Below are 144179 nucleotides of genomic sequence, written 5' to 3'. Positions count from 1 at the left end.
ACAGCATGCAGGTTTCTGAAAAAGTTAAAAATAGAACTGCCATATGACCCAGCAATCCCACTTCTGGGTGTATGTCTAAAGGAAACAAAATCACTATCTCGAAGAGATACAAGCACCCCACGTTCCCTGCAGCATAACTCACAATAGCCAAGACATGGAAACAACCTAAGTGTCCATCAACATATGAATGAATAAACAAAATGTGAGATTCTATATATGTGTGTGTGTATATACACACATATATATATATGATATTGATTTTTTTTCTCTGCCATAAAAAGAGAAGGAAATCTTGCCATTTGTGACAACATGAATGAACCTTAAGGGCATTCGGCTAAGTGAAATCAGTCAGACAGAGAAAGGCAAATGCTGTACAATCTCACTGATATGTAGAATCTTAAAAAATCCAACTCGTGGAAACAGATGACAGATTGGTGCTTAGAGGCATGAGGTGGGCGTGGACGGGGGTCAAAAGGTACAAAGTTCCAGTTATAAGACAAATAAGTTCTGGGGATGTGATGTACAGCATGGTGACTGTAGTTAACAATACTCTTGTATATTTGAAAGTTGCTAAGGGAATAAATCTTAAACGTTCTCATCCCAAGGGAAAAAGTTGTGATTATGTGAGGCAATGGATGTTAGCTGAATTTACTGTGGTAATCATTTCACAATATACAGATATTTCAAATCATCGTGTTCAAACCCTAAGGTAATACAATGATATATGTCAACTATATCTCAATAAAACTGGGGAATGGGCAACGTTGACCCTATTTGGGGCATTCTCCACAGCTGGGTCACCCTCCTGCTGTACACTGCACCTCCACTTCCTCACGAAGCAGAGAGAGAACAGAAATTGTTCCCAGAGCTACAAAGAGTGAATAACAGTTGCTCTAGTTTGACTCCGAGGGAGTATTTTCTACTCACCACCAAGACTGCCTTGTGCCTGTTTCCCAGGGGCGGGCTCTGGAGAAGTTAGCGGCGCATCTGCATTCAGCGAAGGTCTTGGAAGAGAGCCAAATCTTTACATTCGGAAGAGTTCCAGGAACTCTGGGAAGCTGAACTTTCCAAACAGGGAGAAAGAACACGGAAATCCAGGCTTGAAGTGGAGCCTGGAAAGGAATCTAGTCACTGGAGGCATGAGTGCGGAAAATGAGCATTTTAAATTAAGATTGCTCAGGAATTCCAGAATCAATGGAGGGTCTGCATAGTTAATGTTTGAAATATGCTTTTTTACAGCAATCCTTTTTGTTCATTAAACTTCTTAAAACAATTCTAAGCAAGAGTGCTGACAGAGAAGAGGCTGTGGAAGAGAATGCTGGCTGATTCAGGATAATACATATCCCCATGAGGACACTTACCAAACAAAATGGGATATTCATAAGGAGTATATTAGTAACTAAAGGATGCTTTTGAAGGACATATTACACTTTCTGCAGTTCCACCATAATGCAGCATTGGGGGCACTTTCAACACATGGAGAAATGTAATATTAAATGATACACAGGAATTTTGGTAAGTATATCTTAGAAAATTCATTTTTAAAAGGAAGCCCACCAATCTCTGGCAGTCAAGTGGTTAAGAGTCAGCACTTCCAATGCAGGGGGCACGGGTTCAATCCCTGGTGGGGGAACTAAAATCCCACATGCCGTGCAATGCGGCCAAAAAATTAAAAAAAAAAAAAAAAAAAAAAAAAGAAGTCCACCAAAGGAAATTCTGACATATGCTACAACATGGATGAACCTTGAGGACATTATGATAAGTGAAATACGCTGGTCACAAAAAGACTAACACTCTGTGATTTCATTTACCTAAGGTATCTAGAATAGTCAAATTTATAGAAACAGAAAGTAGAATGCAAATATTATATGATATCACTCCTATGTGTATTCTAAAAAAGAAAGATACAAATGAACTTATTTACAAAAGAGAAGTAGACCCACAGACATAGGAAACAAACTTATAGTTACCAAAGGGTAAAGGAGAGGTAGGGATAAATGAGGAGTTTGGGATTAACAGATACACACGACTATATATAAAATAGATCACCAACAAAGACCTACTGTATAGCAAAGGGGACTATACTCAATATTTTGTTATAACCTATAAGGGAAAAGAATCTGAAAACGTATGTGTGTGTGTGTGTGTATACATATATTCAGTTATATATATGTATAACTGAAACACGGCGCTGTACACGTGAAACTAACACCGCATTGTAAATCAACTACTGTTCAGTTTTTTTAAAAAAGACTCTAGTTTGGGGGGAAAAATAAAAAGTGGAGTCATGGTTGCCAGGAACTGGGGAAGAGGGATATGGGCAATTGTTATTTAATTGGTATAGAGTTTCAAAACTGCAAGATGAAAAAGTTCTGGAGATTGGTTGCACAACAATGTGAATATGCTTTACAATACTGAACCCATATACTTTAAAATGTTTATGAGGGTAAATGTTATGTTATGCATATTTTTCCACAATTAAAAAAAATATTAAGGGGAAAAAAAAGGAAGTCCTCCAGGTACCCAGACTTTCTGAAAAGCAGTTGCAGAAGGACTGAATGAACTTTAAAAGTACATGAAATGCATTATTTTAAAGTATGCAGTTGGAAGAAAGAATAAATGGCCATTTGTTGGGTCCCCATACAGGTTCATCACTTCTACATATGTTGTATTAAATTCTCACAATAAACCTGAAAGTAGATATTCTAGTACGGATTTTGACATGCTAGTCCTGAAGAAACTGGGGTATAGAAAGGACAAATATGTTGCCTAAGGTCTCACAGCTGATGAGCAGCCTAGGCAAATAGTATTGCCTATTACTGGGAAAAAAAAAAAAAGAGGTCATTACAACGAAAGTTTAGAGAATTAAGAGAACTATTCTTCTACCTCCCCCACTCTAGTTTCACTTGTCTTTCTCATTTATGAATCCTGAGAAGAAATTTGAAAGCTAAGTTAGTCTAGCAATTATAGAGAAAATTACAGGGAAAAGCTATGAGAATTTCTTGAGTGAATTAGCATAAACTTTTGGAGCTGGAAGTAATATCAAGGTGCCTGACAGAAAAGGGGGCCCTGAAAAAGGTCTCATGCACCTGATCAAGTACAAAATGAGTGCCCAGGGGAAAATAAAATAAGGCTGGGAGCCATGCACATTCTCCACATAGGTGGGCTTCAGTTTTCTTTTTGATATAAAGTGTGTCAGTCAGAACACCAGATTAAATTGAACTTCTGCCACTTCAATACTTTTTATAAAATTTAACCAAGGAAGTTGTATTGTCAAGATCACAGCAGGAAACAGATGTCACACAAACTGAGCACTTTGAAGGAAGTTTAAGGAGGGGTTCTTTGTGGAGGTGAGGGCAGGGTATGAGGAAACCACAAGGGACAGTGCAGTACCTTGAGGCTAGTGACCAGGATTTAACCACCCCAAGGCCCCCGTGGACAAAGGGAGTGAGCTGAGACTGAAATGCAGAGAGAGGGCTGCCTGGCTGAGGCTATGTTCTTTGACCACTGGAAGCAGCCAGTTTGCAGCAACCCAGCAGGGAGAACGTTCGGGAATTAAATATTCCCACTCCCACTCTCTGTTCCTCCTTCTGCTCTTCTGTCAATGCTCCCCATTGGCCAAACCTGACGTTAAGCCTCTTAAAGCGCAGAGCCTGGTGGGAGAGAATGGAGGGTGCATTTGGAGGGGCAAACAGATGGTATCCAGCATGGAGAAGACTAATATTTTATATGTCATGTGTGAAAATAAGTTGAAGGAAGAACTAGCAACTGGAACAAGTCCTCTGTTTTTCTGTTTGTTTGTTTTTTTCTTTTAATAAAAATAGAAAAGATACTACTAAATTTGGGGAAATGTATTCATCAGGTTTTGCTGTGATAATGCTGCATCACAAACAACCCGCAAGTTGCAGTGGCTTACAATAATGAACACTCATTTCTCGCTCTCAGGTCCACAGGTCAGTTCTGGTTCAGATACACTTGGCTAACTTATCTGGACGTGGCTCCAGGCTGAAGATTGGGATCAAGCGTGCCTCCTGTATCTTCTCATTCTAGAGCTCAGGTTAAATGATCGATGATTACCTAGAGCGCGGCAGGTGGTAGGAGCCCAAGGGGAAAAACAGTAAGCATAACATCTCTTAACTTGTACTTGGAACCGGCGGGCTATCACTTTCGCCCTATTGAATCAACCAGTGGAAGACATTTGACCAAGTCCAATGTCAATGGAGTGAGAAAGTCAGTGGACGGAGAGTGGAGATGGGTAGAGTGAATATTTTCTGAATAATAATTAATATATTATACTTGGCAAAACTGCCTCTGAAAATATGCTTTACATGGAAGCATCCAGGCATTATGACTGCAAATAGATTTTACTTCATTAACTGTTTCTATGTATATACTTTTTTTCTTATTTAAAGTATCCTCTGGTAGTGTTTATACTTTCCCTGTCAATCACATTTGCCTTCTACATTACTAAAAGTGACTGTAAAGGTAAACACTATTAACAGAAATACCAGCCTGAAAGCATATTGTATGTCCCTTCTTGTATAGGTATAGGCCTCTGCCTAAGGCATCTAGAAAAGATGAAAGCAGTGAAAGTTCATACATCATAGCCTAGTAACTTACTATTTCAAAGCTATCACATAGCCTTTTCTAAATCATCAGCTGAATAGATAAATTTTTAAAACATATTAATGATGATTTTGAAAGATTTTTAATGATCAATGTTTCCTTGCTGCACAACTATAGTTGCAATGTTTTCCCCCAGCTTTACTGAGATAATTGACATATAACTTTGTGTAACTTTAAGGTGCACAATCTATTGAATTGATACACTTACACACCCCACTATAACTACCACCATAGCCTCAGCTAACACCTCCATCATGTCACATAATTACCATTTCCTTTTTGTAGTGAAAACGTTTAAGATTACTCTCTTAGAAGCCTTCAAGTATATAATACAGTCTTATTAGCTATGAACACAGTACTGTGCATTAGATCCCCAGAACTTTCAACTGGCACTTCGTACTCTTTGCCCAACATCTGCTCATTTCCCCCATCCCCCAACCCCTGGTCACCACCATTCTACTCTTTGTTACTACAAGTTTTTTTGGGTTTTTTTTGAGGTTACACATATAAGTGAAATCATACAGTATTTATCTTTCTCTGAGAAATATTAATTTTTTTGTCTCTATCACACAGTGTTTTTTTCAGAGCATTAAGCTTTGCAGTTTTGAAAGGCAGACTAGTACAGAGGTTACAAGCACAGACTCTAGACTGCCCCAATTTGAATCCCAGCTAGCATCTGACTTGACCTTGAACAAGTTACTCAAATGGCTTGGTTTTCTCCATCTTTAAAATGGGCATAATAAGAATCCCCAACTCATGTGGTTATTGCAAGGATTAAATAGTTAATGCATGTAAATCACTTAGGACAGTACCTAGCGCTGGATAATAGTAGCTATTAATATTAGTTAACTATTTTAATAAGTAATTATTTTCTCTCTCTCTCCCTCAATATTCAGTTTAAATCTTGATCAGATTGAATCTCTTGGCAAACATCCTTTTCGGCCTTAATAAGAATCACAGGGTAGGAACTTCCCTGGTGGTGCAGTGGTTAAGAATCTGCCTGCCAATGCAGGGGACGCGGGATCGATCCCTGGTCCGGGAAGTTCCCACATGCCATGGAGCAACTGAGCCTGTGAGCCACAACTATGGAGCCCACGCACCACAACTACTGAGCCCACACACCTAGAACCCGTGCTTCTCAATAAGAGGAGCCACCGCAATGAGAAGCCCGCACACCGCAACGATAGACCCAACGCAGCCAAAAAATCAATAAATAAATTTTAAAAAGAATCACAGGGTTACTTTCCAGAAGTCTGTTGTTTTGAAACTACAGTAGTGTTTCCGGTAATCAGAATCTTATCTCTGATGCCGTCTTTGTAGCTTTCCGACTACAGAACACAGCCAGGTAAGTCACAGTTTCTCCAGGTAGCACAACAGACTGGAGAAGGTTGGCATCTGGAGCCCAACCACCAATGATGTCGGACACACAGTGGAAGAACACACCCCTCCTCAGGTACTAGAAAATTCGGTCCACGTTGAATTTACTGAATATCTGTCATAATACCGTAGCACAGGTATTGTGCTAAGCCTAAAACCAGAGTAGGAAACAAGGCAGTCATCGCTTTCCCAGAGCTCAAGGCAAAGACTGACATTAAATAGTCGAAGGCATGGGAAGTGCCCTAAGAGGTGCAGGGTTCCACGGGAGCTCGTGGTCACAGTCAACAGAACCCAGGTGAATTCAGCACAGGCTGTCGAGATGGGTGGTGGCCCTCAGCAACAAGGAAGACAGAGCAAGTATGACTCAAAAATACACCAAGGCACGGGGGAACTCTTTCTTCTGGAAGTCCTGGCAACCCAGGGATGAGAGCTTGCACACATTTGCACACGAGGCGGTGGACCTCTGCCTGACAACGTGCAGCCTCCTGGCGCTGGGGCACTACCCGCTGGAAGCTCATGCTTCTCTCCCCCTTTCCACCGACTCATAGCACCAAACTGAGCCTCTGCCAGTGGGGAGAGAGCAGGCTTCTTCCAGCTACCGCATGAACCCCAGTGGTCCACACCCACATCAGGACTTGTAACTAGTACGGCCTGTATATTTGCACCTCAGGGCACAAACGAGAAATAAGCTTCCCTCTCCTCGCTCTCTCATTTTCTCTCTCTCCTGCTAGTTTAGCTCAAAGTCCGGCAACTTCTCCTTTTTTTTAAGTAAGTAAATAGCTCAGTGTTTACTTGCCTTCTCCCTCATGTGTCTAAGGGAAATGATAATATAGCCCTTCATTTTTCTCGCCATGAGTGATGTTTGCTGAAAGCGGGGTACTAGCGTTAGTGGGGGGCTGCATGGAAGGAATCTCTGCTGGGACCTCTCAGTGCAAAAGGAAGAAAGACCCCCGTTCCTCCTGAAAAAGTAAAATATGCCCCTTTATCTCATCTAGGAGTTGTTTTTCTGTGACTGTGTTTCTTGGAATCCTGCCAATATTCACTTTGTTGTCTTTTTAAGACTGTACAATTTTGGAACTCAATTTGCGTTAGAAACACTATTTGCTTACAGTGCACAGATTACCTTTTTTGAAATAATTTCAGATTTATAGAAAATTTGACATTCTACTGTAAGGAAAAGCTTTCCTTCTCCCTACATATTTATGTGTTCACCTCTGTGTGGATATGTGGATTCCTGTTTTATTTAATGTGTTGTAATCTGTTACTACCACTACTTAACTTTGATGCTTAAAATGATCCAGATTTGGCCAGTGGGGATCCTTCAAGCTGGCTTCTGTTCTTTGACAAGTGTCCACGATTCCTTGAGCACTTCCTTACTTTCTTGAGATCCACAATCATCTTGTACTTCCTCTGCTTCAACCCTGAGGCCAACCATTTCCAACAAGTCCTGGTTCCTTTTAGTGGATATTGATATTTGGAAACCAAGATCTGGGCACTCAGAATGTTTATTTCTACTGAGCTGTCGTTTGTAAGCCTCTCAGAGACTCGAGCTAGGAAATATACGCATGTGTGCACACAGACCCACAAACATACAGACTCCACAGACAGCTATGTTTCCCTACCTCTCAGTGTATCTATTTTTTAAACTCATTAGTTTACACACCAATGCTTTCAGTTCCAATCCAGCACCTCAGGGTTCTCTTTAGCCTCTCTCCTTCCATATTTGTAAGTCCCTTCTCCAACAGTGAGAAACGGTGTGTTTTTATTTGCTCAATGTCCCTGTGTGTAATTGATCCGTCTACCATGCTAGCTGCCCCCTCAGCCTCCAGGGACTCCATGAGGGAGGAGAATGGGTAGAAAGAGTGACAGAATTGGAAGGAAGGAAAGAAGGAAGGAACGAATGGACAAATGAAAGAACGAATGAACAAACAAATGAAGGAGGGAAGGAAGGAAGGGAGGGAGGGAGAGAGGGAGGGAGAGAGGCACTAATTCCATCTAAAGGCTTCTCACCTACAGATCGTTCAAAAAAAACCAAGCCTTACTCAAAGGGAAGGGTTCAATACTGTTTCCCAACGCCAAATAGGAAGAGAAATGGAGAGTCAACTGTCTGTGCTTCTTGCAGCAACACAAAGCTCCTGTTCACGACAGTCTCAAGGAGAACTATGGAGGCTCTACTACAGACAATGAGATTATGGGTGAGAATGCTGTTGCCGGTGCCACTGCAGTGTCCCCATTTGGGCTCCACAGTTACATATCTCCTAACTCATACTCACGTGCTGGTCTGTGATCAACCACCCTGCCACCGTAGCTGTGTTAAAAGAAGCCTACACAAGATGCCAAGAACAATGCTTCCCCACTGAAGCTTTTCTAATGAAAGCTCAGGCTCTTGGGGACCAAATATAAAGACAAGAATACCTTTATAAAGGGTTATCAGGCCTTCATCCTCCCTAGGAAAGGTCTTGGTATTCTTTTTAGACATAAATAGTGATCGCTTCTGACTTTTTCAGGGTAGTGATGATGTATAACAGGCTCTGCAATTTACAAAATTCTAAAGGTCGCATAACTGCATTTGAGGAAAGGTAGGAAATTACCTTATAGACATGTGTGGAGTATGAATATTTGATTATGCTTGGAAGACCTCAGCAGAATTCCAATATATGAATAATATTCTTTACTTCCTCTTAGACAGAGAGGACTTAGCAAATCCTGATGACAATCTGGATCCCTCCTTGGCTCACAGCTAATCTTTCATCTAAGCCTTCCTCAAACAATATCTTATCTAAGCCAACTTTTAGAAGTGTTTCTGTAAAGTCCAGAAGTCAAATTTCTGGGCCAAGTCTATCTAGTAAGTGATCAGAATGGTGCCCAGCTGTCCACCAACAGCAGAATTGATAAATAAATTGTGATCGATTCCAGAGTGGTATATTATTCAGCAATGAATAATGCAACAACACGAATGAATCTCACAAACATAACCAAACGTGAAAGTATACATTGTATGATTCGGTTTACATAAAGTTCAAACATAGACAAAACCAGCCTTTGGTGTTAGAAGTAAGGATAGTAGGGCTTCCCTGGTGGCGCAGTGGTTGAGAGTCCACCTACTGATGTGGGGGACACGGGTTCGTGCCCCAGTCTGGGAGGATCCCACATGCCGCGGAGCGGCTGGGCCCGTGAGCCATGGCCGCTGAGCCTGTGCGTCCGGAGCCTGTGCTCCGCAACGGGAGAGGCCACAACAGTGAGAGGCCCGGGTACCGCAAAAAAAAAAAAAAAAAAAAGAAGTAAGGATAGTAGTTACTTGTCAAGGAGTAACTGAAAGAGGGTGTAATGAGGATTTCCAGAATTCTAAGAGTATCTTATTTCTTCATCTGTGTCTTGTTCATTTTTTAAAATTTCATCAAGATATACTCTTAAATTTATGTATATATATATATATATTTTTAGTAGGTATGTTAAATGCAGTAAAGTAAGTATGACTCAAAAGACTCCTTGAGTGAAACACCATCGATCCTTAAGGGTATCCACAAGTTTTGAGGGACAAAAGACCATTCATAGGTCACTTGCTAACATATCCAGGAAAAGTCAGAATTCTTTATGTCCCCGGCTATGGCAGTGGTCTTCTCATCTGTCCCAATGTCACCTTACTCCAGAAAGCCTTGGCTTTATATATTTGAATCAGATACCTCTGATACCAAGTGGCTACCATTCTGTGGCTAGAGCACTTTTGGAGGTGAGGGGCCTCCATTCTTATACCCATATTTTTGAGAAAACTGACCCAAGTCAAATTTGCTGATATGTGATTAAAAGCCTCCTGCTCACCCTGAGGAGGTGGTGACACCCAATGATGACAGGTGGACACTGCCAGAAGGCAGGAAAAGTCAATTGTCTTCTTTAAAATGTTGAACCTTAGATTAAATTCAGTCGTACTGAAATCTGAGCTCGTATCCCATCTTTTAGTCTTACGTAGCAGATATTTTTGAAAGCCCCCCATTCCCCAAGAGATTCTTTGCCCCTTCAAAATGATGTGAGCCTGCAACCACACTTATAGCTATGGGACCTAAACTGGTGGGGGACATTTGGATTTTTGTCACTTTGGAGAAGGGGAAAAAGAAAAATGAGATTTCTTTCTTTATCTCGTCCTTTGCCACAGCATGCAAAAAATGTTAATCACAGAAAAGTTTTTGAACTCTCACTTAGCTTTCTAGGAAGCAATTTAATCTTAAGGTAACATGTACGTAACTGTTCCCTAGATCCACACGTAATGGAGGTATGTGGCTGCTGATACATTCACAGCAGCACTGCTCTGTAATAAAGTGCCCAAGGTTGATGGCTTCTTCTTATCATTAGTATTGTCACATTTATTTACACCCAGATTTTTTTTTTTTTTTTTTTTTTTGGCTGGGCGGCATGCAGGACCTTAGTTCCCTGACCAGGGATCAAACCCATGCCCCCTGCAGTGGAAGCACGGAATCTTAACCACTGGACCACCAGGGAAGTCCCCACACCCAGATCTTGCTCAACTGATTTAAAGAGACTTTCTAACATTTTTTCATTGCTACTATGTCATCTTTGCAACTCTTTTTCTGTTCATAATTGTTTGTAAACATGCCTTATTCTCAGCCCAATTCATAGAATTGCTATAATATCTAACTAGCAATTTTCATTTGTTCTCCATATATTTCTTCCAAAATAAATCACAAGTTGCCTCTTCCAAGGCAAGTTATCCAAGGTTTAACCAAGTTATATTCCTTCATTCTTGGCAGCGGAATCCTTGAATAAATACGTCTGAAATTCATTCTCAATTGCATTTTAATCAGGGCTCTCATAAAACAATCCCTATATTTGGGCAATAGATGATTTATTTGAACTTCCTTGAATAAAAAATTATATTTTGAATGGTACCATGATCTGCATACATTTCCTAAGAGACTTTTTGGCCTTTCTTTGTTCATCCAGTGATCAATAATATCCACAAGTGTAGCTACTACCTAAGCAACCCAGGTAGTATTTTATAAGCCTATAAAAAAAAAGTAAAGAGGGACTTCCCTGGCGGTCCAGTGGTTAGGGCTCCACACTTCCACTGCAGGGGGCACGGGTTCGATCCCTGGTGGGGGAAATAAGATCCGGCATGCTGCATGACAAGGCTAGGAAAAAAAAAAAAAGTAAAGAAACCCTTCAGGATGTGTGTATATTTCCAAAATCAATAGATGAATGTGAAATGAAGCAAAATTTTGCTTAGGAATCAGGACTTGTCATTTTTCCACCAAGAACATTTATTATCCTTTTTTCTTCCACTTTTAATTTCTCCACTGCTGTGATTCCTCTCCTCATCTGACAGCTTCTAAGCCCTTTGTTCTAAACTGACACTGTTTTTGCTTTTCTCTACTGGTCTTACTACTCAGAATCTGCAAGTAGGGTTCACCAAACGTGGGATCCTCTGGACTCAGCTCTGTGACGGCTGCTGACCCTCCCTTGTGGTTTCAAACCTCTACTGGCCCCTTCCCTCCATAGCCTCATGCCCTACAGTCTCCAGTTACTTCTTGCAACTGGCAAAGGGAACCCTCTCTGCTTTTCCTCACAGATAATGGCCTGTGATGAAAAAGGCAAATGGTTTTGAAGCTTTTTCAAATGGGGAAAGCGACGGCACAGAAAGTTATAGTGCTTGCATACTGTTGAACAGTTTACGTAGTAGTTTATGTGACAGTTAGAAATAAACAACAGGCCTCCTAATTCCTAATCCCTGTGTCTGCAAAGAATTTAATAGTATTGTTTTATTGTCATTATATTTAGTTTTAAGATAACCCTCTATCGTAGTAAGTGAAACTGTTCTCTCATTAATGGTGGCAACATAAATCTCCCTTTAAAATAACATATTTAAGTAAAACTATCGTTTAAGAACACTGAAATATATTATAGTAAAGGATATGAGGATATGGCAAAAAACTGTGACAATCAAATGACTTAAGTCTGTGAAACCTCACTCTCTGGGAAACGCTATAGAGACTGGTGTATAATTATGGCTGGGCTATGGAGATTCCACTGTCATTTACTCTATTCTCTGGATGATACCTAATGGTACTTCCTGTGCTTCCTTGTGATTTAGATCTAGGTCACAATGGCAAGGGCCAATCCTACACTTTCTGTTCTGCCTTAATCCAGCCAAGGGCTGACTTCACCACCCTCATCTCGCTGGCTGGCGATTAGAGACGAAATCCTATCACAGGTTTGCAACGGCCAGGGAATACATTGACAGGGGCCGAACTGGGTGACAGACTTCAAGCCCTGTAAAGGCCAGAAAATTAACCCTAATAAAGAAACAGGCAAGTTGGCCAGGATCAGGGAGCATAGATTTACATGTCACCTCACCCTTGGAACCCCAGTCTCTGAGTTTCCCTCTTTTCCGGCTCTTTCTAGAAGGTGTCCTGGGCAAGTGTACAACCGTGACAAAAAGAGCAGTGCTCTGGGAAACCCTGAAAGTCCACTAAGGCTACTGTAAGTTGGGGACCATCTTTGCTGGATATTTGTGTTACTGCTGTCATAGCAAGTATTAATCTAACTAAAAAATGATAAATAGCTTATTTAAGCGGCAGATAGTTGGAATGGCAATTTTGTTCTTGGCAAAGCCATAAGAGGAAAAGCCATGAGGTGGAGGGGCAGGGATAAGGGAGGGGTGCGGGGGGCACGGAGGAGGGGGAGACGGATATAAAGATCTGGCTGTAGAAGAGGAACTGTGTGTTTTCATTTGAATTGTTAACAATTTACAGAACCAGAAGTTAGAACAACATTTATTAACCTTGGGAATGTCTTCAAACTTTTATAAGCTTCAGTATCTTCATCTGAAAATGAAGACAGCAGTGACTGAGCGACCTCACGCCAGCTAATATGTGGATTGCACAAGATTATGCATATAAAGCACCGGGACATACTAGATGCTAAGTAAATGCGACTTCCCCACGAAGCCGAAAGAGCTCAGGTCAAGATCTGAATCTTACTAGTTATGTAACCATGGGTCAGTTTATTTGTTGATGCTCAAAGTTTTCCAATATGGACATGAGGCAGATTATAAGAATTCCAAATAATAAAACAATGCATAAATTTTCAGAATCAGAGAAGATATAAATCAGAATAGAAAATCAAGACCAGGAGAGAAAATCTAACATAGCTGTCCAGAGCAATAAGTACTCTACAAGTACTAATGTGGACCAACTACGAAATTAGCTCTGGGCCTCCTAGCAACCCAAAAGAAAATGGGGTAAATGTTCAGTTACAAAATATTCCTTCATTCTCCATGAGGGAAAAAAATATCAAATGCTCATGGCAAACACGTTTTTCAGGGCATATCACTTCAACTGTCCAAGCTTTAGTCTCCTCATCTTTATAACAACAACAAAAATATCATCTAGCTTCCAGGGTAGACATCGAAGGCTAAATAGAATAATATATTTGAAAAAGTTTTCTTATAAACGTGATGTGATTTGTGTTACTTATTATTTTATATACCTTAATTTATCTAATAAAGAAGGCTTCTCACACTGTTGGATCTTCACTTATTTTTGAGCTAAATTTTTTAAAAATTTATTTTATTGAAGTACAGTGGATATACAATGTTGTCTTAATTTCTGCGGTACAACAAAGTGACTCAGTTATACATATATATACACTCTTTTTCATATTCATTTCCATTACGGTTCATCACAGGATACTGACCTCAGTTTCCTGTGCTATACTGTTAGACTTTGTTGTTTATCCATTTCTATATATATATATAATCGTTTGCATCTGCTAATCCCAAACTCCCAATCCATCCCTCCTCCCCCACAGCCCCTCCCCCTTGGCAGCCACAAGTCTGTTCTCTATGTCTGTGAGTCTGTTTCTGTCTCATAGGTATGTTGATTTGTGACATACTTTAGATTCCACATATGAGTGATATCATATGGTATTTGTCTTTCTCTTTCTGACTTACTTCACTTAGCATGCTAATGAGCTAAATTATTTTTGCCATAGGAATACCTAGCAGGCCCAGGCACTATACTAATAATTTACATGCATTCAATTACTCCTCAGAATAATAGTAGGTGCTATCGTTATCCCTATTCAGATGAAGAAATTGGGGCACAAAGAGGTCGAGCGTTCCCAAGGTTACTCAGAGCTAAGACTGATATCCAGAAATTTGGCCCCGAGTTCATGCTCTTTAACCATCCCGGTCCTCACATGCAACTAGATGTAAACTCCTACTTATAGAGCTTATGTGACTACAAAAAATACCAGTCTAGGGCCTCCCTTGTGGCGCACTGGTTGAGAGTCCACCTGCCGATGCAGGGGACGCGGGTTCGTGCCCCGGTCTGTGAAGAGCCCACATGCCGCAGAGCGGCTGGGCCCATGAGCCATGGCTGCTGAGCCTGCACGTCCGGGGCCTGTGCTCCGCCACGGGAGAGGCCACAGCAGTGAGAGGCCCACGTACCGGGATAAAATATATATATATATATATACCAGTCTATAAAGTGAATATACACCAAGCAATAAAACCAGAAAGTTTTAAAAGTTTAATTTAATGTGACAGATGATATTGTTTTCCTCATCACCAGTTGTAGCATGAATTTCCTCGTCACCAGGTGATGACCAGGTACTGTGAGATGACAATTCTCCATCACTTGTTTTTCATTCAAATCACTGTAAACCATTTATTCCTGCAGCCTGTTGTGATATTATGTGGCCTTTGCCTGGCATAAATGCATCATTTGCATGTTAAATCTTCTTTGGTTCTTTCTCATTAGCTCCTGGATTAAAATAGAACTGCTCAGTGCTAACTAATTACACAAACCCAAGACTAAACTTGCAGGGTAGCGCTTGGTTATAGGGAAATCATTTAGATGATCCAGAACCTGCTCATATTATCTTTTAAGTTATTATTTAAATGAAAATGAAAAACTTTTAAATTTTCACAGAGAGCTCACAGACACCAGAATCTCTAGTTTGAGAAATCCCACTACAGAATATTCTTTAAAAAGCAGGTGAGCAGATGACTTCTAAATAATCTGATGTTCAATCCTATCCCAGTCTGTTGCCTGACAGGAAGTACTGGAGCATCTCCAGCTAGTAAGGGTGGAATGTCTCCCAAGTACCATCCATACTCCTTCAAGGTTCCAGCCCTTTCTCTCATGTAGCCTTGGCTCTCTGGGGCACCTGGAGGTGGGGAATCCAGCTAGAGTGAATCCTATTTTGATACAGACCACCGGGGAAAGAGAGGAACAGCAGGAAGAGATACGTCTACAATACATCTCTTCTGATGGTACCAGTTGCCACCTGCTGGCCCAAGGGGCTCGGGGTTACTGAAGGCTCTTTGGGGATCTTTTGGCAACAGCAAATTCCCAGCATCATAGTCCACTCAGAGTCCCAATCCTAATGGGTTGCAGCTCTCAATGAGAAATCTCACCACAGGGTATTCCTAAAAAAGCAGGTGATCTGAGGACCTCTCTGTAATTATTGCAGCCCTATCCCTGTTAGTTCACCCCTATTCCTCAACTTCCCAGGGTGAAAGCTGGTCCAGAAGCACTGCTTCAGGATGGTTCAAAGCAGAAAAGAATTCAGTCTTGTTTCCAATTGCATGTATCCCTCAAATTATGGTTTGCAAACTCAGTTTGATGTACTGGTTTCCAAACATGCACAATGGACTCAGCAAACTGGTTTGAAAATACAAACAGCTTAAGATATCTGTTAGTGGACATTACATTTTAAGACTTGTATGATGACACTGAATATATTGCAACAGTCACTACAGAGAGGCCAAGACAGAGTCCATCATGCCAGCTTCTGGCTTAAAATTACCATAAATAAAGAGCCAATAGCACAGATCTTTACCAGCAGTTCTGAGAGTGAAGTCTGGACCCTAAAATAGAGTGACTCTAACTCACTCTCATGATGACCGAAACCTGATCTTGGCCTCGTCAACCTTTTACACTAACTCCTAGAAAAACAATCTGTTTAAAGAACCCTCAGTGAGGATCCATAGAACCCACCTGGCATTTCCTTTTGTTTGTGAAAATAGATAAGAGGTGAATGATGGGGGGGTCAAATATTAAGGATGGTGGGACTTCCCTGGTGGCTCAGTGGTTAAGAATCCACCTGCCAATGCAGGGGACACGGGTTTGAGCCCTGGTCCGGGAAGATCCCACATGCCGCAGAGCAACAAAGCCCATGCGCCACAACTACTGAGCCCACACGCCACAACTACTGAAGCCCACGCACCTAGAGCCCGTGCTCCGCAAGGAGAGAAGCCACCACAATGAGAAGCCCACGCGCAGCAACAAAGAGTAGCCCCTGCTCGCCGCAAGTAGAGAAAGCACAGCAACGAAGACCTAACACAGCCAAAAATAAATAAATAAATAAATAAATTTATTAAAAAAAATAAGGATGGTAATATCAAACTTGTCCTATATATGGTAAGAGCAGCCAACGGTTGACTGCCACCAGAGCTGTAGGTTTGTTTTTTTAAAGTTTACATAAAATGACCACATTTCCTGATTTACCCTGTATAATCCAGCCTGTTGTCCCAAGGCAATTATTGATGGTGCCATTTTTTAAAAATTTTATTGTTTTTTTTGGTTGTTTGTGTGTTTTTAAAGAAGATGTTGGGGGTAGGAGTTTATTAATTAATTTATTTATTTTTGCTGTGTTGCGTCTTCGTTTCTGTGTGAGGGCTTTCTCTAGTTGCGGCGAGTGGGGGCCACTCTTCATTGCGGTGCGCGGGTCTCTCACTGTCGCAGCCTCTCTTGTTGCGGAGCACAGGCTCCAGACGCACAGGCTCAGTAGTTGTGGCTCACGGGCCTAGTTGCTCCGCGGCATGTGGGATCCTCCCAGACCAGAGCTCGAACCCGTGTCCCCTGCATTGGCAGGCAGATTCTCAACCACTGCGCCACCAGGGAAGCCCGATGGTGCCGTTTTCACTCTTGAAAATGTTCTGGGTTTTACTCTATCTGGTCACCCTATCTGGCACCATCCCATATTATTTTATGCCCCAGCTCCCTCTCCAGACACATCTTCTCCCTCATCCCCAAGGAATCCCCTATCTTCATTTTTGCCCATTGGCTATCTTTCCCTGTTTTCCAAGTGTTTATTGCCCCAAAGTTATCCCTCTCTTCAACATTCACTCCCATGTAACCCCATTCATTCAGCTCAGATGATCTTGGTAAGTGATTAGGAAACAAAAGAGCAATCTGATTATTTCTTTTAAAGTAGTTTGTACTGGGACTTTCCTGGTGGTCTAGTGGGTGAGACTCCATGCTCCCAATGCAGGGGGCCTGGGTTTGATCCCTGATGGGGAATTAGATCCCACATGTATGCCGCAACTAAGAGTCCACATGCCGCAACTATATCTCCTACATGCCGCAACTAAGACCCAGAGCAGCCAAAATAGACAAACAAACAAATAAATAAATAAATAAACATTAAAAAAAAGTAGTTTGTACTTGTGATTTTACAAATGATTTAGAACTATAGAAGGGACAGTTCTTGCAAAATCTCTGCCCTTTATCAAGGCAGGGTGCAACTGTGTTAATTATGTAATCATTTCTGTCTGAGTTATTTTTGTGACTGCTATTATATATACTTGTTCAATTATATAATAGGGATCTCTGATTTGGCACCCTTTATTCTGAAAGTTTGCCAACACAAAAAGAAGTACAAGGAAAGACACTGGAGAGAGATCCAAAGAAGCAGGACTACAAGTGGTTAGTGTGGTCTTCATTACACATTTCCACCTTTTCCAAATGGCTGGTAATGAGTTTGTATTACTTTCACCATCTGGGAAAGAAAATAAATACAATAGAAGAGAATAATATGCAAAAAAGAGTAAAGGTCACTTAGACTATTGCTTATTTTTATCAATAAGAACATCTGAAAGCTAGATTTGAGATTGGATAATAGTCTGTTGAGTATAAATATATATATATATATTTATTTATTTACTTATTTATGTCACATATGTGTCAAATAATGATTCTTTCAATGGTCAAAAGATTGAAATGAATTATCACACTAGCAATCCAGCTTTGCAAAAACCGTTTCTCTTTTACTAGTTACACTTAATTAGCAAAATCAAGGCCCCTGCTTTCCAGCGTAAGGCCCCATAACGTGTTAACCCAGCCAGACAGGAATAAGCCTTGTAAAAGCACATTTTCTGTAAGAGGTGCTGCTTCTCTTCACCACCTACTCTGAGCACCAGCATTGCAGTTCTCAGCCGAGAGTTCTTCAGTCCCCAAATCTAACCTGTGACGGTGCCTATCGTGTTCTTTTAGTGCTATACAATATAGACAGTAGGATCCATTAAGAATAACTGACTAAATATTAAGATACAATAAACCCCCTGAGTAGGTTCTGTCATTAACATCCACCCCTACTCCCTCCACACGAAGGACTCATAAGAATTCTTAGCTAGATAGAGCTAGGGAAATAATTTACAATTTGATCCTATTAAATTCCTCTTCCTTTGTCATCCTAGGCCTGAATTATTTGCTGACGCTTTTTTTATTCCAATAATGATTCATGTTCCATGACAGTGAATGGTCTTTCTTGTATGGAAGCTGTAGTGATCTCTTACAGAAAATTCTCATCTCTCTCTCTATGATTGTTCAGGTTCATACTTTAATCCAGAGGCTTTACCAACTGTGTTTCTATTGCTACAGCTATTCCAGTCCCTTTTTGACCTCATAAATCCATGCAATGCTGAAATATTTTTAGTAAGTAAGACTCATTTTTTTGAAGAGTAGTTGATTTACAATATTATATTCGTTTCAGGTGTACAACATAGTGATTTGACATTTTTATAGATTGTACTCAATTTAAAGTTATTACAAAATAATGGCTATATTTCCCTGTGCTGTACAATATATCCTTGTTGCTTATTTATTTTATACACAGTAGTTTGTGTCTCTTAATCCCTTACCTTTATCTTGCCCCTCCCCCCTACCCTCTCTCCACGGTAACCACTAGTTTGTTCTCTATATCTGTGAGTACGTTTCTGTTTTGTTATATTCATTCATTAAAAAAAAATTTTTTTTAGGGCTTCTCTGGTGGCGCAGTGGTTGAGAGTCTGCCTGCCAATGCAGGGGACACGGGTTCGTGCCCCGGTCCGGGAAGATCCCACGTGTCGCAGAGCGGCTGGGCCCATGAGCCATGGCCACTGAGCCTACGCATCCGGAGCCTGTGCTCTGCAACGGGAAAGGCCACAACAGTGAGAGGCCTGCGTACCGCAAAAAAAAAAAAAAAAATTTTTTTTTAGATTCCACATATGAGTGATATCATTCAGTATTTGTCTTACACTGATTTATTTCATTAAGTATAATACCCTCTAGGTCCATCCACCTTGCTGTAAATGACAGATTTCTTTTTTTTATGGCTGAATAACATTCCATTGTGTGTATATCGCATCTTCTTTATCCATTCATCTATTTTTGGACACTCAGGTTGCTTCCATATGTTGGCTATTGTAAACAGTGCTGCCATGAACATTGGGGTGCATGGGTCTTTTCAAAATAGTGTTTTAATTTTCTTTGGCTATATACCCAGGAGTGGAATTCCTGGATCATATGGTAGTTCTATTTTTTAATTTTTGAAAAACCTCCATACTGTTCTCCATAGTGGCTGCACCAATTTACATTCCCACCAACAGTGCACAGAGGTTCCCTTTTCTCCACACCCTGGCCAACATTTGTTATTTGTAGACTTTTTGATGATAACCATTCTGACAGGTGTGAGGTGACATCTCACTGTGGTTTTGATTTGCATTTCTCTGATGATAAGCAATGCTGAAGTTTTAAGCAGTATGGTCTCTGTCAATGTATGATTTTTTTTTCATCACTAACCTGCAGTCCAGGGTGGGGTGGGGCGGTCAGGGAGGGAGTTCTAGACAGTCCAGTTTTTCCAGTTTTTTTAACAGCAAAAAGAATAACTTTCATATTGAATACTAGATGAACAATTCCTTTGTTGTGTTTTTACTGCAATACTTCCAATACCATACTACAAAAAAACTCCAACCTCGGGTTTTGCTGTTTAACCATTTCACTAGGTCCACAATAGGTCAGTTACCACAGAGCCTAGAATTCTGATAAGCCATACAGGAATAAGAAATCTGAGTGGCCCAAGACTTAGGGTTCATAAAATGAAGATGACTGCTGCTGATGGAGACATGTGCGTTGCTCTCAAAGAAGAATATAAGAAAAAGAATATTCAGAGAGGGAGTAGTGATGGAATATGTGGCTCTAGAACACTGTGTCAGCAACGTGATTACAGGGAAAGAAGTAGAAATGTAAGCTAACCATTTTTTAAAATTAATTAATTAATTAATTTTTTTGGCTGCGTCGGGGTCTTAGTTGTGGCACGTGGGATCTTCGTTGCGGCACGTGGGATCTTTTTATTTTGGCGCGGGGGCTTCTCTCTAGTTGTGGCACATGGGATCCAGAGCGCATGGGCGTTGTAGTTTGTGGCACGCGGGCTCTCTAGTTGAGGCGCACGGGCTCAGCAGTTGTGGTGCGTGGGCTTAGTTTCCCCACAGCATGTGGGATCTTAGTTCCCCGACCAGGGATCGAACCCGCATCCCCTGCAATGAAAGGTGGATTCTTAACCACTGGACCACCAGGGAAGTCCCAAGAGAGCCATCTTTAAATGAGAGAAATGGGTAGTTGTCTTAGGCACTTGGATCAAAGAGATTATTGAATATTTTTTAAAAGAATTGTATCTGTCCAGCTCTTTTACAGTGTCTATATTCAAATTATCAGACCCCACTGAGACAGGAGGGAAGGGGGTAGGGCACAACCCTTAAAGAATGACACAGTCATTGAGAAAAATTGGATACAACAAAAAGTGGTCTGAACAAATTAGGCCCAAGATGGCGGAAGTTTCGACTTCCAGTGGACCTTAAGCCTCATTATACGCTCATTGCAACACATCCGCACCTAAATGACACACCACAGGCGCCATAATGGTTCCAAGGCTGATGATAAAAGGCCAAAAAGTGGGCAGTGGCCCAATTCCTGGAAATCCCCGCCCCTTCTCCAGAATAGTTGGAATAATCCTCCCACTCCTTAGCCTATGGAATTACAAAGCCCATAAAAACTAACCATCCCATATTTCAGGGCCGGTCTCACCTTCTGAGAGAGACTGTGCTCTGTCTATGGAGCGTGTTTCTCTCTCAGTAAACTTGCTTTCACTTTGCTGTGGCTCGCCCTTGAACTCTTTCCTGCACGAAGCAAAGGGCCCTCTCTTGGCGGCCCTCCCCAGGGGCTCACCTGAGACCTGGGACATGACCATCCTCTCGTGCCCCATTATCCTGCAAACTCTTTGCAAATGATACTAATAAATCCACTTCTTACCTATCAATCACTTTGCTTCTTGTTGAATTCCTTCTTCGCCAAGACATAAAGGACCTGAGCTTCAGTAAGTCCTGACACCAGGCGAGTGATTTTAACTAAAAGACGGTGGGTGGGTTCAAGTCCCAGCCCATGGGTTCAAGTCCGAAACTGAGTTTTGGCTGGTTTCGAATCCCATCTGATGCGTTCAGTTTCAGTTTCACCTTCACTCTGTAACACATTAAAATAGCTTTCTTTAATTAAGGGATAACATACAATAAAACACATTCAGTGCACACATCAACGTACAGCTCAATCATTTTTACATATATGATATACGTGTATGTGTATGACACATACATGGACATAGATAAATTCATATCTCATATCTATGTAATCACAACCCAGACTAAGATAGATTTCTTGCATTCCCTAAAGTCCCCTCATTCTCCTTCTCAGCCTGGTACTACAAAGCATTTAAAAAGTAGATGGGGGCTTCCCTGGTGGCGCAGTGGTTGAGAGTCCGCCTGCCGATGCAGGGAACACGGGTTCGTGCCCCGGTCCGGGAAGGTCCCACATGCCGCAGAGCGGCTGGGCCCGTGAGCCATGGCCGCTGAACCTGTGCGTCCGGAGCCTGTGCTCCGTGGCTGGAGAGGCCACAACAGTGAGAGGCCCGCGTACGGCAAAAAAAAAAAAAAAAGTAGATGAATTTAGGGACTTGCCTGGTGGTCCAGTGGTTAAGGCTCCACACTTCCACTGCAGGGGGCGTGGGTTCGATCCCTGGTTGGGGAACTAAGATCCCACGTGCTGCGTGACAAGGCCAAAAAATGGGGGAAAAAAAAAGTAGATGAATTTAACAGAGAAGATACTTTGAAGATTACTCACACTAATTGTACTAGGAATTGCATTTAGTTATGAGGAAGAGACCCCACAAAGCAGTGCTCTAAACAAATTGGTGGTTTTCTTTTTTTTTTCTCTCATGTAAAAAAAGATCCAGATGGTAGGAAGGCTCCAGAGAGCCTAGCTTCCTTCTTTCTGTTCAGCTACCCTTGGCCTTGAGTTCTCCTCCCTGGTTGTCAAATTAGAGCTCCTGACTTCACCCAGGTGTGGTGACCACACTCCCAGCAGGAAGAGGGCAAAGGTGATGAGCAAAAGGCACTTCCCGCTGAGTCAGCCCCCTTCACAGTCTTCCTCAGAAGCTCAACCAATGGACCTCTGATTAAACCTCACTGTTTAAACCTGTGTGGGAAACACAGGTCTGGGTGGCAAACCCAATATAAAATCCAATTTTATTAGGAAGAAAGAAAGGGAGGATGGATATTGGTTAGTCAGCGAGCAGTCTCGGCCACACTGACGGTCTACAAACTGCTCCCGGGAATGACCCTTCTAGAAAATGCCACTTGGCTTGCAGTGGATGAATGCGATCTAAAGTCATCCCACAATGGGCAAAGAGATCTAAAGTAAACACCCTTAGCCTCTCTGCCAGAGACATAATATTCAAACATTTGGGAAAGAAAAGGTCTGGTGAGGTGCTGCTTTAAAATACTTTGCCAAAAAGGCATAACTTTCACTATTCCTTTTTTTTTTTTAAATTGAAGTATAGTTGATTTACAATGTTGTGTTAGCTTCTGCTGTACAGCAAAGTGAATCTCACTATTCTTAAGAAGGAAAATATGGGGAAAATCATAGAGGGTAAAATTTAGAGGATTTATCCAAGACCGAACAAATAACTAAAGTAATTTGTTAGTACAGAGTACATTCATTTATTAGGGTCCACAAATGGAAATCTGACCATTTCCAAACTGTAATTTTGTTTATTTCTTTTTATTGGATACGTTTCCCTGTGCTATACAGTATGACCTTGTTGTTTTGTAACTCTGTTTATAATCACTAGGATTATGAGCTTTGATTTAAGCTAAGAATATTTTTTTAAGAAACAACTGGAATGGGATTAAAGTCCACGGTTGCACAATCCCTTATCCACGGTGAAGAATTCTCCAAATCTTTGAAAACTGAAAGCTTCCTCAAAAGTTGTAGTATCTGTTCGGTGACAAAAGCTGACCTGATCTAATATAGGGCTTCTTATGGTCTGTCTTTACCTCATTTAGTGTGACTGATCACATATTTCATTACAAAATATTATTGTATTTGATTATGGGGTGATTATGATAATGCATCTATTACTATTTTTTAATTATTTTAAAAATCTGAGTTCCAAAGCAAATCTTGCTTCCCCACACAGTTCTGAGAGGTAGCGATCTTAAAAACTGCATTACCTAATTGGTTCACAATTCGATTTGTTTAGAGATTCCTATTACTATCAAAGCTCATTCAAGGGATTACATATCATAGATTTGACCTGCTTTTAAAGTCTAAGAAACTGCTGTTCTAAGCCTTGGAATCTGAGAAATTGAACACATTGTTTCTGCCCATGTGTGCATAGGATTTTGTTTGCTAACAACCAGTTAGTAAATTCAAAAACAATAACTGTTTTTATTCCAACTATATGAGTTAAATTCTAGCTTTAATAATGCTTTGCCTCATTTGTTTAAAAAGAAGTGTTAATTGAGCTTCATTCAACTGATATGCAATGTGAGGTTTTTTGAATAAAAAAATACCATAATTGACACTATTAAAGAGAAGCACAAAACTGAGGCACACAGTTGCCTTAATTCTTCCTGTTGGTGTTACTAGTAATGTGTATGATCTTACATATTTGTTTCTTGCTCATATTTCTTTATGAACATAGTCATAATCAATGTCTGTAACAATGCAAATGAAGTGTGGATTTTAAAAAATATAATACCGAAACACTGTGATACAGCTATGTAAATTCAAAATTAGCGTGGAGTTTTTTTTGTCACTTCACCACAGCTTCCCTGGATCTTACCCACACTGAAGCCTTCAAAGTCTCAAATTCCAACATTTTACTCTCTAAATAAGATTCACTTTCTTCAATGTGGAACTCCTCTCTGTAACTTAAAAATTTCAGCAGGATGTCACTCCATTTCTGACCTCCTCCGATGTCATTTTCCCTTTCTCTCAACATGCTGCAGGGCCATTGAGCTCATTTTACTTCCTGGAATACTCCAAGCTCCACTCTGCCTCAGAGTCTTTGCGCACGCTGTAACCACTTCCGGGTCTGCTATTTCTCATGCATTTTTCTTCTCATCCTTTGGCTCCTTCTCATCCTTCAAGTCTATCATCAATGCCATGTTCTTAGAAATAACTTTCCTTATCATCTTATCTATGTCTTTCCCTCCCTGCCTGCACTCTCTTTATTTCTTAGTAGCAATTATAATTTGCAATTATGTATTTGTTTACTTGCTTGTTTCTCTGTCTTCCCACGAGACTGTGAGCTTCATGAAGGAGAGGAACTTCCTGCTTGTCCATTAATGTGTATGTAGCACCAAGCATCACGCCTGGCACACCCTAAGCTCTCAAGAACTATTTGAATAAACAACATGAGAATTATTTATCCTATGTCTTTCAGTGATAAGTTTTCCAAAACATCTCACTCTACATTTGACTTTTACCAAAACAAAAGATGCTCAGATCACGTCTATAATGAATATTGTCTCAAAAACTCTGAAGAAAATTCTGCCTTTGGGAAGTGCATAACTTGAAATATGGGTATTGTGGAAAATGCATAGAATATTCTAATCTACAGGTAATAAAAGTATATATGGATATGCACATCCATATACTTATATATGGATGTACATATATACTTATATTTACATGTATAACTGTGTGTATATTTACATATATGAATCTGCGTGCATATGTAAGGGTGGGGGAAGGGATGGGAGAGAAAAGGACAGGGCTGGGGAGGTGGATAGACAAAATAGTATATAGTGAAAATGGCCCCTAGCAATTTTTTTTCTGTTGGAAGGACAACTGCATAAAAATTTCTCAAGAATTGTAGTCTACTCTCTTCACTAGATGACTTCCTAAGGATGTTTTCCTGACTGATCACATAATTGTCATTGAAATCGACTCTCATCAGGTAACTACTGATGAGATTACAGAATAAAACATTAAAAAAATGTCCTGGTTTAGACAATAAATTGTATAGTCACCTTAGCTATTGCTCTCTAAGAATGTTACCTATTTTTTTTTAACTTCTTTATTGGAGTATGATTGCTTTACAATGGTGTGTTAGTTTCTGCTTTATAACAAAGTGAATCAGTTATACATATACATATGTTCCCATATCTCTTCCCTCTTGCATCTCCCTCCCTCCCACCCTCCCTATCCCACCCCTCTAGGTGGTCACAAAGCACCGAGCTGATCTCCCTGTGCTATGCGGCTGCTTCCCACTAGCTATCTGTTTTACGTTTGGTAGTGTATATATGTTCATGCCACTCTCTCACTTTGTCACAGCTTACCCTTCCCCCTCCCCATATCCTCAAGTCCATGCTCTAGTAGGTCTGTGTCTTTATTCCCATCTTACCCCTAGGTTCTTCATGACCTTTTTTTTTTTTTTCTTAGATTCCATAAATATGTGTTAGCATACGGTATTTGTTTTTCTCTTTCTGACTTACCTCACTTACCTCACAGATTCTTGGTCCATCCACCTCACTACAAATAACTCAATTTTGTTTCTTTTTATGGCTGAGTAATATTCCATTGTATGTATGTGCCATATCTTCTTTATCCATTCATCTGTCGATGGACACTTAGGTTGCTTCCATGTCCTGGCTATTGTAAATAGAGCTGCAATGAACATTTTGGTACATGACTCTTTTTGAATTATGGTTTTCTCAGGGTATATGCCCAGTAGTGGGATTGCTGGGTCGTATGGTAGAAAAATGGAGCTGGAGGAATCAGGTTCCCTGAGTTCAGACTATACTACAAAGCTACAGTAATCAACACAGTATGGTACTGGCACAAAAACAGAAATATAGATCAAGGGAACAGGAGAGAAAGCCCAGAGATAAACTCACGCACATATGGTCACCTTATCTTTGATAAAGGAGGCAAGAATATACAGTGGAGAAAAGACAGCCTCTTCAATAAGTGTTGCTGGGAAAACTGGACAGGTACATGTAAAAGTATGAAATTAGAACACTCCCTAACACCATACACAAAAATAAACTCAAAATGGATTAAAGACCTAAATGTAAGGCCAGACACTATCAAACTCTTAGAGGAAAATATAGGCAGAACACTCTATGACATCAATCACAGCAAGATCCTTTTTGACCCACCTCCTAGAGAAATGGAAATAAAAACAAAAATAAACAAATGGGACCTAATGAAACTTCAAAGCTTTTGCACAGCAAAGGAAACCATAAACAAGACCAAAAGACAACCCTCAGAATGCGAGAAAATATTTGCAAATGAAGCAACTGACAAAGGATTAATCTCCAAAATTAACAAGCAGCTCGTGCAGCTCAATAACAAAAAAACAAACAACCCAATCCAAAAATGGGCAGAAGACCTAAATAGACATTTCTCCAGAGAAGGTATACAGATTGCCAACAAACACATGAAAGAATGCTCAACATCATTAATCATTAGAGAAATGCAAATCAAAACTACAATGAGGGCTTCCCTGGTGGCACAGTGGTTGAGGGTCTGCCTGCCGATGCAGGGGACACGGGTTCGTGCCCCGGTCCGGGAGGATCCCACGTGCCGCGGAGCGGCTGGGGCGTGAGCCATGGCCGCTGAGCCTGCGCATCCAGAGCCTGTGCTCCGCAATGGGAGAGGCCACGGCAGTGAGAAGCCCGCGTACCAAAAAAAAAAAAAAAAAAACTACAATGAGATATCATGTCACACTAGTCAGAATGGGCATCATCAGAAAATCTACATACAACAAATGCTGGAGAGGGTGTGGAGAAAAGGGAACACTCCTGCACTGTTGGTGGGAATGTAAACTGATACAGCCATTATGGAGAACAGTATGGAGGTTCCTTAAAAAACTACAAATAGAAGAATGTTACCTATTAAATGCCAGGCGGGAATAGGGATACCAGACCGAGCGTGCGTGTGTGTGTGTGTGTGTGTGTGTGTGTGTGTATGGGGTTGGGGGAGGAATATGTAGAATGCAGGCACTTGCCCACTCCTTTCTTCAGCCGATTTCTTTAAACCCGGTTCTACCCCTTGTCTCACTAGAAATTTAGCTGGCAAAGAATTTTATACCGAATGTGTTCAATTAACACACGTATGTAGTACTTGACATATTTCCATATTTGCTGACTTTTGTGGCTTTACATTTGCAATCAATCATAGCCTAGCGTTCATTTAACGTTAATCCTTTTTTAAAGTTTTCAACTTCGTTTTTATTTAAAAGCCCAGTTGCAACCACCAAATACCTGACTCAGCTCACAGCTAGACACAGAGCGTCAAATTTCCCAGCCCACTTAATTTGAAAGCCTGCCAAGATAGGTGAAAGGCCTTATAAATATGTAAAACAGGAAGTTCAAATTACAGTCAAGTAAATCTCTAGTGATTGATGTTCTGTTCAAAACATTTTTTTAAAAGAACTAATGAAAAGCAGCACATTTCTAAGACACCCCCCACCCCGCCCCAGACCCCCAAGGCTTCACCGGAGTTCAGCCTGGACAATGTACTTTTAGTACTGTATTTATTTTGGATTTTTACCACTTCCTGGAGGCCTGGAGGAGCCAGTGGGAGGATCCAAAAAAACTCAGTACCACAGCCATTTTGTTTGTAAGTCAGACTGGTAGAATTCTATCAGCCGGCAAAGGTTTCTGAAACAGTTTTTAAGAAGGAAAAAAAAAAAGTATGCCTATTGTTTGTAATGTAGCCGCTAAAAATCATTATTTTATTTTTATTTTCTGCACAAATGGAAGTTGTTGTGGCTAATCAATCAATTCTATTTTTTTTTTCCCAAGGAGTTAAAGCTGCAAACGACATGAATTTTGTGCAAGGCTTCTTTAGGTACCTTCAGGACGTCCAATGGGGGGGAAAAATATGTTTTGATGGGAATCATTTTTCACTGGCCACATTGGTATCCAAATTAGACATCGATGTCGGTGAATGACCATCTGCTTAAGAAAAGCATGCTATGCCCTAAAAACCCACATGCAAGAAATAAGAGCGTTGCCGGATCGTCAAAGGGACATTTTCCTGAGCTCACGGGCGGTCGTGGGCGCTATTGTTTTGCAGTGTCACTTCGTAGCGAGCTCAGACTTTGTCATTTGGGGGTCTGTGTGTTTAAAAGCCCAGTGTAAAATGGCACTCACACTGCATTTTTTTCCGAGCTGCAGGAGGCGGGAGGAGAGGGGAACACTGGCCTCCCAGCCAATCAGGGCCCGCCTGCTTGCCATCGCAAAGTTGTTAACCCCAGAGTCTTCTAAGGCTGCCTCGGCCTCCTCTGCTTTTAATCTTCCGCGGATATTTCTCCGATTTCTCCCAAACGCCCACAGATCCTGGAGAAGCCACCGCGAGCAGCCACCGATCAGGGAAGAAAGTATGACTTTTTATTTACCCAATATTGTGAAGATGTTGGAAGATCCGTGTGCCGCCTGGAGGCTGTTGTTTCTAGGGACACAAGTGTCCAGCCTATATTGTTACAATTCTTTTTCCAGAACTGGCTTCTTCTTCGCCTCCGCTGATGGTAAGTTTGTAATTTTAAACATTTATGTCATTACATCTTTGAACGAGCCGCCAGCTAAGAAGGATTTTCATTGTGTTTCTTCTAACAAAACCAATCTTTGTATTTTTCTTTAGCTTTGATCTCTGCACATTTCCAGCTAATCTTGTCTGGCTAATTTTTACCAAAAGAAAAAAAAAAATAGTGGTTTTTTTTTTTTTTTTTAACCCCATGACTAAAGCTAAATATTTATGATATAAATTATACTTTAATTACTGTGAGCTAAGGGAAACTCAGCTATTTCAAGATGGACTTGTTTTGTGCCAGCATGTTGGTAATGCCAAATATGTGCATATCCTCCTTATAAAAATGATGTATTACCTAATTTGTCCAGGACTAAACGATTAGCAGGCAAACTATGGATGTAGTTTGGTTTGAAATAGGCCTATTGTGGTTTTCTTGATGGATTACTTGGATACAAACTACAGAAAAGCTGCCCTTGGTATAATGAAGGTGGAGATTGACATAACCGGGTTTATATTAAGTTATGGCTGTTACTAAATAGTGGATCTTTTATTTGCTGATCCGATCTAAACTTGTGTTCCATGATAGTAATTCTATGAGGCTCCTCATTAGATAATCTTTGCAGATCTATCTTGTTTTTTCTCCAAAAAGGTATATTTGGGAGACATTTTGTAATTTTTGGCATTTTTCTAATTTTTTTTTCTCTTTTTGCACACGGTGGGCGATCTTTTTTGTTTTGCATGGATCTGTGCTGGTGGCGCTGTATAGCTCTCAACAATTTACGTCAGTTTCACTAAAAGAAAAAAGGAGAGAAAAAAAAGAGGTGGGGCAAGATTTGATCTATTATCCTCTCCCTTTATTTCCTTAAAGAAAGTTCGATTTGGTCAGAGGAAATTATTCAGTTGTATTCGTTTAATGTTTTCCGTGAACTGTGAAGGGTGAGAACAGACACGTCGTCACAGCCCGTCCGGGGAGCAGCAGGGCCGAGCATGCAGTTTGCAGTTGTGTTTTTTTTCTGATCTGATTATCTCTAGATCAGAAAATTTTCAGTAGTAAGCTGTCAGCTTACCCTCTCTTTCCTCAGTAACATTTTGCATTTTCCTTCTATTACAAGATCATCCATTGCTAATGTCTTCAAGTGAACAAAACGTTTTGCGTTTTAGCTCACTGAACGTTGTAAAAGTTGAATTTCATTTTGAACCTAGGAATTTCTTAAATAACTATTCTAAGTTTCTCCTGGGAATTTTCTAGGAGTTTGAATGTAGTAAGAATGCCTACACTGTTGTTTGTTTTATTTTGAAGTGATACTTCAATTGAATTTATGTACATCCTTGCTTTAAAAAGAGCAAATATTTTGGAATAGGATAATTTTTTTAAGAATATGGATACAACTGCTTTTAACTTTAAAAATATTGGTATTTGTATATCTAAATTCAGGGTAAGTCTTTTCCATCTTTGTTCTTATTGGGAGTTATCTGATTAGAGAATATGGGATTTAGGCCCAAAGCCTCCCAAGAACAAAAATGTATATTATGATATGACATAGTTTTTACTGGTCTCTGTGAACATTTTAGTTGTTTATGAAGATAGTAAGTATGTCCTTAATGGAAAAAGAAAGTGGAAGAAATCAGTCATTGTACCTAAAAACACATTATTTTGCCAAATAAAACAAACAAAACAACTGAAATAGTATCCTAAACCACCTTTTCATATGATTGTAGAGATGATTTCTTGAGTAAAAATTTCTGGAGTTATTATTAAGTGTTTTTATTCACTTTGAAATATGTAAATGCTCATTTCACTAATCATTAAAATTTTGAAGTAAAAGAATGTGTGAAAATGACTAGGAACAGTATTTCCAATTTTTGTGTCCCTATAATTTATTTATCTATGTAGGACCCTTTCCTTGAACTTCAAAAATAATTATATATTATGCCTATATTTTGTTTATACTCTGCTATAAAAAATTGAAAATGTTCACTGTAACATTTTATCTCTTCATAAAATTTAAATGCCCCCATCAAGACTGGTTTTGACATTATAGATTATTTATAGAATGAAATACTGCAGGTGTAAATATATTATCTAACCCCCTGATTGTGCTGGAGTTTAGTTCCCCGAAGTTAATCTACTGAATAAAATATACTGCCCAATATGTTTATTGCTAAAATATTCTGTTATTCAGCTGGTGACTTTTTTCATTTTAATTTGTGAAAACTAAAAATGTTTATATAATGTAGCCCCCCTTTTAAAAACAGACTGATGCTGTGAAGTCCATATGTAGCTATGCAATGTTCTTTGTTCTCCTATATCATTGACTATTACATCATTGATTATGAGTAACCATTATAGTTACATCTTCACTTTTTAAAATCACCCATAGATATTTATGTTAAAGATATTCTTCTATCTGTGACTCTTACATCACTAAACAAGGAGGTTTAAATCTATGAGGCAAAAACAACTCATTGTTTTATATTATTCTCCATTTTTAAATCCACCTTGGGCTTCATTTTAGCTCTTGATTCTTTGGACGTTAATTTTTTTTTTTTTAATGACAACATTTTGTAGGCATTTAGTTTGAGTTTGGTGAGATTATGATTAGAATGATTATAATAAACCATGTTTTATCAGAAAAAAGTCTTTATTTATTAAATTTGGTGTACAGGGAACTAACTCAGTTTTTCATAGTAACAGTTGCTAGATGAACAATAAAGAATTATTTTTTTAATCTTGAAATGTCATTTCAGTCAACAATTACACACTTATTTTTTTCTTGCACACCTTTTTATCACAGATAGTAGCAAGTAGCAAAATTGACTATGTTAAAATATCGTTATCATTTTTTTCACCCTGCCCATCCCTCTGAGGGGGGGGGGAGGGGTCAATGAGTAGTGAAATGGCCAAAAAACAGTTTGCAGAAAGAAGAAATAAATAATGCCAAAGACATGGAAAATCTGTAAATCAAATTCCAAACAATAAACCTCAGAAATATGAACTTGAAATTATGAGGTTGGTCAATAATGGAAGTAAACTGAAAATTTTATTAAGACTTCATTTAGTGAACCAACATAATTTCCTAATTTATTAATTTGTATGCAAATTAATTGTATGCATTAGTATTGCTAAAGATTGGGGAAATTTTCAGGTTAGCAAACCTATTAGGAAAGATGAAGTAACAAAGGGAAGAAACATTTACAGTGATATTAAGATGACATCATAAAATGCTGAAAATATCAATATTTGCCAGAACCAATCTAATATACCTTGGAATAAACTTTTTTAAAAGAAGGAAAAATAGCTAAAAATTTTGCCCTCTGAAAACCAAGTTCAATAGAGACCTGAAACTGTATATATTTCTAATTCCACCCTCTTTTTGTGCGTACTTACCTGTGCTATTTCTTGGACATATCATTACATGTTTTGCAAAGGAAGAGATGGGGAAAGAAAATAAGAGACCAAATGGGTGTTTGTGTTATGACTTGGTATTTTATCTTTCCCAAAAGATTCTCAGATGGAGACTCTAAAGGGAAAGTAAAGCAAAGATAATGATTTCTTGAAGAAAAAGATGAAAGGAGTATCCTTTATACTTGATTTATTCAACATTTTTTTCTTTGGGGGGTTTGTTTGTTCTAGTTTTTCCTCCTATTATGTGCTATGATGCTAAAGGGCTGAGATACAATATTAAGACAAAGAGGCAAGGATCCCTGCTCTCAGGGAGTTTACAGTCCAATGTGGTTCAACATTTTAAAGATACTTAAATCTAAGGTCTTGGATGTGGGAGGTTCCCATCTGAGAATAAAGGCAAAATAAGATTTCTGGGGTAAAAACTTAAAAAAAATTTTTTTAATCTATTTATATAGGATTTAAGTGTCCTTCTACTGAAGGACCATTATTTGGGACACAGTGAGGGGAAGATAGCCCTCAGATTTTAGATATAGCCCAAACAGATGCTATATAAATAGCTGGTTAGCTAATGCAAATTCCTATTGCAAAGTGAGAAATAAAATATTAACTTATTCCCTTGAGAAGAAAGGAGACAGGGATCACTCTGGTTGTAGGAATTTTGGATGTGTCCTTGTGAGGTCCATTTAATGAAAACTTTTTTTTAATGTGGTGAAGCCTCATTTTGTACATTTTGCTCTCCTTGTCATGAAATAAATGTCAATGTCAATAAAAATTGTGAGGGAAGCAGGGAAATACAATTATAGTGTTGAAGGATTACATCAGAATTAAGATATTTATTTTTATTTTGAAACCTTCTGAAAATTTTAATGATATTTATGTAACAGAAATTTTTATAATAACCATTTGTATTTTAATTTATGAAGGTAATATAATTAGACATTTAGCTAATGGGTAATTAGTTAAGTACATCAGATATGGAGCAGGAAAGTAAGACTGCTATTATATACAGATGAATTGGAAGGGAAGGAACTCGTCATTAAATCTCTACGTGTGGTTTAAGATCACCTCCAGAATAAAGTCACCAAATTATTTTGTCATACAGCCAATTAAGATACTAAATGTATTATATCATATAGTTTGCTTTTGTACTAACATAGGATCCTACTGATAATGGTGTGAAAAAATGAGGAGATTTATTATTTCAACTAAATTAATAATCAGGAGGCAAGCCAGTTCTAGGTTTGGTTCAATAGCTCAACAATGTTATCAAGTTCCTTGGTAGGTTCCATCCTTTTACATTGCCGTAATGTCAGCAGTGTCTTTCCTCATAGTCACAAGATGGCTGCTGCAGCTCCAAGCATCATATCCTGATATTACAATTTCCAGAGGGAGGAGAGTTTCTCTTATGTATCTTTTTAGAAGGGAAGAAATTCTTTCCCAGAGGCCCACAGCACACTGCTTCTTACAGTTCTTTGGCCAGGTTTGTAGGAAATGCTCATACCTAAACCCTTTCACTGACCGGGAGATTGAAGTTACCTTAATCTGTTTAGCTAGGGAGGATCTCTTGGAAAGGTGAACACCTGCTGAGTAGCCAGTGCTCAATGTGGCTAGCTCCCATTTGCTTTGCATAAACTTTAACGGCTTTGTAAAAACATTCTTCAATGATAAAACATGAATATCTGTTTTCATAGAGACCAGACTGCTCATGGATGCAGCTAATTTAGAAAAAAATAAACATTTAATTAGAGCTTACTATGTCCCAGCCTCTAGGTTAAATGCTACCTTTATTAAATATCTCCTTAAATCCTCACAGAAACTCTGGGGATAGGATAATTATTATACTTATTTTACAAATGAGGAAACTGAGGCTTAGAGAGGTTTGGCCCAGGTTACACAGTAAATGAAAAAGCTGGAGTTTGAACCTGGAAAGTCTGAAATCAGAGCCTGTATAACTACCTATTCTTCTATACTGTCACACTGGATATTTGTGAATTTATGTTCTGTAAATTGGCATATTTTAAACGCACTGTATGATACCCCTGTTTAAATGAATCCTCTAGTGACTAATTTTATAAATCTAATAATCCTTTCTTAAGATGAGTAGTGCTTACCTAATGTATCAGTTTTACATATCTGAATTTTTGTATGTTGAATTTGCTGAAGGCACATGTACTGCATCTCATCTCTTCAGGAACATCTCATGAAATTCTTTTAGAAGTTGCATTCCTATAGGGAAAAAAAGATCAGAGTAGAGAGTCAGTGAGGCTTTGTTGAAGTGGGTAAATTCATGATTCATAACACTAGGTCGAAAGAGAATACTGGCTCCTATTTCACAACTTACAAGGTCAATTTTATGTACAAAATGTTTCCATCTTTGGGATGTATGGAAGTTTTCCCCTCTGGGATATTTTTGGGGGATTCGGTGTACTCTGGATCAGTGGATCTCAAACTTGAGTGTGCACCAGAATCACCTAAAACACAGGTGTCTGGGCCCATACCTGGGCTTCCTGGATTAGTGGGTCTGGGGTGGGGCCTGAGAAGTTGCCAGTCCCCAGATGCTGCCGATGCTCTCAGTCCAGCGACCACCCTTTGAGACATTGCTCTAGAGGATCAGATGGTACCTGCCGTGGTAAATATTCTGGCTTGAAATATGCCAAACTGTAAAGGATGTCATTTCATAAATGGCGAATATATGAATAAATACATATGCAGGATTGAATAGGTGGTCAGGATAGCCTGCTTGAGAGCTGAGCGATGACTTGAAGGAGGATTCCTCTTATGCCTCAGCATGAACAACACATTTGAGACTTATTTTTCCATCAATTCATATATATGTGTGTTTTTAACTTAAAAAAAATTAATCCATAATTTACCAATTATTTTTAAAAGCAAGTAAAAATAGAACTTAGTTGTACTCGGTAGCAAGTTACATCTGAAAAAGACTTGTGTATCTGTGGCATTTTGATGGTTTTTCCCAAGATTTTATCCCACCAGCCACTAAAGCCCCACTTTCATTAAAAGGACACAGTTTTGATGAGACTGAGAAAGAGAGGCCATCATGCCAATGACCTATATTTAGCTCTGAAACTCAGGCCGCTGCCCCAATGCACTGGAAACCCTCCATCCTCCCAAGACAGAGGTCACAACCTCCAGCTGAAAAACACTCTCACGTGCCAAGGAGCCAAGAGGGCCTTTCCAAGAGTTTAATTGCTTCACTGCTTTGAGACATAAGAAACAAGTTAGGGACTTCCCTGGTGGCCCAGTGGTTAAGAATCCGCCTGCTAATGCAGGGGACACGGGTTCGAGCCCTGGTCCGGGAAGATCCCACATGCTGCGGAGCAACTAAGCCCGTGCGCTACAACTACCGAGCCCGCGTCCTCTAACTACTGAAGCCCGCACGGCTAGAACCCGTGCTCCACAAGGAGAGAAGCCACCGCAATGAGAAGCCCATGTACCACAATGCAGCCAAAAATAAATAAATTTATTTTTAAAAAAAACCAGAAATAATTTAGTTCTGAAGGCTTTTGCTCATTTTTCATTAAAGTATAAAGTCCAAGAAACAAACCTCCCACATAAATGAGTAAAAAACGGTCAGCCAATTCAATGTCCTTAACATTTCCAGAAGCCTGTATAAGCGTTGAGTTATCCTTGTATCCACTGGAGGCCTTGTCAAGAAACTGGGATGAAGTTCCCCGAAGAGGCAGCTTTGTACTGGTTTTGTCCAGTATCAAAAAGCGTCATTTAGCACCTATGTAATAACAGACACACATCATTTAAAATGGCCAGAACTGCCAGAACTGTGCTGTCCAGGACAGTGGTCACTAGCCACATGTGGCTATGTGAACTTAAATTTGAAGTAATTAAAATTAAACATTCAGTAGCTACACCTGGCTGGTGGTAATTGGACAACAGATTTATGGAATGTTTCTGTCTTAGTCATTCAAGTTGCCATGACAGAATATCATAAACTGGGTGGCTTATAAACGACCGAAATTTATTTCTCACAGTTCTGGAAGCTAGGAAGTCCAAGATCAAGGTGCCAGCAGATTCTGTGTCTGTTGAGGGTCCACTTCCTGGTTCATAGACGTGTCCTTGCACGGCAGAATGGGAGAAGGAGCTCTCTGGGGTCTCTTTTACAAGGGCACCAATCCCATTCATGAAGGCTCCACCCTCATGACCTAGTCACCTCCCAAAGGCCCCACCTCCAAATGCCATCACATCGGGGGCTAGGATTTCAATATATGAATTGGAGGGGGTGGGGAGGACATAAACATTCAGTCTGCAGCAATGTCCGTAGTTGTGGAAAGTTCTCTTGGAACTTCAGACCACGGTAGGCTCACACTGTAGACCAGTGGTTCTCAACTCTGTCTGCCCTTAGAATCAACCAGAAACTTAAAAATAAAATGCCTGCACCCCATCCTCAGAGGTTCTAGCTGATCTGGGTGGAATCTGGGCGTAAGTATTTTCCAAAAGCTGTCCACGTGATTCTATCAATAATACATAGCCAGGGTTGAGAATTGCTGAGCGACACTATGGAAGAGAGCCACTAAACCAAAAATTGGGGTGGTCAGTAGATAGTGTTGCTACTTCTCATCTCAATCCTTCAAAAGCTACAATCCATCTTCTAGGAAGTGAGGAAGGTTCAAACTGAAAGAATAATTGGACAGTCCAACCAGTTCTGTCAACATATTCTGATTGCCTAATGAACAACTTTACTTGGAAGAAAAATGGATCAACTGCCACCCTTCAGTTACAAGTTACTTGATGCCCTCAAGAGTGAGTCTTGTATATTGAAAGACTATATAGATAGTCTTGTATATTGAAGGACTTTTGGTTTCACTTATATAAACACCTCCCAACTTTTTATATACATTTATACTGTTATTACATCTGATTGCCTACTTTGGTACTTTAGCAGACATTTTTAAGAAGTTAAGAAAGTCTTACCTATCTCATAAATTGAACTTCTAAATATGGTGATTCTTAAGTTCTCTTTAATGTTTCTACTTCATATAACTTAGTAGGAATTCTACTTAAATGTGTAATAAGCTAACCCCTTACTCCATTAGGTCAAATGTTCTGAAACAGAACAATTACATAGACTAAAAAACATTTCTGTACTTATTCTAAATCTTTCTGAAGTTAAAAGATTCTTACCGGGCTTCCCTGGTGGCGCAGTGGTTGAGAGTCCGCCTGCAGAGGCAGGGGACACGGGTTCGTGCCCCGGTCCGGGAAGATCCCACATGCAGCGGAGCGGCTGGGCCCGTGAGCTGTGGCCACTGAGCCTGTGCGTCCGGAGCCTGTGCTCCGCAACGGGAGAGGCCACAACAGTGAGAGGCCCGCGTACCACAAAAAGAAAAAAAAAAATTCTTACCTACTAAGAAAAGAGTTATCCTACCAAACAATTTGTGCTGTTGCCTTCTCAAGTTTATTTTTTGTCTGCCTTCTCAGCTAATTGAAGTTTCTTGATGAGCAGAGATTTTGATTAGAACACAATTAGATCCTTGTCTGAGACACTGATGTGACACAATGAGCCTTATTTATGTTCACTGTATCAAAAAAAAAAAAAAAAAACTACTCTCAAAGCCTACTTCCCTGAGATATTGAGTCATATCTTTACCTTTTTTTTCAAGTCAGGTCAGAATCGTTGGTCCCCATACAAGTGGCTACATCAACTGACAAATATTTGGATTTCTCATTTCTTAATCTTTTAGAATATATAACTGTCCCTTAGAGACCTTTGAACTTGGCAGGCTTCTACATTCTTTTTTTTTTTTTTTTAGTTCTCTTAATAGTTTTATTTTCTGTAAATAAACATGTTTCACATTTAAGGATTTCAGTTTCCCCCACCACATAAGAACACTCCCCATGGGGACAATCTTGTTTTACTTCCCATCTGCCAAAAATGGAATTTGATAATAGACGTAGCTCAGTAGAAAAGGCAGACGTTACTTATAAGTAACTATTCAATTACAATTATGAGAAAACTTAAGAGCTGTCTACTTATACCCATTCCTGTGAAAAATAACAATCAACACAATAATAGAAATAATAGCTACCATTTTTTGAGCTTTACTGTTTCAGGCACTGTGCTAAGGGCTTAAAGTGAATTATGCTGTGTAACCCTCAAAGCCCTGTGAATACTACCGTCCCCCCAATTTCCAGAGAAGAAGAAAATGGAGGCTTAGAGAAGTACTGTCTCAAGAGCCACAGAATTAGGGATCAGGGGAGCCAAGGTTGCAATGCAGGCAGTCTGCCTTGGAACCCCTGCCCTTAATCACTGCTACAAGCTACAAGCACTCAAAGAACTCAAATAGAAGTCCCTCCCGTTCCAGGTTATCTTCATAAAGTAGTATTAAAAAGTGGAAGATGTAAATGAAAAAGAAAAAGGCCCCAAAAACCTCCGGTTATCCTATTATGGGGGGGAAACACCAAAACCCAAAAAACCCTGTACTATCTGATGTTACTTTTCTTATTCAAGAAAACAAAATGCCATAGCATACAGCTCAGAGCAAGTCATATAATAAAAATACCAAGAAAAAAATAAATAAAAATGTACATATAGCATCATTAGGCTCACTTTAGTCTAAACAAATATAGAATATTCCAGTCAAGAAATCAATAATTCTTGCAGGCTCCTACATTCTTTCACATTCTGTCTTGTAGGGCAATCAACTCTTGCAGATATTAACAGATTTAACTGACACTGAATCTCTCTCATGGCTTTGGTCTGACTATGTGGTCACAATTTCCAAGGCGATTCTATTGACAAGGTTTTTTTTAACTTCCAGATAGCTGACTGGAAGTCTCTCCATACACATTTCTGTTGAAGACGTTATGAGAACACTTTAAATACACAGCTTTGACCAATCTGAGTTCCTCGGTCTGCCCTTTATAACGTGTATATCCTTTGGCCAGTTACTCAACTGTCCAGAACCCCAGTTTTCTCTTCTATGAATCAAAGTGATATTACTTACTCACCTGGCTGCTGTGAGGTTACAGTGGGGTTCATGCATCTAAAGCTAGAATAGTGCCTGACCTGACATAGCACGCAGTATGTGCTTTAAGTTCATTTTTTCAGTCGCTCCTGATTTTAGGGATCAAAATCAGCCTTACTTGGTGTGATGGGAATTAAAAAGACCACTCTACTCAGGTGTAAGGTTGTTGCAATATTAGAGAGGCTCCTTTTGTCCTCCCCCAGGTCCTCTACAAAAAGTCAATGAATCAGCTAGCCTCTCCAAGAATTAAGATTCCTTTGCTAACTGCTCTTCACTCATTAAATAAATCCTTATTGAGCTTCTACTACATTAAAGCAACAACTATATTGCGCAGAGCCTTAAAGGATTAAAGGGAGAACAGAAGAGAAAGATTTGGGAATTGGGGTAAACTTCGTGGAGCAGGTACTTTTGACCAGAACCTTGGAAGGTGGATAGGCTTTCAACATGTAGAAATTGAGAGAAGACATTCGGGTAAAGAAAGCAGTGTGAGCATAGGCAAGGAGGAGAGAAAACACGGTGGCACTTGGGAATACCAGCTAGAAGTCTGGTGTGGGTAGACAGTAAGCTGTAATGCTTGGGGGCTAGAGACTGGGGCGAGATAGACCCATGATGGTAGCTGGGAAACAGCACAGGGAGGACTTGGAATCCCAAGCTTGGGAACCTGGATGTCAGTCATTGCCCATCAAACATCAGTTCAAGTGCTTGTAACTGGCCAGAAAATGGTGATGGGATAAATAGGGAGGAACTACTTTTTTGTTATATAAACCTGTTTACCCAGTAGGCTGGTAGAGGAAAACTCCAGTGGTCTGGATCTCCTGCCAGATAAGTTTTGATGGGAAGAGTAAAGAGAAGTAAAATAGGTTGAAAGTTTGGGACAATTTTCAGCTAAGTGTGGACACTGGGCAGCAGGGGGCAGCATGAGGGCACTGAAAAATTGAAAGAATGCATAAGGGATTTATTTGCTTTTGTTTACTATTTCTTGGCAATTATGAGTTTGTATCTATAAGGCTACTTGTATTGATAATACCTTAGTATTCTTTTCGCCCAGATGAATAGAAATGTAAAGAGAAAAGAAGAAGAATAACAGGCTGGCTAATGGCAGAATGACATTGCTCTTCATTTGAGACCATAAAAATAGACGGTTGTCTATGTATTATTTCCTTTCAAATATATGGGGACTCAAATTTCGTATAAAATTTAAAAGTATACATTTCAATTGGAAGCACATCTTTATTTGACTCTTCAGGATTTTGCATTTTTTTGGAAGCACACTTGTTCAGCCACACTATGTTAAAGGAACTAGTGAAACAGTGGGGGAAATCTTGAAAATAAAATTTGAGTGACACAATGAATAGAAATTTTAAATACACATTCTATTTGACATACCAAATATATGGAATTTCAAATTTTGGTTTTTTATGATTATGAAATTTTATTTTAAAACTGTTTATTCTTTAGATCTAAAATTCAAGATTAGCTACACTAAATTTCATAAAATTTTTCTGGCGTAATTCACCTCCTACTAAACTTTTAAAAAGTTTGGATGGTTAGTGATGTTAAGAGTGGAAAATTGGAAATTTCCAGGTAGCTTCTTTTTAGCTCTGGAATTTACCATTGCAAATGCTACATTACACCCAACAGAGAAACTCTCTCTCTCTCTCAAGTGTGTGAGGAAGGTGGTATCACACTGTTTCACACAGTTAGGGAGGAACTTTCTTCTCTCTGTTCCTTCGTGATTCTCTCATTGTCCATCATAGATGTTTAGGAGGTCGTGAGCCCTGTGTGGGTTCCTCATGTACTGCTCTTTGCTCCCTCGTTTCACCTTTGCTGTAGGTGCTTCTTTCCATGTAATGCCATAACACCATTGTCACTTTAATAGATACATAAATTACTTACTTTTTTTATTGAAGTATAGTTGCTTTACAAGGTTGTGTTAATTTCTGCTGTAGAGCAGTGATTCAGATATATATATATATATATATATATATATATATATTCTTTTAAAAATATTCTTTCCATTATGGTTTATCATAGGATATTGGATATAGTTCTCTGTGCTATATAGTATGTGTTGTTGTTTATCCATTCTGTATATAATAGCTTACATCTGCTCACCCCAACCTCCCACTCCATCCCTCTCCCGACCCCCTCTCCTTTGGCAATCACAAGTCTATTCTCTATGTCTGTGAGTCTGCTTCTGTTTCGAAGATAGGTTCATTTGTGTCATATTTCAGATTCCACATATAAGTGATATCATATGGTATTTGTCTTCTCTTTCTGATTTACTTCACTTAGTATGATAATCTCTAGTTGCATCCATGTTGCTGCAAATGGCATTATTTTGTTCTTTTTTATGGCTGAGTAGTATTCCATTGTATATATGTACCACATCTTCTTTATCCATTCATCTCTCCATGGACATTTAGGTTGTTTCCATGTCTTGGCTATTGTAAATAGTGCTGCTATGAACATAGGAGTGCATGTATCTTTTTGAATTAGAGTTTTGTCTGGATATATGCCCAGGAGTGGGATTGATGGGTCGTATGGTAGTTCTATTTTTAGTTTGTCAAGGAACCTCCATACTGTTCTCCACAGTGGCTGTATCAATTTACATTCCCACCAACAGCATAAGAGGGTTTCCTTTTCTCCACACCCTCTCCAGCATTTGTTATTTGTAGAGTTTTTAATGATGAATAGTCACGTAAATTGATGGCTGACTATTCCATGATGGTTGAATATTGATTTCCAACTTCATTATGGAAAATCTGAAATGATGAATAAACTTTTGGTTTAAGATAGTTAACCTGAAAATTAGTTCTTAAATATCATGAAAAGAGATGAAAATAAACCACTTTGTAAATTTATGAAACATTTCCAGTATATTTTATTTCAACCATTTGTAAACATGAAAATATACGGATATAAAATTATTTTAAATGTTCCTTTCAAACCAGGGTATTCCAGAATATGCACACAGGACATACCCTGTTTGTTTTTACACAAATTAAGCTCATTAAGGACAATGCCATCTTTTTCTTTGTATCTCCCATGATTCATAATACAATGCTTGCACAGAGATGGAGCCCCATAAATGAAACAATGTTAGGAAAACTTATTAAAGTATATAAAACGTAACCTAGTTTTTTGACGTAAGATTTAAATGTACTCTTCATACTTTCATCATACTTTTCAAATTGTTATTGGTTAAATTGTTACTATTATTGTTGTTATTGTTGCTGTTTGGTATTTTTTTCTCAGTGCTTGGACAATAATATTGTGTTAATTACTTTCTTAATTTATTACCTAGAAATTCCCTGCACTTTTCCAGTGATAATATCAGACTAACTGCAGACATTTTATTACCAGACTTAATTATTTTTATTTTTTATTTTTTGCGGTACGCAGGCCTCGGGCCTCTCACTGTTGTGGCCTCTCCCGTTGCGGAGCACAGGCTCCGGACACGCAGGCTCAGCGGCCATGGCTCACGGGCCCAGCCACTCCGCGTCATGTGGGATCTTCCCGGACCGGGGCACGAACCCGCGTCCCGTGCATCGGCAGGCGGACTCTCAACCACTGCGCCACCAGGGAAGCCCCAGACTTAATTATTTTGACCATTTCTGCTTCAGCTTTTGTTTCAAAGTTTGTATCTTTTCCATATTAATTCTGAATCTTTATTTTCCAGTTTTAATGATATATTTGTAAGCTACATGGATTTCTCAGATCACATTTGACCACGCTTATGGCAAGACTACTTCTACTAAGCATCCTTTAAGAACTTTTTGTTTAATCATCAAGTGTTACTAATTATCACCTAACACAGTATAACATCTTGACTCACTCATTAAAATTACTCTCTCCCTAAGGCATATCTTCTAGGACTTTATTTGCTCTCATAATCTTCATAAGGGCCTTCTATACTATGTAAACATATAGTCAGGAAATGCTGAAGGCATAGTTTCCATGGAAATCACGTATCTCAAATTTAATTTTCCTTTCTTAGCTTTTTACATTTAGAAAATTTCATGTATCCCCATTTTTTTCCGACCAACTACAGCAATGGGGAGATAATCATAAAATTTGAGTTGGAAGCATTGGAAGGGATCAGTAAGTCTTAGTCCTTTTTTTCAAAGTTGAAGATACTGAGGTCCAGGGAAATTAAGATCAAGATCACACAGCTAGTTGGTGGCAAAGCCAGGATTGGAGCCTACATCTTTTAAAGTAAAATGCTAGTAAATAAATATTTAATACAGATGAGATAGCCTAGTGTGAATTCTTTTTTAATTCATTGATGACTCAATTATAAAAATGTAATATGGCTTAAAAAGCTCTTTGCTTTTAAAAACTAGTCTTAAAAACTCACATAATGGAGACAATATTATTATAAAATTAGACTATTTCCTGTATACTTAAAACTGTTTTGTTTTTTTATTCCCATGGGGAATTAAGAAAGACCATTATATAGAATATTGTTAAAAATTAATGCTGAAGAATCATTGTTTTTCAAGGAGAGCATGAAAGTTTAGTTATTCAAAAAAAGCACAGGTTATGGAACAACCCAAGAAAATAAAGGCAAAGAGAATTCTCTTAAGATGGAAGGAGGGTAGGGGCTTCCCTGGTGGCGCAGTGGTTGAGAGTCCGCCTGCCGATGCAGGGGACACGGGTTTGTGGCCTGGTCCAGGAAGACCCCACATGCCGTGGAGCTGCTGGGCCTGTGAGCCATGGCTGCTGAGCCTGCGCACCCGGAGCCTGTGCTCCGTCACGGGAGAGGCCACAACAGTGAGAGGCCCGCGTAACGCAAAAAAAAAAAAAAGATGGAAGGAGGGTAACTAGATGCTGGAGAAACACGCAATAGTGTCCCCTACAAGCCTGATGTGAAAAAGTGTGTATGTGTGTGCATGCATGCGCACACAGGCACTGGTATTTTTGTGAAGGGAATGAGAAAGGATGGGGTTTGGAAAATTATTCAAGAGGGAACACTTTTTAATTTAGATAGAATTTCTTTTTTTTAAGGTTTGGGTTTTGAATGTTTTTGTTCAAGAGAAAGGAGGACTAAACAGCTAGTGTAAAACCAGTGTAGTGTTTATGTTAAAATGAAGGTAATTAGGACCTGGGTCACCCTACCTGAGCAACCAATTTTCCACCCTCCACTGGAAACTATTTCTTAGTCTATAAGAAAAATACTCAGGTTTTTTGGTGAAAAAATATCTAACACTTATTGCAGTCTTACTATCATGACAGGAACTGAAGCTATCTTGTAAGATTTTGTAAGGATTAAATGAGATCATGCAAGTAAAGCACACAGGCCAAAGTAAGAACTCACTAAATTTGTTTATGTGGCTTATTTATCTATTCCAAACAATACTTGGAAGTATGCATTATCTCAGTGTAGTGTAGAAGTTAGGAATTTTATCCAGGTTCACAGAGCTAGGAAAGAGCAGAGTGGAGATTCAAACCCAAATCGTGTCTGACTCTGTAGCCAGCACTTTTAACCACTATATTACACTCTTTTAACAATTGTTCTTAAATCTCCTCCATATCATCATCTGCCAGAAACCTTGAATGCTGCTTTAAAGGTAAATTAGTGAACAAAGTCAAGAAAACATTTTTATTTTCTGTTCTAAATGGGGGTTTAGATAAGGAAAAATTTGAGAAAACTATAAAAATTTATAACCATAAAAAGTATAATACAGGTACACTTTTTATCTCAAAATAATTCAAACTTATCAAAGATTTCCTTAATTTTTATCTTGTGCTAGACACTCTCTCTAGAATAACTGAAAAAATATGGCAAGATAAATTAAAAGTGGTGAAAGAAAGACTATTGAAAAATAAATAAAGTGGGTGAATTTTGGTGTTATCTTGAAGATTTCCTATTTAAGAAAATGTCTAAAGGGCCCTAGACTAGCAATAAAATCTTCTGTGATCAACTGCATGATGTGAACAGCTGATAGATGTTCTGTTTCAATGTGTTATTTGGGAGCAAATATACCTATGCCCTTCCTAACCAACTATGGTGAAATGGATATTAAATAGCATATTCTTCCTTATATATATATGGCACTTTGCAATTGTCAAAGATTTTTCACAATATTATCTCTCTTTTTTTAACATCTTTATTGGAGTATAATTGCTTTACAATGGTGTGTTAGCTTCTGCTTTATAACAAAGTGAATCAGTTATACATATACATATGTTCCCATATCTCTTCCCTCTTGCATCTCCCTCCATCCCACCCTCCCTATCCCACCCCTCTAGGTGGTCACAAAGCACCGAGCTGATCTCCCTGTGCTATGCAGCTGCTTCCCACTAGCTGTGGGTTTTACATTTGGTAGTGTATATATGTCCATGCCACTCTCTCACTTTGTCCCAGCTTACCCCTCCCCCTCCCCATGTCCTCAAGTCCATTCTCTTTTTTTTTTTGCCTGTGTTGAAACCATAGTTTTATCATTTTTTGTCCACATAAGTATAGTCTCTATGCTGGTTTTGTGGATCACATGCCAAACTCTTTTCTTTTTTTTTTATTTTATTTTATTTTATTAGTTTCTGCTTTATAACAAAGTGAATCAGTCATACATATACATCTGTTCCCACATCCCCTCCCTCATGCATCTCCCTCCCTCCCACCCTCCCCATCCCACCCCTCCAGGCGGTCACAAAGCACCGAGCTGATCTCCCTGTGCTCTGCGGCTGCTTCCCACTATCTATCTACCTTACGTTTGGTAGTGTATATATGTCCATGCCTCTCTTTCCCTTTGTCACAGCTTACCCTTCCCCTTCCCCATATCCTCAAGTCCATTCTCAAGTAGGTCTGTGTCTTTATTCCCGTTTTACCCCTAGGTTCTTCATGACATTTTTTTTTTTTAAATTCCATATATATGTGTTAGCATACGGTATTTGTCTTTCTCTTTCTGACTTACTTCACTCTGTATGACAGACTCTAGGTCTATCCACCTCATTACAAATAGCTCAGTTGCGTTTCTTTTTATGGCTGAGTAATATTCCATTGTATATATGTGCCACATCTTCTTTATCCATTCATCCGATGATGGACACTTAGGTTGTTTCCAGCTCCGGGCTATTGTGAATAGAGCTGCAATGAACATTTTGGTACATGTCTCTTTTAGAATTATGGTTTTCTCAGGGTATATGCCTAGTAGTGGGATTGCTGGGTCATATGGTAGTTCTATTTTTAGTTTTTTAAGGAACCTCCATACTGTTCTCCATAGTGGCTGTACCAATTCACATTCCCACCAGCAGTGCAAGAGTGTTCCCTTTTCTCCACACCCTCTCCAGCATTTATTGTTTCTAGATTTCTTGATGATGGCCATTCTGACTGGTGTGAGATGATATCTCATTGTAGTTTTGATTTGCATTTCTCTAATGATTAATGATGTTGAGCATTCTTTCATGTGTTTGTTGGCAGTCTGTATATCTTCTTTGGAGAAATGCCTATTTAAGTCTTCTGCCCATTTTTGGATTGGGTTGTTTGTTTTTTTGCTATTGAGCTGCATGAGCTGTTTATAAATTTTGGAGATTAATCCTTTGTCAGTTGCTTCATTTGCAAATATTTTCTCCCATTCTGAGGGTTGTCTTTTGGTCTTGTTTATGGTTTCCTTTGCTGTGCAAAAGCTTTGAAGTTTCATTAGGTCCCATTTGTTTATCTTTGTTTTTAGTTCCATTTCTCTAGGACGTGGGTCCAAAAGGATCTTGCTGTGATTTATGTCATAGAGTGTTCTACCTATGTTTTCCTCTAAGAGTTTGATAGTTTCTGGCCTTACATTTAGGTCTTTAATCCATTTTGAGCTTATTTTTGTGTATGGTGTTAGGGAATGATCTAATCTCATACTTTTACATGTCCCTGTCCAGTTTTCCCAGCACCACTTATTGAAGAGGCTGTCCTTTCTCCACTGTACATTCCTGCCTCCTTTATCAAAGATAAGTTGGCCATATGTGCGTGGGTTTATCTCTGGGCTTTCTATCCTGATCCACTGATCTATCTTTCTGTTTTTATGCCAGTACCACACTGTCTTAATTACTGTAGCTTTGTAGTATAGTCTGAAGTCAGGCAGCCTGATTCCTCCAGCTCCGTTTTTCGTTCTCAAGATTGCTTTGGCTATTCGGGGTCTTTTGTTTTTCCAAACAAATTTTGAAATTTTTTGTTCTAGTTCTGTGAAAAATGCCAGTGGTAGTTTGATAGGGATTGCATTGAATCTGTAGATTGCTTTGGGTAGTAGAGTCATTTTCACAATATTGATTCTTCCAATCCAGGAGCATGGTATATCTCTCCATCTATTTGTATCATCTTTAATTTCTTTCATCAGTGTCTTATAATTTTCTGCATACAGGTCTTTTGTCTCCTTAGGTAGGTTTATTCCTAGATATTTTATTCTTTTTGTTGCAATGGTAAATGGGAGTGTTTTCTTGATTTCATTTTCAGATTTTTCATCATTAGTGTACAGGAATGCCAGAGATTTCTGTGCATTAATTTTGTATCCTGCTACTTTACCAAATTCATTGATTAGCTCTAGTAGTTTTTCGGTAGCATCTTTAGGATTCTCTATGTATAGTATCATGTCATCTGCAAACAGTGACAGCTTTACTTCTTCTTTTCCAATTTGGATTCCTTTTATTTCCTTTTCTTCTCTGATTGCTGTGGCTAAAACTTCCAAAACTATGTTGAATAAGAGTGGTGAGAGTGGGCAGCCTTGTCTTGTTCCTGATCTTAGTGGAAATGGTTTCAGTTTTTCACCGTTGAGGACAATGTTGGCTGTGGGTTTGTCATATATGGCCTTTATTATGTTGAGGAAAGTTCCCTCTATGCCTACTTTCTGCAGGGTTTTTATCATAAATGGGTGTTGAATTTTGTCGAAAGCTTTCTCTGCATCTATTGAGATGATCATATGGTTTTTCTCCTTCAACTTGTTAATATGGTGTATCACATTGATTGATTTGCGTATATTGAAGAATCCTTGCATTCCTGGAATAAACCCCACTTGATCATGGTGTATGATCCTTTTAATGTGCTGTTGAATTCTGTTTGCCAGTATTTTGTTGAGGATTTTTGCATCTATGTTCATCAGTGATATTGGCCTGTAGTTTTCTTTCTTTGTGACATCCTTGCCTGGTTTTGGTATCAAGGTGATGGTGGCCTCGTAGAATGAGTTTGGGAGTGTTCCTTCCTCTGATATTGTTTGGAACAGTTTGAGAAGGATGGGTGTTAGCTCTTCTCTAAATGTTTGATAGAATTCGCCTGTGAAGCCATCTGGTCCTGGGCTTTTGTTTGATGGAAGATTTTTAATCACAGTTTCAATTTCAGTGCTTGTGATTGGTCTATTCATATTTTCTATTTCTTCCTGAGTCAGTCTTGGTAGGTTGTGCATTTCTAAGAATTTGTCCATTTCTTCCAGGTTGTCCATTTTATTGGCATAGAGTTGCTTATAGTAATCTCTCATGATCTTTTGTATTTCTGCAGTGTCAGTTGTTACTTCTCCTTTTTCATTTCTAATTCTACTGATTTGAGTCTTCTCCCTTCTTTTCTTGATGAGTCTGGCTAATGGTTTGTCAATTTTGTTTATCTTCTCAAAGAACCAGCTTTTAGTTTGGTTGATCTTTGCTATCGTTTCCTTCATTTCTTTTTCATTTATTTCTGATCTGATCTTTATGATTTCTTTCCTTCTGCTAACTTTGGGGGTTTTTTGTTCTTCTTTCTCTAATTGCTTTAGGTGCAGGGTCAGGTTGTTTACTCGAAATGTTTCCTGTTTCTTAAGGTGGGATTGTATTGCTATAAACTTCCCCCTTAGAACTGCTTTTGCTGCGTTCCATAGGTTTTGGGTCGTCGTGTCTCCATTGTCATTTGTTTCTAAGTATTTCTTAATTTCCTCTTTGATTTCTTCAGTGATCACTTCATTATTGAGTAGTGTATTGTTTAGCCTCCATGTGTTTGTATTTTTTACAGATCTTTTCCTGTAATTGATGTCTAGTCTCATAGCATTGTGGTCGGAAAAGATACTTGATACAATTTCAATTTTCTTAAATTTACCAAGGCTTGATTTGTGACCCAAGATATGATCTATCCTGGAGAATGTTCCATGAGCACTTGAGAAAAATGTGTATTCTGTTGTTTTTGGGTGGAATGTCCTATAAATATCAATTAAGTCCATCTTGTTTAATGTATCATTTAAAGCTTGTGTTTCCTTATTTATTTTCATTTTGGATGATCTGTCCATTGGTGAAAGTGGGGTGTTAAAGTCCCCTACTATGATTGTGTTACTGTCGATTTCCCCTTTTATGGCTGTTAGTATTTGCCTTATGTATTGAGGTGCTCCTATGTTGGGTGCATAAATATTTACAATTGTTATATCTTCTTCTTGGATCGATCCCTTTATCGTTATGTAGTGTCCTTCTTTGTCTCTTCTAATAGTCTTTATTTTAAAGTCTATTTTGTCTGATATAAGAATTGCTACTCCAGCTTTCTTTTGATTTCCATTTGCATGGAATATCTTTTTCCATCCCCTTACTTTCAATCTGTATGTGTCTCTAGGTCTGAAGTGGGTCTCTTGTAGACAGCATATATATGGGTCTTGTTTTTGTATCCATTCAGCCACTCTGTGTCTTTTGGTGGGAGCATTTAGTCCATTTACATTTAAGGTAATTATTGATATGTATGTTCCTATTCCCATTTCCTTAATGGCTTTGGGTTCGTTATTGTAGGTATAGTCCTTCTGTTGTGTTTCTTGCCTAGAGAAGTTCCTTTAGCATTTGTTGTAAAGCTGGTTTGGTGGTGCTGAACTCTCTCAGCTTTTGCTTGTCTGTAAACGTTTTAATTTCTCCATCAAATCTGAATGAGATCCTTGCTGGGTAGAGTAATCTTGGTTGCAGGTTTCTCTCCTTCATCACTTTAATTATGTCCTGCCACTCCCTTCTGGCTTGTAGAGTTTCTGCTGAGAGATCAGCTGTTAACCTGATGGGGATTCCCTTGTGTGTTATTTGTTGTTTTTCCCTTGCTGCTTTTAATATGATTTCTTTGTGTTTAATTTTTGACAGTTTGATTAATATGTGTCTTGGCGTATTTCTTCTTGGATTTATTCTGTATGGGACTCTCTGTGCCTCCTGGACTTGATTAACTATTTCCTTTCCCATATTAGGGAAGTTTTCAACTATAATCTCTTCAAATATTTTCTCAGTCCCTTTCTTTTTCTCTTCTTCTTCTGGAACCCCTATAATTCGAATGTTGGTGCGTTTAATGTTGTCCCAGAGGTCTCTGAGACTGTCCTCTGTTCTTTTCATTCTTTTTTCTTTATTTTTCTCTGCATCAGTTATTTCCACTATTTTATCTTCCACCTCACTTATCCGTTCTTCTGCCTCAGTTATTCTGCTATTGATCCCATCTAGAGTATTTTTCATTTCATTTATTGTGTTTTTAATCGATGCTTGATTCATCTTTAGTTCTTCTAGGTCCTTGTTAACTGTTTCTTGCATATTGTCTATTCTATTTCCAAGATTTTGGATCTGGGAAATAGAATCTTGGATCAGCTTTACTATCATTATTCTGAATTCTTTTTCAGGTAGACTGCCTATTACCTCTTCATTTGTTAGGTCTGGTAGGTTTTTATCTTGCTCCTTCACCTGCTGTGTGTTTTTCTGCTTTCTCATTTTGCTTATGTTACTGTGTTTGGGGTCTCCTTTTTGCAGGCTGCAGATTCGTAGTTCCCGTTGTTTTTGGTGTCTGTCCCCCGTGGCTAAGGTTGTTTCAGTAGGTTGTGTAGGCTTCCTGGTGGGGGGGACTAATGCCTGTGTTCTGGTGGTTGAAGCTCGATCTTGTCTTTCTGGTGGACAGGTCCACGTCTGGTGGTGTGTTTTGGGGTGCCTGTGGCCTTATTATGTTTTTAGGTATCCTCTCTGCTAATGGGTGGGGTTGTGTTCCTGCCTTGCTAGTTGCTTGGCATAGGGTGACCAGCACTGTAGCTTGCTGGTCGTTGACTGAAGCTGGATGCTGGTGTTGAGATGGAGATTCCTGGGAGATTTTCGCTGCTTGATATTATGTGGAGCTGGGAGGTCTCTTGTGGACCCGTGTCCTGAAGTTGGCTCTCCCACTTCAGAGGCACAGCACTAACTCCTGGCTGCAGCACCAAGAGCCTTTCATCCACCCGGCTCAGAATAACAGTGAGAAAGAGTAGAAAGAAATAATTAGTAGAAGAAAGAAAGAGAGATTGAAAGAAAGGAAGAAGGGAAGTAAGGAAGGAAGGAAGGAAGAAAGAAAGAAAGGAGGGAGGGAGGAAGGATGGAAAGAAAGGAAAGAAAGGAGGGAGGGAGGGAGGAATGAAAGCAAAAGGAAGAGTGAATGGAAGAAGAGAGGGAGGGAGGGAGGAAGGAAAGAAAGAAAGAAAGACAGGAGGGAGGGAGGGAGGGAGGAAGGAAAGAAAAAGAAAGTGGAAAGAAGAAGGGTGGGAGGGAGGGAGGGATGGAGGAAAGAAAAAGAAAGAAGGAAAGGAGGAGCGGAGGGAGGGAGGGAGGAAGGGAAGGGAGGAAAAAAAGAAAGAGCAGGTAAAGTAAAATAGAATAAAGTATGAAATATAGTAGCGTTATTAAAATTAAAAAGTAATTATTGAAAAAAAACACGGACCGAAAGAACCCTGGGACATATGGTGGAAGCAAAGCTATACAGAGAGAATCTTACACAGAAGATTACACATACACATTCACAAAAAGAGAGCAGGGGGAAAAATCAAAAATCTTGCTCTCCAAGTCCACCTCCTCGATTTGGGATAATTCGTTGTAAAAAGAGGAAAAGGGCGAAAAGTCTGAAATCTTGCTAAGTCCACCTCCTTAATTTGAGATAATTCGTTGTAAAAAGAGGAAAAAAAAAAGGGGGGAAAGTCTTAAATCTTGTCCTCAAGGACCACTTCCTCAATTTGGGATGATTCGCTGTCCATTCATGCACTCCACAGACGCAGGGCACATCAAATGGACCGTGGAGCTTTAATCCGCTGCCTCGGAGGCTGCACAGAGAGATTTCCCTGTCTCTGCTCTCACAGCTCCCGGGTCTCAGCCTTGGACCTGGCCCCGCCTCTGCGCGTAGGTCGCCGGAGGGCGTCCGTTCTTCGCTCAGACAGGACGGGTTTAAAGGAGCCGCTGATTCGGGGGCTCTGGCTCACTCAGGCAGAGGGGAGGGAGGGGAATGCCCTCTCCTCGCGCACCAGGCAACAAAAGGGAAAAAAGTCTCTTGCCTCTCCGGTAGCTCCAGACCCTTTCCCCGGACTCCCTCCGGGCTAGCACTAACCCCTTCAGGGTCTCTTCCTGCCGCCAGCCCCAGACCTCTCCCTGCGCTCCGACTGAAAGCCGATACCCGAGCCTCAGCTCCCAGCCCCGCCCGCCCTGGCGGCCGAGCAGACAAGTCTCTCGGGCTGGTGTGTGCCTGAGGGCACCGATCCTCTGTGCCAAAATCTCTCTGCTTTGCCCTCCACACCCCTGTTGCTGTGCTCTCCTCCGCTACTCCGAAGCTTTCCCCCTCCGCCACCTGCAGTCTCCGCCCTCGAAGGGGCTTGTAGTGTGTAGAAACCTTCCCTCCTTCACGGCTCCCTCCCACTGGTGCAGGTCCCGTCCATATCCTATTGTCTCTGTTTATTCTTTTTTTTTTTTTTTTGACCTACCCAGGTATGTGGGGAGTTTCTTGCCTTTTGGGGGGTCTGAGGTCTTCTGTCAGCGTTCAGTAGGTGTTCTGTTGGAGTTGTTCCACGTGTAGATGAATTTCTGATGTATCTGTGGGGAGGAAGGTGATCTCCGCGTCTTACTCTTCCGCCATCTTCCTCCGGCTCTTCAAGTCCATTCTCTATGTCTGTGTCTTTATTCCTGTCCTGCCCCTGGGCTCTTCAGAACCATTTCTCTTTTTTCTTAGATTCCATATATATGTGTTAGCATATGGTATTTCTTTTTCTCTTTCTGACTTACTTCACTCTGTATGACAGACTCTAGGTCCATCCACCTCACTACAAATAACTCAATTTCGTTTCTTTTTATGGCTGAGTAGTATTCCATTGTATATATGTGCCACACCTTCTTTATCCATTCATCTGTCGATGGACACTTAGGTTGCTTCCATGTCCTGGCTATTGTAAATAGAGCTGCAATGAACACACAATACTATCTTATTTGTTCTTCATAATGGTCTAAGGGGGAGGAGAAAAAGTATTCTCTTAGATCAGGCGTACAAGAAGCTCAAGGCCCAGTAATGAAACCATTTCTATAGGCTCATGCTGCTGTAAATGGTAGGCCTGAGATGAGCATCTGGATCTTCCAACATGGAAGCCAGTGTTCGTTCCTTCCAGTACAGAATGCTGTGTCTAACTACACTATGTTGCTACTTTGAATGCAAAATGTTACATAGCATTGGACTCTTTTTTCACACAGCACTCACCCTGAGAGAAACCTGTAGCAACCTGTGCAGAGAGGCCCTGACCCCCTGGGGAGGTGGCTTGACCAGATTTGGAGATTAAGCAGTCACTGGGCAACCACCTGGTGAATCAATTGGCAATGGGGGGAGGGGGTACAGTAGAGGTCCTTGTAGATTTCAACATAGGAAACAAAACTCCGAAATGGAAACAAAACAAAAAGATGAGTGTTAAGAGTTTACATAGATTCGTTTGTATATGTATCGGTCTCTGGTTTCATTTGAGGATTTCTTAGTTTTGTTTCCTTAGCTAAGAGTTTTGAAGCCTTTACAATGAGTGTTATGTTTTAGACTGTATGTACAAAAATAAAGCTCAGAAAAGTAGAATGACCTATTCAAAGGAATAGAATAAAAAATATTCTTTTTTTTTTTTTTTAAATTTGGGAAGATTTTTATTTTTTTTTATTTTATTTTTTTTTTATTAGTTTCTGCTTTATAACAAAGTGAATCAGTCATACATATATATCTGTTCCCACATCCCTTCCCTCATGCATCTCCCTCCCTCCCACCCTCCCCATCCCACCCCTCCAGGCGGTCACAAAGCACCGAGCTGATCTCCCTGTGCTCTGCGGCTGCTTCCCACTATCTATCTACCCTACGTTTGGTAGTGTATATATGTCCATGCCTCTCTCTCGCTTTGTCACAGCTCACCCTTCCCCCTCCCCATATCCTCAAGTCCATTCTCTAGTAGGTCTGTGTCTTTATTCCTGTCCTGCCCCTAGGTTCTTCATGACATTTTTTTCTTAAATTCCATATATATGTGTCAGCATACGGTATTTGTCTTTCTCTTTCTGACTTACTTCACTCTGTATGACAGACTCTAGGTCTATCCACCTCATTACAAATAGCTCAGTTGCGTTTCTTTTTATGGCTGAGTAATATTCCATTGTATATATGTGCCACATCTTCTTTATCCATTCATCCGATGATGGACACTTAGGTTGTTTCCAGCTCCGGGCTATTGTGAATAGAGCTGCAATGAACATTTTGGTACATGTCTCTTTTTGAATTATGGTTTTCTCAAGGTATATGCCTAGTAGTGGGATTTCTGGGTCATATGGTAGTTCTATTTTTAGTTTTTTAAGGAACCTCCATACTGTTCTCCATAGTGGCTGTACCAATTCACATTCCCACCAGCAGTGCAAGAGTGTTCCCTTTTCTCCACACCCTCTCCAGCATTTATTGTTTCTAGATTTCTTGATGATGGCCATTCTGACTGGTGTGAGATGATATCTCATTGTAGTTTTGATTTGCATTTCTCTAATGATTAATGATGTTGAGCATTCTTTTTTTTTTTTTTTCGTACGCGGGCCTCTCACTGTTGTGGCCTCTCCCTTTGCGGAGCACAGGCTCAGGATGCACAGGCTCAGCGGCCATGGCTCACGGGCCCAGCCGCTCCGCGGCATGTGGGATCTTCCCAGACCGGGGCACGAACCCGTGTCCCCTGCATCAGCAGGCGGACTCTCAACCACTGCGCCACCGGGGAAGCCCGATGTTGAGCATTCTTTTATGTGTTTGTTGGCAGTCTGTATATCTTCTTTGGAGAAATGTCTGTTTAAGTCTTCTGCCCATTTTTGGATTGGGTTGTTTGTTTTTTTGCTATTGAGCTGCATGAGCTGTTTATAAATTTTGGAGATTAATCCTTTGTCAGTTGCTTCATTTGCAAATATTTTCTCCCATTCTGAGGGTTGTCTTTTGGTCTTGTTTATGGTTTCCTTTGCTGTGCAAAAGCTTTGAAGTTTCATTAGGTCCCATTTGTTTATCTTTGTTTTTAGTTCCATTTCTCTAGGAGGTGGGTCCAAAAGGATCTTGCTGTGATTTATGTCATAGAGTGTTCTACCTATGTTTTCCTCTAAGAGTTTGATAGTTTCTGGCCTTACATTTAGGTCTTTAATCCATTTTGAGCTTATTTTTGTGTATGGTGTTAGGGAATGATCTAATCTCAAACTTTTACATGTCCCTGTCCAGTTTTCCCAGCACCACTTATTGAAGAGGCTGTCCTTTCTCCACTGTACATTCCTGCCTCCTTTATCAAAGATAAGTTGGCCATATGTGCGTGGGTTTATCTCTGGGCTTTCTATCCTGATCCACTGATCTATCTTTCTGTTTTTATGCCAGTACCATACTGTCTTAATTACTGTAGCTTTGTAGTATAGTCTGAAGTCAGGGAGCCTGATTCCTCCAGCTCCGTTTTTCGTTCTCAAGATTGCTTTGGCTATTCGGGGTCTTTTGTTTTTCCAAACAAATTTTGAAATTTTTTGTTCTAGTTCTGTGAAAAATGCCAGTGGTAGTTTGATAGGGATTGCATTGAATCTGTAGATTGCTTTGGGTAGTAGAGTCATTTTCACAATATTGATTCTTCCAATCCAGGAGCATGGTATATCTCTCCATCTATTTGTATCATCTTTAATTTCTTTCATCAGTGTCTTATAATTTTCTGCATACAGGTCTTTTGTCTCCTTAGGTAGGTTTATTCCTAGATATTTTATTCTTTTTGTTGCAATGGTAAATGGGAGTGTTTTCTTGATTTCATTTTCAGATTTTTCATCATTAGTGTACAGGAATGCCAGAGATTTCTGTACATTAATTTTGTATCCTGCTACTTTACCAAATTCATTGATTTTCTATAAATTTAGGATTTTACATTACACAATAAGATGTATCATATTTCGTTATCTTGTTTTTTTTTTTCTTCTAACCCCAATACTGCTGGAACCATTCTGTGGATTTTTTAAAAGTCTAACTCATTCTCAGACAGGCCTGTTTGGTTTCAGTCATGAATATTGGAGACACAGTTAAATTGAAATAATTTTGAGCCTGTCCTGCTGTAGTTTGCTAGGATTAATAATTTGCCTTTTATTCTTTCTTTTAAAATTTATTTATTTTATTTATTTATGTTTGGCTGTGTTGGGTCTTCGTTGCTGCGTATGGATTTTCTCTAGTTGCATCGAGCAGGGGCTATTCTTCATTGCGGTGCGTGGGAGCACAGGCTCTAGGTGCATGGGCTTCAGCAGTTGTGGCACGTGGGCTCAGTAGTTGTGGCTCGTGGGCTTTAGAGCGCAGGCTCAGTAGTTGTGGCGCACGGGCTTAGTTGCTCCGCAGCACGTGGGATCTTCCCGGACCAGGGCTCGAACCCGTGTCCCCTGCATTGGCAGGCAGATTCTTAACCACTGCGCCACCAGGGAAGCCCTCGCCTTTTATTCTTTTAAGGTAGAGGCAGACTGTTTCTGGATATATTCTGAAATTTTTTATTTTATACAAAACATAATTCTTAAATATTATGTACAGAATTCCATGCATAAATCAACTCTGTAGAGAAATCAGCAGTTCAGATATTGCTTCTGTGACCCCTATTAAATATGCTGCAATGCAATTGCAACATTTACTTTCTAACATACAACACATCATAAAGGGCTTCCAGTTTTTATTTTCCTAAATGTTATTTTGGAAGAATTACTTGATGCCATTTCTTTATAGATTATGAACATAAAAAGAAAGTGAAGGAAAATGATTACTGCAGGTGAAGATGTGTTTAGTACTTTTGCACAATGCTCTCAATTAGAGCACTGTATCATTTTTTTTAATGGTGAGATCATTGTGCATCACACGTCTTGAAGAGGTTAACTGCACATTTCCCAAGTAAATACAAACGCAGTATCTTACTTTATTCTTAGCTCTGTGAGGCTACAGGGATCATGTCTTGTTTATTATTGTTCTTCTGCACAAACGGCTTTGCCTAGCTGTCTGTAAACATCCAGGAAATATTTGTTGAATGCTCCTGCTACCCAAACTGGTATCAGGATTTATTATTATTATTATTTTTAATCTTTTGTCCCATCAATGAGAGTTTATCTTCTTTGGAATTCTTCTCTGAGAATTTAACCTCAGAGAAAGTCGGTCCTAAAGTTAATCCATTTACATGATTCTTTGCTGTCAGCAAACAAATATGCCCACATCTCTCCCACCCTCAAAAACGACGAAACCGGTGGCCCAGTACGTCCCCCTTTCTTTCTCTCTGCCTCCTGCCCTGATTGCCAAGCCTCTCTCTCTGCTCACTCCCAGTTCACCCCTCACTTCACTTTATCATCTGGTTTCTGGGGCTCCACTCTGGAGTCAGATCCCAGGGATTCTGGTCTCAGCATTGCCTCTCACCAGCTTTGAGAGGCAGGACTTGCAACCTCTCTTAACAGGAGGCGCCGCATAGATATTGAAAATTAAGTGAGATGATGCGTTTAAAATGTACTTCTGCGCTGCCTGGCACATAGTAAACGTTCGATAAGTGGTAGTTATCGTTCTTTTTTTTTTTTTTTTTTTTTTTTTGTGGTACGCGGGCCTCTCCCGCTGAGGAGCACAGGCTCCGGACGCGCATGCTCAGCGGCCATGGCTCACGGGCCCAGACGCTCCGCGGCATGTGGGATCTTTCCGGACCGGGGCACGAACCCGTGTCCCCTGCATCGACAGGCGGACTCTCAACCATTGCGCCACCAGGGAAGCCCAGTTATCGTTCTTACTGATTGAACACTATAATAGGAGTTCAGAGATGAGAAAGATTGTCAAAGGCTTAAAAATTATTTTGAATTCATCTAACTACATACTGATTCCTCTGATTAGGAAATTAGAACCCAGAGAAGTGACGCCGTCCAAATTTCATGAAGGAAGATCACTGAGTTGCATTTTGAAAGATAACAACAGTAGCTTACATCTATTGAATGTTTACTGTGGACCGGAGACCGTATAAATGCTTGACATGGATTGTTTCATTTGATCTTCAAAACATTCCTGTGAAGTAGCATTTCAGTAGCTAGAAGTAGATGGTCTGAAGCTGGACAGGGAGAATAGAGAGAAAGGAATAAAGAAAAAACCTGGAGACAGGAGAGACTTGGCCGATGTCTAAAGCTGGTGATGAGATGTAAAATCCAGAGTGACGAGCTTTTTTGTCTCAAGCAGTAAGGAGAAATGACGTTGGAGAGAGTGAAGCAAAATTATGAGGCCTCGACAACCATGACAAAAAAAAAATTGGCTCTATCTAATGAGCAAGATGAATCAGTGACTTGGGGAAGGGAGGATACAGATGGCAGTGGGGCTTCAGGTTCACTGATTTGGGGGCCTGCGCTGCACCGTGAATGCCGGAAGGGCAGTCTGTTCTGTATCTTCATATCCCCCGGGACCCACAGCCTCAACAAGCCACCGCTGGTTCCCAGCAGCCACCGTTAGGAGTGCATTAGCCCCGTTGCCTATAAAGTAGGAGTTTCATCGAGGCTTACTGAAGGAAGGAGCGAAATCAAGGAGACTTGGACTTGGAGGTTGTTTCTAGGGGGGACGTGATGAAAGCTGAGGTGATGGTGAAGACAGTGGGAAAGGAAGTAAGGAGGCAAATCTTAGAAACAATTTCAAGGAGCATTTGATGGGACTTGGGCACATACTGGGCATCAACTAATATCTAGAGCTGCATTTCAGGTTTATCATATAGAGCAAAGGGCAGCGTCAGAGCTCTAGCATTTGACATATTCTCGTTGTTGTTTAAGCAGACGTTTTGTATGTGAAATCAATCGCAACGAATCACGTTGCAAGGTGATGATCTTAGGAGCCATTATGATCACCGTTAAAACGTATGTCTCTTTCCTTTCTACTCCTTCTCCCTCCACCCAAGTTCTTGCCAGTCTTATCTTATACCTGTGTTGTTATCATCTCCTACTGAACCCTGGCCAAGTCCACCTTCTCATCTCCACACACACCTGGCAGTTGCCTCCGCCCCGCTTTCTGTCCATAGAGTTACCCTCTCCCATGAAGACCTTTTCCTCTACCATCTCACTCCCGTTACCAGTTGGAATATTAGCCATCCTTCAGAACCAAGTCGCATGCTATCTTCCCCATAATGTCTGATCAACCCACCTGGAACTGACTGCCTTCTTTCTGAACTCCCAGAGCACTGCATGCCACCATCCTGCCTGGTCCTGGTCATTTTGTTAACAGGGTGACCCCTTAGCAGGATCTTATTTGTATCGCCACCATGATGGTACTGTGTGATGCTTACTTATTCAATAAAGATTTGTGGCGTGAATCAAAACTATTTTAAATACTGCAAGTTCCTTCCCAACCCAAAGCTTCCCTTTGGGGAAAGGCTAGTATATACAGCTTTACATTAGTATGTATCTTTTGCAACATTGCGAATTTCATCTCATTCTTGTTGGGGGTACTTAGAAAAAAAGGGAAGTTTGAGTTGGGAATAGAAAAAGTGAAAGACAGTGCAGGATTAGCCATTTTTGCAAGGGACCTTTGGGTTGGATAAAGGATGCTGAGGAAAATTAAACCGGAGCCTTTATTGCTGCACTCCTGCCCCATAGGAAGGAGGGAAGTGAACTGAATGTAAGAGGCTTGGGACTCCAGCCTGTGGGTCTTTGGGAACCAAGTAAGACCTACAAGTCAGAAATCCAGGGCATTGAGCTGGATGCGGACCGGTGGCAGAAAGAAAATGTCTCTCGGCAGGCAGATCACCTGCAAAAGGCAAGCTTAATTGGTAAGCATGTCTCTGAACCTGCCATGGAGGGTGAGTCTAGAATTTCTAGAGAACAAGGAACTTAGTTGTATAGTGCCCATTATTACTCGTGTAGGATATGGAGAATGTTATCAATAGTCTGTTATTTTAATGAAGGTTTTATATATGTATATATATATATATATATATATATATATTATATTCACTTTCTTGGTGGTTCACTCATGACTTAAGACTCTATTTTAGTTCTTAAGTTCCTCAATCAACCGAATTCTACTACTAGGATTTTCAGAAATCTAATATAGTAGGCTGGCGAGGACTACTGTACTAATACCCAGACAGTATTTTCAGAACTGTTCAACCTGGCTAATTAAGTGTCACGGTCCACAGTGCGGTGAGGATCCCAGAATGTGACACACCCTCTCAGGGCTCTGGGTCTTCCCATGTGCTGCTCCCCTGGCCCAAGATACCTTTCTCCTCTTCATTTTTGCAACCTTGACCCATACTTACCCTACACAGATTTTTTAATTTTTTTTATTTTTTTTATTTTTTGCGGTACGCGGGCCTCTCACTGTTGAGGCCTCTCCCGTTGCAGAGCACAGGCTCCGGACACACAGGCTCAGCGGCCATGGCTCACGGGCCCAGCCGCTCCGTGGCATGTGGGATCTTCCCGGACCGGGGCACGAACCCGTGTCCCCTGCATCGGCAGGCGGACTCTCAACCACTGCGCCACCAGGGAAGCCCCCTACACAGTTTTTACCCCGATATCATCTCCTCCAAAAAGCCTTCCCTGAATGCTTTCATTAGAGCCACTCACTCCCCACGGATCGGGTGCCGCTCCTGCCTGGTTCCAAATAGCCTGAGCTCTCGCACTCACACTTACCCCAGGTGTGGCAGCTGCCATCCACCGCTCCTGCTCCCACCATGTAATCTCCTCTGGGAGTCCTGTGGGTGCTGAGTAATTAGCAGCATACTTAGAGGGCCATGAAGTCTCAAAAAATGTTTGCTCATTGAATGAATAAATGCATCGTCTTAGTATAGGACATGTAGATGAATGTCCATCTGCCGCATGGTAGGTGAGCTGTCAGTATTAGAGTTTGAGGATAATTTTGGCGACCTGCAGTCCATTTTCTCCCCGCCCCAGAGGGTGATAGCGAAGCCAGCCTGAAAGATAGCACTTTGCTTCTGTGCCTTAAGCCAATAACAGTTCCCATCCAATCCAGTATTTAAGAATAGTAATTATTTTTACTAGGTATCCCCCGGGGAGAAAAGTGGAGCTACAGGACATTTTTGTATCTCGGTAAATATTTGAAAATTTGCTGTCAAACCAATTAAACCCACTGCAACAGTCTTTCGGATTTTTAAAATATTCTACTGCAAAGAGCTTTCTGGATACTCATTTTCGTGTGTAATATAAGCCACATGGTAGCTATCACATCTATCTAAATCTCTTCTAACAATACATCTTTTCCTTTTTTTTTTAAGTTTTCTTATTTTGGGTTGACAGGAGCACTATAGGTCTTCATATAATTCAATTGTATAAAGTTTTTCGGAGGACAAATGATAAGTGTCAACCCATGGCTATGCTGAAGCAGCATTTTCTTCCAGTGTAGAAAAATCATCCGGCTCTCAAATTTTGAAGTGTCTTGCTTTAAAAATTTTTTCCCTGAAGGTTACGGTGTCCAGTAATAATTATTCCCTTTGCTTCGATGACAATAAAAGAGTGCGGGTCGATACAATGCAGGATGAAAAAATAAAAACCCACCAAAATCCTACTTTGGAGCAACGTAGGACGCCTCCTGTTTACACGGAGCGCAATGATGGGAGCTGACCCAGGATCCACGCGGAGCCCATCAAATACAATCCAGAGTTTCGTTAGACGGAAAGATAATGGTTGGTAAAAGTTCCGGCAAAGTAGCATCCTGCCCCGAATGCCATCTGCATTTTCGTTATAAGACCTGAAGAGCCGCGCCGGCCCGGGCTGGGGGCGCGCGCTCTGCCACTCCCAGGCCGGGCCGCCGGCAGTGACAGGTGCCCGGGCCGCCGCCGCCGCGCCGAAAGCCGGCGCGCGAGGGGCGGTCGCTTCCCTGCACCCTCGCCTGTCAGCCAGCGGCGCCAGGCGGGAGCGAGCGCGGGCGGCGGGCAGCGGGCGCGCGGGGCGGGGAGGTCGGCCGTGGCCCCCGGCGCCCGAGCGCCCCGCGCGTCCCGGCCCGGCCCGGCCTGTTGGCGGCTGCGGGGGCGGGGGCCGGGCGGCCCGGCGCGGGGAGCTGGGCCGGGCGCCGGGGGTTGGCGGGACGCGCGCTCCGTGCCGGCGCCCGGCCTCGAGCCCGCGCCCCCCCCCCGCGTGCCCGCGCCGCTGCGCGATGCAGTGTGGGGAATGGCTGGGGTTGGCTGAAGAGCGCACAGTGGAGTTTTAATGTCCGCCATGTTGGCCATGGCGTATTGAGGAGAGCGAGCGAGAGAGGAGCGGAGCGGCTCGGCCTCCCACCTCCCGGCGGCTCTGAGTGCCCGGACGGCGGGCTCCGCGCTCCGCCCCTCCAGTCCCCGGCAGCGGCGGGCGAGTGGGGACCGAACCCCCGGTTCTCCATGATCCCGCTGGCCGGGGCCGTTTCCCCAGAGCGGAGAGGTATCTGCTGCGCCTGAGATGAGTAAACTGTCGTTTCGGGCGCGGGCGCTAGACGCCTCGAAGCCGCTGCCGGTTTTCCGCTGTGAGGATCTGCCCGACCTGCACGAATACGCCTCGATAAACCGGGCCGTGCCGCAGATGCCCACCGGAATGGAGAAGGAAGAGGAGTCGGTACGTGTTAACTCCCCTGTCCGACCCACCGCCGGGCCCCGCTCCCTCCGCTGCCTGCGGCGGCGGCGGCGGAGCGCAGACCCACACAAAATGGCCGCCATCTTCTCTCCGCCGCCGACTCCCGTCGCCGGCGGGGCCTTTACCCCGCCGCCCCCGGCCTCTCGCCCCGGCCGCCGCGGCCCGGCGGGGCCTCCTGTCGGGCCACCCGCCGACCCCGGCCCCTCGGACCCGGGCCCCGCGGAGTTCAGGCGCCCGCAAGGCACAAAGGGGTCACGTGACGAGGCTGCCGGCAGCCATTTTGTGGTCGGAGCGCTTGGGCTGGGCCTTGTGCATCCGGAGAGGGAGCGGGCGGGCGGGCGGGCGGGCGGCGGGGGGTGCGGCGGCCGGGCCGCGGAGGCCCCGCCTGCAGGCCTCTCCGCGGGTCGCTGGGTGGCGCTCTGGGGCCGGCTCGGCCTTCGCGCTCCGCCGGCGCCGGCAGCGCAGGTTCCGGGCGCTTGGGGGCCGTGCTCTCCCGGCGGCCTGGGAGGCTGGCGGGGCGGGCGCGGCCCACGTGGAGCCGCCGAGGGGCCGGGCGGGGGCGGCGGGAGCCCTGCCGCGGAAGGTCGCGGCCCCCGAGCCGCCCTGAGCCGACTTAGGTGCTGCGTCCTCTTTGTGGGACTTGTGCCTCCATCCCTCCCCAGTCTTACCTGGTCGGACTCCTCCTGACTTTTCCTTTGATCCTTGAGAATATGTTGCGGGTTTGGGGGGCGGTACTACGTGGCTCTTCTGGAGCCTGTAACGTTATTAGTTGCTTCCCTAATAAAACCTGAGTCCGCCCGATGGCTGGGTTTCTCGAGCTGGGGGAGAAAGGACCCCATGTAAGCAGGTGTTAACAGATCTACCTGTTGGAAGACGGCTTTCTTACCCGCCACCGAACTCAGGTTAAGTGAACCCCTTCCTAGAAATCTTAACCTGGAGGTGTTTCGGTTGGGTGGGCTTCGGCATGTAAGTGTCGACGGCTCCCGGACGCCGTACCGCAGCGGCGGCTCTCCCTGGTCGTGGAAGTTGGGCTCAGACCCACGGATAATAGGCTCTTCCCCTCGTTCCCCCAGGTCCTTGGCAGGGTCACTTGATGGCTTCTCACCCTAAGGAATTGCATACCTTGGTTTTCAGGTACAGCCACTTAAACGGGGGGCAGTGTGTTGACAGTTCCAGGAAGTCGAGGAGTCGCTGGATTGGTGCTACAGTTTTGTGGTGGAAAATCGTTCTTTCATACCTCTGTTTGGTGCTGTAAGAATTTTCTAAATGCAGAAATCCTGCTCTGTAACGTCGATTTCGAAAAATAAAGCTGTTTAAACTCCTTGGGTTGTTTGACCTTTCAAAGTCAAATAGTGGTGACCGTCGCATGTTCTTTCCGAGAGAGTAGTGTCTTAGCGTGTGGAGTAGTTGAGATTGTCCAGCGCGGTCCTGACCTTTAAGCACGTTGCCTGTGAGACACCACCTCTCAACTTGTTTTACTTGTATCAGCGGCAGAGTAGAATGGTGCCGCTTGTTTATTTTTAAATAAGTGATTTGTTTTGAAAAATTAAAGTACTTGTGACTGCAGAACCTCGTCTTTTGGTTTTATTTTTGTTTCCAAGTTTTGCAGGTAATACTTTCAAGTTGGGGTGTCGTCGTTACCACTGCCCTGGAAATTAATTGGTAGTTCCTGTTTTGCAGCCGAGGAAGGAGAGAGCTTTGATAAGAACGGATAACACTGCAGTACACTTTAAAATTCAGTGAAGTCTTGCTCCTCGGAGCACTTTGGACTGTCCCAAGGGCCCCAACCTGAAATCAGAGCTGAGCTCAACTGAAGTATCAAGGCTTATTAAGTTTTTACGGATCATTTCTGTTCACTGAAATGATTTTGACGTTTTGTAGTTCATTGTTTTCTAACATGTCGAGTCCCTATTTTTGAGGGATTTTTTTTTCCCCTTCAGACTACCTTTTCCCATCGTCCGTGTAGAATTTGTTTCACTTCACATCCAACCAAAACTATGACCAGTGAAACACAGACTTCAGGAATAGTCACTGAACTGAACAGAAGAATGTAAACAGTCCCAGGCAAACAGCTGCTCTCCAGTCCTGCGACTGGAGCTGGCGGGGGGGAGGAGGCTCTGTAGATCACAGGATTGAAAGTAGCATGTTAGCCCTGAAATGTATGCCAAGCACAAATAAAGGTAATTGAATTCCGGGTTAGCCTGAGGAGAAGAAACTTTTTGATAATTTGCTGAAGGATGATGTGCTTCGTATAAAGACGAACTTATGCCTCCGATTGACACGTCAGGGTCAGGAGCGATCTAGAACCTGAATTGAGTGTCTAGTTTAGAAAACGTGTAATCCTATGTTGATCATGAAAGATAGGGCAGAATTAGATGAGGACAGTATTGTATATATGTCACCTCATTAAGAAGGCATTTTATGATCAAATATATCTGGAAAATTGTCATGTGAACTGTACCTGCTGACTGTTGCCATATTTTGTTTCTGTGGTAAACGTGGCAGAAATGCTAGGTGTAAGCACAGGGAAAATAACACTTACTAAAGTATTCCCATTTAACTAATTTTAATATTACAAGCTGAACGCACTGCCTTAATTAGGCATGCCTCTTAATTTTTAAGGAACAACTTTAAGTAGAAGTCCTCCCTCCCCTCCAAACATGAATTATACTCAACTTCAGAAGTTAGTTGTTAGTCCTTTTTTGATGAGGATTGAGAAATAACTCCAGATTGTAATAAACTGAAGGACTTGACTGCAACATAGATGTTAGAGATTCAGTGTCTCAATTGCTATAATGTGATACGTTGTAACTTGCTATGTCAAAAAGTAACAGTTGATACATGCTTTGATTTAATGAATAACAAGTAATTTTCAGATCATGGGAAATCAATACGCTGTCAGCTCTAAATATGAAATAAGTTCCTTAATTTAAACACATGGGGGGGGCAGAGGTTGCACCATTATAATTTTTTAACATTTTAATTTTCAAATTATAATCTTAACTTTAAGGTTAGAAATGTTGAAATACTACTTAGTGCCATGGCTTCACCTTTAAATGAAAGGGTAGTTTTTCCAAGATATCAGTACAATCGAATGTCTTCGGTACAATTGGAGCTTTACGTTTTCCTTTATGGTTACTTCTCACTTCAGGAAAGACATTCTGAAAAAGTTGGTTTTAAAGTGACACTCAACAAAGTGGAGCTGCTTGGTTCCTCTAGTAGTTTAACTTTTTTCATTGGGATGCCAGAGTGTGTGACTGCATATACTGTAAGGGGTGGAGGCTTAACCTCTTCTCCAGCCGACGAGAAGAGAAGGAAGTGTGACGGTAATTAAAACGTTAATGATGATACCGCCTTGTTACTGCCCTGCGCAGCCACCTTTGGGACTGTTGGGTGTAGGGCCCAGCCATTGCAGTCCAACACCTGGTTTTAATAGGGTTCTAATCAGACGTATAGTCCCATACCTCTCTCTTTCCTCTCTTCAAACTGTATCCTTCATTAGTGGCCAGTATACAACGTTAAGAAAACCAAGTTTATAAAGTAGACAGGTAGGTGTTTTTTGTTTTTAATTACGAGTTAAAGTGGAAATACGTACATGTCTCTGTTAAGAGGAAAAGTAGTTAAGCACTACATTTTCAAAACGATAAAAATCTAGTTTGCTTTATAAAAACAAGCTTAAATCACTTTAAGTGATAAGTTTAAAAGTCCGATTTCTCATTTTTCTGACAGAAACTAAGAATCTTTTCCTTTAAAATTTTGTAAACCAAGATTTCTTAGTCCTTAATCTAGATTCCTCCATTCTGTCCACTGCATTGGAAGTGAAAAGAAATATGTGAAGTTGCAACTGTACTAGAAGCAAAGCTTAATTTTTACAGCTAGTTTGAATTAGAAAGGAATTGAGGATATTGGGTTTTCCATTAAGTAGCAAATAATTTAAGTCAAAGATAATTGAGAAGCAATAATGAAGTCTAGTTCCAGCTTTCTGTCCTGCCCAAGATATTTTTGAGTGTATCAGCTGGGTTCTGAGGGTTATGTGGAAATGATGCTAGAAGTAGTGAATTCCCATGATACGCATATACAGTTTTGTGACAGTATATTTTTCTTGGGAGGAAATTCGTGTTTGTCATCAGTTTCTCAAGGTATTGATAAAGGCAGAAAGCCCAAGGTTAAGATTTGCTGTTCTAGCAATTTCAACAGTCATTTTGGTTTCATCAGTATGGAAGTTATTACATAGACTTAATCAGAGAAGAAAAATTAAAGGCAAAAATTAATCGGCAAAAATAACTCTGGAAGACTGAGGCCTCTTACCCACAAAAGGGGCCTCTTACCCACAAAAGGAGCCTCTTGAAAACTGTAGGGCCTGGTGCCTAAAGCGTTAATATTTAATATTAGCTCTTGTTTCGGTGTGCTGTTTGATATTTAAGATTTTGGATTAGTACCATTTGTACTTAGACTTCATTTTCTTATAAAACAATAATGAAAACTAATGGGCTTATGTGTCTAATGGTGTTTTGTGGGTGCTTGTGATCTGTAATGGAATTTATGCAGAACTACCTTTTCTTTCTGTTAATCAACAGGACTTAATTAAAAGTGCCATCTAAATACAGGAGAGCTTCAATCTTGTAAATAAGGAATAATAACCTGTGCTTACAGGTTCATGAATTTGTGGATAGAATTAAATATTAAACTAGCCATTCCTAATAGTATCTAAGGCTAGGTTTTGGTTTAGTCTATATATTGCATTCTACTATATCGTGGTCTGTAGTAGTAGTAGTAATGGGAGAGAAACGGAAGATGTATGTGTATCTACATACGTACATAATGGCAAGAGATGAAGGTGTGGATTCTGACTATGTGATTCCATTTTTCTGAAAAGTTAAGGGTAGTTTTTATCAGCAATTGGTTAAAACGTAATTTTAAAGTAGAGGGTAGCATTTTATATAATGGAATGATGGTATGGTTTGTGATTCTATTTCTTAGAAGAAGACAACCCACAAGGAAATGAGAATTTTATATTGTAATTTGGGAGTAAAATGACTTCTGAGTCTCCAAGTGCAAAAACAGTATGAAAGCATGAAGTAAGCACATAGACAGAACTAGATAGTGTCTTTTACTCTTAAAAGCTTTTGAACCCTTGAAGCGTGACTTATATTAATGTCACAATAACTCCTCTGTAAGAATAAATCCATTTACAGGGAAACCACCAGGAAAAGAAGTGATTCAGATGTTTTAAACGACTTGCTAGAACTACTTTCAGTGAATTACTTGAAGCTTAACTGTTGACTTCTGCCCATTATCTTGGTCAAGTTTACTAAAGCCTCTGATAATAGTTAATGATTTTGAGTAATTTCAGTATTTTAAACAGAGTGGATACTTAACTTTTCACCTTTAAATATGTGAATTGAATTTCATCCACCAGCCCCACTGTAGGTAGATGAAAACCAAAAACAAACGTGCTGTTAATAACTCTACCGCGACCCATGATCTGAGTTGTCTCTTTGATGAGTAGGGATATAATCAGTTCTTTAAAAGATACAGCCCTTCTTCGATTATTTGTTGTCATGGAGGTTATCCTTAAGAAGTTGGTTCAGCTTCAGATACGCCTGGTGACAGTTTGCTGAGTTTCGCAACGCATTATTAAAGCAAATCATTTTGGTTGAATTTCCTTTGGTACAGCAAGTGCTGGCTGAAGAAGCATGACGCAGCCTTAGGGTAAATCCCGGGGCAAAGGTCAACTGAGGTTTGAAATACCCTGTGGGTGATTACTAAAGGTTCAGATCTTTCTATATTGGGATGAATTATTTTGATTTTCTTAGAATCACAAGTACCAGTTGTATATCCTCTGAGAAGAAGGTGCTTTGGCATTTGTGGCCTTTGACAAGTCAGCTAAGCTTACTGGATGCACTTCAGTTTCTTCATGTGCCAGCGCTCTCCTGACCTACCTTACGTGGGAGGTTGAGCTCTGGGGAGTGAATCAGACGGTATCCGTGAACATGATGTGCACATGCATTTCATTATTACCAAATACTAAGTGAATGTTCATGCTGGCCTTTTTGTTGCTGTTCAAAACTACTTACATTTGTACAATCCCTTGTATTTAGGATTGTCTGGTATAAATATGTTAGATGTGTTGTCTATCCTCAGAGGATTGTATGATGTAGTTGTGAAAAGTTGTGTCTTTAAATTTAGGTAATTATTAATTGGGAAGAGCATCAGGCTGGGAGTTACTAGACCTGAGACCTCATCCAGCTTCTGACTGTGTGTGCACACGCGTGTGTGTGCGTGCACACACGTGCTTGCGTGCTCTCACACACCCGGGTTTTCTTAACTGCAAGGTGAAGTAGGGCCGTGGTAGTTTCCTGTAGTAATGAGCATATACTGTTACCAATGCATTTAGGTCTGTTAACGTATGTATTTTATGTGTTTATAGAATAATCATTAAATCTTTAATTAGTTGATGGCTTCATTCGCACTCTACATAAACACAGTTTACACAGAAGTAAAGGTAACCCGGGTGCATGGATGATTGGTTCCAGTTTAGTCTAGAAGGCTTGTGTTTTAAAGCACTTAAAGAATATAAGTCGGTTGCAGTAGTCACAGAATGCTTTTATTGTTATCGGGGTTTGAAATTAGAATCAGAATATTGTATTGAAGGTTGCAAATTTGTGCTTTACCTGTAAGATAATGAGAGTCTGAAGGGGAAACAAAATCTAAATATGGCTGTTTTGAAGTCTAAAGCAAGAATTTGATCATTGTTCTAATGGCTAAGTGAAGATTTTTGAGGTATATTGTACAAAGACTAAGAAAATATAGATAAATCCAATTTCATTCACTTTTGTAGCAAATATTTATTGTGCACTTACCGTGAACTGAGGACTGTTATGGGCTCTGTGGATCCGACAGTCAGCAAACACTTTTTCATGGGTCTCACATTCTAGCACCTAGGCTCTATGAGGGCAGGACTTTTTGTTTGCTTTGTTCACTGATGTTTTTTCAGCACCTGAAATAGTGCCTGGCACATAGTAAGTGTTCAGTATTTGTTTAGTTGAATGACTGAATTCTAATGGGAAAACAGAGACAAAACGCGAATGAATGAAAGTGGCGGTGGATCAAGACAGTATAGAATTTCAGGTGGCAGGAGGAGGATAGAGATTTCTTTGTGTGGAGGGTCAAGGCACGCTGGCTCTGAAACGTGAAGTGGGAGGAGCCAGCCCTGCGACGGCCTGCATGGAGAACATGCCAGGCAGAGAGACTGCAGATGCAGGGAGCCCAGGCAAGGGGCAGACGGCCAGTGTGGCTAGAGGGCAGCGAAGAGGGTTGAGCAGTACGAGGACCGAGAGGACCCAGTCGGGGGTCCGTATCTGGTGAGGCGCTGCAGGCTGCTGCACGGAGCTGGGGTGGTTCTGAGGTGAAGTAACAAGCCTTTAGAGAGTTTCAGGCAAGGCAGGGACATGATCCGGTTTATGTCTTTTCAAGGTTATTCTCGCTACCATGTGCAGAATGAGAGTGGCTCTAACCAGGGTGGTGGTGGGGAAGAAGAGAAATGGATAAACTGGAGGTATCGTTTGAGGGTAGGACCAGCAGAACTTGGCTGACAGATTAGAATGTACTAGACGGAGAGAAAGAATCAAGGATTAATCCCTGATCTTTACCTTGAGCAGCTGGGTGGATGGGTGATTAGGCCCCTGCTTCCTGACGCAGGGAAGATTGGAGGAGGGAGGGTTTATAAAGGATGGACTTACTACTCAGTTTGAAGTGCCTCTTACTCATTTGTGTTTAGCTGGATACGCAAGAATGTAAGCATTAGAGCAATCTGCACTCGAGGTGCACAATTCAGAAGTCATGGGCTGTACGATAAATCTGAAGGTCTTTGGGTTACAGGTGTTTTTAAAGCTGTGCATTGAGGCTCAAGAAGAGGAGGAGCTATTAGAGAATTAGGAAGAAAGTGAGGATAAAGGTGTCTCAAGAAGGAAGGACATTGGTTAAATCCGTCTACTGAGAAGATGAGTGAGGGGAAAGTGACCGTTTGATTTGATTAGATATGTGCCATTGGCCTATTTTGATGGCATGGTGGGAAGGAAAGCCTGAGTGGAATAGAAGAAATACTGAAAGATAAATAAAAGGGTCAGAGCAAGTATAGGCGACTCCTTGGAATAGTTGTGCTGGGAAGAGGCACTGAAAAAATAGCCGGGGGGGATTGGGGGCATCAACAAATCATTTCTTTTAAAAATTAGTTACAAAGTTCAGGCAGATGCAAAGTAGGGAAGCTAAGCTGAGTCCTCCATTGCCCAGGCCACTACCTGGAGAGTTTCCAGGCTACAGGCACAGGTAGGGGAGGCCCCGGATAGAGCCTGCCAGCCTCCTGGAGTTGAAGAGGCAGAGAATTCAGTTTGGGGAGGCTACAGTGGCTTCAGGGCTAGGTACCAGAGATGCACCGAGGTCTGCAGAGAGGTCCCCTGGAGTCTCAAGCCAAAAACTGGTCTGAGCCTGTCTGGGGGGGGGGCGGTGGGGAGCACCTGGAAAGAAGTCGGAGGGACACTTCTGGGAGCTCACACAGGACTGGGAATATGTTATGTCCTCAGTGACCAGAGTGGGAAGACCTCCTAATGCAGAGGGCATCAGATAAGAGTTCTCAGAGGGTCATTTCCTTAGTGGTAGGGCCCAATTAGCTCTAGACTAAACTGTTCTGGACTTAGCCTAATAAAGACTAAACACTAGCCTCAAAAGGAGCCAACTAATTTCATATAACTGTGTCCCAGAGTAAAGCCCCACAATGTTTAGAGGAATACTAAAAGATCCTACAACATAAAACTTAGTGTTTGGCATCCAGTTAAAAAAAAAAATCACCAGGTATGCAAAGATGCTGGAAAATCTAACCAATAACTAAGGAAAAAGTTAATCAACAGAAAGAGACGTAGAAATAACCCAGGTAATAGAGTTAGTAGACAAAATTGTTAAAATGGCTATTACAAATAAGTTACTAGAACTAGTGTAATCGTTGGAATGATGTCATTAAAAAGGATGAAATAATCCTATTTCCTCTCCTACTCGACGACTTTGTTCCTAAAAACTGTTTCCTATCTTTTCCTGGATTGGTTTCATGGAGGGCTTGGGCACTGATTTAAGCAGAAGTACTTTTTCCTTTTTAGAAGTAAGGAAGGATATGACATGACCAGCGGTAGAGCAAGCATTCAACTTGAGTTCAAGAATAAAGCAGGTATATAATAAGGTTTTTCTAGGGTTGAGGTTTGCCCAGCAAGTACGAAGAGTGGAAAGGGGGATGAGGGCAGTCAGAGTATGCGCGAGGTAGACGACCGTGATAGACCTGGATCCCAACTGGTGACGCAGGGGAAGGAAGGCCTCAGGGAGCTGGTGCGGAACGGGGAAGTGGTCCGACACACCGGGATGGCGCTGCGGGGGAGGGGTGCCGTGCTGGAACGGGGGAGCCCGAGCCAGGAGGGTGCCAGTTAAAGAGCGAGATGCTTGAGTTTCGATTGCAGCGGTGTATCGTCCACGTAGATGTCGTTGCTCAGGGTGATGCCGAAGGTGTGGGCATAGTTGAGAAGACCGTGAGCTCTGACTGAGCAACAGAGTGGATATGGCAGCTCCGAGGAGAGGGAGTGAGGGTGTGAACCCCTGAGGGGTTAGGGTTTCTGAAAGGACAGCGGAGAGGAAATGGTGTGGCCTGGCAGTGGGGGGCAGGGAGGCCACTTAGCCCGTCTGTAAGTGTGCGGGACGTGGGAAGATACACAGCTTCTCCTGGAAGGGCTCCGGGAGTGCTGCTTCTGGAAGACACTGCCAGGCTTAAAATAGAGCAAGGGGGTGAGGGAACGTTGAAAGAGGCTGAGACTGTGGAGAGGAGTTTACTGATGCGTCTTATTCTAGAGAACAGACTGGAAGTGTGGGGGAGGGTGGGAAGAGCAGAAGACTGGGTCAGATTAGGGGACGTTGGTGGTAGTAAGAGCTAGAGTGATGCTGTCAAGTCGTGAACTCGTTGGTAATGGGTGTGAGGAACGATGGGATTTATCCGGCCAACCTCAGACGCACAGATGGTTCACAATCCCTTCCTGCCGCTGGGGACGGGGGGAGGAGCCCAAAGCAGGGGCGGCCCCACTAGACAGGCACTGGTGGCTCGATGAACTCCGAGGCCTGTCACTCCTGCCGCTCAGGTGTGTAATAATCTGTCCAGAGAAGAGCTTGTGTACAGCGCGCCTGTTTCAGGACCCAGGAAGTGGGCCTTTACGGTTGTTACTGAGCGCCTGAGAACTCTCCCTCCTCTGCAGTGCTTCTCGACCCTGCACCAGTCGCTCACCCTCAGAACGTTCTGGAAAATTAGGGGGGGGGTGTTTTTGATTGTCACAGGTTTGGGGGAGGTGCTTTAGGGGCCAGGAACAATGCAAGTGCCACCACGCAGAGGACAGCCCGGCAAAACAAAGAATTGCCTGTTTGACTTTTTGACTGTCCCGCAGAACATCCCAGTTGGTGAGATTTCCATTTACAGATTATTTGAGTCAAGAACCTAATTCCATTTTACTTGTAAAGTGTTTTTTGTGTAGTTTTGGTATACACTAAAATTTCCAGGGCTGCAACTGTATATAAAGTAAGGGAATGTTGTACTTTATGTTGTTGAGAACTTCTGCAGTCACTGTTACCGTTTTGGAAATAGTAATAACTTTATCAACACCGTTCGTGGTATTTGAGTCAACAGTAGTACAGGCCTGCAAAAAGTCTGGTTTTTTAGCTCTCTGTAGACATCTAAGCTTCTGTAGTTACTTCATTTTGTCTTCCTGGGTACATATCCCAATTATTTACATGTTGAAACACATAGTATTTTATTATAACTTACTTTCCTTTAATTTCTACTTGGTTTTGCAGTTAGATCCTTGGATTGATTATATTAAAACGTGCATAAGTAGAAGAGTGGAGTAATTTGAAAAAAGGGAGCATTGGGTCTGACAGGGTTAAAAACAGCTGTTCTGCTGGGTTCAAAACACGAGCTAAGTTGTGGTCTGTGCTACTTACATTTACCCCAGGTCTCTCTAAGTGTGGTATGAGAATGAAATGAGCCTGTGTAAAGTGTATAGCATGGTGCTTTACTTATAGTAAGTGCTCGGATCTTTTTTACTTATTATTTTGGTTTAATTTTTGTCCTTGAAGGATGGAAATGTGTTTTTTAGGTAGGATTTTAAAATTTCAACAGATTTCCATCATAGCAAATGATTATTGATATGGAGTGTTTTGATAGTGAGTGGGTATGGTTTTTATACGTATCTAGTTGTATTTATGACAGAATGTGAGATAATAAGCAACGTATCAAAAAACAAGGTCTTAAGTCGTGTCAAGGAAGTCAACTCAAATGGATTATTTTCTCAACTTAAATACATGCTTGGTTTCCCAGCCTCAAATGTATGAAATGTGTTTCGAAGCATTTGCTGGAAAAAAACGTTTTCTGTACTTTTTAACAGGTTCTGTACATTTTAGTGATTTTTGGTTCTGTTTTTAAAAAATGTTTAGACTTTTAAATCAATTTTTAATTGAAGTATAGTCGATGTACAACGTTGTGTTAATTTCTGCTGTACAGCAAAGCAATTCAGTTATATATAGTGTGTGTACGTATGTATATATACATAAATATATATATATACACACGTACACACACATTATTTTTAAAAATATATTCTTTCCGGGCTTCCCTGGTGGCGCAGTGGTTGCGAGTCCGCCTGCCGATGCAGGGGACGTGGGTTCGTGCCCCGGTCTGGGAAGATCCCACATGCCGCGGAGCGGCTGGGCCCGTGAGCCATGGCCGCTGAGCCTGCGCATCCGGAGCCTGTGCTCCGCAACGGGAGAGGCCACAGCAGTGAGAAGCCCGCGTACCGCAAAAAAAAAAAAAAAAAAAAAAAAAAAAAAAAAAAAAATATATATATATATATATATATATATATATATATATATATATATATATATATATTCTTTCCCATTATGGTTTATCATAGGATATTGCATATAGTTCTCTGTGCTGTACAAATTTTTAGTTCTGGAGGCTGCTCTTCACGTACATCCATGCATTTGGGTCTAAGAATTTCTGTTAAAAGATTAGGATGTGCTCTAATTCTGAAAGGTTTATAATTGCTTTTTAACCGGTCTCCCTACTCTAGTTTTCAAATTTACACTCCCCTCAAAGTTGTCAGGATGATATTTTTAAGTTTGAGTCTGGTTGTTATTCTGCTATCTAAAATTCTTAAATTGCTCTTTTTTTCTGATAGAATAAAATGCAAAAACCTTTCAGCGGGGTTCCCTGGGCCCTGCAGGATCTGACCGCTGCCTCCATCCCCAGTCTTTCCCCTCCTTCAGCCCTGTATTCGTTGTTTGTTGCTGCATAACAGATTACTACCAAACTTAGTAGCTTGAAACAACGAACACTTAACTTTCTCACACAGTTTCTGAGGGCTAGGAACCTTAGGAGCAGCCTATGTGGGTGATACTGGCCCCAGGTCTTTCACAGAGTCCCAGTAAAGCTGTTGGGACAGCAGCCCAGTAGGGCTGCAGCAGGCTTCCCCCAGAGGAATGGGTCCAAGAGAGAGAGAGAACACACAGTCTTCTGTGACCTAGTTTTGGAAGTTACACATCGTCACTTCTATCTCTTGCTGTTGGTCACACAAACCAACCCTGGTAAGTGTAGGGGGTGCCTCACAAGGCTGTGCATGCCAGGAGAACAGGGATCATTGGAGGCTGGCTACCACAGTTGACCACATGCAGAATGTTCTCCCTCCCTCCCAAAGCCCCCAGAAGTCTCTTCCCGTTACAGCATAAGGATCTCATCCAGATTGGTTTCAGGTACAGTTGAGGCGTCTCAAATGTAGTTCATTACGTATAGCTTCTCAGGTACAAATTCCTCTCAACCTGTGAAGCTAAAGAGACATCTGCTCCCACCCTCCGCCACCACCAGTATACAGTATTGGGTCAGGCTTGGGATAACTGCTATAAAACATTCCTATTCAAGGGGAGTTCCTCCATAGCATTTCTGAAATCCAGTCAGGCAAATGATGGTAATTCCCTGGTTGAGTGTCAACTCCTGGGTATAATTCACGCAAGCTGTCAGTTTTGCCCTTTGGGCATTTGGTTCACCCTTCCTTTTTCACGAAGGTAGAACCTAACCTGTTTGCTACTGGGTTTTCTTAACTTGCTTCCTGCCAGCAAAGCCCTTAACTTGCTTTTAGGACTTTGAAGGCCTCTTTTCATTTTGTATTGTCTCTTGTCTCCGTAAGTTCAAGCTGGTAATGTTTCTGTCTGTATAATTCTTTTAAAAACTTTGTGGGTCTTCCATGCGCTGTGTTGGTCTTCTATTTAATTTTATTCCATTAGCCAAATGCCACACCCATGAACCTCTTTGAGGTAAGCCTTTTACTACCAGAGCTCCTGCTGAGACAACGCCCTTAAGCTTCCTCACGGCCTTATTGTTTGATTGAGAGAATCTTTGAAGCACATGGTTCTGTGCCTTTTGTCCGACGGAAGAGTGCTCTGAGACACCATCTTGGATCTTCCTGAGGTCTTCCCAGAGGATTTTCTGGTCACTCCCTCAGCGCAGTCTTTAGGCCGTGTTTTTCTGTCGGAGCCCTGGATTTGATCTTGGGTCAGAATCCATTTCTGAATTTGAGCACCGTCTTCAGTCCGGTGAGACTGCAAATCGTCCACACCTTCGAGTCCTGGCTCCTCTTTAACGGTTCTTCACCTCATCTTCTCATTTTTTACCATATATAGCAGAAGGACAAGGCAGCACTTGCAGCTCTCTGGTGGAAACCTTGGCTGAATCCCCCAGGTCATTAGGCAGAGTTTCCGCTTTTCACAGACCTGACGGGGTCGGTGTCCGTAAACCTGCTCCTTCCTGGCAGGGATGCCCCTGCCTCTGGTTTCCAGTGACGTTCGCCTCACCTTGTGAAAGACCACAGGGCTTTTATTAACAGCTTCTTCGCTGACACTGTCCTCAGAGGCCGGGGCCCAGTGCCACACCATTCCAGCAGCTTAGGGTTGTGTTATTCAGTGAGGACCCTCCATGCCCACATATGTGCGCGTTGTCCATTGCTGCGTGACAGCTTATCCAGAGTTGAGCCGCTCACGACAGCAAACACTGATGCCGGCTTCTGAGGATCCGGCATCTGGGAGCGACTTTACCGGGTGGCTCTTGTCGGCAGAAGCTGTTGGCGTTGCAGCCATCACCGGGCCCCTCTGTGGCTCCCTCCCGTGTGTCCACACAGCCTGACACCTGCCCCCCTCCCCGCAGCAGGCCAGCCAGGGGCAGGTGTGCCGGGGTGGGTAGGAGCGGTGGGTAGGAGCGCGCCGCCCGACACGGGAGTGCCCTGGGCGTGGCCGCCATCACCTGTGCCGCCGCCCTGGGTCACACAGGCCAGCCCTGGTACGTGCGCGAGGGCCGCCCCAGGCTGTGCAGACCAGGGGAAGGTGCCTGGGCCGCTGGGAGCCCGGCCGCCGGGAGCCCGCTGCGCGGTAAGGCGGGCTCCGCGCCCTCGCAGCTCGTAGCTCCCCTGTCCGCGCGTGCTGGCTCCACCCCCCTGACCCCACGTGCCTTTCCCGGCCCCATGTTTAGTCAGCTTTTCTGAAGCCCTTCTTGACTTCGCCTCCCCGAGTGACATCACCGGGAGTTTTAGAGAACAGATTCAGTTATATGATTGTTGCTTTCACTGCACTTGAAGCCCTCTGAAAGCAGAAACAGTGTTGTATCTCAGAAACTTAACCCTGTTCTGGCACACATGTTTCTTTAATCAGTGTTTGTATAGATCTGGAAAAATCTAGGTACTTTATGATTATCTGCACTCTAAAATGGCGGTCAGTTACCTGCTTTACCTGCCTTTGAGCTTTTGGAGTAGGCTAGTAAAAGTAGGATTGAAGCTATGGCTTTGCATGTTTTTCTCTGGGATCGCGAGGGACATGAGACATTCTAATAATCCAAAATTTTAAGCCAGAGAAAATGTCTTGGCCTTTCCAGTAGTAAGTTTTGTGAAATGCTCTGCTAAAAGCACTTATTCTATATGGTGTTGGTGTATCAAATATTTGTAAACTTACACTTACAAAGTATGATGCTAAGTATTATAGGGTCCACAGACATGTCTTTTCCTTTAAGGAGTTTATTAGACTTCATATGGTAAATAAACCATAATCTGAGGCAGTCGTTTTAAGTCCTTGTTGTAAACATCAGAAATGTCTATTTTTACTTTGGGTAAATTTGTACGTTATCACTCAGAGTCTAACAAAACTGTGTAAGCCAACTTCTAACGTTGAGTTCCTGAAAAGTCATCTCTTTTTTTCGCCACCCCATTTGAAGTAAATACAGGTAGAATCATGCAAAAATCAAAATCAATTATTTTACTGAAAGTTTTTACATTATTATATTAAAAGTAAGTTTTTACATTAAAATTCTTTGTGATCTGAAAGTGGCTTGAAAACCAAAATTTTGGTTGCAGTTATGTTTTTATCACTCTTTGAATTTTCCTTTTTATCTATCATAGTGGTATCTTGACACTATTTGTGAAAATTCTGTGTGAACTTTTTTTGCCTTGGTGAATTTTTCCTTTGTAATGAAATTCCAATGAAATAAAAGCCATCTTTTTTTTTTCTGTATACCAGGAAATATCATAGAATCAATTCCATAAAAATATGTTCCTTGATTACTTTGTCTTGAGTTTTTCTATGCACCATTTAAAAACATCTGCTGAGTTCTACTTTATGTATCGTCTGAACTTTTATGCTGTGATTTTGTGGAATACACCTCAGAAATTCTTCCTATCTTTTTGTAGTGATGAAACATTTTTGTTCTGTTTTTTTGAAGATGGACAGAAGAAAGAAATGCTTGTGACAGGATTAACGTTTTTATTTTCCTCATCTTTCTATTTTTAGGGCTGTTTTTTTTCCATATAAAATTTCTCAGTTGAACCTTAACTCTTATTCATATCTAAAACTGTTTTTCAGGGATGCCTTATACATTGTATCACTACCCAGAGGCCAATTTTAAAACTATAATGTCCCTTAATTTCTGGGCCCAGCCATGTTAAGTCCTTCCTGGAATAAATCTTACATTTGAACTTTAAAAATCTGTGATTTCTAAGATTCTGGTCTAGAAAGTTTTCAGTAAGTAGCCTACCTTACCATGTGGGAAACAATGTATAATATAATATGTGTATCTTTTAGAAGTGTTTCTGGGGCCTGTTGGAGAGGTATCTTGTGATATAAATGTGTTACGCCAGCCATATCATGTTGGTGTCATGCTGTCCTTTCACTCAGTTTAATGTATTTGGATTTACTGTGAATCAGAATGGAGAAATTAGAGAACTACAATGAAAGTTCAGAGAGGCTAGCAAGAGTTTAAAATATCTTGAATAAAAATTCCAGTGTAGTGGTATTTAATTTCCTAAATAGTTCACATGTTATCATCTTCAGTGGCACTTCCCTAATTCAGGGTACTAACATCTCTTGCCTAGATTTCAGTACCTTCCTAACAGGTCTTCCCAAGAGTACAGTTGCTGCTCCCCTGATATTCTTAGCACAACCAGGGGTCCTTTGAAAACTGAAACCTCATTGTGTCACTTCCTGCGGAAGACCTGTAAAGGGGTTCCATTGCTCTTAAAGTGGCTTATCTGTGACGCCTTATGTATCCTGGCCCCTGCCTCCGTTTTGTTCCTCCAAAGCCTTCAGGTTCCCTCCAGCAACAGGGTCGTTCCTCATTTATCCCACGTACTGAAACGTTGTTCCCCTGCGGGTTGGCTTAGTGCTCTCCCAGGGCTCCCTCACATCTCCTCTCAGGGTCACTTGCTGAGATATCTGCCCAGTAAGGTAGGTCGGTTACATGCTCCCATAGTAGCATTCTTAGCAATTTACTTTTGTGAGCTTCCGGTCCATTTATGGAGATGTTTGATTAGTCTTTACTGCATGACTCGGGCTCCCAGTACCTTTCAGCATTGCAGCTTAATGCCACCATTACTTGTTGAGTGAATGACTGGATTGGCCTATTGCTAATTTATTCATATGTTTCTAGTTCAGTCTGTCCCGGAGCTGTGTTTAGAGATTAGAACATAACTCCCTCTGTAATTTAGAATTCCATGAGGATAATGATGCTTCCATCAAATTCTTCTACCACGTGATTACTCTGTGATCAGACAAGTTACTTAACGGTAGACCTCATGTTTATCAGTTGTAGAAGGAACCTGACGTAGTTGATCTGTAAGTTTGCCTCTGACTCACGTGTTCAGTGGCGTTAAGGGTTTCCCTCCACTTATCAGACAGGGTAGGCAGGGTTGTACTGTGAACAGACAGCCGTGAAACCTTAGTGGCATTATAACAAAGATTGGCTTCTAACTGCACTGTTGCCTGGGTTGATTTGGGGATTCTGTTTTATGTGCCCCCATTCCAGGACCCAGCTGACAGGACAGCCTCCATCCTGAACCTTGCTGGGCACTGTAGTAGAGGGAAGGGCTCTGGGAGGCCTCCTGTCTCGTATCCGTTACTCACATGCTCCGGCCAGAAGCCAGACACCAGGGTGTCATCACCTCAGCTCACAACTCATTGGCCAGAGCAAGTTACGTGGCTTCACCTAACCGTATCGTTGACCAGGAGATACAATTCTGCCATAATGAGCAGATGGCAAAGAACAAAAATATTCGGCAAACAGCAGTTAATGACAGATCTGCCCTTCTGGTCAACCAACGATCTGGATCACTGTCCTTTCCACAGACAAAGTACACTCATCTCCTCCTCAGTGAACCCAGCCTGAAAGAAACCAGCTAGACAGCATCAGGCTTGGAATATTAGGATTTCCAGGTGATACACATATTTCCCTGGATCAGGTTTGGATGTGCTTCCCCTTGACCTGGAGATCTGTGAGTGAAAATATTATCTGCCCCCCGCCCCCCATCCAGTTTACTTTGGAAAAACAGAGGCCTGATCACCACAGTAACGCTCCCCTTTGGACAATGGAAACAGCAGTTCCTGATGCATAGCAACTCAAGACTCGCACCGGGCTGGCTTTATAAGGGTCTCCTTTCCCTGGATGTGAGAAATATTCTTACGTAGGTACCAAGTGCAGGCTCCTGGAGGGGCTCCCAGTCCACTGGTTTGTGTGGCTCTTGGCATTGATACCCAGGAGATGCTTCCTTTCTTTCCATCATCTTCTTAGCCTCATCTGAAGTAGGTATTGGGGACCAAAGCCCTTCACAGCCTGCTCCCTTCCTGTAGAAGCTAGGAGACCTGAGGGTACTTTTAAATCAATCTGGGCTCTTGATTTTTGCTTGTTTGTTGGCAGCACGACATTGTAGGCTTGTAATGTGGTTCCGTTGAGCTCAGTGTGCAAGATGGCCTGTCCTCTCAGTTCTTTACAGGTGTCTGTCTGTCTCCTAAATGCTGATCCCAGAAGCCTGTTAGCTTTTGCTGGAAGAGCTGCATCCTTCGTGTCTGTCTCTGTCTCTCTTTCTTCTCTGAGCATTTTGTTCAACTGAAAGCACTTAAACTGTGTGTCCAGTTTTATCTGGGTCTGTGCTCTGAGACTCTAATCCATTCGTGTGTTTTAACTGTGGGTATCCGGGCCATACCTTGGTTTGTTACTGTCTTTGTTAGTCAAAGGCCTTCTTGATTTGTTAATTTATGGGTTGAGTTGAGAAGCACTATTCAAGCACTGCAAATCCTCAAATATTTGGCCTCTTCTCTTTTATTCCTGCTTACAAACTAGTCAGTTTTTAAAATTTGTTTCTTTCTTGTAATATCAAACAAAGCAACCAACACACCATTTTAATGTCCAGGTTTTTTAACCTCTTCTAGAGCTACAAGTTTATTAATTACATGATCTGCTTTCCAAGTCATGGTAACTGACTTTTACCAAATATTTTGTACTACCTACTATGGAATGCCACCCTTTCAGCCTCTGAGAAGTTTCCTTGCTGCCTGACCCCCAAGCTAATGGCATGTATTTTCATCTTTGTGTTATAATAGTACCCCACTTCTGGGACCAGTTTATGTCAGTCAGGATAGCCAGGTTATGATGTGTGATTACAGACAGTCTCAAAAGTTTAGTTCTTGTTTGTGTCCCATTTTATCATGGGTCAGCTGGGCAGCCAAGCTAATGCAGCAGAGGTCTCAAACATGGTGACAGGTGGGAGGAGCGCTTTGAAAACTGTGCATCTTCCACCAGCAGTTAAATACTCTGGTCCAGAAGTAACGTGACTCGCTTTGACTCACAACTCAATGGCCAGCATTAGTCACCTAGCCCCAGCATCTACAGGAGGCCAGAAATGATTTGGTGACCAAAACTAAAGCCTGTCTATTACACGTTCAGTGTTCATCTTTGAAGATGAAGAAAAGAGGGTATTTATTGTAAACTACATCCTATAACTCCCTGCATTTTTGGCGGTGTGCTGGCTTCTAATGTTTAGAAGACATTTGTGAGGACAGAGGTGTGACTTCAGCAGTTAATGTGCCTTTATAGGGTTTCACACACACACACACACACACGGTAAATTTGGAATTCGTCTTACTATTAATTTACTGATTCATGTATATAGCTACAGTAAAATAATTTCTATTAATAATTTAAGTTGTTATTATAATTATAATAATAATACTAATAATAACACTAATAATGCCCCAGGGCTTTATGGATATAACTTCATGTAATCCTCAGTGCAACCTGATCAGGTAGGTAGCTTTTTTTTCTGCCCTTTACTAGTAGGAAAAAAGGTTAAATTCGTTTCATTATTTATAGTACAAAGAGCTAATAAGTGGGTGCTGGGTTCTGTGCTAAGAGGTTTCCCTGCATGTCTTAGCTCATTTTATCCTTATAATGGCAGTTACCTCATTTCACTAATAAGGAAATTAGAATTTAGAGATGTTAAGTCACAATTAGTAAAGGGCAGGACTGGGATTCTAATCCAGGTTTCTGATGTAGAAAAATGTGTGCTCTTAAATAGTATGACTTCTTATATGTCTTTTTTTTTTTTTCTTTTTTGGGCTATGCCGTGTGGCTTGTAGGATCCCAGTTCCCTGACCAGGGACTGAACCTGGGCTCCCCCCAGCCCCAGCAGTGAAAGCACTGAGTCCGAACCACTGGACCGCCAGGGAATCCCGAGAGCGTAGTCTAATAAAGTCAGAAAATTTTTTTCTGTACAGTATGTTTTATATAAGAAAATAATTTATGTTACCAAATAACATTAAATTAATCAAAATCACTTGAAATAATGAAATATTTATTTTCGTCTATCAATGTGTTTCTTCCTTTAAATAAAGGAGGAGTGAGTTTAAGTGAGGGAAACAAACATTATTAAACAAAAAAGTTTTGAGATTATCAGAGCCCCTTCTATTTTTTAGCCACTCCAGAAGACACAACTTCAGAAATTACACAGGAGTTTTATGGTTTTGGTAAAACCAGGGGGCTTGATTTCAGTTAAGAAAAGGAAGGAAATTTTGTAAGATTATTTTTAGTTTTGGTCCTAAGTGAATAATAAGTACAATGTGTGAACTATCACTTCTTCCCGTACTAACCATGTTATAGTATTTTCCACAATTACCTTAAACTTGGACAAATCTTAGCATTCCTACAAGCCCTAAAGTAGTTTTATGTATGTTTTTTTTAACCATTTTTTAAGTTGAAGTATAGTTAATTTACAGTGTTGTCTTAGTTTCAGGTATACAGTAAAGTGATTCCATTTTATTTATATATATATATATAAATATATATATATAATGCATATATATTCTTTTTCAGATTCATTTTTATTGCAGGTTATTACAAGATACTGAATATAATTCCCTGTGCTCTACAGTAGGACCTTGTTGTTTATGTATAGTAGTGTGTATATGTTAATCCCAAACTCCTAATTTATCTCTTTCCCCTCTCCGCTATCCCCTTTGGTAACCATAAGTTTGTTTTCTATGTCTGTGAGTCTATTTAAAGTTTTACATTTTTGATGGGTAAAACAGAGTATTAATAAAAGCAGTGTATCAACAGCCGAGTCTTGATTGCTACATTGACTGGTAGGAAACTACAATAGGTAAATCTGTTATTTTTGATAGAACAGGGGATGGTCCAGTGTAGCCTAAATTTGTGACTTTATTTCAGCCTTCTTAGTTCATCACAGAGTCCTTAGCTCTCTGGAGTGGTAAATCATTTGGTAATCTCTGACTACTTTTATAGTAGATTATATAATAGTACCTAAATAAAGTACTTCTAAAGCCAGGTGAGTCCTTCATAATTTCCTTTTAACAAAAAGCTGATTCCCTTCTTTGAGGGAAACTCATATTACTAATTATTTCTATAAAAAGAAGATTATTTTGGCTCCGCATTTGGTATATGTGGTGTTAAAGATACAGTAAGCAAAAGTGTTGGAAGTCCAGGGGAAGAAATAACAAATTTTAATGCTTTTTCTGTTGCCCGTACAGCAAGATAAATCAATACTTATTAGAGAAGACTATACTTTACCCTTTACTATGAACCTCTGTATATGTGGGCGATTAAGAGTAGTTAGTCACACAGGGGAGCATATGTACCTGGCCTAAGCTCTCCTGTGACTTAATCTTTCTCGGCTCCATCCTGCATATCCAGGTGCCTGGGTGTTGTCAGCAGTTAAGCTTTACGAGCTGTCATCTCGTAAAGTGCTCGGAAGAGAATCCTGCAAGAGAAGTGAGGAAATCTGCCCTTACTTCCTTAACTTACCTGGTTGTAGCTTCCCCGCGCTCCTGTACCCACGATGCTGTCACTCATTTCTTCAGCTGTTTAAAGTCCTTTCTGCTTCTCTCTTAGTGTTCTGAGTCCTCCCCTGAGTACCAGCCGGAGCTCAGCCATTCATGGGAAAGGCAAAAGAGGACAAGAAGGAGGAATTAAACTACAGTAGAAAGACCATGGGGCTCTGGAGTCAGACCTCAATCCAAATCCTACTTCACCACTCGGGCTAGTGACTTACCTTACTGAGCTTCACTTTCCCTGCAAACTAGGTATTATAATAATACACCTTCAGAATGAAGATTAAGCGTCTAATATAGGGTCTAATATAGTGATTTTTTTTTACTTAATGAGCTTCCCTCTTTTGTCATGTTCATCGTGTAAATAGCAGAGCGTGCTCTGTGTGTGCCAGGGATCCACCAGACTGCTGAATCTCAAGCATTAGACAGAGTGTAAATAACTGTATCTGCATGAAGAGTCTGCAGACTTTCTGTGGAGAGTCAGATAGTAAATATTTTAGGCTTTGCAGGCTTTACAGTCTCTGTCACAGCTCTTCTGCTGTTACGGAGCAAAGCAGCCGCGGGCAGTATGTAAATGAGCACGTGCGGCTGTGTTCTAATAAAGTATTTGCAGAAACAGGTGGTGGGCCAGATTCGCCCCAACGGCGACAGCTTGCCAAACCCCAGTCCGTATTATTGTCCCTACAAGGGAGACCTATTGCCAGAGATTTCATAGTCTTACATCTTAATACAGCCCTCCTTTTAAAAAATTAATTTAGTAAACTTACCTCACTATGAGTTGAACAGTGGAGTCAGGAGGTTATATTTCTCCAAACGGATAAAGTCTGTTATTGTAGAAGAGAGTGTTTCCTGTACCACTGTTTAACTGCAGCTTTATTTTAATGTTTACCTTACTCTTTCTGGTTTTTGTGTGTGTGTGTGTGTGGTACGCGGGCCTCTCACTGTTGTGGCCTCTCCCGTTGTGGAGCACAGGCTCCGGACGCGCAGGCTCAGCGGCCATGGCTCACGGGCCCAGCCGCTCCGCGGCATGTGGGATCTTCCTGGACCGGGGCACGAACTCGTGTCCCCTGCATCGGCAGACGGACTCTCAACCACTGCGTCACCAGGGAAGCCCCAACTTACTCTTTCTGTTTTTTAAATTTAATTTAATTAATTTATTTTTCTACAGCAGGTTCTTATTAGTTAGCTGTTTTATACATATCAGTGTCTACATGTCAATCCCAATCTCCCAGTTCATCCCACCCACCCCCCAACCTTACTATTTAATACTGAAAATTAAAGGCTTGGTCCCACCAGACATTTATATAAATCACACTCACAGTGGTCAGTACATAATTAGGAATGTTGACTTCTGTATTACTCATTTGGAAAATCATGGTGCATTTTGGCAAATGTGAAACCACTGAGGATGCTTCTGTAAAGAAACTGTTCAACGTTGTCTGTTACTGTCTGTGCGTTTTCCAAAATTATTTAATCACAGAACTCCTCATAGAAAGCTAATTATGTCCCTAGAACTATATTCAGAAGACGGTATTCTGAGGCTCTCTGGTCTCACTGACTTAGGAGATCATGCAGTTACTTAGCAATTCTGGAAGAAGAATTTACACCTCTTGCTCTTGAGTATACAGTCTACTATTCCCCTCCCCCGCCAATTTCCTTCTGCTCTTAGCTTAAAGAAAACAACTGTTACAGTTGACCCTTGAACAACATGGGTTTGAACTGTGCAGATCCACTTATACATGGATTTTTTTCTATAAAAACTACACCACTACAGGCCTTCCCTGGCGGTCCGGTTGTTAAGACTCTGCGCTCCCATTGCAGGGGACACGGGTTCCATCCCTGGTCAGAGAACTATGATCCCACATGCCATGCCGAGTGCCCAAAAAAAAAACTACACCACTACAGATCCGTGGTTGGTTGAATCCATGGATGCAGAACTGCAGATGCAGGGAGCCCACTGTAAAGTTATACTCAGATATTCGACTGATGGCGGGGGCAGGGTCGATGCTCCTAGCCCCCGAGTTCAAGGGTCGTCAACTGTATTTGGAAATAATTTCAAACTTACAGAAAAGTTGCAGGAAAAAGAGGAGTACACCCATGTATACTGATTGTTACCATTGTGTCCCATTTGCTTTGTTTATGTTTTTCCATACACCCATTCTGTCATACACACACATGCACACGCATGTATTTTTTTTCCAAACCATTTGAGATTAGTTGCCTATATCATGGCCCTTTACCCCTAAATATTTCAGCAAGTGTTTCATCTTTTATGATGTGGACATTTTTAAAGATTAGAGTCGCTTTGATTTTTTTTGAATAGGGTGATCCCATTTTGGGTTTGTCTCATGTTTTCTCAGTTAGAGTCAGGTGTTGCATTACCAGCTAGCACATTATATAAATGATGTTATATTCTCATGGCATCACATCCGGGGGCACATATATCTGTCTGCCCCTCATTGGTAATGTTAATTTTGATCACCCAGTCAAGGTGTGGCCCAGTGTCTCCACTGTATAGTTGCTAGTTTTCCCTTGAATTAATAAGTAATCTGTGGAGAATCTACATCCTTTGGAGAGTCGATGTAGTAAAGTTGTTATGAGCTTATACTCAAGTCACAGCTGGGTTCGAATCCAGCTAACTCTATGAACATAGGCAAGTTTATTATCTGTGAAATAGGGGAGGTAGTAGTTGCCATCTCTTTATCTATCTATGAGCTTTAAGTGAAACAATGAAATAATGTGCAGCTCAGGCCTGGCATGTAATAAATGCTTAGTGAATGTCAGCTATTATTTTAGTTCTGGAAATACGAATTAGTAGGCATAGTAGTAAAGCCTAAGGCTTTATAACCCAAAGCTAAAAAAGACTTCCCGAAGTCATTTCTTCCACGAAGATTAACGTTTTATCCAAGATGAATGTGTTTTTAAAGCATCTTCTTACTGAGTTTGTTCTTTGTCTTGGTGTTCTTTCCTACCTGCTGTACCCTGTCCCTTCTGGTATGTGTGAGACAGGCAGTTAAGGGGTGAAACCACTATCAGGAAATATTCTTTCTGGATTCAGAGTTGTTTGGTTTCCAGTTTCATAAAGATCTTAATTGAACAGACATTTTAAAAATCAGCTGTACCTGTTTTCTGTGTTACCACTGTGATAGTCTCCTGTAACTGTCGTCAAAGACTTCCTAAAAGAGGGGTAGACGTGCGAGTAGAACTATAAAGAAATGAGAGAGGTTTAGATGGACTTAAAACACAGGGAGCAGCATCACATGTAGATGTTATTAGAAGGCGCCGTTAGATGCTCCCTGTGGCTGGCGTGTGAAGGTCAGGGTAGAAAGTGGTACGGTGCTGGACTGGCAGAATTAGCTAGAGCTCGACCATCAAGGACCCCGTTTTGCCATGCCAAGATCGTGAAGGCAGTAGAGAGCCAAGGATTAAGTGTGAGAGGATCGTGATCATAATTCTTTTTTTCTTTCGTTTTCTTTTTTTGGCCATACCACGTGGCTTGCAGGATTTTAGTTCCCTGACCAGGGATCAAACACGTGCCCCTTGCAGTGGACTCTCAGAGTCTTAACCACTGGACCGCCAGGGAATTCCCCATACTTTCTGAGAAAGACCACTGACAGTAGCTACAGAAGGGAAGTGGAGAATGGTGTGATGCTAGAGGTGAGAAGGCTAGCTGCCGCCTGGATGTGACAGTGGGATGAGGAAGCACTGAATAATTTCTAGACATGAAGGAGACATTTTAAGATCTGGTGCCTGATATGGAAATGGGGACGTAGGAAGCAAAAGGGAGCTGGAAAAATCAAGGCTTCTGACTGGGTGACTGGATGTATGATGGTGCGATTCACTGAAATTGGTAAGACACGAGGAGGAACAGGTGTGGAGAGTCGGCAGATGGGGACATTGATGTTAACACGAGATATGTCAGTGGAACGTACGGTAAGAGGTCTTTCTACATGTGCCTAACGTTCAACAGAAATCTGTGCTAGAGAGTAAGATTTTGAATCGTGTCCTCAGCATGTAAATGGTAGTTAAAGCCATGATGGTGGATGAAATTGCAAGAGTGAGTATGTACAGGGCTAAGGACTAAGACTTGGTATAACACTTGTTCGTATTAGCCTATATAAACATGTTCAGTTTTCGATAAGTTTAAAATAGATGTTCAGTTTATTCAGTGCTGTTGCTTTAGGGTCTAACCCCCCAAAATGAGAAACATGTTTGTATTTTATTTGACTGCACAGTTAAAAGGTATTAAATAACGGCAGATGACTAGCTCTCCGGGGTACGTTGGAGGTGCAGAAATCCTCAGCATAAAGATTATAAACAAAAACAAGAGCTTTTTGAGCTGTTTTAACTTTAATTTTTAGGGAAACATTCTGATTAGATTGTAATTCTATGAGAGTAGAAAGAAACTAATTTCAGTCCCTTCCTTTTCACATTGCCAGACATCACACTGGGCAGGCAGACTCTTAATAAGCACAGCACTAACAGCCCACGTCTAAAGGGATGTCAGGGGTACAAATAAGGGACATGAGAAGGTGAGGATCAAAATTAAACTGAATTTTGCCTAGGGCTGCCTTTCCTGTGCTACTTAGCAACTTTAAGTCCTGAATATGTTAAAAGGAAAGTACTAAATTGACAAATACTTCACACTGACGAGAAACAAGACTGGACAGTTTTACCCATACCTTAGCAAAGGTCTTCCTTTACTGTTTTATAGTCTAGAAGTAAAAATAATTTCAGAGTACTGAGCTTTAAGTGAGAGGAGTAGAGAGTAATAGAATCTTTTACTGTTTATTTCTTGTAAAAAATATAAGTATCGAACTGCTCTTTTTCTTGCCAAATAGTTAATCTGTCTTCAGCTATTTTAAGTGTTTACCCCGAGTATTTTAAGCACAAAAGCAAAATGCGTTTGTCTTTTTTTATTTTTTGCTTTTATCAAATTTAATCTTTTTTTTTTTTTTTTAAGGAAGTCCATTCCAAACCAGAACAGTTTGTGGACCTTAAATAACTGTTGTAGGGCTTCCCTGGTGGCGCAGTGGTTGAGGGTCCGCCTGCTGATGCAGGGGACGCGGGTTTGTGCCCCGGTCCAGGAAGATCCCACGTGCCAGGGAGCGGCTGGGCCCGTAAGCCATGGACGCTGAGCCTGCGCGTCCGGAGCCTGTGCTCCACGACGGGAGAGGCCACAACAGTGAGAGGCCCGCGTACCGCAAAAAGAAAAAAACCCAAAAAACTGTTGTAGTTTCACTGGCACATTTATTCAACAAACATTTATTGTATACTTGTATGTGTCAGGCACAATACTGGATCTGGAGTAAACAAAGCAAAAAAAATTCCTATCTTCGTGCATCTTACATTTTGGGGAGAAGAGACAGACAATGAATAAAACAATAAGTAAATTCAGTAGTCTGTGAGGCGGTAAGTGCTCCCCAGGAAAATAAAGCAGGGTAGGGGGATAGAATAGGGTTGAGGGGGAGAGATTCCATATTTTTTGCAACATTTTACTATGAAAACTTTCAAACGTACTGTGAGGTTGCAAGCATTTTATAGTGACCACCCATGTACCCCGTGGCTAGACTCCACCATTAACATTTCACCCTGCTTTGCTTTATCACACATCTGTTTATCTCTCTATCTATCAGTCCTTCTTGTTTTGATGCATTTCTAAGTAAATTACAGACATCAGTGCATGTTTCCCTAAATACTTCAGTATACATATCATTCATTAGAGTTCACTTATTTACTGTTTTTTTTTCTTAGGTAAAATTTATATGCAAAGAAATTCACAAATACTTGGTGTATATTAGCTGGATTTTGACAAATTCGCCTACTTGTCTAACCCAACCCCCAACAAGATATGGAACGTTACCATCATCCCAGAAAATTCTTTCATTCCCATTCCAGTCAATCCTTGCCCCCAGGCCTCAGAAGCAGCTACTGTTTTGATTTTTTCTTTCTTTCTTTTTTTTTTTTTTTTTTACCATAGATTAATGTTGCTTCTTTTGAAACGTCACATAAATGGACTCAGAGTATGGACTGTCTTGTGCAGAGCTATTTTCCCTCACCCCAGTGTTTTGGGGACTTGCTCGTGCTGTGTGTAGGTGGTTTGTTCCGCTGTGTTGCTGGGTGGTCCTCCGTTGTGTCACCAAACCGCAGTTTGTGCACCAGTCCTGATGATGGACGTTCGGGCTGTTTCCACTTTGGGGTTGTTATGAATAAAACCATATGAACATTCTTATTCAGGTCTTTTTGTGGGCTTGCATCCTCATTTCTCCTAGGTAAATACCTAGGAGTGGGATTGCTGGGCCCTGTGGAACGTGTATGTTTGGTTTCATGAGATCTGCCACCCCTTTTTCTCACTAACCGTGTTTGACAGTTGAAGTTGTTCCTCATCGTCACCATTGTATGGTGTGGTCAGCCTTTTCAGTTGTAGCCATTCTGGGGACTGTAGAGTGGAAGAGCTGGTAAAGAATGCTCTGTCTGCAAAGGGGACTTTTGAACAAAGACTTGAAGAAAGTGAGGAAGCGCAAGCCATTCTGAGTTTGACAGAGAGCAAGGAATCTAGTATGACAAGAGCAGAATGGAAGTAAGGGTTGCCTGGGCACAACAAGGAAGGGGAATTTGCACATCCTGTTGGACCTTGTAAGCAGTTTTAAGAACTTTGGCTTTTATTCTGAGTGAGGTGGGAAATAATTGGAATGTTCTAATGGAAGAATGGCATGGTCTGACTTGTATATTAACAGATTACTCTGATTATTGCATGAAGACAGACAGAAATGGAAGCAGGGAAACCAGTCAGAAGGCTGTCGTAATGAGCCAGGCAAGAGTTGGGTGTTTGGATGCAGAACCTGGGAGCCCTTGCTGGAGCACTGTTCCTGAATAGGCCTGGATGTCTGGTTCTTAGGAATGTCATTAGGAAGCAGCAAAGTGGTTCGGCTCAGCCCTTCTGTTGTGGTAGCAGTGGCGTCTAGCCCTCCGTGCATAAACAAGCAGGGGTTCAGTAACTTCTTAAGTGGCTTTTTACAAATTAGTCATCACTTATTTACCCATAAGAAATCTTATACAATACTGTTGCTTTCAATAACCTGTTTTTAATTCAGTAACCCAAAAGGTCTAAATGTGGTCTTAATTGTTGTTATGGCTGACCGTTAAGGCCATTAATTTTCTTAAATAACTATACTTAATGAATAAGTTAATTTAATCTTTGTTTAGGAATTTTCCCAGTATAACCTTGAATAACTCTTTCTGGTTTGGTAATATTTATTAGAACTTACTATAGAGCAGGTAGAAATACCTTTTTCATTCTTTTCATTCAATTTAGTCTTATCCTTATTTTTCTATAATGGTATTTTATAAAATACTGGGTACCTGCAATAAAGGAAAATATAGTTCTAGCTAAGTAGATTACAAAGATAATCTTGTTTAGTCCTCATCCTTAAAAGAATTTAGAGTCCCCCATACTACAAGAGAATACATCTTTTAAAGGAAAAGATATAAAGGTTATTTAGACATAGCATCTAATCTTAAGGAGCTTAACATTTTGGAGATCAGTATGTAGACAAATAAATGATTACAGCACGATTTCTTAAGTAGAGGATGTAGTGCTGTAAAGGCACAGATAGGGAAAGCAGAGGGAAATCTTTTTTTTTTAATAGATCTTTACTGGAGTATAATTACTTCACAGTACTATGTTAGTTTCTGTTGTACAGCAAAGTGAATCAGCCATATGCATACATATATCCCCGTATCCCCTCCCTCTTGAGCCTCCCTCCCACCCTCCCTATCCCACCCCTCTAGGTGGTCACAAAGCACCGAGCTGATCTCCCTGTGCTGTGCGGCTGCTTCCCACCAGCTATTTTACATTTGGTAGTGTATATATGTCCACGCCACTCTTACTTCGCCCCAGCTTCGCCCTCCAACCCCATGTCCTCAAGTCCATTTTCTGTGTCTGTCTCTTTAATCCTGTCTTGCCCCTAGGTTCTTCAGAACCATTTTTTTTTTAGATTTCATATATATGTGTTAGCATAGTGTATTTGTTTTTCTCTTTCTGACTTACTTCACTCTGTATGACAGTCTCTAGGTCCATCCACCTCACTACAAATGACTCAATTTCGTTTCTTTTTATGGCTGAGTAATATTCCATTGTATATATGTGCCACATCTTCTTTATCCATTCATCTGTCGATGGGCATTTAGATTGCTTCCATGTCCTGGCTATTGTAAATAGAGCTGCAATGAACATTGGGGTGCATGAGTCTTTTTTTTTTTTTTTTACAAACCCACAATTTATTGTTATATTGTTGCTTTAAACAGTCACATGCATTTTAAGAAAAGGGAAACAATCCTTTATATTTACCCATAATTTGGTTCTTTGTTCGCTCCTGATAAATCTGTTTCCATCTGCTATTGTTTCCCTTCCATCTGAAGAACTTCCTTTAGCATTTTTTTTAATTAATTAATTTAATTTATTTATTTTTGGCTGCGTTGGGTCTTCATTGCTGCTCACGGGCTTTCTCTAGTTGCGGCGAGCAGGGGCTACTCTTTGTTGCGGTGTGCGGGCTTCTCATTGCGGTGGCTTCTCTTGTGGAGCACGGGCTCTAGGCACACGGGCTTCAGTAGTTGTGGTGTGTGCATGTGTCTTTTTGAATTATGGTTTCCTCAGGGTATATGCCCAGCAGTGGGATTGCTGGATCGTATGGTAGTTCTATTTTTAGTTTTTTAAGGAACCTCCATACTGTTCTCCATAGTGGCTGTATCCGTTTACATTCCCACCGGCAATGCAAGTGGAAATTGCACTGCAATTACATTCCCTCTTCTCCACACCCTCTCCAGCATTTGTTGTTTGTAGATTTTCTGATGATGGCCTTATTGTGGTTTTGATGTGCATTCCTCTAATGATTAATGATGGTGACGGCAGAGGAGGTAAGAGCATACAGGGGAGAAAAGACAGCCTCTTCCATAAGTGGGGCTGGGAAACTGGACCGCTGCCTATAAAAGAATGAAACTAGAGCACTCCCTAACGCCAGACACAAAAATAAACTCCAAATGGAGTAAAGAGCTAAATGTAAGGCCAGACGCTATCAAACTCTTAGAGGAAAACATAGGACAAACACTTTTTGACATAAACCACAGCAAGATCTTTTTTGACCCACCTCCTAGAGAAATGGGAATAAAAACAAAATAAACAAATGGGACCTAATGAAACTTAAAAGGTTTTGCACAGCAAAGGAAACTATAAACAAGACAAAAAGAAAGATCATTTTAAACCAGACTTTGAAGAACAAGTGGGAATTTTCTTGGGGGTGGGGCTGGCGTATGGTCCATCTGTGTGAGCGAAGGCACACAACAGATGTTTAAGACACAGTACTGTCCTTTCAGATGGGTCTTCTCTACTGATACCTCATGTCACTCTTAATCAATAAAAATGATATTTTCTGACTTCTCAAATATGTTATATGCCCTGTTTATAGCCAGTTAACCATTTTGCATTAATTACCAATGCTTTTATCAAAGAGACCATTACCACCTGAAAAGGCAGAAATTTTCTAGGGGTAAGCAAAAATAACAAAGGGGAAAGTAAAAGAAAAAACATTAAGTGCTGGAAAGAAAAGAGAGAAAGATGGGTCAGAAAAAAAAAAGATATATGTATATAAAACAAATAATAAAAATAAGTAGCAGAGTGACTTGCTGGACTTAGGGTCTGAGGAGGAAGCTAAGATTCCTGCTTGGGTTTCTGTCTCTAAAGCCCACGCTCTTCCAGTGCACCAGGTGGGCTGAAGTAACAAAAGTGCATATTTGGAGCCTGCAATTGCAGGGTTCATGGGGGCACGAAAGTGTGCCTCTGAACTTTCCGAAGATCATCGTTCAGTCTTTTCTGATCCTCTTCTTTATTGTTCACATTGCTATGTATAGAAAACATTATCGTTACTTGCAGCACAAGAGGCTTTTAAAGTAATTTGCTTAATGATAAGTTACGATTCATCTGATTCCATTTTATGTAAGGTTGAATATCTTAAAATTCTTTAGATTATTTAATAGTATTTACTTTGTTCCCTGTAAGATCAGATTTATTTGAGAGAGTATGCCTCTGTTATTTTATGAAAAATGGGAATTGATCCTGGTGTTTTGATGATTAACTCTTAAATTTCAACTGAGCCTAGTTATTATAAATATTCTATGATATAAGGAAACTTTACCCTCCCAAGGTGTCAAGCTAGTAAGTGGTCTTCACACACAGCTATTTCCTTTTCTTAAAATAATCTCTTGGGCCTCCCTGGTGGCGCAGTGGTTGAGAGTCCGCCTGCCGATGCAGGGGATACGGGTTCGTGCCCCGGTCTGGGAGGATCCCATATGCCGCGGAGCGGCTGGGCCCGTGAGCCATGGCTGCTGAGCCTGCGCATCCGGAGCCTGTGCTCCGCAACGGGAGAGGCCACAACAGTGAGAGGCCCGCGTACCACAAAAAAAAAAAAAAAAAAAAAAAAATAATCTCTTAACTCCTGTTCTAGCTTAAATGTCACTTGGCACTAGTGAAAGTGATACTGTCCTTGAAATCCCTTTCCTATTTATATTTCCCATCAACGCATTGTTCTTTTCCTTCACAGCACTTATCACACTTTACAGTTTATTTTTAGGGCTGTTTTATTAGTGTCTGTCCTCCCTACTACAGTGTCAGGAGCCCTGCTATTTTATTTACCATTGTGTTCCCAGGAGAGGCACATAGTGGGCAGTCAGTAAATATAGACTAAGTTAATTAATGAGAAGCGTAAGCCCACATGTTCTGCCCTGTATCTCCAGTTGCTGTCCTATACCAGCATTTCCCAAACTGCATTGCAAAAGTTCTCCATGAGCTATTAATGGATACTTTCTGAAAAAGTGATTCTGTCGTCATAGATTTGGAATGACTGAACCCTCCGTCATGAGCAACCACAGTTTACATTGGCGTGTTAAAAGCTTTCATTCCAAAAGTTTAAAAATCCAACGTTCTCTTTTTTTTTAACTGTCAAACTCATTATTGGACTACCTATTGATAATTTGAAATTAAGTATTCCAGTGAACACAGTTTGGGAAGGCTGGCTTATTCAGTGCTGCAAGTAGATGTATTTAGAAGTTTCATTGACAGATATTATCTTCCAGGAACATATGGCATTTTATATAATTGTAATTTAGGATCGGATCATCTTATTTAGTCAAGGCATTCAATAAGTAATTATTGAATTGAACTCATAGCTCATCTTATTCTAATTTATTTCATGTATTACTTGGCTTCACCATTCACAGCTTCCTACTTAAAGCAAAAATTTCATTTTCACTTATAATTTAATGTTACTTTAATATAATTTAATGTTATTTTCTTAGAAATAGATGTATATAGTTTGGGGTTTTAAAAATATGTTCTTTACCTGGAAAGCTGCAAGTGTAATGTTTTACTCTGGAACTAAACTTGACTTAAGTGGGAAGGGTTTTACTGAACTAAATAAATTGTGTCTTTCAGAAATTACCTTTGTTTTAGAAAATCATGTAGTGAGATGTACTCAAATATTTTTTGTCAAAAGGAATTACAAAGAATTTTAGAAAATAAGAGAAATAAAGAAAATTATAGAAGAGTATTTCAAAATTATATCACCAGGAGGTGATCTGTTAACTGTTTGGTGTACATACTTTGAAACTTGACACATATGTGTGCCTGCTTGCATCTGTGTGGTGTGTGTGTGTGTGTGTGTACATACACAGATACCTACGTACATATTCATTTATTCAACAAATATTGAAGCACCATGCTTTGTACTCGGCACTGTTTTCGGGTGGTTATTTATCAGTGAACAAAATAGACAAAAATCCCTGCCCTCACGATGCTTAGATTGGGGTGGGGAGGAAGGAATGACAACAGTAAACAAACCAAGGATATGTGACATGTCAGAGGACTGTAAGAGCTTTGGAAAAATACAGCAGTGAAAAGAATAAAGGAGCATAGAGAGAAGGATTGTTACGTGTTCAGCTACTTTTAGACTTTTTCCTGTATTTGTGTGTGTTCAATTATGTCTTTTGCTTTTAAAAAAGATTAAATACAAATATCCTGAACATACAATTTTCAGATCTGTCTTTTTACTTAATAAATTGATGGGGTTTTCCATTTCATTAAGTATTATTCTGAACCATTTAAAGTCTATGCATGTTCCATTTTCTAGAATATGGTCCGTTTTCTAGACAGCAGCCAGGGTGATCTTTAAAATCCTTCAGCCACTGTTGCTCTTAGTACAAGGACAAATCCGTAACATGCCCCACGTCCCTGCGTGATTGACCCTGACCCCTTTGCGCCCTCACCGCCTGTGCTCCAGCCACACCGGCACCTGTGTGTGGTCTCCTTCCCATCCCCGAGTCTTTGTACATACACAGGGCTACAGTAAATAGGAAGGTTCAAGGTTATAGTTACACACCAGTTGTTGAGGAGTGATTTTTAAGGCTTAGAAGGACATATTTGTTGTATATTGTACACATCTTGGTTCCTTACGTTCCTTATGAGGAAATTTTGTCAAATATTTTATAAAACAAAAAAACACATGGAAGACTTTTTTAAAGCAGTATTTACTATAATACTGATAAAAAGTTTGATTTCACGATTCTAGGAAAATGGATATAAAGATAAGGAAGTCTTTCTACAGAATGCTGTTAACACTAGGAAGAATAGGAATGGTAACAAGCATATGGTAAATCTTCAGCTTCTCTAGGAATGAAAGGTACACATTTGCTACCATGTTTTAGGTAGGTATTGTGTCTCAGCCATTTTATCTTAACCACAATCCCATATGGTAGGTACACACAGTGTACATTTATAGGTGGTAAAACTTGCTGGTATGAATATCTTGTCCCAAGTCCCCAAGTCATGGAGCTAGTAAACCGTGGAGCCAACGTTCAAAGCCAGAGCACTTCTGATTACAAAGCATGTTCTTAACCACCATACTGCAGTGCCTATAAAAAATCTAAAGCCCTTAGTGGTCCCATTTCACACCTAGAAAGTAATTTTCATCGTGGTTCATCTAGAGAAATGAACGAAATAGCCAGGAAATTTCTGAAAAAGAATTGTGAGGAGTGAATTTAGTATCTAGTCAGCACTGGATAATAAAATGTAGTCTGAGGCTGCACTTTTAAAAACACGTTAAATACTAGCGCAGGAGGCATTTGAGGAGAGGAGGGCAAAAGAACGTGGAAATACTCCCAAGTGCAAGTGGAATTCTGAGAAGGGGACATGTTTAGTCATTAAGGGGAATAGGTGATTTTATGACGTTCATATACTCTTTGAGGCGGCTTGCTGTCTCTCCTTATACAAAAAAATAAACCGTCTCTCACATGTTCACCTACACAGAGATGTGCTAATGGATTAAGGACAAAATGCAAATGAAGAACAGTGCGCCTCGCTCCCCCGCTCCCTCCTTGAGTCTGATGTAAGTAGGGGGCATAGGTCACAGAACGTTTCTCTTGCTCTTTGAGGGTATCCGAGTGGAGAAGAATACACCTGTGATTGATTTCTCAGCTGGGGCTCAGAAGCACCCTGTGTCAGAGGGCACAAGGGCCAGTACACATGCCCACAGGCTGTTCGGAGTCACCCCTCCCTCCCCTCACACTGAGTTTCTACCAGCTCCCAGGAGCCACGAGGCAGCCTGAATCAAAGATGAGTTGAGTTATAAAAATGAAAGGTTTTGTTCACACACCCTAGTTTGTGACTGTACGATTTATACCTGTTACTAAGGATGACAAAATCATAGAGCAAAAGGTTAATAAATTTGACTAATAGAACTTTCCTGCGTGGAAAAAGTCCTTTAAACAAAATCAGGAGTCAAACTTCAGGAAAATAGTTGGCAGTTTTATTACATGGGGGCTAATTTCCTTAATATTGAAAAGGAAAATAATCCACATATTTAAACATCAATGAGAAAAAGAAAAGCAGCACTTTTGAAAATGAGCAAACGGCAACACGTAAGGGAAAAAAAACTCATTGTAAAGAAATTAACCTAAAGTAACAAAATGGGTCATTTTAAAATTGAAAAGAGATGTTAAGGAGTTACTGCAAGGAGTGGTAGGAACATGTGCTGTAACTTCATACACCCTTTGAGCGCTTCCATCTCTTGTCCTACAGATGCTTTCACGGGCTCACAAAGGTGTCTCATATATGTAGTAGTACAGGATTGGTTTTTGCAGCGTTCAGGGAGAAGGATAGGCATTTAAGTTGCTTCCAGGGGTTTTTCCCTGTCAATTCGTGTCTGGTTAAATAAGTTATGGTACATCCACATAGTGGAATACAATGCAGCTGTTAAAAAAATGGTAGTGAAAGTATCAGTATGGAAAAATCTCTGAGGTATGTCAAGGGACCAAAGCCCTAGGGATAAAGCTCTGTGGGCTGCGCGGCAGAATCCTAGGTGTGAATTGATATGTACGTATATGTAAAATTAACAGAGGCTACTTATGAAGACTGGAATTTTTTGTTTTCATACTGTTGGAATGTTTTTCATCCTTCAACTTGTATTTTATGTACAGTATTTTAAAAACTAGCTTAAATTTAATGAAATGTTTACCAAAATTCAATGATGATGGGGTGGGTGAGAACAGATATTTCTGTGGCAGCTGGTAAAACTCTTTCTGTGTGGCACCTCAACCAAAGCTTATTTGGAGCACCTGTAACATGCCAAGCATTGTACTAAACATTTAATGCACATTTATCTTACTTAAATCTCCAACCATCCGTGGAAGATTCTATTTTTCTTTTCCTGGAGGAAACAGATTTAGAAGAATGAAGTGTCTTGCCAGGAGTCACAAACTCTGGAGCCTTTGCCTTCAATCCCTATACTTTACTACCGTTCAAAAAGGGCTCTGGAAATTCAGAAGAAAGGTTATTACTCGAGACACAGACCAGGTTTGAATCTGTGTCAGCTTCGTGAATGAAAAATGGAGACAATAATCTGTACCCTTCTTTGGAATGATCATATTAGTTGATTTGTATGACATTTATGAAACACTGTATGAATAAGCAATTAGAATCAATAAAAAAATATTTTTTATACAAAGCCTGCTTTCGTCATACAATACGTTCGAATGTTTTAACCCTCTTTAAAACAGTCTCAAACTTATTTTTTTTTAAATAAATTTATGTATTTATTTATTTTTGGCTGCGGTGAGTCTTCGTTGCTGTGCACAGGCTTTCTCTGGTTGTGGCGAGCGGGGGCTACTCTTGGTTGCGGTGCGCGGGCTTCTCACTGCGGTGGCTTCTCTTGTTGCGGAACATGGGCTCTAGGCACGCGGGCTTCAGTAGTTGTGGCACGTGGGCTCAGTAGTTGTGGCTCGCGGGCTCTAGAGCACAGGCTCAGTAGTCGTGCTGCACGGGCTTAGTTGCTCCGAGGCACGTGGGGTCTTTCCGGACCAGGGCTTGAACCTGTGTCCCCTGCATTGGCGGGCGGATTCTTAACCACTGCGCCACCAGGGAAGTCCCTGTAAAATGCAAACTTTAATAACAGTTTTAGTCAGTTTTTGGAATCTTTTGTATAATTTAACTCTCAATTTCAGTGTAGTACCTTCTCTTAAATTGAGGAAATATAGTGTATCTAACAAGATCTCGTTTCTATTCAAAATGTTTTTACCACAACTGTATTGTTAGCATCCTTGCAAGGCTACTAAAATTCCTCTATTTTAAAAACAAATGAAAACCTCTTCATGAGGCTACATGTTCTGTTTGCTAGTTTTTTAATATGTAACTTACCTCTTTTTCCCTCTTTTTAGGAACACCATCTTCAGCGGGCTATCTCGGCACAGCAGGTGTATGGCGAGAAGAGGGACAACATGGTCATTCCAGTCCCAGAGGCAGAAAGCAACATCGCTTACTATGAGTCCATTTACCCCGGGGAGTTCAGGATGCCAAAGCAGCTCATTCACATACAGCGTAAGTAATTTCTCTTCTGGTAACCGTACTTTGCATTCCCTTCTTCTGTAACTCTCGACAGGTTTTTATCAGTTCGGGGCCATTTTCAGTACCCACTTCACTGACCAGAATCAGCTTGAGAGTTATTAGAGCCCATTTTCACCTTTTATAATTGTGCTTGGGCTCTCTGCCTGACAGAAAAGATAGCATTTTCATCCCAGATTTTTAGCTTCATCTCAACCTGGGACCTTATGCTACTGTAGATGAGTAGGATAAAGAATGTACCTTAGATGTAGAGATCATTTTCTTACTCTTCAGAAATAGTAATGTTAATTGCCTTAAAGAATTTCTTAATAGAAGTCAGAGGTCATCAAATCTTTTCTGTAAGTATTTCAGGCTTTGCGGGTCATTCAGTCTCTGTCACAGCTATTTTACTCTGTGTTCCAATAAAACTGTATTGACTAAAACAGATGGCAACCCAGTATTGGCCTGCGGGCTGTAGTTTGCCAACTCCTTCTGTGTTTCTACTAATATTTTTCTTTTTTTCTTTTTTGGCCGAGCTGCGCGGCTTGTGGGATCTTAGTTCCCTAACCAGGGATTGAGCCCAGACCCTTGGCAGTGAAAGTGCTGAGTCCTTACCACCTGACCACCAGAGAATTCCCCTAATTTTTAAAAATATAGCGTTTTTAATTGGTAACTTGTCTCACTTGGTACTGATAGGCTCTTCATTGGAAATGATCCTTTGATAGCTAATCACATTTGATGATGAACAGCTGAGAGCTTGTAGACTTAGGCAAATATATTGCATTCACTCAGTCCCCAAGTAGTGGACAACTTAAACACATAATTGAAAGGTTACTAAGGTAAAATTGCTACAGCTTTCATTGTGGTCTTGCTGACCTTTATGATCAAGAGGTTTTTCCAGGAGCCTGTCTCAATTTTTTCTCAGGACAATAGAAATCTGTTTTGTTTTTATTGTTCTTTCTACGGACATAGAGAAACTAGCTTTAACCAGTTTCCAACTTATTAACTACTTTTCTGACTCATTTAACCTCTCTCCATATGATCTAGTTCCTGTCCTGGATTCAACTATTTCTTGAATATGAAAACTAAAAGTAGACATAATGCCTGTATTGACTCTTATCAGTTCTGTATTGGCATTTGATATTTTTAACTTGTGATGTTTTTTCATCTTTACCTCTGACTTGTACCTAATCTTACTGACTTACTTTAGGAAAAAAAAGAAATTTTTCCAATTTATTAAAGGCTACTTTGAAGTGAACCAAACAAGCGGCATGTGTTTTCTTGCCCAGTCACATGTTTAATAACATGTCAGATACAGACATTCTAAACAATTTTGACCAATATTGGGACCTAAAAATTAGTTCTCTGGAAAATCATGTCAGTGTGAAAGTTCCAGAGCTGATCCTTCCTCTACGTGTGAACTAGAGCCACATTGCATTCCACAGCCACTGGCTGTGTTATCTCACGAATGCAGGCTTTCAGGTTAAAGCAGCATTGAGCAAGATAAAATTACATTAATCAATTTACATTATCATTACTATCAGAAAAAAAAATTTGAATGCATGTTTTACAAATAGTTGCTTATTGATGACCAAAATTCACAAACCACATTTCATTTGTAGCTCATGGATTAAATTGTGGTCAGAAGAGTCAAAAGGGACTATATTTAAAAAGAAATTGACTTTGCTGACATTGTAATCAAATAATAGTAATAAAATGGGAGCAGAATTGTAAATTATTTGGGAAAAAATTTTTTGCATCAGTACAAATTTGGAAAGATGTATTACATTGGAATGTTAATAAAGACAGCTAAATTAGTGTTAGCTGCCTTTGGATTTCTTTTTTTTTTTTTTTTTTTTTTTTTTTTTTTTTTTTTTTTGTTGCTGTACGTGGGCCTCTCACTGTTGTGGCGTCTCCTGTTGCGGAGCACAGGCTCCGGACGCGCAGGCTCAGCGGCCATGGCTCACGGGCCCAGCCGCTCCGCGGCATGTGGGATCCTCCCAGACCGGGGCACGAACGCACGTCCCCTGCATCGGCAGGCGGACTCCCAACCACTGCGCCACCAAGGAAGCCCTGGATTTCTTTTAACATTTTGTCTTGGATGATTATAGATTCACAGAACAAGTGAAGCCTCGTATAATCACCACCACAATTAACATACTCAATTGTACCATCACCACAAGACTCCATCTTGTTGCTCCTTTAAATGCACCCCTAGCCCCTGGCAACCGCTAATCTCTTCTCCGTCTCTGTAATTATGTTTGTTGATGAAGATAACATAGATGGAATCATGCAGTATATATCCTTTTGAGATTGACTTTTTCCTCTTAGCGTAGCCTCCTTGATGTTCATCCAAGCTGTTGCATGTATCAGTAGTCCTTTCCTCTTGCTGAGCAGTCTTCCGTGATCCATGTGCACTGCACGTTTCACTGCTTACCCACTGAAAGACATTTGGGTAGTTTCCAGATTTTAACTATTGATATTTCAAATAAAGCTGCTACGAGTGTTCATGTACAGATTTTTGAGTGAACATAAATTTTTACTTCTCTGGCTTAAATAACCTTAAGAGTAGTTGCTGGGTCATCCATTTTTAGTTTGACAAGAACGTCTACACTGTATCCCAGAGTAGCGGTACTGTTTTACATTATCAGCAGCAGTGTATGTGTGATCCAGTTTCTCCTGTATCCTTGCCAGCATTTGAGGTTATCACTTTTTAATTTTAGCCATTCTCATAGGTGTGCAGTGCTATCTCATTGTACTTTAAATTTGTGTTTCTCTAAATGGCTAATATGTTAAACATCTTCTCATGTGTTTGCCATCTCTATATCCTATTTGGTGAAATCATTGCACAGGTCTTTTGCCCATTTTCTAATTAGATTGTTTATTTTAATGTTGAGTTTTGAGGATTTTGTTTTGTTTATATATTCTAGACACACGCCTTTGTCATATGTGATCTGGAAATATTTTCTCCCAGTATATAATTTGTCTTTTCATTCTCTTAACAGTTTTTCACAGAGCAGAAGTTTTTAATTTTGATGAGATCCATTTACCAATTTTCCTCTTACAGTTCATGATTTTGGTATCAACTCTAAGAATACTCTTTGTTTTGCCTGGGGTCCAAAGATTTTCTCCTATGACCTGTTGTAGAAGTTTCACAGTTTTACATTTTACATTTTTAAAAATTTATTTATTTTAATTTATTTATCTTTGGCTGCGTTGGGTCTTCGTTTAGTTGCAGCGAGTGGGGGCTACTCTTCTTTGTCTAGTTGCAGTGAGCGGGGGCTACTCTTCGTTGCGGTGCGCAGGCTTCTCACTGCGGTGGCTTCTCTTGTTGCGGAGCACGGGCTCTAGGCGCGTGGGCTTCAGTAGTTGTGGCACGTGGGCTCAGTAGTTGTGGCTTGCGGGCTCTAGAGCGCAGACTCAGTAGTTGTGGTGCATGGGCTCTAGAGCACAGGCTCAGTAGTTGTGGCGCACGGGCTTAGTTGCTCCTCGGCATGTGGGATCTTCCCGGACCAGGGCCCGAACCTGTGTCCCCTGCATTGGCAGGCGGATTCTTAACCACTGCGCCACCAGGGAAGTCCCTACCTTTTACGTTTAAGTGTGTGATCAATTTTGAGTGTGAGGTTTAGGTCACGGTGTTCCCCCTGCCCTCATTCTGGGTATCTAATTGTTCCAGCACCATTTATTGAAAAAGTGATCCCTCCTCCACTGATTGCTTTTGCTTCTTGTCCAGAAATTAATTATGCATGTTGATGTGTCTCTATTTCTGGCTTCTGTATTCTATTCCACTGATTTCTGTGTTTATCCCAAGACAGTACCACTGTCCTGATTACTGCAGCTCTATGATAATCCTTAACATCAGGAAGAGTACTTCCTCCTTTATTTTTCTCCTTCAAGATTGTTTTGGGTATTCTAGGGCTTTTCCCTGTAAATATTACAATAAGTTTGTATCTGCAAAGAAGCCTGCTGAGGTTTTGATAGAAATTTCATTTAACCCTATAGATCATTGTAGGGAGAACTGACATCTTTTCTGTGTTGAGTCTTCCAGTCCATGACCACCGTATGACCCTCCAAGTATTTAGGTCTTCTTTGATTTCTTTTATAAAGTTGACACTTTATAATTTTCATCATAGAGAGCCATGGTTTCTTAGTACTTTTTTTTTTTTAGATTTATACCTGTTTTATTTGGAACAATTGAAAATGGTATTGCACTTTTGATTTTGGTTTCCACTTTTCCATTGTATGCAGAAATGCAACTTAATTGTATGTTGAGCTTATGTCCTGTGGCCTTAACTGAAATTACATATTAGTTGTAGGAGATGTTTGCAGATTCTTTGGGATTTTCTGAATGGAAAATCATGTGGTAGTCTGCAAATAGAAATGGTTTTGTTTTTCCTTTCCAACCTGTATGTCCTTAATTGCTCTTTCTTGCCTTAGTATAGTGGTTAGAACTTGAATATGATTTTAAAATAAGAATGGTGAGAGCAGACATCCTTGCCTTGTTCCTGATCTTAGAGGGAAAGAATTTAGTCTTTCACCATTAAGTATTATGTCACCTGTAGGGTGTTTTTTTTTTTTTTTGTAGTTGCTTTTATGAGATTGAGGAAGTTCCCCTGTATTCCTAGGGTACTGGGAGTTTGTACCATGACTGTTGAATTTGTCAAATGCTTTTTGTGCATCAGTTGATAAGGCCATGTGACTTTTTTTTCCTTCTTTAGCCTTTGATATGATAGGTTGCATTGGTTGGTTTTCAAATATTGAACCAGCCTTGCATACCTGGAATAAACCCACTTGGCTGTGGTGTATTATTTTTTTCATACACTGTTGTGTGGGCTTTTATTGAGGAGTTTTGCATCTAAATTCATGAAAGATATTGGCTGGTAGTCTTTTGTGTGTGTGTGTGTGCTCTGCCTTGTCAGGTTTTGGTATCAGGGTAACACTGGCCTCATAAAACAAGTTGGGAAGTGTTCCCTCTTATTTTCTGGAAGAAATTATGTAAAATTGATGTTAATTCTTTCAAAATTGGTATTGGCTTTTAGTATACTACAATACACAAGAAAAGGCTAGTTATACTGTAAATTTCTGCAAAGTTAAAAGTGAATCTTGAATGACAGATGGTCTAACAAGTTGCTTATGAAGGGTACATTGCCTTGAATTATGTATGTAGACCGGTTCATTTCAATTCTCATAATTTCTATTTTGTAAAACTCTTAAACTAATTTACACAAACTGCTCCTTGGAGTTTTTAAGATGGTGATTAGTATTGCCTAAAAAAGTAATGATAGGGCTTCCCTGGTGGCGCAGTGGTTGAGAGTCCACCTGCCGATGCAGGGGATGCGGGTTCGTGCCCCAAACCGGGAAGATCCCACATGCCGCGGAGCGGCTGGGCCCGTGAGCCATGGCCGCTGAGCCTGCGCGTCCGGAGCCTGTGCTCCGCAACGGGAGAGGCCACAACAGTGAGAGGCCCGCGTACCGCAAAAAAAAAAAAAAAAAGGTAATGACAAACATGTTTGAGAATTATTGCCTGTTATATTCTCCTTCCATCCCCAGAGTTACAATGCATATTATTTACAGGCTCTGGGAACCTTGCAGTTAAAAAAGAAAGTTTCTTTTAACACAGCATTTTCAAAATATATTCATTACATGTTATCTGTTAACATTTCATTGAACATTTATTTGGAAAATCTCAACGTTTTTCTTGTCTTTTAACAGGCTTAGGAAAGAGAGCCTAATCTTTTCCTATCAGAGCTGTAAAGGAAGAAACCTGTTCTTATCGTTCCAAACTGTGGTTACTTTCTAAACTGTTTCAGAGTGCTGTTCAACATCTCCTGCTCCAAAGGGTCTTAATATTGTTTCTGTTTTGATTGGTGATCTGGAAGCCTTCTATATTGTACAGCTAGGACTTCTCCTTTCCTATTCATACCGGCCGAAAGGACAAAAACAGTTCTGACCAGAACAGGCAGCAACAATTCTCTCTCCCCCTTCCCCTCGCGCTTGGGTCTCAAGGTTCTCTCCTGTTAATCCTCAAAGGAAATCTTTTTTTATCAGGCAGTCTTGGTGTATATTTGAATATGTATATATGTGTGTGTATAGGTACAGATCTGTGCATTTCCAGTTCTGTCCACTGGTAGAGCCAAGAAGCAAAAAATATTCAGTAGCAATAAACACACCTAGCACCTATTCCCTGATCTGTTCCCCGCTAAACAGGGCCAAGAATACGCAGAGAAATGGCTGATCCCAGGGCTGGGGCAGGGTAGGTACAAGATAAACCTGGAACATCTTGTTATGCCAGAAATTAAGAACTCACAAAAATGGCAGAGGCATATTCCACTGGCTAATTTGGGGACATTTTAAACAGTGGAATAATTGGGTACAAGAACGACTTATAAACATGGAAAAAGTAGGAATTCATGAGTCCATACTGGTAATAAGCCGTGCTAAATGGGGGCTTATTACTATTACCAGAAGTGTAGTCTCGTGGTTTTACAGTACAGAGTGTCAGGAGCTGAACGGTGCTATGCGAAGAGAGTGCTGGAGAATCATCTTCGCACTAAACGCGACCGAGATTGAGCCACAAAGAATCGCCAGTGTGTGCTCGCTGTAAGCGGAAATTCTCATGAGGGGCAGGACATTTCCGTGGCTTTAAACTCTCCCCACGACCTGCTCATTAGTTACGGCGGCAGGCGGGGGCGGCAGTTATACGGTGGGGTAATGGGGCAATATGTTGACTGGTGGCCACAGTTATCACCACTTATGAGAAACAGATGAACACCATGTGCCTCTAGGTGTGAGACCCTGGGAAGGACTAAGAATAAAGTCGAGTGGTGTGGCAGCTAAGAGAGTATAACCTAATCACAGCGGGGAAAATCCCACAGACACAGAATGAGCAACCTGCTAGTAGTGGGGATGGTAATACTCCTGAAACAGACATCATCAGTGTCCTGAAAGACAGCGAAAGGCTGTGGAAATGTTCCAAAGTAAAGGAGGCTAAAGAGACGCCAGTAAAAACAATACCTGATCCCAAAGTGGTCGTGTACTGTAGTGGGAAATGTTATGAATTATTGGATCAGCTGGCAAAAGTGGAATATAAAGTTGATGACTGTACTGTGATCATGTGGAAACACACTCTGAAGTATTTAGCAGGAAAGAGCCATTATGAAGGTAATTTACCCTCTGGTGGCTCAAAAAAATAGTGTGTGTGGGGTGTATATGTGTGCGGCAGTGTGTGTGTATACACATGGAGGGGGAGAGGACACACATGCAAGTGATAAAGCAAATGGAGCACAATTTTAACAGCAGGTGAATCTGGGTAAAGGATATGCAGGTGTCCCTTGTGCTGTTTTTATTTGGAGGCTTTTATAAGTTTGGATTTATTTATAAATAAAAAGATTTTAAAAAAATAGATCCTTGTAGAGCCTCCTTTTGTTTATTACCTCTCAGAACAGATGTATCCTTTCTTTATGCCCTGAATCTGAAAGATTACATTTTCTCCTTCCCTTTCCCCATTATTCTTCTGGTTTTACTTTCTCACAGATAATATCTATAGCATCAACTAACCATGCAGATATAGCAGAACTTTATCTACAAAGGACTTCACGTGTAGGATTTCAAATCTTTCAGATCTGGGATTCTCTGTTTACTCTCCCCAAGTACATTCTAGAAGTGACTCTGTAGTTTATAAATATAAAGAAGTTGAAGAATTTCATGATCTAGCTAGCCAGTGATTGCTTTTGTCTTCTTAGGTCCAAGCAAGGGTGTCAAATACCCCACAGGGTCTTTGCAAGTAGCTGTTACCAGTCACGGGGAGCTAGTGCTTGAGCAGAAGCCTATGTGCCCTCCCTGCTGTGGGAGCTTCTCCTCAGCCCTGAATAGTATGCCTTCTTTTCCATCAGGAGTTATATTCTGTTCCCAGTCTACATTTTGTGCCATTTTGTGGACCCAAATACCCTTTCACTATTTGCTTCCTGTAATTTAAAAATGCTGCTTGGAGTTATGGACATACCTACCTGTGCACACTTAGTCTGAGCCGTAATATGGCATTTGTTACACAGACATTTATATGCATTTCACCTTTACTACTGGACTCTAAGCACAGTAGTTTGTACCACTTTGTATCTCCTTTAAAATAATCTAATCAATTTACGTGTACTGTTGTGTTCTTTTTATTAGGTTTATTTTCTATAGAATTTCTCCTCCATCTTTATAGAATACTGTATTTTGTTTAGCCATACACATATCTGGGTTTATCTCTAGCAGAATGTTTTAAACAGTCAGCTTCTGCAGTATGGCTCCCATTGTTTAACAATTATTGGCTAACTAGGGCTCACTGTAATTGGTAGAACTCAATTAGAAGAGGCAGCTCATTTGCCTGTTTCTCTTTAGACCTTGTTTTCTGCACTCAGTAACATGGCCCAGGAAATTTGAAGATATTCCTGTTTCTAGAACCGTGATACATATGTTACATCTTTATCAGCTGCAGCTGAGCTGTCAGTTGGACATTTGGCTGAAGCCAAATTACACTTCAATCATTGGCTGTGGTTTTTTGGTCAAATGAAATCTTAAAGTGAGTTTTTACATGTTAGCTTTTCTCTAGGGTTTTAATATTTTATATCTGAACAAGATTTGGTTCTCCTCATATTTGAAGGTCTTAGATGTATTTGCATTAACTAAAGAAAAGCTTCTGGCAGAGGCAAGAGCAGCCTCCCAGGCACTTGGTAACTTCAGTGGTGAAGACATGGAGCTCCCTAGGGCGGGAATCTTCCTTTCCCATCTCCATTCTGTTCCTTAATTTGTTGGGTGTGACTTGTCATTGATGATATAAGGTATGCCAGAAGTATGTCAAGTGTATTTGGATAATGCATAAGTAAGGTGATACTAGGCAGGCTTGTTTAGTTTTTATGAATAATTAAGCTTTGTAAATGTGATTTGCTCTAAAGAAAAATAAATTTTATAGTGGAGGGTGCCAAAGCAGTGTATAAACGAGACCCTAAACACATGTAAAATACATGTGGAGGCAGAACATTGATAGTTGGTCCCTATCAGTTCGGCTTTCTGGATTATCTGGATCACCACTCTTTAATAGAACTTTCAATGATGATGGAAATGTTTTTATAATCTGTAGCATCTGGTAACAGCAGTAACCGCTAGCCACATGTAATACTTAGCACTTGAAATGTGGCTACTGAATTTTGCATTAAGTTAATTTAAATCTAATTGGTCACACGTGGCTAGTGGTTACTCCACAGATGTGGATTTTTTTGGTTAGGGACAAACAACAAGTGTGTTTAATCCAACAGTTTTTTTTTGTTTTTTTTTTTGCGGTACGCGGGCCTCTCACTGTTGTGGCCTCTCCCGTTGCGGAGCACAGGCTCTGGACGCGCAGGCTCAGCGGCCATGGCTCACAGGCCCAGCCGCTCCGCAGCATGTGGGATCCTCCCGGACCGGGGCACGAATCCGTGTCCCCTGCATCGGCAGGCGGACTCTCAACCACTGAGCCACCAGGGAAGCCCATTAATCCAACAGTTTTAAACCACTTGGGAATCTCCAAAATCTCTGTTTACATAGCAACAGCAAACAGAATTAGATGGTGGAAAATCATTGAAGGGCCGATGGTGCAGGAAACATGGGTGCAGAGAGGGTAACGTATACAGATTTTTATGAAGGATCTGAATACTTATTTATTTTAATTAGGAATGTTACAGAAGTGTGATACAAGTCAAAATGAAAATGAAGCATAGCGTTATAGTTCCACAAATATTCGTTGGGTTCCTATGGGCCAGATACTATGTCAGTCTTGAAGCAGGGATGGCACATGTGGGGCAGGCAGATTCCCCCCGCCTTGTTCCTGTCACAGATGTCACCACGCTGACTGCAGATGTTTTCAGTGTTTTTTCCCACTTGAATAGAGTCAAAATCCAAATGCTTTTCAGTAGAGTACTGCGTGCAGAGTTGGTGTACAAGATGAACATGTTTACTGCCTCTGCCTCTGATAAGACACAGTGCTTCCCCTCTGGGAGATCAAGCACATTCGAATGCTTAACAAATAAGACTGTAAAGTAAGAAGGGGAGTGATCTAGAACAGGCTTTTTAAAAAAATAAATTTATTTATTTATTTATTTTTGGCTGCGTCGGGTCTTCGTTGCTGTGCGCAGGCTTTCTCTAGTTGCGGCGAGCGGGGCTACTCTCCGTTGCAGTGCACGGGCTTCTCATTGCAGCGGCTTCTCTTGCTGCGGAGCACGGGGTCTAGGCGCGTGGGCTTCAGTAGTTGTGGCATGTGGGCTCAATAGTTGTGGCTCACGGGCTCTAGAGCGCGGGCTCAGTAGTTGTGGCGCACAGGCTTAGCTGCTCCGCGGCACGTGGGATCTTCCGGGACCAGGGCTCGAACCCATGTCCCCTGCAATGGCAGGCGGATTCTTAACCGCTGCGCCACCAGCGAAGTCCCTTCTTTCTTAAACTTTAAGTGTGAGAAGCTTAGATTGTGAGTCTGAAAACAAAATCTTTCAAAAATCTTTCCTATTTCTTTAGAGATTTTCCAGACATCTGTGAGAGGTTTAGTCCGTGTATTCACACAATAAACGATTGCTTATGGTTTCTTCTGTCAGCTTTTAGTTTGGATGCTGAGCAGCCCGATTATGATTTGGATTCTGAAGATGAAGTATTTGTGAATAAACTGAAGAAGAAAATGGACATCTGCCCACTGCAATTTGAGGAGATGATTGACCGTCTAGAAAAAGGCAGTGGTCAGCAGGTACAGCTTCATTTATATTAACTGTGTGTATATGTCTATATAAATCTCTCTTCCATATGGAAACAGTGTAATGCTGGGGAGAGGGTAAGCAAGCAGGCTCTGGAGAAGCATGAGTTCATGTCTTATCTCTGCCCATTACCGGCCTGTGTAATATTTAGTATGTTTAAATTTCTCTGTGCCTCTCTTTCCCCATCTGTAAAATAGATGGATAAACATTGCAGGATTGTTGCAAAAATTAAATAATTTATATAAAGCATCTAGCTCATGGTCTGACATGTACAGGGTGCTCAGCATGTCTGTTGTTAATGCTGTTATTTTGATTATTGTCATTTAAATTTAGAGGTACTTTTGAGCCTTTTATTTGTATTATGTGAAAATGACATAGTGATTTTACATTTAGCCAGTCAGTCTGCAGGAAGCCAAACTACTGCTAAAAGAAGACGATGAATTAATTAGAGAAGTTTATGAATACTGGATTAAAAAGAGAAAAAACTGTCGAGGGCCATCTCTTATCCCATCAGTAAAACAAGAGAAGCGAGATGGTTCCAGCACAAATGATCCTTATGTGGCTTTTAGAAGACGTACTGAAAAAATGCAGACTCGAAAAGTAAGAGAACCTGGGGAAATTCTTTTGTAATTTTTTTGATGTAAGAAAATTTATTTATAATTATGAGTATCTCAGTATCTAAAGGCTGTGTTTTAATTTGTGTTTAGACAGACTTCCTATATATTGTAATGAAAAATATTAATTTAAAATGTCAGCCTTAAAATTCATTAGAGTTATTAATGATATATTTTAATGTTAATCCATTAAAAACCATATTCAAAATTGATTTCCTGGTAATCCGTGTTCCCTTTCAGTGTCTTTAAATTGTAATCTCACCCTTCCAATATATATATTCTTCTGTATCTCTAGCTATACTCAGAATGCCAGTAGTCAGAAATGCTTATTGACATTAAACAAAGCAAATTCATATTTGCAGAATCGCAAAAATGATGAAGCCTCTTATGAAAAAATGCTTAAGCTGCGTCGAGATCTAAGTCGGGCTGTTACTATTCTAGAGATGATAAAAAGAAGAGAAAAGAGTAAAAGGGAGCTATTGCACTTAACACTGGAAATTATGGAAAAGAGGTAAGGTATATTTTAGTAGCATTAGCAGCGTGGTACCATTAGAATTTTGTGTAGAGTTAATTTATGTCCTAAGCAATTATCTGTAACTCCAGAAATATATTCTTTTAATAATAGAGACTACTGAAATGTGTGCTGTGGTATGCTTTGTATAATTTTACATACGTTCCTCTATTTTCACTTTTAAAGTGACTGGGTTCAGTAAAATTAAGTTATTAAGTTATGCCAGGTATTGACACTTTGGAATCATATTCTTTTGCCCTTACTTGATTTGTGTGCAGGGCTGTGAGGGAGAGAACATTTGTCACTTCTGAAGTTTTTATTTTATTTACTAGATGGTACTGAATTTTTTCTTAACACTTAACTGAGCTTTTTAACAGGGAAGTATAAAAGGGGGAGAGGGTAAGGCCTGTAATCTTAACACTCAGGCAGTCCTGTAGCAGGGAGCACAGTGAAAACGTCAAGCCTCACTCCCCTATTTCGTAGTCCCTATTCCCAAAGAAAACCACTAATCAGTTTATTGTGATTCATTTCAGAAAAGTTGGTTTTATAGCACAGGCAACTCAAATGAGCAGAAAGTTCCTCCACACCATTTTAGGCATGAATTTCAACATCTCCACCAAATCTTTCACCAAAAGTGCTATGTTAAAATTTAAGCCTTTGTTTCCTTTCCCACAGTTATCTATTAATGGTGCCAAGGTAAAGCTATAAGCCAAAAAGCAAAAGAAAGAAACAACAGGAATTATGTCATCTTTAGTTTTAATAAGCATTCAGCAAATAGTTTACCTGTAATGTTACCTTAGGTCTACTCAGGATTTATAGTTATAGCTCAGTTAGTTATTAGTCGTCACGAGGATGAGTACTTCCTGAACTAACTTTTTCAACTTCCTTTCTTTGCCATTTCAGGTATAGTCTGGGTGACTACAGTGGCGAGATCGTGTCTGAGGTCATGGCGCAGAGACAGCCCATGAAACCTGCTTACTCCATCCCCGTTGTCCCCCTCACCAGCAGCGGCCAGTTCAAACACCAGGAAGCCATGGATGTCAAGGAGTTTAAAGCTAATAAGGTGATAAAATTTTCTGTGGGCGGTAGTAGCTGATAATGTTGAGTGGTATTTTATTATTATTATTTTTTTTTTGGTACGCGGGCCTCTCACTGTTGCGGCCTCTCCCGTTGCGGAGCACACGCTCCGGACGCGCAGGCTCAGCGGCCATGGCTCACGGGCCCAGCTGCTCCGCGGCATGTGGGATCCTCCCAGACCGGGGCACGAACCCGTGTCCCCTGCATCGGCAGGCGGACTCTCAACCACTGCGCCACCAGGGAAGCCCTTGAGTGGTATTTTATCACCAGATTCAGAGTGAAAAAGAAAAATGTATATAAACCCTATCGTGAAAGCCAGCTTTTGATTTAAGACTGGCCTGTAGATAGAGCAGTAGAACTTGTAAAGAGAGATACCTTATAGTTTAATAATTAACTTTTCTTTAAAAACCGTAATGCCCTAAACTGCATAAAACTTGGTATAAATATTTATGTCAGCCGTGATACCTGCCATGATCTTTTTCTTCCTAACAAATATCATTTCTGCCTCTGGTCTTTCTTGCCTGTTGCCTGTGCCCTCCCCGGCCACACATACTTCTAACATGCACTGCGTTCATTGCTTTGTCACTCTTGCCTCTGTGTGTTATTCCCGTGTTGTTTCCCTATATAATGATTTCATATCTTTATCCTCTAAAACTGCTCGCAATTCTCTTTCATTGTTTAGCTAGCAAGTCCTTACTCTTTATTTTTTTAATATCTCAGCATTATGGATTTATTTTTCACTATGTTAACAGTTATCTGAAGTTTGCTTTGTGTATATGTTTCATTATTACTTTCCCAATATTGATGCGTTAATTCCTTAGAATAAAGACTAGACATCCCATTTAAAAAATTCTCTCCTAGAATTTTCATAGAAAATTAAGAAACAGATACAGGAGCCAGCAGTAAATACTAATTGTTGTTCAAGGATTTCAGCAGCTGGAGAACTTCTGTTCTCTTCTTTTACTTGATTATGATTATGTTTAGGTTGTAGAAACATATTCCTGTTTTCACAGAGACCAACCTCTAAGACTTTACAACAGAAGATGACAAAATGTTAAGGGTCTTGTATCTCTTATGTGGGAATGCCTTCATTTTAGCAGTAAACTTATTTTTAAAACTCCCCCCAAACTTTCAGTTTGTTGAACATGGTTTCTAACGTGTAATTCATGGCTGTATTGCAGCAAGATAAGGCCGATCTTATCCGACCTAAACGTAAATATGAAAAGAAGCCCAAAGTCTTACCGTCTGCTGCTGCCGCTCCTCAACAGGCCGGCCCCGCCGTGCTGCCGGCCTTCAACGCTAAAGACCTGAACCAGTATGATTTTCCCAGCTCGGATGAAGAGCCTCTCTCCCAGGTGAGTGGAAGGATTTCTGATTTCTCATGAACACAGATGAGGAATGTGGGAAGGCACATGTTCTCACTCACTTCCTTTTATTTAAAGGTTCTGTCTGGCTCTTCGGAAGCTGAGGAAGAGAATGACCCCGATGGTCCTTTTGCTTTCCGTAGGAAGGCAGGCTGTCAGTACTATGCTGTAAGTTTCGGGTTCTCTTTTTAAGTAACAAACTGTTTACCTGGAGCTGACAAAAAAAAATAATTCAGATTTTTCTTTTTAAGCCTCACTTAGACCAAACTGGCAACTGGCCTTGGACTAGTCCTAGCGACGGAGGATTAGGGGATGTGCGATACCGCTACTGCTTGACCACCCTGACCGTGCCCCAGAGGTGTATCGGATTTGCGCGAAGACGGGTTGGGCGCGGTGGAAGGTAAGGCGTTTCCGTGTTCCTAGCAGAGGGATGTTTTAGATGGTGGGCGATGGGATCTAAAGCTTAAAGTGAGGTGATCCTTCTAAAGAGCTCGTTTTGTTCCTGTCTGCTATTCTTAACTGATTTTTTTGACTGAGATACTGCACTACGTTGTTACCTGTTTCTTATACAACCGTAGCTTTTAATGCCTAACTAATGGTTCCCTAATGGATCTGCTTTTCTTCCCAAGATCGAAAGCCTCCGAGATAGATGAAGGCAAGTGTAAATCAGGATTACAAAAAATCGTTTTAGGAGTTCTGGGAGATATTGAGAAAAAGGATTAAGGAAGCTAAGAAGTGTCATATAACTGGTACACTGAGTTAACTCGTCAGTGGAAAGGCTCCAGGGTCCATGCAGGACCTGATCTTGATATCAGCTTGTCAGGACGCCTGCCTTTGTTTAGACCTGATAGAGCCCTTCCTACTCTGGATGCCTTTATGTGAGAAGTTGTGTGTGGGAGGGGGGAGGAGATGCAGAACACATGAAAGCGAAGGAAAAGAAAGACACTCATATAATATTAGTGAAAAAAAATTAAAAGGCAAAACAGGTAAATCATCAAAGGTGCTTTGAGGAAGAAAGCTAAGGGTGTAATTTACAGTCAGTTAATGACATACACATTTCTTTCATTTTTGAATCTTGATTGCAGTTATTATCACTTCACCATTAGTTTAGAATTATCCAGTCACTAAAATACATTTTATTGAGTGCTTTTTCAACCCCATCATTATGTTGACATCATAGTAGTGAAAATTCTCTACATTGGCTATATTTTATTCGATACTAGCATGAGTCAGTGTTAACATCTTAAGATGGAATCATTTATAAAGTTTATATAAATAAAATGAAAATATATCCTCTCGAGTGGTAGCTTCAAATATTTTGTCTATAAAAAATTTTAATAGTGTAAAATATCCAAAGATCACATACCTTTTACTGCTTTTCTCCTACCTACCCCCTCCAAAAAAAAAAAAAATGAAGTTTTTACTTAAATAAAGAACAGATATGTTAGCAATATTTCATGAATGTTTTGGTGCTTTATAATGGAAGTGGAAAATCAAATTCTCTTGTATGGTGACAGTAAAGCCAAAGGTAGAACTGTTAGAAGAATCTAGCTGTTGTAAGATGGATAGTATACCTTATTCTTTAAGGCGGATTACTTTCTTCTTTAATCGAATCATTATAAAGTGAAAGAACCTTAACAGAAATTGAGATTTTAGCCCATAGAGCCAAATAACAAAATAATCAAATTTATAGCTCTTAAATATTCAGTATGACGTGGCTTTGGGGGACTTGGGGGAGTAGCTGTTTTACATGTCTGTTTGTGCCTTATTTTTAACAGGGTCTTACTGGACAGAGCTCACTCGGACTATGACAGCATGTTTCGCCATCTGGATTTGGAAATGCTTTCCTCACCACAACATTCTCCAGTCAATCAGATTGCCAATACCTCAGAAACAAATACCTCGGACAAATCTTTCTCTAAAGACCTCAGTCAGATACTAGTCAATATCAAATCATGTAGATGGCGGCATTTTAGGCCTCGGACACCATCCCTACGTGACAGTGACAGTGATGGAGTCTCCTGTAGAAAATGGTATCGGAGTGTAAGTCGAACAGGAGCAGCACAACCTGGGACCCAGACATGCAGCGCCTCTGTGCAGAGTAAAAGCGGCAGTGGCTCAGCGCACTTTGGTATGTTCATTCGTTACGACGTGCGTTTCTGTAGAAGCACCAGGTTCATCAGTTTTTGGAATATGTGGTCTATTATACTTACAGCTAAAAGTCCTTTTCTCTTAAAGTAGAATTTTTTAAAAATCAAGGTTTAAGTATTTATTTGAGTCCTGATTGTACGTGTGTCTTCATTTAAACATTTCCACATACGTAAGATGTTTATTGCTATTTAATATATGACATTTGTTTCCTGGATATACTTTGTGAACTACCAACCAAGATTCAACTATTATGTTTCAAATAATAAATAAAAAGAAAATGGACCATAAATTGATAGTGTTTTATATTTGGACACTTTTCTGGTCTTTTACTTAGACTGCTTTAAAGTAAGCCAGCAAGTTGATAGATACACAAGCTTTCTCTGCTTACACAGTCATTCAGAATAATTTGTAAGAGGGAAACTAATTTTTCAAAGAACAACGTTTGTGTAAGGATTATTTTAATAATTTTGGAAACATTTTCAGGTAATACCTACTTTAGCATTAGGCCTCCATTGTGAAACGTGTCTAAAATAAATGCCATCTACTTAAAATATTCTTCAAATTTTAGTTTTCTGTTTTAAAGCAAATATCTGTTGTCTGAGGCATGTAGATTATAGAAATTCACTGTTAAAATTGTCATACAGATTTTTATAAAGATGTTTATTCTGTCCCCCTAATTATCTGGTAAGGCTACAGTTAAACCTAATAAATATGAAAATGTGCTTCTTATTCTTAAAGACCTTCAGAAAAGGTTCCATAAACTAATTTACTTTGTGGTTAGAAATAAAGTACTTCTGCGAAGCGGAAGTCATTCAGCTCATAAGAAAAATAATAACATTTCAGAAATTAAGTAGAAAATAATCTAACTTATTCTGAGGCCTACCTAACAGATTATTTGTAATCCCATTAATTTCAGAGTCTATATCATGAAGAGTCAGTTTCTCTCTGCTTTTATAGTCTTAAAAATCAAAATGAATTTTTCAGTATGAAGGAGGACTTATATATTGGTGTGAGTGTAGAGATTTTAATAGTATAAACTTGTAATATGTTTGCCTGATAAAGATTTTTAAGATGTTTAAAATTCTTTTGAGACTAGACGTAGAAAACTGGCTTGTTCTGTCAATTCCTCATCTTCTCCACCTCTTAAAATAAAGTCATATAACTATCCTAAGGCTCTTACAGTGATTTTTTTTTTTTTTTTTTTTTTTTTTTTTTTTTTTTTTTTTTTTTTTTTTTTTTTGCGGTTAGGCGGGCCTCTCACTGTTGTGGCCTCTCCCCCTGCGGAGCACAGGCTCCGGAGCACAGGCTCAGTGGCCATGGCCCACGGGCCCAGCCGCTCCGCGGCATGTGGGATCCTCCCAGACCGGGGCACGAACCCGCGTCCCCTGCATCGGCAGGCGGACTCTCAACCACTGCGCCACCAGGGAAGCCCTACAGTGATTTTTTTTAATGTAAATTGTTTTGCCATACTACTTAAGTAAGCATTGATACTGTAAAACTTACTTGATTTGTGTTTGCCAAAGAATATTAAAAGGTGAACATGGAACAGTAGTATTACCAAAAGTATAGCTGAAAAAAATCTTTAATAACCGTATAATTTTCTTTTTAATCATTTCCTTCCCCTGTATATGTGATAAAATTAAATGGGTTTATCTATTTTTTTCTGTTGCATCTAATTGTTTTCAATTTTCCCTTAAATGTTACTAGATCTTCCTGTATACTTAGAGAATAGATACCTGCAAGTTGCTTTAGGGTAATGCTTCATTCTTTCATGTCTGTGAATATTCCAGAAACCTAAAGCTTTTCTCTTTGTGCTCTATAAAGTATGTAACAATGGACTCATATCATGTGTAGCTTTAACTTAAGGGAATTCAGCTATAGGCCCCTGGAGAAAAAATTAAAATTTTAGTAGTTCAGATATTATACAGGATTCTAAATAGAGTGGAACTAAAAGAGTGAGCCACGCTGGGAACGGGAGAAGTGAGTCTATTACTGTTCCTCTTGCTGCATCAGTGCCTGCATTGCTGCCTCGCTCTGTTAAGCATCTCATCTTGTCAATGTAATTGTAGTTTTAAAGATTTTTTTTTCATTTGGTATAGCCCCCAGATACAAACCAAACTGCTCCGTCTGGTATTCAGCCACAGAAACTCTGATCTAGTGTGATGCCGGGGGAAACATGGCTGTGTCGGGCTTGTTAAAAGGAGGAGATGGACCCATTGTGGTACACGCTAAAGGAATTTTTTTTTTTTTTTTTTTTTTTTTTTTTTTTTTTTGCGGTACATGGCCCTCTCACTGTTGTGGCCTCTCCCGTTGCAGAGCACAGGCTCCGGACTCGCAGGCTCAGCGGCCATGGCTCACGGGCCTAGCCGCTCCGCGGCATGTGGGATCTTCCCAGACCGGGGCACGAACCCGTGTCCCCTGCACCGGCAGGCGGACTCTCAACCACTGCGCCACCAGGGAAGCCCTAAAGGAATTTTTTAGGCTTAATTTTTACCACACTGACTGTAGAACTTAACCAGTCATTACATGACCTACGAGTCAGCTGATATACTTGCCTGCCGCCTAAGCCAAATATGTGGGTTTTGATTTAGCCGTTTTTGATTATTCTATCATTGTTTTAAATATTAATATTTATGTGTATGCTGTGACATAGTGACGCCCTCTGGACTGATTGTCCCTTTTCTAAATAAGCCTCTATAAGGGCCTGTTCTCACTTTGAAATAGGAAATTCTAATGAGGCTGTCAGGAGCCATTGTTTTTGGTAAAGGCCTGAGTTCTAACACGCCAGCTTTCGTAGCCTCTGTGTCCGCTGCTGCTTGGAGTCTTTTTTGCTTGCTTCCCTGTCTTGACCATTTTGCAGAGTTGTGCAGTCAGACCAGTAGCCTGGTTAGTCAGTGCTAGAGTGCTTGGGCCTCTGGATACTGTACAGCAGAATGACACAGTGTTAGAATTTTTAGGACTGGATTTGGATAAATTGTGTATTTTAAATAATCTTTAGTTAATATGTGATTTGGACAGTTTCCAAATACATTTTTCTAATTTTTTTTTTAATCTACAAAAATATCTTTGGGGAATTCCCAGGAAGTTCAGTGATTAGGACTTTGCACTCTCTCCCTGCCGAGGGCCCGGGTTCAATCCCTGCTTTGGGAAGTAAAATCCCACAAGCTGGGCGGTGCAGCCAAAAGAGAAAAGAAAAAAAAAAAAACTTTATAAAAAAAATATTTGAAAACTTAGTGTTTGTTCAGTGACTAAGTATTCATTTGCATTTGTTTGAGGGGATATCAGATTCAGAATTAATACCTTTTTTCATAATTAGGAAGGAATCTGTAATTCAGAAAGACTGAAAACAGAAATGTGATTTTTTTTTTCCAGAAAAGTGATTTTAAAACCATTATATGTTCAGGATTTGAATTCCTAGTTCCCAGTGAAATTTCATCAGCATTTTAAGTCATTTTTCCAAACTCCCATATCTATAGTATAGATTTGGTTTATTTTCATAAGTCAATAAGAAATTGTAGCAAGAATGATAGGTTCTAATAAGCCTCAATATCTGTAGCTTACTCAGCAGTGCGGTTTACTTCTATTTGTAGCATAAATTAAAAAAAAAATTTTATTGGAGTGTATAGTTGATTAACAGTGCTGTGTTAGTTTCTGCTGTACAGCAAAGTGACTCAGTTATACATATACATATATCTACTCTTTTTTTTTTGCGGTACGCGGGCCTCTCACTGTTGTGGCCTCTCCCGTTGCGGAGCACAGGCGCCGGACGCACAGGCTCAGCGGCCATGGCTCACGGGCCGAGCCGCTCCGCGGCATGTGGGATCTTCCTGGACCGGGGCACGAACCTGTGTCCCCTGCATTGGCAGGCGGACTCTCAACCACTGCACCACCAGGGAAGACCCTATCTATTCTTCTTTAGATTCTTTTCCCATACAGGTCATTACAGAGTATTGAGAAGAGTTCCCTGTGCTCTACAGTAGGTCCTTATTAGTTAGCATAAAATTTTAATATTACGGTAAAAAAGGAACTCTAGATTTGAACACTGAATATTTTCATTGTTAGATTTTGTAGATTTGTGTGGGACCTTATCCTTACCCAGATGTGCTTCAAAACTCAGAATTACTTCCTCAGCAGATTCTGGAGTAACACCCGTAGTGAAATACATTAATAGTTCTACAGTTGTGTAGTGAAGTGCGAGAATAGTCACACTCAGTGGAAAGTTTGACCACAAATAACTTCATGTTCAAGACGTTTGCAGCCAAATGAATTCAGGTTTGGTCGTGTTTTGCCGTCATATGAATTACAACAAACTTTTGTTTTCAGATTGGATGTTTTAGGTAACTGATATGTGCTCACGAACCTCCAGTCTATCAGTTCAGGCTTACTGATCAGGGGATCGTACTGTAATACTGTCTGGAGTCATTTCAGCTTATGTTTTTTTCTTTATAGTTACCCTTCTCTCCTGTATTAAAATAATTTTCTGCCTGTGTACTGCTCAGAGAAATTTCTAATTGAGGAGTATCTTTTAAAACAGGTGTTTGGGTTTGTTTTTTTTTTTTTTTAACAAAATATACATTTTGGTAATCTAGAAACCATCTTCTCAAACTGAATTTTCACATTGTTTACTTTTTCCTAAGTACCTGTCACCTCCCTCCCCCCACAGCCCTGCCACCCCCAGTCATTCCATTGATCTGCTCCAGCTACAGGAATGTGACTTAAAGGCCAGCAGGCTGAACACTAGGCCATTCCCAGCGCTGGTGTACCTACCACATGATAGGTCCTTGCATAAGACGTGGACTCGTAAAGTTTTAGATTATTTCATCTAAATTCCTACCCCAGAGGATTGTTAGAAGCTACCCACACAGCGGTGGTTTCTGGCCTCTGCCTCGGCACCTCTAGGGACAGATTAAAATTCAGCAACTTTCTAGATGAGGTTATTCTGCAGTTGGGAGTCTTGTTTAGAAAGTTTGTCCATATATCGAGCAGAAGCTGCCTCCTTAAATTTAAATCCGCGGGTCCTGTTTGCCCTTGGAAGCACACTGAGTACGTTCTCTTGATCTCCCACATCATAGTGTCCTCCAGATATTTGAAGGCCTGTCGTGCTCCTTCCCTGTTCTCAGCTTTTAATCTTGTCCCTCCTGTGCCTCTGCTCTCCTCCCTAGACCCCTGTCTGTCAGATGCTCTGTAGATGAGATTTCTTTTAAAGCGTGATGCACACTGTTGGTACATTAAAAGTTTGATTATTTTTTGTAAATAATATTAAATCTAAAACAAACTTTTGTCTATTTCTTTTTATATTTAAAATCTCATTGGTTTGGGGGTAGTTTTGTTTCCCCTTCCACTACTAAATATCTTTGTGACCTCAGATGAAAAGTTTCTTCACCTCTAGTGTGAGATGATAGAAGGAAATCACCAGGAATCCCTCCTGATCTAAAATTGTTTGGTCCTTTGAAATGATTCTGATTCTAGGTCTAGTGATCTGTCCACGAAACTACCTTGTCCATCTTTGTGTGAATTGCAAACTTGACTACCACACAATATCTGGAGGTAGACATAGAACCTAAAAACTTTACCTTGATAGAGATACAGGGAAATATGCTCATTTTTGTTTATTTCCACTTAGCATTTGGTTAGACTTTGCTCAGTTTCCTGTGTAAGTAATAGTGCAAAACCCAGCTCAGATTTTATTTGCCCAAATGTACTGCCTTACCTTTGTCCAAGCTTTCCTACGCATTCATACGGCCTTTTGGATTGGAATTTTATTTCTCAGAAGAAATATAAAATCTTAGCATCTCATGGCTTGAAAAGGACTTTATTGGTGACCTAATTTAATCTCGTGTATTTCAGATGAACATACTGAGCCCCCCAAAATTAAATAACTTGCTCAGGTGGACTCAGCCAGTTATGACAGAGCTGAGAATGAAAGAAAAATCAAGATCTCTTGGCCCCTAGACCCATGGTTTTTATTACCATCACTTCTAGCTTATATGTTACTCTGTGCATTTCTTCTAGAACATTTATCAGAAATGTCCAGGGGAAATTTTTATAACTAGACTCTGGAGTGTAGAGATATGTAAGAAATAGGCTAACATAGGGATCTAAAATCTCAATGAGCGTTAGTAATCTAAAATGTCAGTTGCATTTTTATTTCTAAATCTGTATTTGGAGGAAGTTAACAGTTGTTAAAAAAAAAGTGAAATTCACAAAACCCTCAGAGACTGAGGACTGAAATGTTGATTTAAATAGGGCAAAAATATTTGGAACCTTTATTCAAATCGATTTCCAATTTAATATTGCTAATGTTTAAATTAAAACAAATACCAGCAGAATTCTGCAAAAGAATATTTTCATTCATATAAATGGAGTTTTGTATATAGATCTTTACAGTGAATGCTAAATTATTGTTTTCTAGATGTGTAATGACGTGACCTTCCAGAAATGGTCCTTTTTTCTTCTTCTTCTTTTTTTAAGTTTATTAAATATCTCCTACCCGGAAATTCAAGATTTAGGCAACGCACTCAAGCTTAGGAAATTAAAGTAGAAATCGCAAAAACATATTAGCAAACCTATCTAATAAATTAAGGATCTTTAGTTTTAAACAGTTGCTTTTATGGATTTTTTTTCAACATAGAGATATTGTTTTAATTATAATCACTCTTTTAGGACAGCATTTTTTTTTTCTTCAAGTTCTGATTTAACATGTTTCTGTTATATGGAAATGGTCACGTTGACAGAAAGTTTATGTCAATATTTATGGATTATCCTATTATCAATAAAAGCTTTTTCCGGTAGAATTCAGATCTGAGAATTACAAACATAGTAGGAAGAGAAACTCATCAAAGGACATATATCAACTAAACAGATTTGTAACACCCAAAATAAGAAAATGGAAAAGTAGAATTTTTCCAACAAGAAATTATTTTTTGCCTTTGTAACCCAAGAAATTAGTTCAGCGCAAGTATAAAAGCCTGTGTAAATACCAATAACTTCTGAGGTTTTCTTAAACATTATTTCCCAGTTTTCTGATTCGTTCAAAATATGGTAGAATTTCTACTTAACATTTATCTAAGCATTTTGTAGGTGTCCTAGGCAGAAGCTGTATCCTGGGGGATAAAGATTCTTACGAGTTATAAGTAAAAATTGCAAAACTTGATGAAGTAATATTCTAAAGAAATTATCAAAATGTCTTTAAAGACAACAACAAATTAGCTGACAGAATTTTGAAAACATTAAACTTTAGATTGAGGAAATATGCATGATTTATAGATTCCCTAGTACCCAGGGATGCATGATAACCCTTTTTTTTCTGTTTTAAATAGTTCTTATGCAACCATCACAGGCTTCTTAAAAGAAGCCTTAAAGTCAGATGTTGTGAGATTGTATGTGCTTTTTTTTTTCTTTATTTTTAATTGGCAAAAAAAAGAAAAAGAAAAAAGTTTTCCTTTTTAAAAACTGCACACACTTTTTGGGGGAGTAATAAATGAACATTTTTTTGTTTGTTTTTTTTAGAACTGAGCTCTCCATAGACAAACATAAGTAGCATAACACAGTGTCTTTCCTCAGACATCATTCTGTACAGTAAACCAACATAAACATCTCCGTTCTTATTGACTGGATTTTTTCCAGGTGGGTTAATTGGGTGGGGAAAATTAATTAACCTTTGGAGCCTCTTTTCTTCCTGTTAAACTTAAAGGATGGGTTCTTTAAAAAAAAAAAAGTAATAAACCAACAACCTTATATTTCATATGAAGGAAATTTTTGTAATGACTAAAATTAGAAAATATGTAGAACAATTAGTATTTCTACACAGAACTGCTAGGGATCATCTGAATGCATTGGGACAGTAGTATGAATAAACTAGAAACTAAATGGTGATTATCAGATTTCTTCTCAAGCTCAGTGCAAAGCTGAATTTCAAATATGTGGATGAAAAAAGCTGGTATTACCTTTTACACTGTCTAGCACAAGTGTCACAGCTTACAAAAAATAATGGTTTTGAAACTTGGGAAGTGAGCACTGCTTTTTCCTATGTGCAACTCGGAAAGTTTCATTTTGTTTTTCTTTAAACTCAAGCCACTCTCGATAAGTGTGGTTATAAAAATGCTGAAATTTTCTTTTGGAACTGATCTTTAACAGGATGCTAAAATGCTTTAATTCTGCACAAATTTTTTCTTAAATGCTAAAATTTGTTTTAGTGTACTGTAAGATGTGTGTGATCGCTGTGCCTTTTTATAAAGTGTTTTCTCATTTTATGTTCAGCATTTACAGCCGAACAATACCAGCAACATCAGCAGCAGCTGGCACTCATGCAGAAACAGCAGCTTGCACAAATTCAGCAACAGCAAGCAAGTAGTAATTCCTCCACCACCACGTCACAGGTGAGGGATTTGTCTGTCTTATGATTATCCCTCATGGTTTCCCACCAGAGTTCATCTCTAATTACCAACTGTTGTCATAGAGCCTTGCATCTAACCAGCAGAAAAGTGGCTTTCACCTGAATCTACATCATAGCCATTCTAAACAGGGTTTAGAAAGAATGTTACAGGTGAGTATAGAAGCTGTTGCCCCCTGCTCCCTATTTTAAAAAGTAAAACTAAAAAGCATAGTCAGATGAGATGGAGACCCTGTCTTCAAGTCTGACCTGTAGTCTGTGAATGTACCTCTTTAATATACAACCCCACCCAGCTCTCTATGTGGAGAGTTTTAATTATTATTAAAATTTATGCTAAAATAACCTCTTTTACTATTAAAAGAAATCACTTTTGAACTTGAAGCATGTAGATGTTTGCCACTTAAACATATTTAAGGCTTAACTAAAGGCTGAGATTCGTGTCTCTAAGCATCTTAGAGGAAAAATTCATTTAAAAAAACTCAAGGCGCTTCTTTACTTCTAGGCTGAGTTAGAATGTGATGTTTTGCTCCTTCTGTTCTAAAGGGGTAGTTACCTTACTGTCCCAAAGGTGCCTTTGGTCACATGTGTATATGTATGTGTAAGTTAGATGAAGGAAGTTTTACATACTTACTTATTCAGATTATATGAATTTATTCATTCATTGATTCATTCATTGCAAATCACTGAAATGTTTTACTAGCATATTTCGTGTACAACACTTTGTGTTGGAGGTTTACTGTTTCCACATTATAAAAGGCTTATTTTGGTAATTCCATATTATATATTGTCACATAAGAAGATCAAAATTCATAATCCTTGAGTTATAAGATGATTTGAACATTAATCAAATTTACGCCTGTTGGAGAGATGAAGATATTTCAGTGGTTTGCAACTTTCATTTATATTCAGACTGATTTTGGTAACCTGTGTAGCTTTAATAATAATTTGAGACTAAGTGATGCTGATTAGATTTGTTTTGTATTTTCTTTTTAGGGTTTTGTTTCCAAGACTTTGGATTCTGCTAGCGCTCAATTTGCTGCTTCTGCTTTGGTGACATCAGAACAACTGATGGGATTCAAGATGAAGGAGGATGTGGTGCTTGGAATCGGGGTGAATGGCGTCCTTCCAGCCTCAGGTAAAAGGACAAAGACGTTTAAGGTGTTGTGATAACGTTTGTAACGTATGTCTGTAATAAGCAAGGAGCGGAGTTGCAGTCGTTCAGCTGCTTCTCTCCTTTTCCCTAGGAGTATACAAGGGCTTCCACCTCAGTAGTACTGCACCCCCGGCACTTGTCCACACGAGTCCGTCGACGGCAGGGCCAGCTTTGCTACAGCCTGCGAACGTGACGCAGACCGCGGGTTCCCACAGTGCGCCGAGTCACCCAGTGACTGCTGCCAGTTCTGCAACAACTCAGGTTCTGATTGGGAACAACATCCGATTAACTGTACCTTCATCAGTCGCCACTGTAAACTCTCTCGCCCCCATAAACGCACGACACATACCTAGGACTTTAAGTGCTGTCCCATCGTCTGCCTTAAAGCTGGCTGCCGCAGCAAACTGTCAAGTTTCCAAGGTCCCGTCTTCATCCTCTGTAGATGCAGTTCCACGGTGAGTCGTTATTTAAGCCCAGAGTGTTTGAAAAATATGAAATCTGACTTAAATTCTCTGGCATTTCTACTTATTTCTTTGTGTTTTTTGCTCTTTTCCTTATATACATTAAAAATGTATAGATGAGAATTCCTTATTTATGTAAGAACTAAAAGATAGATGTTGTAATTCAATATTGCTGAGGATTTGAACTTTAAAGGGAGTATAGTGAATATTCCATGTATGATTGGGACATGACTTAGTATAATAAGAGCTTATAATATTCTCACTCTTTATTTCACCTTTGGATCGAAGGAGTTCTCTTTAGAATGTTTCTTTTGCTTATGATTTCTTCCACAGCTTCTCACGTAGACAGAATTGATAAAACCCACCATGGCTAGTGCACTAATTAAGCCTCTCTTAATAATGTAAATAATGTAAAGGGTTACAGTATTCATGCCAGGTCAACTTTTAATCAAACCATTATTTTCTATGCTAACTTGTTTTCTTAGGTTTCAGTAGACGGTTTAGAATGTTTGCTCAGGCTCTATTCTGTTTTAAACATTGACAGGAATTAAAATCTTGCTGTCTACTTGAGGAGAAACAAAAAGAGAAAGACGGGAGTTTTCAGTTGAGTTAGAAGATGAGCATAAAAGTGTGAAAAGTTAAATAATATTAATTGTAAGTAATAGGTAAAAATTGTTCTAGAGGTGTCACGAAATATAATATGCTTGTCAAATTAGCATGTATAGAGTGTGGCTCTAATTTCCATGTAAGAGATATTTTTTACACCAGGGATATTCTGGGAATGTTCTACCAAAAAAGAAAAGAAAATCCGATTTCGTCTTGGCTGGGCAGAAGGGAGGAAGAAGAGTTGGGGAAATCCGTATGTGTTTCAGGGGTTAACGAGTAACCTAGTTTGTCTAGAGACTTGGGAAGATTCGTAGTAGAAGCTGGAGGGGTTGGCGGCTGGACTTTGAGGCGTCTTGGCTGCCGCTCTGACACGTAGACTTCCTCAGCTGGGAGTGGCCCAGGGCAGGGAGCAGGCTTCGTAGCAACAGACTGCAGCTATTAGTTTCTGGACCCGTGCATCCCTTCTGCTTCTCAACTTAAGTGGTAGTCACATCTGAGTGGTAGTGCTCATCCATTCTTAATATTCTGGATCTAGTCATAGCTAGCCAGACAACTATAGCTCTTACTTAAATACATAATACGTGGTTTTCATCACTACAGAATTATGTAACCGCGGGAGACTCAAAGTGTAAGGGAAACGTTCACATCACTTACTTTAGCCCCCCTGTTTAAAGATGAGGGAACTGAGGTTGCAGGGCAGAAATTGAGACACAGATGTAGAGAACAAACGTATGGACACCAAGGGGGGAAAGCTGCGGCGGGTGGGGGGATGGTGGTGTGATGAATTGGGCGATTGGGACTGACATGTATACGCTTATGTGTATAAAATGGATGACTAATAAGAGCCTGCTGTATAAAAAAGTAAATAAAATAAAATTTTAAAAATAAATAAATACATAAATAAAGACGAGGGAACTGAGACCCAGAGGAGGAGCTGAGCTCTCCGAGCACGTGGGCAGTCGAGGGGTAGGGGCAGCGGGGACCCTGGTCTTCTGATTGCTGAGCTCCACGTAGAGAAAGAGCTCGGACTTAGAAGTCCTGGCGTGAATGAGCTTCACTCACGTGGTTCCTTTTTAAAACTCTCAGGAAAGGTTTAATAGAGGAGGAGATTGAAACTCTAAACTAAACCTTGGTTATTCTTTATGTGTTGTAACATCTCGGTTGCTTGGGTGCTACTACAGGTTTGTTGGTAATGTAGTTGACTGTGGAATGTGCAGCGGACACAAGCCTGACTTCTGGTTGTGTGTTCCTAATAATAAATCGTAAAAGTTCATATTTCTCTACTTGCTATCCTGCCCCAAAAGAGTCAGATCTCTTTCTATTATTAAAAACATTTAAACTTTTTATTGGGAAGATCATCTTGATTTGTTAAATTGATTGCAGATAAGTAATTTATTGAACTTTTTTCAACAGGGAAAATCATGAATCAGAAAAGCCAGCACTAAACAACATAGCAGACAATACAGTAGCGATGGAGGTGACGTAGCTTCCTCAGGAGTGGAGCCGCAGCCTGGGGACTTGATTAGGTGCTATGCATCAGTAGCATTTTGAATGCAAGGGATGATGGAATGCAGCACATGCGTTTCTGTGGCAGCTGTGGGGACTTGACAGCAATGCTCATCTCTCATGCTTCAATTTTTCTTTTCTTACTGTTAATAGGGAAAAAAATCAACATCTGTAAATTAAGAATACAGCAATTATCTGTACAGTACTGCATATTTGTAATACCCTTGTATATATGTTACTTGAATACAGAGATGTTCATTTGTGATGCTTTGCACTTGGGGGGTGGGGGGAGGGAAATAAATTGCAACAAAGAGTGTGAGATGTGAGAGTGTGTAGAGATGAGGTGTCATCACATCATGTGCATGGTGCAGAACCTGCTGTTTTATCTATTTATTGTGCCGTGTTTACAGTTTTGTACACTGTACCTTCATTGGTTCCTGTGCTGTAGTAAATGTGTTAGGTAGCTGTGGACTCCTTGGTATTTTGTAAATGGTATAACATAACTTGGTTCCCCTCTGGGTCCCTGAGTTTTCTGTGTATCGTGAAAAAAAATGGTGACATACATACAGAATTTTACAAAAAAAAAAAAGGCATCAGTTTTTTAAAAATGGGGAATGTACTGTTAAATGGGGATCTTCCTGGTCTACTATCATTAGGACAAGTAACGAGCTAAAAATGAAGTCTCTTGAATCTTCCCATCCCCACCTGCCCACAGAGCTGTGGGTAGTTTCTGGTACTTAAAGCACTAATGTTATGTTGCTGCTCTGCAAACAGCCCAGTAGTCCCATTTCCTTCCACACCAGAAAGTGTTAAATCAAGTATGCAAATGGAGTCCTTACAACTGGAGTTTATGTTGTCTTGCCCTTTTTTTAGCACAAGAAAAAAATTGTACTTTTTTATTGTCGAATTGTTTCAAAGACTTCATTCTTTACTTGTTCTTACAAAAAGGATATAAGGGAGAAGAATGCAGTAATTGCTGTACGTGTATCATCATTCCAGTTTCTAAAAACAGCCAGCCAGCTTTTTTCCTTCTAAGATTCTCCAGAAGGCTGCGAGGCCAGAACCACAAATATCGGGTGCCTTCCTTTGGAAATATTTGACCTCTCTTCTGTGAAGAGAATGGTACTTAACAGACTACTACTAGTGCTTTGTCAGTACCGAAGTCTGAATGCCCAGTCCAATGGCATACATTATCCTTAAGGTTTTTAATCCCACCTGGAAAAATTGTGATAGAATTCTCACAAAATAAACCCAGGGCATTACATGTTGACAAACTAATGTGTAGTGGTCGTTTGCTTTTCTTTTCAACCCAAGAACTTTTGTGTGACTTTAATTAAAATCATTTAGTAAAGGGGTGGGGGACAGGGCCGGTCATGGGAACGTGAGCAATTACTTTCCAGTTCATTTTTTTCAACAATTATTTATTGAATGATTACCTAGTATGCCTGGGACTGTTTTAGGTCCTACTACAGTGAAAAACATTCCTGCCCTCCTGGAATTTATAATTTCATTGAGTGATAAAAACACAATGAATATGTAACATTTAAATTGTATTATGGTAAGTATTGGGGGTGAAAGTAAAGCAAGGAGAGGGGAGAAGCCGTGCCAGGACGGGGTGGAGGTTGCCGCTTCCAGTAGGGTGGGCAGAGAAGCGCCCACAGAGATGATGGGGCAGGGTGGGTGGAGAGGAGACATACAAAGGTCGGGGTGTGCCTGGTTTGCTGAAGGAACAGCAGTGTGGCTCTGGCGCAGAGGCAAAGAGGAGAGGAGTAGGTCAGGTCAGAGGGCATCGGGGAGGCTGCTCGTGGCGGGCCTGGTAGGTGACTTTAGGGACGTAGGATCCTGGAGCAGAGGAGTGATGTGGTCAGAACAGGCTCACCCTGGCTTAGGTGTCAGAATACAGTAAAGGACCAACACGTCTCCACATGTGACGAAGACCATCCACAGGCCTCAGGAAATCAGCGAGCCACAGGCACACACACGGAGAAAATTCGTTAAAGCGTATAATCAGATTGTTAAATATCAATGATGAAGAGGAAAATCTTAAAAATAATGTTTAAAAAGACGTATTACAGAGAAGAATAAGAGCGACGGCAGATGTTCACTGGAAGCCATGCAAGTGAAAGGCAGTGGAGCCATATCCTTACTGAACAGAAAGCTCTCAACCTAGAATGCTAAACCTAGCAACATTGTTTTTCAGAAACGAAGGTGAAATATTTCTTCATACCTACAAAATCTGACAGAATTCATCGCAAGCAGACGGCCAATAACCAGAAATGTTAAAGGATGTCCCTGAAGCAGATGAAAATGGTATCAGAGATCTGGGTGCACACAAACAAAGACCATCAGAAATGGTAAATATATGTGTACGCATTAAAACTCTTTTCCTGATCTTTTAAGTCTTTAAAAGATAATTGGCTTTTTGAAGCAAAAATAATAAGTGTATTATGGCATTATAACACAAGGAGAAGGAACATATATGAGAACAGTAGCACAAAGGTCAGGGGAGGAAGAGGGCCTAGGGGCCTGATCCTGCACTCAGAATGGTATAATATCCCTTGAAGGTAGACTGTGCTAAGTTAAGGATGTATACTTAAGTCCTAAAGCAACCACTAAAATCACAAAACAAAAAGGTACGGCTAATAAGCAGGAAAGAAAGTAAAATCGTAAAAAATATTCTATTGACCCAAAAGAAAACAGAAAAAGGAAACAGAGGACAGAGTAAATATAAAACAAATATGAACATGGTAGATTTAAACCCAGCCACATCAATATTAAATGCTAATGGTCTAAACAACCCAAGTGAAAGGCAAAGATTGTCAGATGGTGTAAAGAAAGAAAAACCCGTCTGTATACTGCCTTCAAGAAACCCACTGCAGGGCTTCCCTGGTGGCGCAGTGGTTAAGAGTCCGCCTGCCGATGCAGGGGACATGGGTTCGTGCCCCGGTCTGGGAAGATCCCACATACCGCAGAGCGGCTGGGCCCGTGAGCCATGGCGCTGAGCCTGCGCGTCCGGAGCCTGTGCTCCGCAAGGGGAGAGGCCACAACTGTGAGAGGCCCGCCTACCGCAAAAAAAAAAAAAAGAAACCCACTGCAAATCTAAAGACACAAAATAGGACAAAAGTAAAAAGATGGAGAAGGATATACCATGTTAACACTCATCAGAATCTAGAGTGGCTATATTAATATCAGTACATTTCAGAGCAAAGAATATTACCAGGACTTTTAAAAGGTCACTTCATAATGATAGAAGGATCACTTTATCAAGAAGACATAACATTCTTAAACATTTATTCATCTAATTACAGAAATTCAAAAATACATGAAACAAAAATGATGGAATTAAAAGGCGGAATAGGCAAATATACAATTAAATTTAGAGGTTTCAGTATCCCCTTTCCAATACTTGATAGAGCAAGTAGACAGAAAATCAGTGAGGGCTTGAACCATGTTATCAACTAAGTTGCCCTAATTGACATTTTTAGACCATTCTATCCAACAAATGCAGAATACACATTTGCTTCAAATGCACATGAAATGTTTAGCAAGGTACACCATACTGTGGGCCATAAAGCAAATCTCAATAAATTTAAAAGGATTTAAATCATACAATGTATTTGCTCTGACTAGAATAGAATTAAGTTAGTATTAACAGAAAGATCTAGGAAGCCCTTAAATATTTGGAACCTAATAACAAACTTCTAAATATAATATGGGTCAAAGCAGAAGTCAAAAGGGGCATTAGAACATATTTTGAACTGTGGACACTGGAAAACTATGGAAAATGGAAGTATACATATCAACAGTTGTGAGATGTAGCTAAATCAGCACTTGAAGGAAATTTATACCAAAAATTAAGAAATAAATCAATAACCTAAACTACCTCCTTACAAAACTAGAATAAGAAGTACAAATTAAACCTAAAGCAGACAGAAGAAAGGAAATGATGAAGATCAGAATGGAAGGAAAATTTAAAAAGTGAAACAGTAGAGAAAACCAATGAAACCAAAAGCTGGTTCTCCGAGTAGATCAATAAGATTGATAAACCTCTAGCCAGACAAATTAGAATAAAAAGAAGATACAATTTACCAATATCAGGAGTGTAAGAGGAAACATTACTACAGATTCTACTGAAATTCAAATACAAGGAAATATTAAAAACTATATGCCAATAAATTTGACAACTTAGGTGAAATGGAAAAAATCCCTTAAAAGACACAAATTACCAAAGCTCTCTCCAGAAGAAATAGATTTAAAAACAAAAACAAGAAACTACAACAAAAGAAAACTACAGGTTAACGTGCCTCATGAACATTGACACAAAAAATGCTTAACATTTTTTAGCAAGTCAGTTGCAACAATATATACAAATGATACGACATTATGACCAGTAAGAATCAAAAATAACTGTGTGGCATATCTAGGTGACTAATGCCTGAGATACCTACATAGTTTTTCATGGTCCAGGAGTGGCATCGTAAAGCAGCTGAAATTTACCCCATGCTTCTAAGGAGGTGTGGATATAGCTTACTTAGATGGAGCCAGAGCTGTAGAGAGTCAGCACCGGAGGACAAGGGACACAGTTCTGTATCAGAAACCAAGGATCAGATGGGGCACCATATAACCTAGCATGTGCCAATGTGTGTTCAGATGACAACTGAAGCCCAGGCACCTCTGGTTCAAATTCTGGCTGTACGCCTGTGTGACGTTGTGTAAGTTACTTAACCTCTCCCAGTGTCTTAAACTCTAAAACGAGGAAAATAATAGCACCTACATTGTTGGGGGATTTAAACGAGACCATGCAAGTACAGTACTCACTCAGGCCAATGTTTAAGAAAAAACAAAAAGATAAAGAATGTAGTGCCTTCCCCTAAAAAGAATTAAATTTCATTTTGTCAAGATGATGCAGTCAGGTAGGAACTGGGAAAATAACTCACAGCTTAATACTTGTTCTGGTGTTTTTATTTTTTGCCAAATAAGTTGACACACAGAAGTACCCTTCATGTCTTGCCCTTCCTATTATGAGAAATTAAGTAAGTCTCTCAATTTACTGTGGCCTAAATTGCAAAAGGAAAAGACACATGAAAAGTCTGGACAGTAATATGCTGGAACCAGCTCACATTGACTCATGAGAATCAACTGTTAAATTTTCGGGAATTTTATGAACTGGTTGTTAAACAGCCATTATTAGAAAGTAAATTATATAAACTTACAAGTAAATAAATTATATAAAAACAAAGATAATGATACAAAAAAAAACTACAGAACAATATCCCTGCTGAATATTAATGCAAAATCTTCAACAAAATATGAGCAAACAGAATTCAATAGCACATTAAAAGAATTATACACTATGACCAAGTGACCTGAAATGAAGTGAGGGTTTAACATACAAAAGTCAATCAATATAATGCACCACATTAACAGAATGATGGAAGAAACACACATGATCATCTCAACTGATGCAGAAAAAGCATTTGACAAAATGTGACACTTTTTCATGATACAAACACCCAACAAACTACGAATAGAAGAAAACTATCTCAACATAATAAAGGCCTATGGGACAACCTCAGAGCAAACGTACTCAGTGGTGAAAGACTGAAAGCTTTTCCTCTAAGATCAGAAACAAAACAAGGATGCCTGCTTTCACCACTCCTATTCAATATCGTACTGGAAGTCCTGGCCAGAGCAGTTAAGCAAGAAAAAGAAATAAAAGGCGTGCAAATTGGAAAAGAAATAGTAAAACTATCTCTGTAACAGATGACATGACCTTATATAGAGAAACCCCTAAAGATTTCTCAAAAACACCTGTTGGAACTAATACACAAAAGTAACAAAGTTGCATGATACAAGATCAAAACACAAAAGTAAGTAGTGTTTTTATACACCGACAATGAACAATCTGAAAAGGAAATTGAAAAAAAATTCCATTTACAATAGCATCAAAAAGAATACAATACTTAGGAATAACTTAAACAAGGAAATGAAAGACATACACTGAAAACTACAAAACGTTGCTGAAATAAAGACATCAATAAATGGAAAGAGAGCCTGTGTTCATGGATTGGAAGACTTAATATTGTTAAGATGTCAGTTCAACCCCAAACACCCTACAGATTCAAAACAATCCCTATCAAAATCCCAATGGCAAATTTTGCAGAAATAGAAAAAATCCATCCTAAAATTCATACAGAATCTCAAGGAACCCTGAAGAGCCAAAACTATCTTGAACAAAGTTAAAGGTCTCACATTTCCTGATTTTAAAGCTTACCACAAAGCTCTGTGATCCGGCAATCCCACTCCTGGGCATATATCTGGAGAAAACCATAATTCAAAAAGATACATGCACCCCAATGTCCATTGCAACACTATTTACAATAGCCAAGACATGGAAACAACCTATATATCCATCAACAGATGAATGAATAAAGAAGATGTGGTATACATATACAATGGAATACTACTCAGCCATAAAAAAGAATGAAATAATGCCATTTGCAGCAACACAGGTGGACCTGGAGATTATCATACTAAGTGAAATAAGCCAGACAGAGACAAATATCATACGAGATCAGTTATATGTGGAATCTAAAAACTGATACAAATGAACTTATTTACAGAACAAACAGACTCACAGACATAGGAAACAAACTTGTGGTTACCAAAGGGGAAAGGTGTGGGGGGAGGGATAAGTTAGGAATTTGGGAGTAGCATATATACACTACTATATATAAAATACATAAACAACAAGGACCTACCGTGTAGCACAGGGAACTCTACTCAATATTTTGTAATAACCTATACGGGAAAAGAATCTGAAAAAGAATGGATATATGTATATATGTATAACTGAATCACCTTGCTGTACACTTGAAACTAACACAACATTGTAAATCAACTATACTTCAATTATAAAGTATTTTTTAAATAAAAGAATATATAGAGAACTCCTATAACTTAACAACAAAATAACCCAATAAAAAAATGGGTAAATGATTTGAATAGACATTTCTCCAAAGAAGATTACAAATAGCCACAAGCGTATGAAAAGATGCTCGACATGCCTAACCACTAGAGAAATGCAAACCAAAACCAGAGTGAGATACTACCATCTCATACCCACTAGGATAATGACTGTTAAAAAAAAAAAGAGGGCTTCCCTAGTGGCGCAGTGGTTGAGAGTCTGCCTGCCGATGCAGGGGACACGGGTTCGTGCCCCGGTCCGGGAAGATCCCACATGCCGCAGAACGGCTGAGCCCGTGAGGCATGGCCGCTGAGCCTGCGCGTCCGGAGCCTGTGCTCCGCAACAGGAGAGGCCACAACAGTGAGAGGCCTGTGTACTGCAAAAATAAATAAATAAATAAAAAATAACAGGTGTTGGTGAGGACACGGAGGAATTTGAACCCTTGTGTACCGTTGGTGGGGATGTAAAGTGGTTCAAATGCTAAAGAACAGTGTGATAGTCCCTCCAAAAACTAAAAACAGAACTACCATATGACCCAGCAATTCTACTTCTGGGCACATATGTATAAGAAATTAAAAGCAGAGTCTAGAAGAGCTATTTGTACACATTTACAGCAGCATTATTCACAATAACCAAGAGGTAGAAACTACCAAGTGTTCATCAACAGAAGAATGGATAAAGAAGATGTGCTATGTACATACAGTGAAATACTATTCAGCCTTTAGAAAGTAGGAAATCCTGTCACATGCTACAACATGGATGAATCTTGAGGACATTATGCTAAGTGAAATAAACCCGCCACAGGGCTTCCCTGGTGGCGCAGTGGTTGAGAGTCCGCCTGCCGATGCAGGGGACATGGGTTCATGCCCCAGTCCGGGAAGATCCCACATGCCGCGGAGCGGCTGGGCCCGTGAGCCATGGCCGCTGAGCCTGTGCGTCCGAAGCTTGTGCTCCGCAACGGGAAAGGCCACAACAGTGAGGGGCCCGCGTACCGCAAAAAATAAAAAAATAAAAAATAAACCCGCCACAAAAAGACAAATACGGTATGATTCCACTTACATAAAGTATCCAAAGTAGTCAAACTCATAGAAACAAAGTAGAATGGTGGTTGTCAGGGGCTGGGGGAAGGGAGACATGGGGAGATATTCTTCAATGGGTACAGAGACTGGGTTTTACAAGATGAGAACAGTTCTGGGGCTTGCACAGCAATGTAAATATACTTAACGCTACTGAAATAAATGGTTAAGATGGTAAATTTTATATCGTGTGTTTTATCACAAAAAAATTTTTAAATCAAAGATAATAAACAAACAGACCTCATCATTTCCTAGTTACTTTGCTCTATCCAGTTTACACTCTTGAGCTTACTTCTACTGTGTTTATGAGGTAGACATACTATGTACAGCTGGGCCTCTGCACATCACTTCCGAACTCGGCGTTCAATGATATCTCTTTGATAGCTTGAAATCGGCCATGATGGGACTATTTACCCCCGCAGAGACTGGGAAACACTAAAAATTGTTTGTTTGTTGTTTGTTTGTTTGGAGTGCTGGTTGCTGAGCATGTACCAGCCACCACTAGGCTCAGCATAGATGCTGGTCTCAGTCCTGTCTGCCACTGAACGATAAACTCGCCACTGGCACAGTGCTCAGGATAGTGAGGGTGAGTGTTGAGACGTGTAAAGAGCTTTACTTCTGCCACTGGCCCCGGGGGAAAGGGATGTAAAAAGAAAAAGATCACAAGGACCTGATGGAGAGAGTGTGTCAAGCCTGCAGTTGTGTGTCTCAGCCTCTACACAACTGCTGCATTACTCACAGTGGCCTTGCTGCACAGGACAGCCCAGATCAAACCCCTGCGAACCGAACCAAGCCTGCACACCCAACTCTATGCAAATAGATCTCTCTATGATCAGCGGGGAGACAGCCCAAAGCAAGTGGTTCTGTATTCATCCTAATGCCACCAAAGGCAAAAAATCCAGATCATTGAGGACATAGGTGGTAAAGTCCGGCTAATAAGGTGTCCTATGACTCTTTCTTCAAAGACTTGCTACTTGTTTGCTAATTTGGCAACTTTGATGAGCACTATTATTACATGAGCACTAGGAGGAAGTCACTGGTGCCCCCTTGTGGCAAACTTTGCAAAAGCGCAAACCCCCAACTGCCCAGAAGACGCGGAAAAGGAAAGGTGACAACACCAAACGCAGAACAGGGCGACCTGCTGCTCTGGCACTTGTACTATGAATGGGGGCAGTGGTGGTACGCAGGTCTACACTGTCTCTAGGAATGTGCTGAGTCAATGTAACGCTTCAGAAAATGTTTTTAAGAAATAGAGGCAGCTTGTCCTTGTAGAAGGAGGATTGCACTTCAAGTGTTAACTGAAGCTGTGCCAGCCTCACCTGGGCATGTTTCTCAAAGTCTGGTCCTCCATCCGACTGCCTGCATCATAGTCCCTAGTACGCTGATAAAAATGCACATTCCGGGGACTTCCCTGGTGGTCCAGTGTGTAAGATTCTCGCTCCCAATGCAGGGGTCTGGGTTCAATCTCTGGTCAGGGAACTAGATCCCACATGCATGCTGCAACTAAGAGTTTGCATGCTGCAACTAAAGACCCCACGCAGCCTAAATAAATAAATAAATATTTTTAAAAAAATGCACATTCCCAAACGTCACCCAAACCCTACAGATTCCGTTTCTCTGGGAGTGAACATGCTAAAACAAGCTCCCCAGGTGTTTCTTATGAACGCTGATGTTTGAGAACCACGTGAATTCAAAGATGAGCAAGAAATTCAAGTGGGTTGTCACTGTTGTCATAGCCACCTGTCACTGAAAGCCTCTCATTGACTCTGTCCCTGATCAAAGGAAACTGAAAGGGCAGGACAATTAAGTATGATATGAGCTCTTGGATGGATCCTGGTCCAGGAAAAGGATATTCGTGAGGCAACTGATGACATTTGAAAAATGTCTGGGGCTTCCCTGGTGGCGCAGTGGTTGAGAGTCCGCCTGCCGATGCAGGGGACACGGGTTCGTGCCCCGGTCCGGGAAGATCCCACATGCCGCGGAGCGGCTGGGCCCGTGAGCCATGGCCACTGAGCCTGCGCGTCCGGAGCCTGTGCTCTGCAATGGGAGAGGCCACGACAGTGAGAGGCCCGCGTACCACACACACACACAAAAAATCCATCCAAACCGGGTGTGTAGAGTCAGCGCCACCTAGAATCCCGCCTGCACAGTTTCACTTCTCCCTCCCTCCTCCCCACCTCAGGAGACCTCACATTCTAGAACCCCGTTTCCAAAGGGGAGGGCTGGGCTGGGAGTAGGGGAAGCCGAATCCTCCAGCGAGTTTTTAAGCTGCTTTTGGGGGAGAACTACAGCAACAGTTCTCACACTGCTTTGCCTAAGAATCATAAGAGGTAGTTCTCCTAGTTCTTGGGCAGGATCCAAAAAGGAGCATTTTAAAAAAAAATGTTTTATTAGAGTATAGTTGATTTACAATGTTGTGTTAATTTCTGCTGTACAGCAAAGTGACCTGGTTATACTTATATATACACACTCTTTTTCATATTCTTTTCCATGATGGTTTATCACAGGATATTGAATACAGTTCCCTGTGCTGTAGAGTAGGACCTTGTTGTTTATCTATTCTGTATATACTAGTTTGCATCTGCTAATCCCAACCTCCCACTCCATCCCTCCCCCAACCCCCTCCCCCTTGGCAACCACAAGGCTGTTCTCTATGTCTGTGAGTCTGTTTCTGTTTTGTAGATATGTTCATTTGTGTTGTATTTTAGACTCCACATATAAGTGATATCATATGATATTTGTCTTTGTCTGACTTACTTCGCTTAGTGTGATAATCTCTAGGTCCATCCATGTGGCTGCAAGTGGCATTATTTCATTCTTTTTTATGGCTGACTCGTATTCCATTGTATATATGTACCACATCTTTATCCATTCATCTGTTGATGGACACTTAGGTTGCTTCCATGTCTTGGCTATTGTGAAAAGTGCTGCTGTGAACATTGGGGTGCATGGATCTTTTCGAATTAGAGTTTTGTCCAAGTATATGGAAGATGCATTTTTAATAAATATTCCCAGGCAGTTCGGCTGAGGGGGGTCTGAAGAGCACCCTCTGAGGAGCAGTGCTTCTCAAACTTTAACATGCATTCCTAGGGAATTGTTAAAATGCACATTCTGATTCAGTGGGTCTGGGTGGAAGGTCCTGCATTTCCAACAAGCTCTGAGAACATGCAAATACTGCCTGACACAGAACCTGCTCAGAGAAGCAGGTTTCCCTGGTTTGCAGTGTTGGTCTGTTGTACCCCTGACTGCTGTGTTCTTTGATACCATGGGCTTTGCTCTGTTCTAAGCTTCCTGAGTTCTCAAAACTACAACTCAATCTAGGAAAGCTATGACAGTAATTTTGTGTAGCCTTCTCTCTGCTAAAAAATAAATAAAATGTTGTGTGATGGCTTGAGCTTAGATAAAATTGTGTTAGACAACCAAACAGAACGAAATCTTGCCAGTCAGCTCAGAATGAGCCTATTTTTGAAAGCCATATAAAATTCAATAGAAAGTCTGCTGGGACCAGGTGCCTTCCGGTTTTTGGAGACAAAACTGCGAATTCAGGCTCCAGCTGCGAACATATTTTTCTTCTTAATTTTTCCTTCCCTCTTGGGAAAAAGACTTTTCAGTTCAGTGACAGCAGAGCTCCAGAGCCCATTCAGAAAGAACTTAAACTGTTCTCCAGTTTGTTATCTGCTGAACTGTGTACCTTCCAAAGGCCCTAGTAGGGGGGCAGCTTCACTGTGTCCATGGCCGTGGGAGAGATGCCACCTTGGCCTTGGATGATCATGCAGAATCAGGGTTTCAGAAAGGCCACAAGAGGCCCCTGAGATTCTTTAGTTGTTAAGGTTGTTGGAGATTTTCCTCCTGTTTTAGAAAATTTTTACTTTTTCAATTGTGGCAAAATATACATAACAAAATTTACCGTTTTAATTATTTTTTAAGCATATAGTTCAGTGGCGTGAAGTACATTCACATTGTTGTGCAACCATCACCACTATACAGCTCCAGAACCTTTTCATCTTCCTAAACTGAAACTCTGTGCCAATCAAATGAGAACTCCCACTTCCCCTCCCTGCAGCCTCTGGTAACCACTGTTCTACTCTCTATCTCTATGAATTTGACTACCTAGATACCCCATATGTCTTTGTCAGCTCAGGCCACCATAACAAATGACCACAGACTGGATGGCTTATACAGTAGACATTGATTTTCTCATGGCTCTGGAGGCTGGAAGTCTGAGATCAGGGTGCCAGGATGGTTCTAGTGAGGGCTGTCTTCCTGACGTGCAGATGGCCACCTTCTCACTCTTCCTGACGTTCAGATGGCCACCTTCTCACTATGTCCACACCTGGTAAGGAGCGGGAGAGGGAAGGAGAGGGAGAGAGAGAACTAACTGGTGTCTTATAAGAACACTAATCTTATTGGATTAGGGCCCCACCCTTACCTCATTTAACCTAAGGCCACGCCATGCAGCATGCGGGATCTTAGTTCCTTGACCAGGGACTGAACCCATGCCCTCTGCGTTGGGAGCGTGGAGTCTTAACCACTGGACCACCAGGGAAGTCCTGTTTTTTCTTTTTTTTCCCCCCTCATTTAACCTTAATTACCTTCATCAAGGCCTCATCTCCAAATACAGTCAGATTGAGAGTTGGAGCTTCAACATGAGAACCGTGGGAGGACTCAGTTCAGTCCATAACATCATGAAAGAGGGATCAGACTGTATTTGTCCTTTTGTGTCTGGCTTATTTTGCTTAGTATAATGTCTTCAAGTTTCACCCTCAAGTTTTCACCGTGTTATACCATGTATCAGAATTTCATTCCTTTTTAAGCTCAAATAACATTCCATTGTATGTATATACCACATTTAGTTTATTTATTCATCTTTTTAAAAATATTTATTTATTTTTGGCTGCGTTGGGTCTTTGTTGCTGTGCACGGGCTTTCTCTAGTTGCAGCGAGCGGGGGCTACTCTTTGTTGCAGTGCGCGGGCTTCTCATTGCAGTAGCTTCTCTTGTTGTGGAGCACGGGCTCTAGGCGCATGGGCTTCAATAGTTGTGGCACGCAGGCTTCTGTAGTTGTGGCATGTGGGCTCAGTAGTTGTGGCACACAGGCTTAGTTGCTCCGTGGCATGCAGATCTTCCCGGACCAGGGCTTGAACCCGTGTCCCCTGCATTGGCAGGCGGACTCTCAACCACTGCGCCACCAGGGAAGCCCCAAGAGGGTCTCAACTTTTAAGGGCTCATGGAATTAGATTACGTTCATTCAGATAATCCAGTTTAATCTCCCATTTTAAGGTCTTTAACCTTAATCGCATCTGCAAAATCCCTTTATCCATATAAGGTAACATATTCACAGGTTCTGGAGATTAGCATTAGGACATCTTTGGAGAGTCATGATTCTGCCTATCACACAGAATATATTTCAAATGTTCAATAACTGTCTTTTTTGCCATAATTCTTTACAAGTGTGAGAGTGTACCACAGTGTGTCCAGTTCACTAGGAGAACTGCTATGTCAGTGACCACGTGTTAAACCCAGATAGAGCTAAAGCCAAGAGGACTTGTTCCATCTATTCAAGCTATCATTCCAGAATTAAAATCTAAAATCTATGCACTAAGAGAAACACAGAGAAGCCCTCAAATGTCTGGAGGTAAAGAGAAGTACTTAGGTATTTAATCAAGATGTTTAAATGGTTAAATTTGTCCATTTTAACTGAATTGTCAACTTTTATTTTTAGCTTTCTGTAGAGATGGGCAGTGACTCCAAACAGGTACTGGTTCGCATTGAAGCTTTTGGTTTTTCCCAGTGTCCATCCAAATCAAAAAGAGAAAGTCATTCTGAAAGATACCTTTTTTTCCTCTAAGTTAATATGCATGATTGGATGACTTTACAAAGCACCATAACCTGCAGATACATCTGCTCATCTGAACAACTTGAATTGATTCCTACAAAGCAGTAGTCCACAGGTGAGGCAAGGTGTACACAATGGCCCTAAAACTGGACCCAGGGAGGGGCACTCTGATTACGGTGTGCTTGATTCCTCTGGTTAATTGACCACATTGGTTTTGAACTCAGCCCAAGTTCAAATCTCAGATCTTGCTGAGAAAATTTTGAACTAAAAAGAGACTCTAACAACTTAATAAAAAGAGATTCTCACAAGTGTTTTTCCAGTCCCCTTGGCAGCCTCAAGTGAATAAGGAATGTGTTTTCCATCACTTTGGGCGTTATTACCAAATAACTCTACACAAGTACAAATTTTGGCAATCTCTTCATATGGCTTCTTTTAACTAAAATTTGTTGAACAAAAATCGCTTTCATCACTTTTGTTAGGAACTGTCAAAAGAGTAATTATATGTAATCACCTCTCAAACTATGAATGCACGTGAATTAAAATTCTTTTTTTTTTTTTTTTTTTTTGCCACCAGGGAAGCCCCTGAATTAGAATTGTTGGTGCAAGTTTACATCAAAACTGAAACATTACTGTAGATCCTCATACTTTTTTCTTAAACTATGAGAAACTGAGCTGAATATTTATTTCCTGACTGATCTTAAACACTTTTCTTCTTCTCATCGGAGAACATTTTGACAAATTGATTAAATACACTTCTGCTTATATTACATGGCTTATGTCTTTATGTTTGTTTATGGCAAGTGATGCTATTTTTTCACATGTGGTAGTCATATACCTTTTTCTTTTAAAATACATTTATATTAGTAAACATGAGTCAAGTTAAAAATATATATACATTGAAATTTGGGAAACACTGACAAAACAAAATAAAAAGTATTGGGACTTCCCTGGTGGTGCAGTGGTGAA

General features: G+C 40.6%; 1 protein-coding gene across 5 annotated transcripts; it reads left to right on the top strand.

Annotated features, from left to right (window-relative positions):
- Positions 1 to 62624: 62624 nt before the first annotated feature.
- EPC1 (enhancer of polycomb homolog 1) lies at positions 62625 to 129597 on the top strand. Of its 5 annotated transcripts, XM_079700181.1 has the most exons (15): positions 62625 to 63077; positions 100584 to 100743; positions 111348 to 111493; positions 111894 to 112100; positions 112477 to 112625; positions 113529 to 113688; positions 114884 to 115057; positions 115145 to 115234; positions 115318 to 115466; positions 116845 to 117197; positions 125477 to 125595; positions 125676 to 125762; positions 126603 to 126744; positions 126854 to 127217; positions 129243 to 129597. In XM_079700181.1, exons 1-15 carry the CDS (start codon positions 62925 to 62927, stop codon positions 129313 to 129315), a joined length of 2526 nt encoding a protein of 841 aa, XP_079556307.1. In that variant the 5' UTR covers positions 62625 to 62924; the 3' UTR covers positions 129316 to 129597. The 5 variants fall into 5 exon arrangements, with proteins under 5 accessions (XP_079556307.1, XP_079556310.1, XP_079556309.1 ...); XM_079700184.1 differs by lacking the exon at positions 125676 to 125762 and having other exon boundaries at positions 116845 to 116996; XM_079700183.1 differs by lacking the exon at positions 125676 to 125762 and having other exon boundaries at positions 126857 to 127217.
- The last annotated feature ends 14582 nt before the right edge of the window (positions 129598 to 144179 follow it).

The sequence above is a fragment of the Hyperoodon ampullatus genome (genome assembly GCF_949752795.1).
Source record: "Hyperoodon ampullatus genome assembly, chromosome: 3".
Classification (NCBI taxonomy): Eukaryota; Metazoa; Chordata; class Mammalia; order Artiodactyla; family Ziphiidae; genus Hyperoodon; species Hyperoodon ampullatus.
This window is presented reverse-complemented; position numbering and strand designations above follow the sequence as displayed.

Excerpts from the sequence above, each read along its gene's own strand:
- EPC1 (XM_079700181.1), top strand. The coding sequence starts at position 62,925 with ATGAGTAAACTGTCGTTTCGGGCGCGGGCGCTAGACGCCTCGAAGCCG. Across the intron at positions 117,198-125,476 it reads CAGTGGCTCAGCGCACTTTG|CATTTACAGCCGAACAATAC; the intron begins GTATGTTCATTC and ends TTTTATGTTCAG. Across the intron at positions 127,218-129,242 it reads TCTGTAGATGCAGTTCCACG|GGAAAATCATGAATCAGAAA; the intron begins GTGAGTCGTTAT and ends TTTTTTCAACAG.